The sequence below is a fragment of the Chironomus tepperi genome, unplaced genomic scaffold (genome assembly GCF_022539635.2).
Source record: "Chironomus tepperi strain 1889 unplaced genomic scaffold, CSIRO-AGI_Ctep_v1 contig_430, whole genome shotgun sequence".
NCBI lineage: Eukaryota > Metazoa > Arthropoda > Insecta > Diptera > Chironomidae > Chironomus > Chironomus tepperi.
Window position 1 is genome coordinate 544,202 of NW_027226552.1, and position 121,305 is coordinate 665,506.

The 121,305-nt window shown below is 32.3% G+C and overlaps 19 protein-coding genes across 20 annotated transcripts; 14 read left to right on the forward strand and 5 right to left on the reverse strand.

Moving 5' to 3' along the window:
• The first annotated feature begins 4,713 nt into the window (after positions 1-4,713).
• Positions 4,714-44,040, forward strand: LOC139097790 (ankyrin repeat and sterile alpha motif domain-containing protein 1B-like). Of its 2 annotated transcripts, none has more exons than XM_070649752.1 (10): positions 4,714-5,051; positions 11,552-11,632; positions 13,712-15,076; positions 15,822-15,966; positions 24,267-24,402; positions 39,599-40,304; positions 40,589-41,021; positions 41,088-41,299; positions 41,372-41,489; positions 41,826-44,040. In XM_070649752.1, the coding sequence occupies exons 1-10, from the start codon at positions 4,942-4,944 to the stop codon at positions 41,982-41,984; spliced, it is 3,465 nt and encodes a 1,154-aa protein (XP_070505853.1). In that variant the 5' UTR covers positions 4,714-4,941; the 3' UTR covers positions 41,985-44,040. The 2 variants fall into 2 exon arrangements, with proteins under 2 accessions (XP_070505853.1, XP_070505854.1); XM_070649753.1 differs by lacking the exon at positions 4,714-5,051 and adding an exon at positions 6,883-7,082.
• A 2,768-nt stretch (positions 44,041-46,808) lies between these two features.
• On the reverse strand, positions 46,809-51,014 carry mah (mahogany). The gene is made up of 7 exons (XM_070649754.1): positions 50,600-51,014; positions 50,379-50,538; positions 50,097-50,242; positions 48,595-48,912; positions 48,348-48,433; positions 48,257-48,287; positions 46,809-48,043 (listed from the first exon to the last, which is right to left on the reverse strand). Exons 1-7 carry the CDS (start codon positions 50,958-50,960, stop codon positions 47,679-47,681), a joined length of 1,467 nt encoding a protein of 488 aa, XP_070505855.1. The 5' UTR covers positions 50,961-51,014; the 3' UTR covers positions 46,809-47,678.
• A 1,108-nt stretch (positions 51,015-52,122) lies between these two features.
• Positions 52,123-54,114, reverse strand: frj (membrane bound O-acyltransferase domain containing farjavit). Its single transcript, XM_070649721.1, has 3 exons — positions 53,833-54,114; positions 53,086-53,692; positions 52,123-53,021 (listed from the first exon to the last, which is right to left on the reverse strand). Exons 1-3 carry the CDS (start codon positions 54,039-54,041, stop codon positions 52,437-52,439), a joined length of 1,401 nt encoding a protein of 466 aa, XP_070505822.1. The 5' UTR covers positions 54,042-54,114; the 3' UTR covers positions 52,123-52,436.
• Positions 54,115-54,334: 220 nt separating this feature from the next.
• Nmnat (nicotinamide mononucleotide adenylyltransferase) lies at positions 54,335-57,492 on the forward strand. Its single transcript, XM_070649751.1, has 4 exons — positions 54,335-54,633; positions 54,696-55,090; positions 55,163-55,428; positions 55,928-57,492. Exons 1-4 carry the CDS (start codon positions 54,561-54,563, stop codon positions 56,544-56,546), a joined length of 1,353 nt encoding a protein of 450 aa, XP_070505852.1. The 5' UTR covers positions 54,335-54,560; the 3' UTR covers positions 56,547-57,492.
• A 2,425-nt stretch (positions 57,493-59,917) lies between these two features.
• On the reverse strand, positions 59,918-60,739 carry LOC139097765 (ADP-ribosylation factor-like protein 6-interacting protein 4). Its single transcript, XM_070649724.1, has 2 exons — positions 60,242-60,739; positions 59,918-60,078 (listed from the first exon to the last, which is right to left on the reverse strand). Exons 1-2 carry the CDS (start codon positions 60,681-60,683, stop codon positions 59,945-59,947), a joined length of 576 nt encoding a protein of 191 aa, XP_070505825.1. The 5' UTR covers positions 60,684-60,739; the 3' UTR covers positions 59,918-59,944.
• Positions 60,740-60,765: 26 nt separating this feature from the next.
• Rtel1 (Regulator of telomere elongation helicase 1) lies at positions 60,766-64,907 on the reverse strand. The gene is made up of 5 exons (XM_070649722.1): positions 64,541-64,907; positions 63,588-64,481; positions 62,268-63,116; positions 61,251-62,161; positions 60,766-61,065 (listed from the first exon to the last, which is right to left on the reverse strand). Exons 1-5 carry the CDS (start codon positions 64,668-64,670, stop codon positions 60,841-60,843), a joined length of 3,009 nt encoding a protein of 1,002 aa, XP_070505823.1. The 5' UTR covers positions 64,671-64,907; the 3' UTR covers positions 60,766-60,840.
• A 118-nt stretch (positions 64,908-65,025) lies between these two features.
• On the forward strand, positions 65,026-66,030 carry LOC139097762 (coiled-coil domain-containing protein 124-B). Its single transcript, XM_070649723.1, has 2 exons — positions 65,026-65,235; positions 65,380-66,030. The coding sequence occupies exons 1-2, from the start codon at positions 65,130-65,132 to the stop codon at positions 65,904-65,906; spliced, it is 633 nt and encodes a 210-aa protein (XP_070505824.1). The 5' UTR covers positions 65,026-65,129; the 3' UTR covers positions 65,907-66,030.
• Positions 66,031-69,935: 3,905 nt separating this feature from the next.
• Positions 69,936-84,411, forward strand: LOC139097787 (uncharacterized). Its single transcript, XM_070649749.1, has 2 exons — positions 69,936-69,964; positions 79,294-84,411. Exon 2 carries the CDS (start codon positions 79,329-79,331, stop codon positions 83,454-83,456), a length of 4,128 nt encoding a protein of 1,375 aa, XP_070505850.1. The 5' UTR covers positions 69,936-69,964; positions 79,294-79,328; the 3' UTR covers positions 83,457-84,411.
• Positions 84,412-88,316: 3,905 nt separating this feature from the next.
• Positions 88,317-89,389, forward strand: LOC139097777 (uncharacterized). The gene is made up of 2 exons (XM_070649739.1): positions 88,317-88,907; positions 88,969-89,389. The coding sequence occupies exons 1-2, from the start codon at positions 88,454-88,456 to the stop codon at positions 89,301-89,303; spliced, it is 789 nt and encodes a 262-aa protein (XP_070505840.1). The 5' UTR covers positions 88,317-88,453; the 3' UTR covers positions 89,304-89,389.
• An 856-nt stretch (positions 89,390-90,245) lies between these two features.
• On the forward strand, positions 90,246-91,354 carry LOC139097771 (uncharacterized). Its single transcript, XM_070649729.1, has 2 exons — positions 90,246-90,749; positions 90,811-91,354. The coding sequence occupies exons 1-2, from the start codon at positions 90,287-90,289 to the stop codon at positions 91,236-91,238; spliced, it is 891 nt and encodes a 296-aa protein (XP_070505830.1). The 5' UTR covers positions 90,246-90,286; the 3' UTR covers positions 91,239-91,354.
• Positions 91,355-91,897: 543 nt separating this feature from the next.
• Positions 91,898-94,192, forward strand: LOC139097753 (matrix metalloproteinase-2-like). Its single transcript, XM_070649708.1, has 2 exons — positions 91,898-92,157; positions 92,940-94,192. Exons 1-2 carry the CDS (start codon positions 91,954-91,956, stop codon positions 93,861-93,863), a joined length of 1,128 nt encoding a protein of 375 aa, XP_070505809.1. The 5' UTR covers positions 91,898-91,953; the 3' UTR covers positions 93,864-94,192.
• Positions 94,193-94,756: 564 nt separating this feature from the next.
• On the forward strand, positions 94,757-97,569 carry LOC139097752 (stromelysin-1-like). The gene is made up of 4 exons (XM_070649707.1): positions 94,757-94,987; positions 95,604-95,764; positions 95,942-96,300; positions 96,355-97,569. Exons 1-4 carry the CDS (start codon positions 94,769-94,771, stop codon positions 97,302-97,304), a joined length of 1,689 nt encoding a protein of 562 aa, XP_070505808.1. The 5' UTR covers positions 94,757-94,768; the 3' UTR covers positions 97,305-97,569.
• A 404-nt stretch (positions 97,570-97,973) lies between these two features.
• On the forward strand, positions 97,974-98,866 carry LOC139097755 (uncharacterized). Its single transcript, XM_070649710.1, has 2 exons — positions 97,974-98,418; positions 98,472-98,866. Exons 1-2 carry the CDS (start codon positions 97,998-98,000, stop codon positions 98,789-98,791), a joined length of 741 nt encoding a protein of 246 aa, XP_070505811.1. The 5' UTR covers positions 97,974-97,997; the 3' UTR covers positions 98,792-98,866.
• Positions 98,867-98,939: 73 nt separating this feature from the next.
• On the reverse strand, positions 98,940-100,674 carry LOC139097754 (dehydrogenase/reductase SDR family protein 7-like). The gene is made up of 2 exons (XM_070649709.1): positions 100,478-100,674; positions 98,940-99,879 (listed from the first exon to the last, which is right to left on the reverse strand). Exons 1-2 carry the CDS (start codon positions 100,593-100,595, stop codon positions 99,086-99,088), a joined length of 912 nt encoding a protein of 303 aa, XP_070505810.1. The 5' UTR covers positions 100,596-100,674; the 3' UTR covers positions 98,940-99,085.
• Positions 100,675-101,215: 541 nt separating this feature from the next.
• On the forward strand, positions 101,216-102,783 carry LOC139097785 (probable cytochrome P450 313a4). The gene is made up of 2 exons (XM_070649746.1): positions 101,216-101,829; positions 101,889-102,783. Exons 1-2 carry the CDS (start codon positions 101,216-101,218, stop codon positions 102,757-102,759), a joined length of 1,485 nt encoding a protein of 494 aa, XP_070505847.1. The 3' UTR covers positions 102,760-102,783.
• A 436-nt stretch (positions 102,784-103,219) lies between these two features.
• Positions 103,220-105,250, forward strand: LOC139097767 (probable cytochrome P450 313a4). The gene is made up of 2 exons (XM_070649726.1): positions 103,220-103,854; positions 103,973-105,250. Exons 1-2 carry the CDS (start codon positions 103,241-103,243, stop codon positions 104,841-104,843), a joined length of 1,485 nt encoding a protein of 494 aa, XP_070505827.1. The 5' UTR covers positions 103,220-103,240; the 3' UTR covers positions 104,844-105,250.
• An 89-nt stretch (positions 105,251-105,339) lies between these two features.
• On the forward strand, positions 105,340-107,092 carry LOC139097766 (probable cytochrome P450 313a4). Its single transcript, XM_070649725.1, has 2 exons — positions 105,340-106,015; positions 106,117-107,092. The coding sequence occupies exons 1-2, from the start codon at positions 105,402-105,404 to the stop codon at positions 106,985-106,987; spliced, it is 1,485 nt and encodes a 494-aa protein (XP_070505826.1). The 5' UTR covers positions 105,340-105,401; the 3' UTR covers positions 106,988-107,092.
• A 966-nt stretch (positions 107,093-108,058) lies between these two features.
• LOC139097773 (probable cytochrome P450 313a4) lies at positions 108,059-109,776 on the forward strand. Its single transcript, XM_070649731.1, has 2 exons — positions 108,059-108,691; positions 108,800-109,776. The coding sequence occupies exons 1-2, from the start codon at positions 108,078-108,080 to the stop codon at positions 109,668-109,670; spliced, it is 1,485 nt and encodes a 494-aa protein (XP_070505832.1). The 5' UTR covers positions 108,059-108,077; the 3' UTR covers positions 109,671-109,776.
• Positions 109,777-110,513: 737 nt separating this feature from the next.
• Positions 110,514-112,284, forward strand: LOC139097772 (probable cytochrome P450 313a4). The gene is made up of 2 exons (XM_070649730.1): positions 110,514-111,142; positions 111,209-112,284. The coding sequence occupies exons 1-2, from the start codon at positions 110,529-110,531 to the stop codon at positions 112,077-112,079; spliced, it is 1,485 nt and encodes a 494-aa protein (XP_070505831.1). The 5' UTR covers positions 110,514-110,528; the 3' UTR covers positions 112,080-112,284.
• Positions 112,285-121,305: the final 9,021 nt, after the last annotated feature.

The following is a 121,305-nucleotide window of genomic DNA, read 5'->3' on the forward strand; positions in this document are numbered from 1 at the left end:
GAATTACTAAATATCCAGATTAAAAGAAGATTTTGCTTAAATTAGACCTAAATCTGCACCCGTCGGTTCCGGTTTTGATTAATTTCTTCTTTCTCATACAATTTTGGATGAATCCTAGTTTTTAGCAAGCTCTAAGCTGGTTTCTAAGAATTTAGCTTGCTTATGAGCTTAATACAGCTTAATTATGGAACAATATCCATAAAATGCATCAATTCTGCCTCATTTCATTTATAAACTCCAATCAGCTACAACAATCAAGGAAGTTGAGAATTTTAAACATAATTCACAACGCAATTCCTGTCTTTTATTCCTTTATTCTACCAGAAAATCCATTTTCACCTCCTCTCATCCTCAATAATCCCACCATCAATCAGAAGAGGAATTACATAACCTCACGACATGTTCCATATAAAGCATAAATTCATACATGATATTTAACTCATGTCCGTGCATATTTCCCTTTCAAAAACATTTCAATGTCACTCCAACTCCCAAAAAAAAATATATACTTTATATCCATCAAACCATCCATAAATCGACATGACGCCAACAATAATTTTTAATAAATTTTTAATTTTTGCACTTTAAAGACACAGTGCCGCAGTAATACACATAAATGAATGTTAGTTAGCTGTCTATTCTTATTCTTATTATTCTGATGTGAATTATGCTATTCTGTCAAATGCTTCATCCTGATTGGCTGTCCTCGAAGAAAATATTTCAAGTTCAAGTATAATTTTTTGAATTTTTTGTTTCAATCATGCCAACAGGAAAAATTGAAAGCTCCTACATATGTCTGTGTATATATTCTGGAATTTTTTTTTGCCATCCCTTTTTTGTCTCCCTTTCGTACATTCAGCTTTATACAGCAACACGAATACATTCAAGCAATAGTAAGCGAAAGGCTAGTCATCGGGTTTTGCTTGTGAAATCGGGAATCGGGATTTTATGTGCTGCTATTCTTCTTATTGATACATTTTAGTTTCCCCAGTTGAAAACCACCCTGCACTTGTTCCAGAAACTTTCTCTTTCTATCATGAATTATTTTATATACCGAAGCTTTATAACTACACACCATCAACATTTGAGAGGAAGAGTCATTTTTTACTGATGTGGAAGTAACAGCAATAATAATAATGGTTATGTGTTGTTTGAGGGATTATTATATAACATTATTCCCAACTTTGTCCTTGCTTTCTCCTTGTAAAGGCTTTATGGATTGTTGTTGTTGGATTGTACACGCGCCTGCAATTTTAAAACTGATTTTATTGCAAATATTTGTGCAGTTTTAAGGATGCACTTTGTCGGTGTTTGTTTGAACTTGAAATGGATTTTATGGGCATTTGGTTTATTATAGTTGATTGTGGATCATTCTAAATTATCGGCAATGAATCACTAAGCATCATCAACAGTTGCACATCTTAACACATCTATCAAAGAATCTTTCGATCACCAATCTTGAATCTAGATTTTTGTCATTTACCTCAACACGATAATCAATTGCAAATCAACAAGAAGTGCTATTATGAAGCTTAATCTATGAATTATGTGGAACTGACACCAAACCGATCAATCTACAATTTTTACTTTTTAAAGCTGTAAGTTATCCAACAAATGATCATGGAATGAAGCTTTAGATAGGTGGAACGGTAGATCAGATGGAAACCAGCAACAGCGACAGATTTAAATGTCATCTGAGGAAAGCTATGGATCCAAATTGATTTCTACAGTCAGCGAAGTAAGTATGTCATCCGTGATACATTATTCTTAACAGATTGATCCATTTACTTCGTTCCAAATGGCTTTAGCAAACCGTATCACTGACTATTATTATATTTACTTACTTTACTGGCCTGAAAATTCGACTGTGATCCATGGACTCAATTAGTTGACGTCTGAGGTTGGTTCAAACGCTGGCTGCCTTTTGTCAATTAATAATATCAAATGCATTGTCAAGATACCAAATGCACTGTCTCTACTAACAGCCTCTATCCTTGAATTATTTAGCCGCTCCGTGACTTTTACTAAACCGTCTCAATTTAGAGCTTCCAAGAGATAAGTAATTTCCAAGATCATATTTTTCGAATGGAATTTGGAGAAATTAAGAGCTTCATTAGTCTTGTTGGGATAAATCATTGCATTAAGAGCTTTGTATATACCTTCAATAAGCATAAAATCAATTCTCAAAAGACATTATCCAAGACATAGCCCATAAAAGCTATCCTTAATCTCCATCAACTCCACAATATCATCTCAAAATTTGCGCTTAAAATTCCCATCATTCCACTATGATTTAATTACTTATTTTTTTGTTTCCCGGTTCTTTTTTGAAGCATTCTGGAAAATATTGATTAAAATGCGGAATATGTGCAGGAAAATGAAAATTCGCACATACATATACACACACATGCTCGAGTATCTAAACTATATATGCAAAATTTTCATTTCATGTTCTATGTGCAAATAATTGCTATGGCAGTAAAATAATAAAAAACATTTTTAAAATAGAAGATATAAAGGGTTGCAAAAAAAGAATTGAAAGGGTTGCAAAAATATACAGATTTGGCATATATCGCCATAGTACAGTAAACAAGAATATTTTTTGTACAACTTTTAATTTATGCCATCGATTTTTTATGTATGATGAATAATATGCAAAAAAGGAGAATTTATTTGCCAGCTCTAGAGCAAGTTGACTTCATTTATTCAATGTCACAGTTACCAATTTTATTTTTATTTCTCGTTCCAGAGTCAAAATGGAATTGAAAATTTGATTTAATAATTTATGATTGGAAATGCATTGAATTGTAATTGAGTTATTGCTTTTGTGTTAGAAGTCGATCGATGGACATTAATTTGAATAAATAGAATTTAGAGGCATTGGTGGGCAGCCTGTGTGCCGGAGCAACCTTGTGAATCATCATTTTACCAACTTTACGCAGTTACAATCCGAATCTGACTAGACTTTTCTGGGTTTGGGTTTGACCCGAGTCGGTAGGACCGGTCTACTGCTATTGCTGCTTTTTCACTGTCAGTGGACCACCAAGTTGTCTTGAAAATGCCTTAAACTGCTTGTCGTATGTGGTTTCGGTCGTGGCTTACAACCAAGGTATGCCATGGCTTAAAAAAGGTTGTCTACCACTGATTTAGAGGGTATAGTAAGAGATTCGATGGGAGTTTCAATTCAAAATGGCTTTTTGGTATCAAAAATTACAAAATTTTTCGTTCTTATCGAGTCACACCAGTGAATTCTTGTCCAAGCGATCAGTAATTGATTAATGAACAAATTTGAATCATTTCGACAATCAAGAAGTATTTAAATCACTTTCTCGACCTGCAAAAAAAGATCCAGGAAGGTCCAAGTCACTTTCCGACCTAAAAACAAGATCCAGTAAGGTAGCAAAAAGAAATTCAACAATCATATTTCAGAGAGAAAAATTAAGCCATTTTTCTGATAGGAATCGAACACATGATTAATATTATTATTTTGCAAATGTCCTGCAAATATCACAAACTCAATGTCCATCATTAACCAAAAACATCCCTGATTATAAAATCAGCAACAACCGCCGATACAAAACCAGAAACTACAACTTCAAAATTACATGCAAAATAAGCAAATTAAATAGAATTTGCGCTTTTTAAGTGATTCCATTTAAATTGATGGAATTTATTCATCTGCAAGTTCCACAAAAATAATTTCAAATGAGCTTCAAATTGCAATTAACTGCATCAGTGCATCAAAAATTCATCAAATAAACAAGAAAACTTTATTTGATTTTGAATATTTTTTGTGTGCATTTTATTTGCTATTGTGAATGTGCTACACGTGTACATAACCCTTTCTACCTTACGTATATCAAATAACATGGTAGATGAAGCTATATAATGCTCGATATAGTGGGATATATAGTAATTTTATGAGAATAGTGTTTGAATATTTCCTAGTTTTTTTGTTGGATTGTTTATGGGATATTGGTAAGTTTGAGTAGAAAATTACGAGACTGAATTGAATTTATTGATAATTTTTCAACAAAAAATTATTGAATATTTGAAAATTTTTGCTAAAAAAATCAAAAAATGAATAATAAAATAGATACCATATAATTTCTTTAAATCTATGAGACTCGAACTCACACTTCTTACAAAATTTTTTAAAAAATTCCAAATTTTATTATAAGAATTTATCTACAAATCCTTAATATAAATGTATAAAATATCCCAAAAATTCCCCAATTAATACAAAATTAAATCATCTACCATTAAAATCATGCCTATAAATAAATATTACCTCATAAAACCAATTTATTAAATTCCTAGAACAAATAAATTACTGATTTTAATGGATTAATTTTATAAAAATTTTACTAATATTTTCATTTTACGGACCGCAATTGCAACATAAAACTGTCTCCTAATAAATTACGAACATGATATGTTAAAATTTACAGGCACAATAAAAAATGTGACTTTGGACGTTGAGGATTTGAATTTTAAAAATTCTAGTATTTTTTCAACGGTTTTTTGAAATTTGAATTTTTTAAAAAGAATAATCTAGAAAAATCTAGTAATTCATGGAGTGCAATGTGCAATTCCAATGTTTACTATGTTTCAAAAATTTCTCTTATAAATTCAGATTTTTTGGAATAAACAAAAATCTTTTCACAATTTTTTGAATCTCAACATTTATCGGAACTAGTCCCATTGATAATCTGAATATCTGGAGATGGGTGGATAAATTTTCACTCTTTTGCAAAAGTGCAAAAATAAAAAAATTCAGTGAATTAAATTCAATCAAATCAAAAGCAAAGAGTTATAATTAAAAATTAAATGGTATTGTTAATCTGTGATGTGTTTAAATCTAGTGAAATGTAAATTCATCAATCAAAATTTTGTTTTTAATTGAATAACATACGAGAAAAAAAAAAGAAAGAGAAAAAAATGGGCAAATACGATAGTAGTGAGCTTATTGAAGCGAGTAGAAAAGGCGATTATTCTACAGTCGAGAAAATTTTAAATCATCACAAATCAAAGAAGTCTGCCTTTCACAGGTAAATGAGATTAAAAAATGCTAGAGACAATGTATGGCACTAAAGAAGAAAAAAAATCAATGCAAAACATTTGGATGTGCTGAAAAATTATTTTTTCTTCTCAATTTAGTTGAATGAAATTTACTACAATTTTTTTTTTTTAAATTAGAGTAAATTGTGACGAGATTAAGTTTGTATAAAATAATAATGAAATATGTTCGCAGTTGACAATGAGAATGAGATGAAAAATTTATGTACGATGTGAAATTTTTCGCACTGGCAATGAAAATATTTTTTCGAAGATTTTCTTCTTTTTTCTTAGAAGATGTAAAAAAAATATGTGTGAGGAATTTTTCTTGTGTTCTACTTTTGTAGTTGTAAAAAAAAATCAGCAAAAGGAACTTTTAAAACATGTCCCAAAATATTCTGTAGATAATTTAGGATTCGAACCTACAAAATGATTTAATCACTCAAATATTCCCTTAAAAACTCTTAATAAAAATTGTACAATACCTCAATATAATACTTACATATAAGGATTTTAGATTTAGGGTAGGTTGCGGTTTTCGGATTGTGCGTCGACCAGACTAGTAAACGTAAAATATGTTGTGATTGTAGAAAAGAAAAATACTCGAAATATTTTTTCTCTTCCTTTTTGGTAATATTGAAGTTCTTTTGGTTTAGGCGAGAAATTTAGTTTTTTTTTTATTTTTAATTTAGTTCAAAAATTTGATTTTTTCATTTAAATTAAAATTTACTAAAATAAAAAAAAAATTAATATCAATTTTTAAAAAAATGGTAATTTGTTCATTAAAGAAAAATACCGATGTAAATTAGTTATTAAAGGAATCAAACCCAATCCTTTGAAGGAATATTTTCATCTTATAAATCTCTCTGCATTAGTTCCTTTGCATAGTGCTCTTAAAGTTTTCTAAATACCATTAATAAATTTGCAATTATTTTGAATTGTTTAATATTTTACGATAAAATTGACTGATCTTAAGAAATGTAAGTGAAAAAGCTTTTTAAGTTAGTCGAATTGGTTAGAAATGTTTAAGTACTTCGGTACCTAATTATTGAACATCGACCCTGAGAACAAGATTCCGAGACTTGGCATAAATTCTCTAAATTTTTATCTAATTTTTAATCTTAATATTAAGTCTTATCCGGAAATTTGTGACTAAAACTGACATCTGTTAGCTCATTTGAGTCATGACATCCAATTCATGACAAATAGTCTCTATTTTAATTACTCAAAACATTCGGAAACGATGTTCTATAGCTGAAATTATGAATAATTTACGAGTTTTTCGTGAAAAAAAGTCCCGAAACGCGACTTTCTTTACATTTTTGTATTACTATAATTACTATGCAATTTGATGCTATTTCTCAAATCTGGTGAAATTACTTAAACTTTTAGTCATAATATCTGGACTTTAAAATCAAAACAATAATATGTGACAAGTCACTGTACTTAGATTAATCATTTTGTTTACATTTTCAAGCCTTAGACTCTAAATTAATGTCAAAATGAAATCATTTTCGAATCAATAGTTCAAGAATTTTGTGAATTGCATCTTCATGCCAACATTTCAAACGGAGATGCTACATATATTCATAAATTTACAGTCCATTTCTTCGCATATTTCTCATTACATAAACATTCTTATCTTCCTACACAAAACATTTCTAAAGAACATGAAATAATTTTACATGCTGATATCCTTTGACGTACAAAGTACGTTCGTAAGTGTCGTCATCCCATTATGAATCTATGATTATTCATTATGGTTTAATAATTGCTCATTAAATTAAATACAATTTTAGAACATCAGCTCAGTATTAATTCTGGTCTTGTTGAAATTAAAAGTGAATAGAACTGAACTTAAGTCAAATAAAACTTATTGAAGTGGAATAAAAAGCCATAAAAATAATCACAGAAATTTGTTAAAAAATCCCAACAATTGCAAAGGAATTCCAATAAAAAAAAAAAATTTGGAATTTTGTTATCAACATGAGTAAGAAAAGTAATAAGAATGAGAATAAAAAATAGTAAGTTGAGCTTATTTTGGACATAAAATGCCATAAACTCCCATGCCTAGGCATAAAACACCTCATCAATAACAGTCATTATTCATGTAATGACACCCATTAATAATTTCTCATTACATAAAATAGAAATTGAAAAAGTAATAAAAAATCCATTAAATATACAGCAACTAATGTCCTTAAAAGCCTACATAAAAAATAACATTTCAATAAAAAAAATAGGAAGAAATGATGAAAATTAGTGACATGTCATCTGAGGCCGTTCACGTTGGATGGAATTGACCATTACTTGAGGAATTGACGAAAAAAGGCTCCTGAACGTAACTCCTGGACAGCCCACAAAAAACTACAAAGTTTTCTGATAATATTCCTATATATTTTCGTCATCAAAGCTTAATGAGATTCAGCAAAGTTTTTTAAGCTCACATTCAAGTGCCTAACATAAATAACATTGCAAATCCAATTAGAAATGAAGGAAAAAGAAGAAATTTGTGCTCATTAGATTTGTCAGTGGTTTATAAGTGGTTGACTGCAGTTGAGGAAAAAATTAGCAAATTTAGGGAATTTGCAGGAAATAATAAGTTTTTTGATGTCGTATGTTTAGTAGAGCTTGAAGTCGACTAAGATCAACTCAACTCCAGGGTATCTAAGTAAAAGTTCTCGAGACCGAGACTTCTAAGAATACTCTTGAAGTCTCCGTCTAAGTATCGGTTTCGATACCAGTCTCAATCAAAGTTTTGGTCTCAATCTCGATCCTAGTCTCAGTCTAGGTTCTACTTTCGGTCTCAGTTCCGATACCAATCTCGGTCTCTATCCTTATCCTAGTCTCAATCTCGGCCCCAGTCTCAGTCTCAGTCTCAGTCTCAGTTTCAGTCTCAGTCCAAGTCCCAGTCTCAGTCCAAGTCCCAGTCTCAGTCTCAGTCTCAGTCTCAGTCTCAGACATGGTCGCAGTCTCGGCACTAGTCTCTCTTCTAGTCTTGGTCTATGTTCCAGTCCCAGTCTCTTTCTCAGTGCCATGTTCAGTCCTTGTTTGATCCCAGTTTTGTTTCTAATCTCGACTTCAGTATCAGTCCTAGTGTTGATCTAAGTCTCGAAAATTGGTCTAAACCGAGACTTCAAGATACCATATACCCAAGTCTACTTAAAATATGAACACTAGAAACAATCCAGATCATTCCAAAACAATAATACAATTTAGTCATAAAAACAATCCAATCCGTTACCAAAAAAAGTCAATCCAAATCACTCTTAACCCAAAAATCCTTCAATCCACACTCAACAAATCTGCCCTAAAAAAATCCACATCTACAAGATATCCGTGGGTGCACTTTTTTATGTCAAATAAACGAATTAATTAAAAATAATTTTTCAAGCTTATTAATCCACAAACAAGCTGAGTAATTCAGTATTTATTTAGATGATATAAGAAGAAAACATGAATGATATTTTTTTTCGTACGAAAAGTGAGATAATTTCCTCATGTGTTGGTTGTCTGTGAATTAAAAATGCGCAAAAATAATTATTGTTGATAAAGAAACAAAAAAATAAAGTTTCGGTGATGTAAAAAAGATAATAATGTTGCTAACGTCACATAAATTGAAGGTAGACACAAGTAGGTGACAGTAAGAGGTGTTAGGATTTATTTGACTAGATTTATGTCAAGTTCTGAGGAGTTCAAACCTCATTATGACGACTTTAGTCTTGTCCTTTTGGGATTACAGTTATAAACCCTATTTTAGTCAAGGTTCAGACCATATTTCGACTTAGTATGCTTACTTACATACTGGAACCATGCTCCGACTTGTATCGCTAAGCTTGTACAAATTCTCAGTTTCGACTCGAAGTATAGTCGACGATAAGACATATAAATCCAAAATTCAAAACTAACTTCTAGCTCTGAATCAGGCACTCAAAAGTATTTCACCATGCTTAGTTGAGATACTAAATTAATTGAATTTGTCAATACTTAGTGATGAACTGTCATCACGTTATCGTTAGGTCACCTAATTGTGTGTTTCTGACTTATGTCTATTACCACGATGACGTAGAATCTATATGACTTTAGTGGCTATAATTTGTTGCTCAAAATTGTTGAAAATTTGCTAAATTTTAGAAGTTATTGAGATCCAAACCTTAGTGGATGGATATACGTTTTATTTAGTTAACGACAAGCCTTGATTGGTCTAGTTCCCTCATGGTACCATGTACCTACTCTACGTCTTGCATACACAATGCTCCAAGCGATGTCCTAGCGACTATGGTGTACTGCTGTCTAGTTCTCACTTATATGTGTGCAGTCTGCGCATAAATGTCTAAAATTTAGCATTTGAAAGATGCATGCAAAGTTCAATTTTAAAAAAGACACTAAGCATAATTCTGAAAAACAGTTTACAGATCTACGACAATCCTCTTAATCTATCTTCCCTTCCAATTTTTAAAGAAATGCTTCATTAACACCTTCATAAATATTCTCAAAAGCATCATCATACCTATTTATTATTCCGTTCTCATTTATTCACAATATCACTGTAAAAAAAAAGTCCCTTGCATCCTCTCATCTGGATATGCATATTCCTATAGATAACTTCATTATTTTCCATAAAAAAAAATTACAATGTACATGACTGTAAGCTTCATTTTTTTATTGACATTAAAATTGAAGACGACGTCCGTTTAAATATTCAGGATATAGTACGAAGTTTTAATCTTCTTTGCTAAGTTCCATTGAAAATGAGGTCAGTATTGGAAAAAATCTGTAGCAACAATTGGCAATAATAAGTTATAGAATTAGGTTATTGACATAATAGATAGTTTGTGCAGTTTTATGGAAGGAAGTTAAAGAGATGGAATTGAATTAAATTGGATTTATTGTTGGAATTGGTTCTTTAGTGTCTTGATAATGAGAAGCTTCCATAATGTCTGGATGTTAATAGGTTCATGATCCAGGTCCAGGGTCTAGGCAAGCTTTTGAGAATCCAGACTGTAAAAATCTAAAAAAGCGCCTTCTTAGGAGTCCGGACTCCAAGGATCGTGCCCTAACTAGAGTCAGGACGTCAATCGAGACCCATCCTCATTAGAGCCATTCCAACTCTGGATCTATCATTCCAAAGTGACGCTTAACAACTTTAAAGCCCCTTTGAGATCTCCCAAGCAACACATCATGACTACAATGTTATAAATGCATTAATCACGACGTATCGACGACTGTCAAATGACCGTCATATGATTAATAAACTCAAAATTCCAATAAACATTATCGTAACTCTATTCAACTCTAGTTCGTCTAACTAAACATTTAAAAATAAATCGAAACAAATGAACTGTATCGAAATCATCTGCGTTTTTCATGGCCAACTAATACACATATGCTATTAGCTGTTTATATGCAATTACTATCCACGATAAATTTCATTATTGTGGTAATTGATTTGGTGTAATATGTTTTGGGCATCATAAAATATCGATGCAGGGGTGGAGTATGGGTTTGGGGGTTCAACAAATTGTCAGAATTGTCCAATCTGGGGACTACTATAGCAAGGCTCTTAGGGCGAGACAAGCCTTAAGATATTATGAACAGGAACGATCGCTAATCAAATGCCAGTTCCATACAGCACCTTGTAGATAAACCTACCTGACTACAACTTGATGTCAAATCCTAACCAAACTTGGTACCATTGGTGCTTTGCCTTGGATGGGCTCAGATATGGGTTGACTTTTGGATACAAAATCCGAACCAAATTCGAGTTCTAATGACAGTTCAAATTGGCCACAGTCAGCAAAGCTTCCATCATTTAAACTACAACCCTACAAGTCATCCATACCCCAAATTCCACATCAGCTTCCAACTCTGCACGAATGTCGTTTTTTACGACATCCATTTAAATATAGTAGCTATATTTATGGAATTTTAATAACATTATTGCATTATATGTCGCATGTGCAAGTCACATTATTGAGACCTGTAAGTTATGCGTCCATGTTTGTCACTTTGATGGATTTACTTTGTGTACAATGAAGTTTATTATTGAAATTATGGATTTTGATGGTTAAAGCACTGATGGTCAGCCTTAGAATCTTTCGACAATTTATGACATGAAGCTAAACTTCACATTTCATAATAACTTATGGCACAAGTCGTAAATTACAAAAAAAAAACTTGATGTGCTGCAAATTCTCAAAGTGCTATTTCACATGAAACGTTTTTGCCACGCTCAGTTCTTCTTGAAAAAATTTAATGCCATAGAAATTTTTATATCCATACCTTCCTTTATTCATGTCATGATAAAAAAAATTCTTTACATTCGCATATATTTATACAAATTCTAAAAGCTTATCCATTGTTTACTTCATCAAGCTTGATGAATGATTCATATCTGCTATGCTTATTTTCCGAGTGTCTGCGTCCGTGACGTTAAACAAACGAATTTTTATTTTTATTACAATGCTAATTAATGCTTTATTTAATTTTGTAGTTTACGGAGAGGTGTAGGTGTCAATACACAAGATAGTTCTGGATATAACGCACTTCATCATGCAGCTTTAAATGGGCATACGTAAGTATTTTGTGTTGTTTGATCTGATTTTGTTGATGGTTTGGTTGGAGAGGAAATTGGGAATTTTTTTGGAAGTAAATATCGATTTTTATAGGAAGATTTAGGTTATCCATTACAGCCATTTCAACGCAGTGTGCCTTCCGGGTTAGGTTTCCGGAGTAACACAATACGGTTAATCGATCCTATTTTGAACCAAATCCATCCGGTCAGTGTCACGACAACCTGGAACAAGATTTTTAATCGATTAACCAAATCAACTTGACTCTGACAAGTTGCCGGTTTTGGATCGAATTTGGTATCTGGTCTGCGTCTATGGATAGCGTCGCGCCGGAAATTCTGATCGATTAACCAATTTGAGCTGTTCAGGATTATAATTTTCTATTGCAATATGCGCTGAATTTGATTTTTCACCGTAAAAATGAGCGAAAAACACTCAAAAATTTCAAAATATTCAGCAAAACCCTCAGTAACCTTTGAAATTTTCAAAATTCCCCAGTTAAAAATTCAGAATTTAATCTAAAAATCAAATTTTCCCACCCAGCACCCTCGACAGATTCCCATTAAATTCATTACCACTTGAGTCACATCAATTCCCACCCAAATAATTTGTTATTGTACGTAAAGTGTGAAAATTTGCTGTCTTCATTCCGCCAAAGTCAGAAGAACATTTCAAATGAAAAACGATCGGTTTGATGTTATGGCTGACAGATTTTGTAAGAAGAATCGCAAGTGTTCTGAGATAAATTTGTAGTTTGCCAATGATTGACTAATATTTTGAAAATACAGCTGATTTGAAAATTGAGAGCAGACATAAATTCTGCTGATTCGCGGTTAAACATGACAAGGTCAATGCTTTCTGACTAAAATCTTGTAATCATTCAATGAATAATTGATTTCAGTGAGTCATGACAGTACAAAGTATAATTTACAGTAACAGGAAAATTATTTCCAGATTAAAGTATTTGATTCCTCACATTAGTCATCTCTGCTTGGAATTTTCCTCTCATAAAAGCAAATTTCACAGTGAAGTTGTTTACAGAAAATCTTTTTGTTGTTCATGTCTTGCGTGCAAATCACGACATGAGAATGAAATTTGGTAATTATTGTCGATGACGTGATGATAGGAGCAATTTTTGGGATATGATTGGGGATATTCTGGAAGATGATATTGTCAGAAATTGAGTATATGGAACTAAAGTAGATTCAATAGTGATGATGAGCAAAAATTGGATTATTAGGCTCATTAGGGCATCTTAAGGCTGTCTGACATATGAGACTAATCTTCCAAATCATCATGCATCTTCTAGATTCCCTTATTCTCCTTATTAGAGCCATCCTTAACCGCACACTTTGCTCACTGCGCCGCTGTATTAATTATAAGACACAAGATGCCTTGACGTGGGTTTTTTCGACCATATTCCTATTATACTCATAGATTGTAACCTTAGTCTCTACTTTTGACTGTGCAAATGACTCTACTGCTTAGTCTGCATATTTTACGACACTTCCTTAACTAAATCTTATTTACTTCCGTTAAAATGTGCCAAAACAGCTGACACAGTGTCATTAAGGCAGTTTTACGTCATTTTGACGAATGAAAGTAGATTTTCGATTCCAATTCAGCTTCTTTAGCAGCAATCTCGAATGGACAAGAATCATATTGATGAGTTTACTAATAAAATTGAACATACTTACTTATATTGATTGAGTATTTTTTTGGGCTCGTCATTATGAATTAAATTGGTATCCTCATTGTCTGTTAGGGCACATGAGGAGTGTGTCTCTCTGGTACTGTAAGTACCTTTTGGTGCTCCACTAAACTGTACCCATCACAAGTGAACGACACTTCATAGGAATTCAAACAAGTAAACATTGATATTCAGCCAAAAAATCTTACAGTCCTGTAACTCACAAAAAAATAATCGCGCGCACGAGAAAAAATTTCAATTCTTCCATTCCTCATTTTTCCTCTTCTCTCTTCACCTTCAGCAGAAAGCACAAATAATAAAAATTCTCTTGAAAATGATTAATGACTACATCTTTCCACCCATACCAATTAATTATTATTTATTCTTTCAGTGATGTAGTTCATCTACTCTTATCACATGATAACATCAATCCAAATGCATTAGATCAGCGCGGTTCATCGCCACTACACTTGGCATCATGGGCTGGTCATACTGACATATGCAAATTGCTCCTTAAACACCCGACACTCCCAGCTGATCCAAATTGTCGTACGGCAGAGGATGAGACACCGTTACATTTTGCGGCACAACATGGACATCTGACAGCGATCATTGAACTTTTGGCACATGGCGGTGATCCAAATATTGTGAATGTTAGAGATGAGACACCACTGGATTTGGCTGCACAATATGGACGTCTACAAGTTGTACAGATTCTTATTCGTGCTCATAATGAATTGCTATTGCCACTAAAGGCCACATCAACACCACAATATCATACAGCATTACATTTAGCTAGTCGAAATGGACATCGTGATGTTGTCGAGTTGCTCCTTGCAGCTGGCTGTAATGTTAATATTCTCACACCAAATGGCAGTGCTTTACATGAATCTGCAATGACTGGAAAGGAAAAAGTTGTCAAAGCTCTCTTAAAGGAAGGAATCGACTTGGATTTAACGGATCGTGACGGAAGGACAGTTTTTGATTTATTAGATGAATTTCCAGCTCATGTTGTTCATCGTATACGAACAGTCATTAATAATTATCGAAAATCGACAGTTTATGATAACAGTGATACAGATGATCTAAGGGAAGTTGATAGACATCCACGACGTGGTACTGGACCCGGATATCAAGAGTCCCGTGGTGGCTCATCATTAAATCGAAGCAAATTACGATATCAGCAGCCACAACCGCCAAATCATCGTTATCAAGATCACTACGATTATGGCGGAACAACAAGTCCATCAAGTTCTATGGGAAGTTTCGGTGGAGGAATTAGTCCAACACCACCACACCATGCTGGTTCCATTGTCAAAATCACACCATTACCAAGAAATGTTCCATCAAAGCCACCAAGAAAGTCACAATCAATTTCGCCACCGACACATCCACAAACTCTATATCACATCAGTCGCTCATTTGACAAAGATTATGATATTGACTACAGTGTAAAAGATAGTTCTAATGATCATGATTGTTCATCATCGACATCCTCAAATCATCATAATAATAATAACAATAACAGTAGTTATAATAAGAATCAAAAGTCAAACAAGACGGGAAAAGGAAATCCAAGTACGGCATACGAGTATCTTCACTTAACGCGTACCGGCGAACAAAAGAGTGAAAGTGATTATATTATGATGACTGCGCCAATAACAATACCGGCTGATTATGATAAGAAAATTGTTCGTGTTGCAAATCCGCACAGGAAATTGAGACGACCAAAGGATGGATATAGTCCAGAGAATGAGTGAGTATTGTTAATGTTTATGGTCTTTTTTAGCTGGATTATTGAGGATGATGAGTGCCTGATGGTTATATATTGTCTGTTTGTCTGTCTGTATAATTATCATGGCTGAAAGTGCCTTTAAGGGCTGCCTGAAGACACAGACACTCTCGGTTTCAGTTTTGGGAGATATTATGCCACATTATGAAGCCAGTGGTTGGTTTCTTTGGTATAGGTATCAGACTGGACAGGTGTCTCTTCCCATACTAAGCATCATCACTGCACAGGACAAATACTGTGATTATGTCAGATCATTACTCCCCTCATTATTATTATTATTATCGACCCCATAATGACCAAAAAAAGTACAGCATCGCTTCCATCAGCCACAACTGACCACGTACAAACTACTTTACTTGCTTCCATGACTGTTGATGTTCGTGAGTAAGTGAATAAATAATGATGTGTGGATGTTAAGAGGAAATTGTGAATCATTGGCGCATGGGGAGTATGGAATTGAATTTGCAGATATTAGGGATGGTTAGCACTGCTGGTGGGATGACTTTTAGTATGAACTCGATGTTGCATACAGCGAGCTTGTGTGGCACAAAATCTCCATAATGATCATCCAATTAGACACATAATCTTTACTTTATGACCCTACAAACACGTATAATCCCCTTCAGATTACAATAACGCAGTCATCTGCATAAATTCCCAATACACAATACAGACTGTCTTATTAATAATTCATTTTTATTCTTTACAGCACATTTGTTCAAGTTCGTCGTAATCCGAATGAGCCGCCATTATCACCAACCCATTATCCACAAGCATCAACGCCTGAGCACGCACCGCCAAGTGCTGAACAAGCTGAACATTGTATAATTGCAACAATTCGACCATTGAGTCAGGTGAGTTTGGATCGTCCAGATAGAAAGACGACAAATGAAGGACACTACTTGCCTATGGATCAATTTAAGACTAAAAAGAATCAAGGAACAAAGTTGTTTCATTAATTATAGTGAGATACATGCGCTCATAAAACTAAAATTCGACATGCATGCATAAATACTTTTTTTTTTGTTGGACATAAGCGAAACACGATTTCGCAATTTATTATGATTATCATGCTTATAGTCGACAGTGGTTCAATGTTTACACAATCACTTGTACATTTTTTCGTTCTTGTTGAGGAAAAAAAATGAAAATTTTGCACATATTAAGCAAAGAATAAGCCACAGAATAATGGAAAAACCGCGAAGTGAAAAGAACTATTTTGACGACGTTGGTGAAGAATTTTTTTTTGTGGAGATTTTGAAGTAGTTTATTTTGTGTTTTTATGATGATGGGAAGGGGATTAAGGGTATTGTCTACAAGATATAGGAGATTGGAAGTTCATAAGTTTGTGAATTTTTTGGGATTTGCTGATTTATGTATATTTAAATATAAATTCGAAAATTGTTGAAATTAGGATATTAAATTATTGCAAAATTCAAAATATTTAAAAAATATCCTTGAAAAATTTAAACAAATTTGAAATATAAAAATTTATAAAAAAATTAGTAGTTTGAAAAAAATTAAAAAATTTTACAAAATTTAAAAATTTTCAAAAAATTTGAAAATTTGAAAAATTTTAAAAATTCAAAAATTCAAAAATTGATGAAATTTAAACATTTCAAAGTTTCACGAAATTTATTTAATTTGTTTTATGAAATTTCTACAAATTCAAAATTTTAAAATTTAAATTTTATTATTTTTTTTTTGAATTTTTAGATTTCTGTAAAATTTTGACAAATATTTTAATTAAAAATCAGAAATAATCCACAAAACATAATTAAAATCCACAAACTTATCCATAATCCAATTTTAACTTTTTCAAAAAATCACTTTAAATCCAATTTACCATCAAAACTACTTCAAAACCATCCACGAAAAGAGTTTCCAACTCCAACAAAACAAACGTCATTATGAGCTTGCATTTCAACTCGAGTAGACTTCAATGCAATGCCCTCAATGCGAATTCCCATTTATTCTTCTTATTTTAATATTTTTAAAAATACATTTTTTGATGTTTTGTGTGTAAATCATGAAAAAGTTTATGCTTAATATTTTGTTTGTGCAAAAAAAATGAGCAAAAAACCACCAAACGATAATGATATGCCTTTATGCCACAAGCTCGAGTATTAAAATACCTCTTTATGTGCATATTTTGGGTTGAGATGTTGGTAATGACCGTATTTATTTTCGGACAGATGACGAATTTTGATCGAAAGTTTAGGGTTAGATAATCGGTTCTTGGTAGATTAAATTGGGGTAAATGGGTTGAGGTACAATTTCGTGCGTGATTGCAGGTCAATGAGACATGGTTAATTGATTTTAATAGTCGGAATGAAAAGTAATGGGGTGTAGAGAATAGAAGTTAATTAAACTTTGACCGTGGGGTTCTTAGAAGGCATGAATTGTATTTTGTTGCTTGTTAAAGCTAGAAATGAATTTAAAATGCATTTAAAATTGGAAAAAAAAACTTTATCACAACCTCAGAATTTCAACTCAACTATTCTGAGGATTAAGGGTCAAAATACTGTTCGACCCCTTCCTCCCCTTAGGCACTTTCAAGACAGAAATCCCCAAAAAAATGAAATAGTTTCAAAACAGCCTTTAGAAGATTTCCGGCTCCATTTTTGTCTAAGTCCATTAGACTCTTGTTAGAATGGGGTTCCTACAATGACGTTTCAAGGGTCGGCATATGAATGAGAATGCAATAGCCTGGGGGATGCAGAAAATCTATGATTTATTTATGGTCCTTTGCCTTGTAGTCGAATTGACCTCGATAGCTCAGTGATAGGGCATGCACCGGAAACCGTAGGTCGTGGGTTCGAATCCAACTCGGAATTCGCGATCAGAAGTCATAGGCTGTGGGTTCGAGTTCCACTTATTCGGTACCTTACTTCTTCCTTTAAATCAACAACACCGTAATATGCACATAATACTCGTAAAGTCGTCTGCATCTTACCACATTAATCATCACCTGAAACTTTACTTCTTCTTAACCCATAAAACATTAAAAAACATTCTTTATTTACATGACAAATACCCCAACCAAGAACTACTTGAAATTTAATAGAATTTATTATACACAATATACATGCATTATACTCCACAAGGCGGTAGCCCATAACGCCAGTTGAATATTGAAAACTTCAGTTTTTTTTGAATAGATTATCATTAAAACTTTATTATTATTCATCATCTGTTATGCTAGTCGTAATAATGTTTCATTATACAGTGGTGACTATTAAGTTGAATAGATTTAAAATATGCCAAATTATTTTTATTTTTATTTCATTTTCTATGAATACATGTTAAAAATAGACTAGGACAAAGAAGAAAAGAAGTGAATAACACATTTTAAATGTGGCATTTGTGTACACAAGAAAATTGAATTTTTGTTTATAGGACGTCCAAAAAAATTGAAAAAAAAACTGTTTAAAGATTTTTCGCATTTTTAATATCAAGTGATCAGGGTCTGGGGTGTAGTTAGGGGGTTTAGTGGAGTCTAATCAATTTGTTTCTATAAAATTTGATTCAACTTCCGACTTTGCGTAGTATTAAACGTGTCGAACAGCTGAAGTCGGGTAATCGATACAGAATTCAACTTCAGTGCCAGATTCGCTTTTAATCCTGTGACTCTAGGATGATTGCGGAGTCATGCACCATGCCAGAATCATCGGATTAAAACCGAAGCACACAATCTAGCATAACTGAGTCCAAACCCCAGCAATATTTTAGCCACACCCCTGTGATCATAGCTTGACATATCTACAACATTTATACAAAAATTACCGAATTTTAAAAGTAGGTTTAACTTTAATATTGGATGGAATTATAAATTGAATTATTTGAGCATTTAATAAGTTCATCAGTGATAAATTTAAATTGTGAAAGTGCCTTAAAGTAATTTTATTGAGAAATTTATTAATTCAACCTTAAAGTCAATACTCACCAGGCAGTATACTATTATATTCGAATATTCTTGCCATTCATACCAAATCTTGAAATTAAAATTGTTAGAGCACCACCCATATTTGCCACAATCAGCTTCATTAATCGCTGCGACAAGGACGCAAACCATTTCATGTTCAAATCCAAAAATATTTAAACTCTAATCCTCCTCCAACCACACAACACATGTTCTGTATTCTACAACAATATTATCTATTCCATAAAATCCCCGCATTTTGTACTTCATTATCTTCATTTCTCCATCCTTTTTAAAGTTCCTTTCACATTTCACAATGGATATTTAAATCACATACATAAGAACCATCAAATGTCTATTTTTCTTTATGATTTATTATTGTTGATGAAATATCTTCTTACCACGAAAGCGTCCACCACTCCCAAAGTGACAATGAATCAGACAGAGGCATCAAAACATGACAGAAAAGAATAAAAGAATGAAGACGATAATGGAAAAGTTTGGGAGTTATTAGAGATTAGAAAGCGTTTCTTGTGACTAATTTGATGATGTTTAATAGTTTTATAGCAAATTTATTTAATGTGTTAGGAATTAAAAGTCAAGTTTAAAGACGAAGACAATTGAAATTTAGAAGTTTTATAGCAAAATATTTTTTTAAAAAATTTTATAGCAATATTTTGAAATTTTATAGCAAAGATTTTGGTTTTTAATCAAAGTTTATAGCAAATTTTGAAATTTTATAGCAAATCTTTTAAGTTTGCACAAATTCCTCAAAAAAATTAAATTTTATAGCAAGAATATTGAATTTTATAGCAAAGTCTAAGACATTTATAGAAAAAACTTGAAGTTTTAAATAAAGTTTTAAAAAATTATAGCAAGAATAAAATTTTATAGCAAGTTTATAGCAAATTTTCAAAAATCTTCTAAGTCACTCAGCAAACAAATCACAACCAAAAAATATGACAAACTGCCAAAAACTCATACCTCATACCTCATACCCCACAAAACATTGCTAAAATTATGTTGAAAGCGATCCCATGCGACTATTATAAAAGCTGTCGAGGAGTGTTACTACGAATGTTAATTGCAAATTGGGTGATGCTCACTTCTATCAATTTATTGAATACAGTATTTATGCTCAATCGAAACATAATTGGGAATATGGGAGAGTCTATAAACTATTATCATTATTTGTATTTACTTTTATGACCTTTTTTTTGTTAACTTTTTTTTTTTCGCTTTTTTGTATTTTAAAAATTTAATTAAAGTAAATTTTTTGTTATTTAAGAAATTTTTTGTTGTTCCTAATTTTTAAGTTATTAATAATGATTTATTATATTTGACAAAGAAACATTTTTTGTGCCTTTTTTTTGTATATATTAATAAAAGAAAACTGAAAAAAATTAATTAAACAAATTTTTATTTGTTCAAATGCTAGTTTTTTTACTTATTACTTAATATTTTTTTTTCTTTTGTTGTTAGTGCTGCTGTTGTTGTTTCCTTTCCTTAATTTCTTTAATCTCATTCATTCATTTATTCATCTTTTATTGTGGACTGTATCTTCATAAAATTTGAATGATCTTAATTTCGAGGGTACAAAATGTCTTTAAATTCGACTTGCATGGAACTTGGATGAACTATTTACCAACCTTAGTAACTACTCTAAAGACTTATTCACTTTGCAATGAGCATTGTCTGAAGAACAAGATTTAAGTGAGCTTTATGTCACATTTTCTAGCAACTCTGGATAGCTCAGTAGATAAGAGTTCTTGACATGGAACCTATAACCCATAGCGTGTAGGTTCGAGCCCCTCTCAGGGTATGGTGTACGAAAGTGTGTACTTTTCTCTAGAATCTTAGCCTTAGTAAGATTTCAAACCTACATGACTAGAAGATACCGAGACGGAGACTGGAAACTTCAGAAAACCTAACCTTAGATTAGTCGACCTTATGTCTAACAGTAAACTAGACTATCAAGAAGCACAAATGTTATGTGTTCTGACCAACATGCTTTACGCTTCCAAATGACTGTCAAATAGAGGTCGTATACTTTCAGTTTTCAGAAAAGTTATTAGACATAGCCTTAATGGGTCCAAGACAGAGATTTATTCATTTCTGTCTCTAAGGCAGATACCTGAATATTCCAGTTGACTATAATCTTATTTCTCGATGAGCCTATTTTACTAGGAACATGACTTAAACTCACAATTTTTATCTAAAAATCCAAGTCCCATCAGTCGATCGTTCATAACTTTCCACCAATATCTCAAAACAGTCAATCTATAAAACCTCAAAATTCCATATCACAGTTGGAAATCGCAAATTGAATTTCTAACAGATCATCAAAATAATATTCACATTCTGCGCGCTTTTTTTATCCCCGATTCATGCTGTAAAATCCATTAATTTTAATCTGCTACTCTAATTTTTTTCTACAACTTCAACTATCATCTATGCTCTATGCTGACTGCCAATAACATCGGTTTTTGTTTGAATGAAACTCATAGTAACTTAAGCCTTTAATTAGATTCCATTCAGCATGAAAATTTTATGCGAAAGAATTTTTTTTTATTATATCCATAAATTAAGTTATGAGCAAATAATGAATAAATTTTTATTATACTCCTAGCACCACTCAACAGCACCTGAATAAGAATAATCGATGGAGTTTTTAACAGAAAACTTTTTCATTGTACAACGATCAAGTTTCAATAGAAATTGATTTTTTTTTACTTCAACTGCTGCTGTTTGAAGAACATTGAATGAGTTTTGTTGTAGATTTTAATGAAGGCAGTTTCGAGCAAGAGTTTGGAGGATGGAAGGAATGGATGAGAATTTTTAATTAAATTGCAAAACTGGATTAAAATTAATGAAATTTCAGAGAACTTTTGAGCTGATTTAATTGGATTAAAATGCAGTTTTGGGAATTTGATGGGAAATTAAGTGAATAAAGGAGGTTGAAGTGATGTCTGTGGAGGATGTCTGGATTAATTTGAGATGTTGGTACTGTTTTGTAGTTTGAATTAAAGGAATTTTGTTATGTCTCGAACATTGTAGATTGTGTAATATCGATTAGACAGTCTATGGCAGTGTTGTTCAAACTGTGAAGCGCGACATACTAGTCGAGGCTTGTCATGACGGCCGAGGCATCACGAGTTGTCCCGTGGCCCACTAAAGTTTGGAATTTTGACGCTCAGGTAGCCTTCCTGACTATTTTGGCGCCAAAATTTGACACGTTTGTGTTCAGAGAACTCCAAAAACTGGCTTCAAATCACCTTTAAGATCTTCTGATCCCCACAATTAATTACAATAGCTCAGATTGATAATTATTCATAAATACCCAACCAAAAAACAACAAAACCCGATTTCGAATTCTGAATTAAAAACATCAAGCTAATGTCAACAGCTCCAAGGTTACGGAAGACACTTTAAATCAACAATAAGCTTCAATGTATTCATTTAATCTGCAAGATTTTTGTTTGTTCAGTTGGGAAAAAATGCAAACAATTCTCATCTATCTTTTATGAGAATTTTTCAGATCTGTCATCAATCTCAATGAACTTGGACTGTATTGTGCTATAAATATTATTCATGACACAGAAATTGACAGACAATTGAGAAATAATCGATTCCGGATTCATAAAAATTAAATCATTGATTGAATCAAATATTTAACCCCTCGCTACCAATCTGGCTACTTGCTGTACCGACAAATGTCATAAAATTGATGAGAAGCATGTAGTCATGTCAATTGTCATCAAATTTTTTGATTGTTTCTCTTAATTAGATCAAAAATGTTTTTTCAGATTAGAAAATTGTTTCATGAGTTTGTCAGCAGTGTGACTGAATGCGAGTATGTTTAAGTAATATTAATGATGAATGTGACAAGCCACAATTTCCTTTAGATGAGGTTTTATGGAGCGGAATTTTTAATGGGATTTGGAGAATTTTGAGGGCAATTTAAGTTGATCAAATGGGATCTAGAACCAGTTCCAATTGTCTATCCACGAAGTGCATATTCCACAATTCCTTATTTTTTACATCACAGCAATTTTCATTTAATTTCCAGCTATTCAATTTTTAATATCCTTTAATCATTTTTTTAATGCAATTACTCTTTATACTTTATGAATTATTCCAATCATCCTTCCATCTTCATCATTCAAAGACTCCAGCTCTTCTGCATGCTCTTCATATTTAAACTTCGCTACACATCGATTCTCTTTATCTTTCTATTTCCTACTCGAACATATTTTTTTATCATATGTTCACGCTATTGCTAATGTACACACAACATTCGCATACATCTATATGCTATCTCATTCATAAATTTTAAATGTCAGCATTTTTTTTTATCGGTATTGTGTGTACAGTGTGTGTTTCTGGTTGACTAGACATGGTAACATTGATGGATTGGGGTTGTGGGAATTTGGAGGAGGGGATTGTTCAGTTGTTATGTAACATGATTAGAGACAGAACTCGAAGTCGACTCAAATTTTGCATGAAAAAGTCGAATCGACATAATACAAAATTCAAGTCGACATCGAGCTCTAGTTTGAGACGTAATTTGAACGACTCCTGCTCCCTCCTACTGCTTTCCCTTAAGAGCATGACATGAAAAGTGAACAGCCCTTTGGGATTTTGGATATTTTGTTACAATTTGACATTTGTACCTGATTTCATTTATATTCCTGGCATTCATGATTTCCTTATTTTAAACACCCAGCAAGTACCCATCCCTAGTCACCACATTATTTGCGTAGCATTCGCACATTTTTTGTTCTGTTGATTTGTTCTGTTCCGATTATTAAAAGCTCGTTCATTTTCATCTATGTCGTAATGCTTCTAACTTATCACACAACATTATGGAAAGGATTTAGTTCATTAATTTTATGAGTATTTTTTTTTTGACAAATGATTTGACCCAGTTAGCAATCATCACACTTGCTGATTGCTCTGTGTAGATACAGACATAGTATTTCTATTTCCATAAATGAACTTAAGGAAATCTCTTTTTTTTCTTTTTTTCTCTCTCGTCTGTGCTGCTTTGAAATCTATTTCAAAATAATAAATTTATTCATCCATTATGAAACACATTCTCTTTGCCCCGCGTCTCATTTGTTCAACATAATTCTCTCAAATGCATTCAAAATGTAAATTGAATGTGCATCATATATCTTATAAATTATCATAATACAATGCACATCATAATGAATGAATCAATGACAATAGGAATATAAGAGGTGTTCCGGTAAATTGGATTTTAATAAATCGCCCGCATCAGCATCAAGTGGTTCCCTCAGCTCTGTTTCGCTATCCAGTTCGACTGATTGTGTTGAAGAGTATCATGGAGATGCACCGTTTGCTGGTGAGTTTTATTTAATTTTTAACATTTATTTTCTCTGTTATGCTTGATTATAACGGATTTTATTGGGAAAGAGGTTTGTTGGTGATTGTTTGATGACTGGGTGTCAGATGGGGAGGGGTTCGTAATAAGTGAACGATCCCAATGAGAAAGGGTACTCAACTCAGGCTACTCTCTACTTAATAACCTACTCGAATAGCATAAATTGGTCAATCGATCAGAAATTAGGTCCCAGAGCGGCATGGCTAGTTGTCGGATTCAATTTAGATTCGGTATCATACCAGAGTCACACATGTCTATCAAAAATCTGTCCATAGGTTGGCATGATTCTGACTTGATGTCAGATTCGGTATAAATCCAGCATCATGCCAAAATCTCGTCGACCTAGTGCCGGATTTTAAATTGATTAACCGACTTTTGCTATTCGGGCTAACTAAGCATGTCACCGTGCTTGGTAGGGTACCGGTACGTTGCCGTATTAACGATAAGATGCGTAAGAGCTCTGACTGCCCCGTGATAGCGGATTTTGATCCATTTTTACAACAAAATGTTCAATTCTGGATCTCAACTTTCTCATTCCTGTCCAGAATGCTCAACAATCATCAACAAACCTCACCTCATTCCAATAACATGCGCTCCATCATCACTAAGCATCAATAAACATAACATTACACTTTTACTCACTTACTCAATTTCATTCACATATTCATACATACGATGAAGAGAACATTCTCCTCTCTCATTCATTATTTCTGATTGTACTACTATAGTGAGACTATTACTGTATAGTGGAGATTGAAACATAAATCACATGACGTCATATAAAATGTGTGTTCTCATTCACAACTACCTTCATGTATGAGGAATGAGACTGTATGTAGAAAATAAATTCTTCTTTTTTTTGTCATTTTTATGAGGGAATATTCTTCTGTAATGTGATGTAAATTACTATAAAAAAAACGTGTCTGGTAACTCAATATATCATGTAATTAAAGATTTATTGTGGTAATATTAGAATTTTAGATGCAAGAATTTTATGGCATGTAATTTTCTTTCACTTCTTAATACCGTAAAAATGATTGTTAATTGCGGTCGAAGAGATATTAAATATCTCCTCCATTACCTATCCAACGACTTGTTTTTTATCTATCTTAAAATGCAAGCATTTTGTTATACGATGAAAATGATGTGGCTATCTATATAGTTTAACGATATTCTATGGAAATGGAATTGTCTTAGGCTTTATTTATTGGAATGCAATAAATATGGATTTTTTACAGGGCGTGTATTGGATTTGATATTGTGAAACGGTCTGAATTTTGTGTAAATCGGTAATTGATACTTTTTTGAGAAATTTCTCTTTAAGGCTTGTGAATTTGATGCTGAATATCTGGAATTATGGATAAATTTTGTTGAAATGCATCAGCAATACTAAAATACAATTAGTACACTCACCTAAATAAGCGTTATCATGAGTATACTCATTATCGTATACCCAATATAGCATGCTCCTTGTCTGTTCGGCAATTTAAGGATTTACTTGACTTTACACAATTATGTTCCATTCATACCTTCAACAATTGCCTCATCAATCGATTTAAAGTTCATAAAGTAATTATCTAATCCAATAAATGCAAAATCAATAGTAAACCATCATAATTTGCATACCTACAGGTATGTTCGTCTTATCATAAATCGGTTCATCTCAAATCATTCAGATAAATTTAATTTGAATTACAAATTTATCACATCGTAAAACTTTATCATGGTCTTCTTATGAATATTTAGAGTTTATATAAAATTAGCACTTCAGGCAGTGATTATCAAACGTTTTTAAGATAGTGACAGGTTATTTGCATCACGGCACACCTTGATGGTAAGCCTCAATCAATACTGCACATAGGATTTGGTTCATGACACACTAATGTGCCGCGGCACTCAATTTGAACAGCACTGTTTAAAAAAATAATTCATGACATCAAATTTCATCTTAAGCTGCAAAAAAGCGTCTAAATAACCCTAACGGAACCCTTATGGCACCTATTAATCATGTAGTAGTGCGCCACATACCACAGTTTGAGCAAATCAGCCCTAAACCATACCAGACTAATCTTCAAAAAATATTCAATTTTTAATCTATTTTAAATAATTTTTTATTGACCTTTCATCCACTCCAAACTCTCTTTTGATGCCTTTTAAAATAAGCGCACTCTAATTCATTTATGTACATATCACTTAAATAATCTTACAAGCTCATTAATTATACCCCATATATACATCTCAAAGACAGAACCTCAGAGCATAAAAGATTATCATCATCAATAATTTATTCAAACTGCCCTAATTACTCGACGTCATCCATAATTCATAAAATTGTACTCCCATAAAATTCCTTCAATTTGTCAGAAACAAATAAATAAATTCCCCGTCCATATCATAATCAAAATAAAGATTTTTTTATGAATTTGTATGCCATGCATGTTATCTTATCAGTCGTGAGGTTATAATTTGCAATACAAGCGTATCAACTAATATTATTCTGGTTTCTGCGATCAATAAATAGGAGACAATAGGAGTGTTCTGACATAGAAATTGATATTGAGTGCTTAGAAATGGAGTTTGTTGGGGATTCAGGTTGATTTTGGTGTCGGGGAATTCTAATACCCGAGCAACACAATTGTAGTTGACTTAACAGCTATCTGATGATTGATTTTGGAGTTCTGGTTTAAAAATGATCAAGTTTCCAGCTATTAAAAGACTTGTTAATCCTCAAAGCCATGAACAATTGAATATTACACTATGCATTTTGGAATTACTACCTGAGTTGTATAAACAGAGTGGAATCTGGGGTACTGAGTCATATATGTATAGGAGAATCTATCATTTTAAGAGTAAGGCGTCTGTGGTCGAATGGTTAGACAGTAGACTGGATATCTGTAATTCTCCCTTGGTGAGGATGTGGGTTCGATTCCCACCAGAGACCGAGTTCTCAACCTACTATGTAGAATGCCCGAGGGGACAAAAATACTCTATAGCTAGTCAAAGCCAAGTTAATGTCAATTTCTAACTGGTTTTAGTCTACTCCGGGATTTTGTCGATATGACTAGAATCCCCGCAATACTCACAACATTCCACTCCTGAATGTATATACTCAGTCTAATATCTTAACGCAAACAAAAGACCCAAAAAAAAAAGCACTCAGTCAAGAAATCTCTAAACACAAAAAAGTCGTCTGATAAGATTTCACAGAGTGTACTACATATAGCCAGTAGTTTGAGCCTGCCAGATAAACAGACATACAAAGAAGTCGAAACAGAAAACAACATTTGAATAAGCACATTGCTGAGAGAATTTTTTATATATATTTTACTTTCGTTTCTCTTTCAACTTCTTGTTCGTGTGTATGCATTTTTATTTACTGCCAGTCAGTTGATCGGCAGATGTAGACGTGAACAGTGTTACGACTGTTTTTTTTTTCTTTCCTATATAATTTTGAGTTCGTTCTTTTGTTTGTAGCAAAAAAAAATATTTTATTAGACGAGAAAAAAATAAAATAAGATTGAATTTCCTCCTTTCTCCAGCAAAACGACAACAGACACGAATTGTTGTGCATTTTGCAGTTGTTTTTGTTGAGAAAAAAAATAAAATAAACTAAACGTGAATTTAAATCGCAAAGTGATAAGTTATATAGTACAATAATAAAAATAAATATTAATTAGTTTGCCTCGTATGTGATAATAAAGTGAGTTTGAGTCACACATGTGAGAATGTAATGAACTTTATTAATGGAATGTCGATAGATTACATTATATCGCACTGTTCATATAAAAAGTGTTTATCATTTTACAATTGGGAAGTAAATGAGTGTTTGGATGAGAATTAAAAGAGACATGAGAGTCGGGCAAATGGTCAAGCATTTACCTGAGCTGCACAATGCAACGGTACAGTTTGTAAAAAGGGTTTTGTCTTAAAAAAGGGTTGAAATCCAATAAGAAAGTGCCATTAGAGTAATTTTACATTTTACCTTTAATAAGGTGGCACATCGGTGCTTTAACTTGCTGTTCGGGTTATAGACTAGCTAGCTGATGGATGGACAGACGGACAAATGAGTAGATAGACAGACAGAAGAACAGAACTATTGACTAGCTAATGAACGAACAGACAGAAGAGCCGAACTACTGTTTATCTGACGGATGGACAGACAGAAGCTAAAAACTTCTGATCAACTGACAAACAGACAGAAGAACTGACTTGCTGACGGACGGACAGACCGAAGAACAGAACTACTGATTAACTGACGACAGTACGGCAGGTAGACAGACACACAAACAGACATCAAACCAGAAGAACAGACCACAAAATTCTCTCCTAAAATATTACACAAACCACAATATTTGACCAGATACATAATCAGTGAAATCATCAATTTGCCAATTCTGCGACTAAAAATATCGCGCGAGAAAGAAAGAAAAAAATTGGAAAATATCTTCAGTCGAAGAATTTTAATTCGGAATCAATAACTTGTGTCTACTGCCTATACATTCAGTATAAACTTTTCAGAATGTTGTAATAAAATTTTTTTCACCGAGTGCCAATTGAAATCTTTCGGTTTGAACTTCCTAATATCAACAATCCATGTGAAAATTCAAGTCTGTAATTAAATTATCAGAAAGAAGTCAGACTCAGGTATAGATTTCAACGTGTTTAATGTCTATTTGACTAAAAAATGATACATTATATTCTGTACTGGCTTTGGGCTGGTTTATGTCAAAAAATTATACATGATATTTAATAATATATTATGATGAAGCAGTCCTAAATCTGTCTTGAGTCAAATGTTGGGTCAGTAAGGTAGTTTGAGCTTTGATATTGCTGTTTAACATGTAGATTGTTGTCTAATGGACTGGAAATCTTCTGGAAATGTTCTGTCTTCAATTAAGCAACCTTTTCAAGCAGCACAATACTATTCTTAGCCAAATCCTTTATAGCAATCCATAGTTTATTACCAATCCTATACAAATTAAGTCCAACACTTATCCGACCATTCAGTAAATTCAAAAATGTACATTATAATGATATAAATAAAACTTTCACACCTTCTGGGGGATTCATGACTAATATTCCCAATAAAATCAGGTTATTTCACAGGAACTAAACAGAATGTAAATAAATTGAGGTCAATTCGTGTAAAGAAGTGCAATTTCTTAGAGAGAATATATTTCTTCTTCTAGGAATACACCTACACGTGATTTTAATTTATTAGAGAAATATTTGCAGCTAGTGAACCTGAATAGTATTTATGAGGTATGCAATGTTTGAGTTATGAGTGCTAGGATCAAATTATGATGATATTGAGGAATATAGATCAGTGTTGTTCAATCTGTGTGCTTCAGGACACTAATGGTTTCAATCTTGGCTTATCACCAAGATGTGACATCGTTACTTAACGGCACACTGTGGAAAGTCCCATTTTTGTCGAAAAAAAGGTTAAAAGCAGACGTCACAGCTGCTTTAACGTCTTTTAACGTCATGTTTGAGTTCAATAGCCACAAATTAGCATTTAAGATAGCAGGCATCTTCTACAACTAGAATCCTCAGCAATAAGGTCAATCCGTACTTAATCCTACAATATTACCTCTTGATATTGACCCCATCATCATTACTATTTACTAATTTGCATACATTTTCATATTTCTCATAAACTTCCTATTAGTTCCTTATAATTTGTACATAATAATCTTCCTGGTCACTTGTTGATAATTTACTACATAATAAAGTAAAACTCATCATATTATTTTCTATAATTGCTGACCTATCGTAAAAAATAAATTAAAAATACAAATTGCTGTTGCAGAATATTAAAAAATATTGCAATTCAGTGCGACTTAGGCCATTAACCATTCAAGGTTCGCGGCATGTAAATTTGATATAAAATAATTTTTTTTCATTCACGAAATTCCAATTCAATTGTTGCGAAAAAAATTCTTCATCGATGACGTCATTGAGTACGTATGGTGAAATTCTGATAACTTCATTAATTCATAAGTGGTTGCTTACATGATTCATGAGGTATTGCGATGAATATTAAGTGAATTTGGATTGTTGGCGTTCTTGTTAGAACTTTCTATGTGGTTATGACAAATTATTTCATTGGAATTCGAGGAATTGGTGATTGCATGCGAATTATGGCTTAGGGATGACAAATTGCTCAATCAAACTTCCTTAGTCCCGGATGGCAGGTGTTTAAAGTGCCAAAAATGACAACAGCAAGAAGAGTGACAAACTATGTCACCTAAGTTGCCCGTCCCTTAACTCCATACAACCTCAAAACATTAAAAATCCCCAAAAACAAGATCAAAAGGCAGCAGATCAACTCAATAACATTGACATAACCTAAACATTAGAAAGAAAAACACACCATCAATCATCTCTGCTGCAAAACTTCATAGTCTAATAATGATTTCATGTACGTGATGAATCTGCTACTTCATGACATTTCCAAGAAGCTCTTCTGTTTGCGAATATTTATATTAGCAGATGTGTGTATTTAGAAATAATATTTATCCATTATCGTTATCCAGGAATCTTGAAGAAAGAGAATGCAAAGAAAAAAAATCATTTGTATGCATATCTAAGATTTTAATCTCAATGACATGGCAATACGGTTTTTTGAATGATTCTAGACATGATGCCCGAACAGCACATTGCTTAACTTTTTTTGATTCTATAAATGTTGGATATCTGCAAAAGTTGGCTATTCTGAGACATTCAGTTGCTGAATATCAGCCAGCATGTCAAATTAAGAACAATCAGCCAGCCTTTCATCAAAAATTCACGAACATTGACTCACAACTCCCTTCAATCCCGTTCTACGCTCCCTTTAAAAGCATTTGTCACCAACCTAGTCTTTCAAGCATTATTTAAATGACTACCTTAGCATTACAAATGCCCTGTTATGATCTATAGAGATTATCAGCTGGCAGCTGCTTACAAAAACATTGTCAACGCGTGTCTCACATCTTAACTTCTATTGTATGTGGCTTTTCTATGTTTGACAGACTACAAAAGTAATAAATTAACCTCTAATTGAGGTGAATTTTCAAAAATTTCTTGTCTTTTGTTTAGACTTATTTGTGATTTGAAAGTGAGAGGAAATAAGCTTATTAATTTCTATACAAACTCACTATTGTCAATGATCGAGTGATCAAAATGTCTATTGAAAATCACAAAAATACACTATTCAATATCTCCAAATAATCCATTCAAAATCACAATAGACAAACATCAAAAAAAATAATATCCATTCAGAGATACAATCATCGCTAAAAGTGTTAAGCAACTTCTTCAACATTTCAGAGAAGAAAAGGAAATTCAACAATGGCGAGATCAACAATTTTAATAAATAAAGAATAAATAAAAATATATTCTGCATTTATTGGGGTGTGTACGTAAATGACGTCAATTGTGAAATTTGATTGTAAGGCATTCTCACTTAGTCTTGCACTACTGCCATTGAATTGCATGTTAAAAAAATTTTGACAGTATATTTCGCACATTTTGATGGCAATCCATGACCTAAACAGTGCAAGGTATGGTGTCATTGGCACTCTGGACACACTGGTGTACTTTGGCACTCAATTGCAATACTAGACAAGGCATTTAAGTGCCCTAACAGCAACGCGAACTGTTTTTGTCCTATTTTTATGGTATAAAATGAAAAATGCCGCATCATGTCATTTGGCACATGCACAGTCACCCCATTTTCAAGAGTTACATCATTCGCAAATGCCTCCCCATAAGAATAAAAGTATATTCTCCATAATCTTGATTTATTGAGACAACCGCAACTCTCTCTATATGTAAATGATGATGATTCAAGGCTTACGAACTTTGGAGAGGATTTTTTCGGGTACTCAAAATTTGAATTGCTGATGTCTAGACTGCATGTTGTGATGAATATTTTAACGAGTCTCTGGACTCTCTGGAAGTGAATTATTTATAGTTGGAAAGCATTAAAAATGGGCGTAATTGCGACGAATTGATAATAAATTTCTAATGTGGTATTTTTCAGGGTCAAGAACTTGTTGATAAGGTTTTGCGGTTGAATATTTTTAAGGCAGTAAAATTACAAATTGAATGTCAAAGCTATATGCTTATCAAACTAGGCAGTTATGTTCATTGTTCCATGAAATTTGACATATTTTGACAAAAATTGGCACTCAAATGTTTGTGATTAGTCTGAAGTGGACATCATTTATGAAGGAAGCTTCACTCCAAGCTGATTCACATGAAAAATCGGAATTTGCTTCCGATAAAATTGTTTTGGACTATTTCTGTATCATGTGCGTCGTATTAAAGGCATTAAAAATTTCTGCACCAAAATTGTTATCAACTAGAAGATTTTAGGTCATGCCTTAACGTGGATCAAATTCATATTTTTTGGCAAATGAAACAATTTAGGTTAACAATATTTATTCAAGCGAAATTTCGACAACGATATTTATAGTACCGAGATGAGCTCACACAGTCAATGTAAACATAATCCTGGGAGTTTACAGTCGTTGTCGCAAATATTTTTTTGCAATATAATCTATATTAAACTGTGGCGTGACCTCAAAGATATACAATTAACTCATTCATGAGTCATTCTTCTGCGAAAAGGTTAAGCAGTTAAGTGGAAATTGTTTTGGAAGAAGCTATTGAAGTGTGCAGGGTTGGTGGTTTTGGGGATTTGAGTGTGGGATGGAATTGGAAGATAAGGAAGAGTAGAGGACGAGTTGAAGGGCTTGGTGCTTAAAATGTGCAAAGTACAACCGTCATAGTTCCGTACAGAGTGCAGTCAATCCATTTTCATGTCATTTACCCGTTTTACTGTTAAGGCAGTGATGTAGCGATGGTCTAGTCACAAGATTTTGCTGCTCGGGACAGATAGAGTATCATTCAAGTTGTAAAGCCTGTCAAACAGCATTTCTCGGAATGCAGCCGCACTAAAATCCATCCCTGACCGACAAAATACTGCAAATTTCCATAAAAATTATTTTCAAATGCTTAACAACCGTTACATGACACTGCATAATTCTCCAAAGTCTTTCTGTTTGTCTCACTAACAAGTCCATGTGACTTTAATTAGCATCTAAGCTTCCATAGTCCAAAACTCTTAATTATCTTGATCGCATACCTTTAAATAACAAGAAGGCGCAGCATATAATTTGTAATCAACACAGAGATTTCCTGTGCCGATTCACAATTAATAGCTAGTTAATTAGAAATGCAAAATTTAACAGCATATAGTTTCAGTGCCTTGCAACACTTCTTGTAACAAAACAAAAACTGAGAAAGAGAATAAAGTCAGTCCAAAGATTTGTGTTACGGGAAATTTGTTCATTCACATCAATATGAACTCGATTTGACTCTGTTTCTCTATTTCTCGCTATGCCTTTTGTACTGTCTACAATATTATTTTTTATAGTTTATCGCGTATTTCTTTCTTACATTTATTGCAACAATAAAAATAGTCTATGAAAATGCATAAAATAAAATAAATAAATGTAGAGTTTAAAGTCTATACAATGGCATGCAAAAATTACACTTGATTACTCAATTTTTTTACTTTTTTTGTGTCTGTTTCACATGAATAGATATGTGTTGCGTGATTGGAAGAGCATAATAACAATGGCATTGTTTTTAAAACGTTTAAAGTTGAATTTTTGGATGAATTTTAGGTGTGAAATTGTGGATTTTGGATAGTTTGAAGTTATGGCTTAGGTTACATCGTCAGGCGTGTAGCCAGGGGCATTCACTTTGGGGTCTTACTTGCCCGAACAGTACGTCGTATTCGCCAAAGTATCAGTATGTCGCCGTGGTAGTGACAAGACTTGAAATTCCCCTAACGACACCTTAGTATGGTTTAACAGTCTAATCATGAGTTCCAAGCTTGCCTGAACAACTCTCAGCATTAATGTTGTCATTTCTAGTTGATTTCTGGTTTACTATCTGATTGAATGTGTTAGAACTTGACCAATTCCCTTTTAGCCCCATGACTATCACCCAACAATGCGCGTTATGAACATAATGCGCTATCCCAAACCAACTTCCAAAAGAACTACAAAAGTGAACCGAAAAAAATAAATTATTTAATTTTTTATTCCACAAAAGCTACAGCAGAACAACAATATGCTCAACTTATTCAATTAAAATGATTCACAAGAGTCTCACTTGCGCGCGCTCAACAGGTTGATTCATGACTTTTTATGGTGCTAATTGGAATGTACTAACAATTTTCAACATGTGATTACAGTTAAGACAGTCTCTTCTTTATTGTGTTTGTCAAAAATAAGAACTAGCTTGATAAAATAAAAAATTTTGTGGTATTATAAAGCACTTTATGTGTATGTGCAGTGAACTTGAGACCTTAATTGTTATAAAAATTCATTGAACTTGAAACAGCACATAAAATTAAAAATAACAAAAAGTTAGTAATGTGTTTTAAAAATAAATTAAATAGACGTGAAAATAACATAAAAAACAATCTACGTAAATAGCGAGGAAGTGCGAAAAAATAAGAACAAATAAAATTTAATGATAAAAGTTGTCAGTTAGAGGCGCTTGTAAGTTATTGTCTGCGATATTTTGTACATCGCCTTCGTGATATCAACTTTATATAAAGTAAATGATTGATGACTAATTTATTATCGTCGAAAATTATTAAAATGTCATTTGAAGTGCCAATTGAGAGAGACAAGTGGATGTGATTTTATTAAAAAAAAATAATAATATTTTCAAATTGAAATGTCATTCACGTTTCGGAATGAATATTTCAAAAGTAGGTCAAACAGGATTTTTACTGTTGACTTTACTACTTTAATACTTTAATAGATGTAAATTGCAGTTTTATATCTGAAGAATTAATATGGACATTTGATTAAAATATAAACTGTGATATGTCCAAGGTTCGAATCCTACAGTGTTATCAGAAATGTATTATCTGCGTACATATCTTTTTTTTTTCAAAAAATTTTTTATGATGTCGTTAGGACAGTTTCGCATATAGCCGTCAATACTGGGACGTAGCGAGCTGCTGTTCCCCCGAACACTCCGCACTGTTCGGGATGAACAACTATTCAAATTCATTCCTCAATCTAAAATATCACCGCTGAATATTGAAATGTCATAAATTCAAGAATAATCCAACAAAGTCCATCGCTTCCAAATAAGACATTTTCTACATGCTCAATTTGATTTTTTTTAATGACATAAATCAAAAAAGTCCGATGAGAAAATTTCCTTCTAAATATTCTACAGCTTTTATTCATTTTAGTCGCGTATAATCAATTTCATTCTATCCACCAGAAAGTCCCATAAGCAGTCAATGTTGAATATTACCTTCATTATTTTTATAGCTATTGTTATTTATTTCTTTAAAAATTTTGTCGATAGCTTCTTCTTCTTTTGGTTGATGAGAATCCGCAAATTATTATTATTGCTTCGTGTTATGCCTATATATAATCTTTTAAAGTAGCTGTTGTTTCGTCTATCTAATCCATACTGTAATTATTTCTGACAGAAATGTGTAATTTTCACATCTTAATCATTTGTTTGTGGCTCTACAAGTTGATGTAAACTCATTTTATAGGAAAATGTTTATCTTGATGATCGGACTGTGGGCTTTTATGGGATATTTTATGAGAATGGAGGTTTTATGGATCTAGTTTGGTGACTGTTTGCAAAATACGACCAAAAGTCAATGGCCTGCAAAGCACAAGGTGTTGAAATGGTCAATGAACCAGCCTCTGCCGACTTGATTCTGACCTGGGGACACATTCCTTCTTATCAGGGCTGGGGGAGCTCTACAGCTTAAATTGAGGAAGAATTTGATTATAATCTATCAAATTACAATTTAAATGCAAAAACTTAGATCAGTCTAGAGCCAAAGCTAAGTTCTAGGAGGGTATTGCTTAAAGAAGAGATACTTAATCTTAAGACCCTTCCTAAAGACCGTCATTTCCAAACAATCCCTATTTCTAATATTTAGTCTATCTACTGAACATGTTCATTAATCTTTTGTTGAGATTTCATTAATTTTACAGCTGAAATTGTATAGAAATGTAATGACAGTCATTTGACAAGCAGGTTGCTGCTATAAAACAAAGTGTGATCATGTTTAGCTGTCAAAAGTAGTCAAAACTCATTTTTCAAATGCACAACATAAAATATCTTGTTTGGATATAATAAATTCCAGAGATATTGATGACGTTCAAAAACATAAACAATATCAGATCCAGTTTTTAAAATGTTATGGAAGTTAAATGACTTGAAAATGCATACAAATTAATACTTATTTACATATACTGAATGGATATGACTAAAATGATGCTCAAGTAAATAAAAAATAACATAAATTGAAATTTTAATGAGAAAGTTTTATGATTCTATTCATTAGAAATTCCTAAGCTACATACGTATATATGACAATGTTCTTAACGACTTAGTAATTAAATGGAAAATTTATGACACATTTGATGGAATTTTACTGAAAATGTTATGGAAAAGTTTTATAATTGTAATTAATATTTATCAATTCAAAAGTAATCAAGTTGAATCCAATTAGGAAGAAATATGGATTAGGTTGAATATTTATGATAGTAAATTCATGTAAATTAGAATATTAGAGAATTTATGAGTTATGATGAATTTGTTGGAACTGAAAGGCTTTAGTCTCAATGTTTTATTGCTTTTAAAAGCTTTTAAGCATTTATATTGAGATTAAGGAAGTTTGAAACGGTATAATATGATATGAAAGGAGCGTTCCAGGAGTAAAGGGAGATTTTGAGGTCAGTTACCCTCCCTTCCTCGTATTTTTACCAGATTCTTCAATATGTGCAGGATACGATCTACATTTGAGCGTTGTCAAGTAAAACGAGAAGAGTCGATCCATTTTACGTTGAGGAAATGACCATAATCTATTCTGAAAACCCTCAATGAAGTCATTTTTGGAGCTAGTTTCTCTTTCTGCCGATTAAAAGATCCGGTCTCAGGTGGGAATTGAACTCAGGGACTCACAATTGAGATCATTACAGATATTCAGTCTGTTGCCTAACCACTCGGCCTCAGAGGCCTTACTTTTGCACTGACAGATTCCCATATATATCCCATATCCCATATATTATATATATTATATGGACTACAATATTCTAGTCCACACTCTGTTTAAAGACCACAGCATCCTATTTATTTAAATTTTAAATTCCCAAGTTCAAACTCAATGTCAATGTTTTTTTAAATGTTTACATTAAATTACTAGAAAATTTTAATTAACTCATCACATAGTCAGCTGTTAATGAACATTCTAAAAATTATAATCCAGCAGAGAATTCAAACCAATTAACGAAGAATGGCGCAGATGATCTAGAAAAATTCTACAAATGATGATATTAATATCAAATGACATAAACAGTTAGTTCTTAGTAAGCACGACACTGACAATTATTATCGATTTTAAAAACATTTTTAATGCCTCACAGCTTCCGAAAAGCGATAAAATAAACAGAATTATGATATAATAACAGCCACATGATGACCATCTGATAGTCGTACCATTTATGAAATTAGAGAATCGTCATCAGCCAGAGGACTTTATTGATAATCAAAAATATATGAATTATTGGCTCATATACCATATGTGGTCACTATGGATTATGTCAAGCAAATGGAAATGTCTTATTAAAAAATTAATTCTGAGAAAAATAACAAATTGACGATATGAATCATGTGAAGGAGAAGCCATAAAAATCGCGTATAAATTGGGGTAACTACTAAAAAATATTGTTCAATGAAATCGATACAGACAATAATGTGTATTGCTTCTTACCATTTAAGTTATTGAAATACTTTCTTGCACACAAAAAGTCAAGAGACTACGAGAAAAATTGGGTCTTTGAGATGTTTTATGGGTTTTTAGTTGGTGTCGTTTGTAAATGACGTCAGGTGGAATAGGAAATGATGTAGGAGGGGTCTTAAAGTGCAGAATATTAGGTCTTAATATGATTTTCTAAGGTATGTTCCTAGATAAAACCTGAATAATACAAATTGGTAACCGATTGAAATGAGGCGTGAATCTGACTTGGTGCCGGGGCCATGCTGGCCTAATACCAGTTACTTGGATTAATTCAGCGAACTTTTGGGTAATGCCATGCTATTTTAGTAAATAGAACTCTATCAAAACCCAAAAAGGATAAAAAATACAGGCTATGTCTCTCACTTGACATCATTAATGAATGCTTCAGTACAACTTTTCTTTAGATTTGACTACAGTTAGCTGTAATCAAAAGGATTCATACACAATCATTAATAATTACTATATAAGTAGTTGCTATTCATAAAATATTAATGAAGCTATGAAATTTAATCCACCTAGTCATAATCTACATAAACATCCAAAAGCAATCTTACCGAATCCATTCAAAAGTATATTTACAGACATCAAACTATAGTTCCGATGATAAACCTTATTAATTTTTATAGACACATGCCTTTTTATTCGAATAATCAAATGGAAATTAACCATAAATTCATTATCGACAAGGCACAAAAAGTCTCAAAATAAAAGCAATCATAAAATAAGAGATAATTTGAATGTATAAAGGCTCATAACAGCCCACAATCATATGACATGAAATTAGAGAAATGTTACAAGCCATACAGAATTTCAATCATCCAACAAGTCCATATAAGTGGGAACAATAAACAGCCCATACATGTGTGTGATATGATAATTCTCACATTATTTAAATAGTCTCTCATGTTTACATTAACATTTCCATTAATTACATTACATTCTTCTTCAGAGTTTTGTTTGCATTCTTTTTTTGTGTCGTTCTTTACCCGAGTTGTGCATTGAAACATGAGTTGTATGAAGGTGTGGTGTGAATTATGAGTTTTGAGGTCTAATTCAAGTATAGTAAGAGTATTGAGAGCTGAACTAGACTATTACAGTTGATTATAGCTTCTGAGGCTGCTAACTGTTTGATTTTCTAATTTAGACAGCTATGGATGCTCATAAGCATCATATAACCTCAAATTCTAAGAATTCCAACTCAAAAGACTCAAATTCACACCCGAAACTCAATAAACCTCTCATGTACAGCTCGGACTTATCACCATCCAACAACACGACTTATATCTCCATTCTTTCCATTCACAGGTCTTTTTAAGGGATCAACAATGACGTTAAATAATCCAAATAGCACCTTTACGACACATTTATCAACATTCACACAGCATTTACAGCATAAAGATGATCCAAGTCGAACACACATGACGACAACGACAACGACATCAAGTATCAATAATAATAATCATGCGGATGAAGTGAATGTAGAGCGGAATGTAAATCTGATGAGTCCATTTGATGAGCAAGAAGAATGGGCAAAAATATCCGAGATTATGGAATCATTTGGCAGTGGAATCGCACGTGAATCTGTATTTGTGAATGATATTGAGAATGAATTCAGACAGCGATTAGGATTAAAAGATTTTAAATGTGAAAATGGAAGTGATGGAAAGGGAGTTGAAGATGCAATACCAGAAGTTGATGAGAATCTCACACCGTTAAAGAAATGGCTAGTCGATATTAATTTAGAGCACTTAGAGGAGCAATTAAATGAGAATGGATATGACAATCTCGACTATCTCAACGGACTGATAACAAATGAAAATGATTTAGAAATTTGCGGTATATCCGAGAAAGATCGTCATGTTCTACTTAATGAAATTCTCAAATTACCAAAACCACCGACGCTACTTGAAAGTAATAAGAATAATAAACTCAATAATAATCAACATCCAATACTGACGGCCGATCAATGGCTGGCCTCAATACATCTCGATGAATATGTTGATGTTTTTAAGTAAGTCGGCGAACCTGAAATATTTAATTGACTTGAATTGATTTTTCAAGAGTGTATTTTTTTGTAAAGTGGATGTGCTGGTGTCGATTTCACTATGGGTGGTCGAATGACCAGCTGAGCTACTAGCTCAAATATCATTCTTGACTTTTAGATTCCTAAATATCAAAAAAAACCAGCCAAAACATCCAATTAACAAAAATGCGCTTCATTCACCCAACCTCAATAATTTCCTTACTTCCACACTTTTTTAATTGGCTCTCAATTAAATTTAACTTGATTTTCAGGAAGCACTTGTACATTGATATGGAAAAAATCTACACAATCTGGGATATTGAACTGCAAGCTGTGCTAGAAATTAATAAAATTGGTCATCGAAAGCGTATCCTCTATTCACTAATTGGACAACGATTAGAACCACCAAACATAGAGGAGATTAATGAGGATACATGTTCAAATAATGCGCTAGACATTAACAATGATGAATCAAGTGATAACAATAATCAACCGAAGAAAGTCAAGCCTACACCTGTTGCAAGGTCAGCATCATCGTCACGACATAAAAAGAATCGAATGGCGCCTCAACCGCCTGTTAGAGCCAATAATCTTGAGATTAGGTCACCATCAGAGTTGCTGTTATCAAATCAGGGAAGTATGCAGGCAACGTGGAAGCATTCGGCAGCTGCTCTCATTGCTGGAACTATTCGATATGAAGTATTTGTAAGTTGATCATTTATGTCTGATTTTTGGCAATTCCCTAACATTTCACGACTTTTTTCCAATCAGTACCTCGGCTCGACAATCATCAAAGAGCTCCGCGGAACCGAATCAACCAGAAAATCAATCCTAAAACTCAAGAAAGGTGCACTTATGACATCATCATCACCAAGTCACTCGTCATTAATTCAAAACGTAAAGCGACCTGTTTGCCTAGCAATCTCACATTTAGGCGTACAATTTATTGATATTGACAGTCAAGGTGTCATTTGTGAGCACAGGTAAGATGATGGACTTAATTTTTATTGACTCTTGGATTTAAAATGTACTGTTGTCTTGTTTTGTTTGCTTAGCGTTAAGAATATCGACTGCGCGTGTCAAGATGCCGAAGATCTTTCACATTTCGCATACATTACCAAAGATTTCGAGAATAATATACATTATTGTCATGTGTTCAATGTTGACAGTATGGTAAGTTGGAATATTTTTGGATTATTGTTTGGATTTGGGGGTGATTCGTAAATGACGTCTGGGATGAAAATTGATTTATAGAACTCTATATATTTATGGGGTACCAGACCTCCAAGACCAGTGTTGTCCATAAATTGTGTCATGTCATGACCTACCTTGGTGGTGAGTCTGACTGAAACCGCACACAACATGCGATTTATGGCACACAGTTTGGACAACACTAACTAAGACCCAAATTTTGACGTCATTTTTGAATGATCCCCAGAATTCCTCAAATTCTAGTCAAAAACGCATCACTAACCCCAACTTTACCCCCTCTTTTTCTCGCTCCCGTAGGAACTAGCAACCGAAATAATCCTTACATTAGGTCAGGCCTTCGAAGTCGCCTATCAATTAGCTTTACGTGAAACCTCATCAACACCAAGCAGTGCAGGTATCAATGGCAAACGTCCAATGTCACTTGCAAGCACTACCTCAACATCGGATAATGGTTAATGTTAAAGCATAGTCGATGATGAACATTTTTAGCATAAATTTTTAAAAATTGCTGTGGACAAAAAACACTGAAAATTTTTTTTATTATTATTCGACATTAAATCGACGTCAAGCGGATTTTAGAGAAATTAGGAATCGATCTTCACTCTTCCTTGTTGTCTATCGTGAAATGAAAATGAACCAAAAAACTATTTCAAAATATATATATATATATATAAAATTTCTTTCACAACTTTTTTGAGCTCAATAGAAATTTTTAAGGAATCATTCAAGCTATAAAAAATGTTATTCATAAAAAATTATCAAGCATAAGAAATGAAGATGATGAATATTATATAGTAAAAAAGTCTATGATAAGAATTATATTGAAAAACAAATTAACACAATCAGCTTTAGAGGAAACAAAAACAAAATGTTTATTGATGATTCATTTCTTTTATATATCACAGAATTATTGTGGATCTCTTTTTTTATTTCCCTATTTATTGTTGCTATTTCCGCATTGTTTTTTTCTAATATTGATTCGAAAATTTTTCATTGTTTAGAATTTTTACCCTTACATTTCATAGCTAATCCTAAATATACAAAAAGGAGCAATGATTGGAGGAGATTTTAAGGTGAATTTGGATTGTTACTTTAGATGGATTATGCTGGCTGCTTATTATCGTATGTACTAAAAATTCAACTGTTTCGAATTCGATCCTTGAACAGACAAACGAACTCCCTTGGTAAAATGATGTCAATGTCATGACAACGTCAATTTCTTGAGATCAAATCTCTTAGTGGCATCACGGTAGCATGTGATGATTCTCATAATCTGTGGAGATAGGACAACATTGGGAACTCATTTCAAAATTACACTCCTTTTAAGGATCTTAACTGATATTACATACTATAGAATATTATTGAAACTTAAGTTGAGAAACACCTAAGGACCTCAATATACAAATTGGAAAAGACATCTTAAGAACTTAAAATAGCTCCTTGCAGATATTTAGACAGTTTATTTTATTAGCATTGAGACATGATATGGATTTCAGAACAAATTGATGCAAATGTTGACAAAACTTGACAAAAATCACAATCCTAGGACTTGAACCTAAGTTTGTTGAGCCAGGGTCATTGCCACTAGTCTTGACCACTTCACTATTGACTCACCAACTTACAACAAACATTTCAATCTACTTAAACGACTACTAAGCTTCACTAAGGGTTCCTAATTTCTCAATATCGGCAAATCATTGAGATCAAGCAGCAAATTCAGCAATCTCGATCTCGATTGCAACACAAGAATCCTTAAACTTCACTTCAGAATCTTCTAATCATTGCCTCAATCTACAAATCAAATTTTTTTATCCCCACATAACAATATCATAATCTAAATCATATAACAAAGCTCGATGCAAAAAAGAAACTAATTTTAAATTTTGCAAACTTAGTGCAGAAATTTTTAAAAAAAAAAAGATTTAACCTTTTTAGCTTTTAAACTCAAAAAAAAAGAAATCTTCTAAGAGAATGATGGAAATTTGATTGCCAAAGTTTTAAAACAAAAACAGAATCAATAAATGATAAAAAATAATAAAGTATGAATAATAATTAATTGTGATTTATGGATATTTGCAACATAGCATGAGCTCACAATATTAATAATCTATTTGATCTATGAGAATGAAGTAAAAATATATTAAAATGAGAAAGTATATGAAATAAAAAATTGATAAAAAAATATATTTTAAAAGTCAACAATAATTATATGAAATGAAATAAAAACTAAGTTGTAGCTACGAGTTATGTATAAAGAAAAGTGTTGAATGACGTTTTTTCGGTGGAATTTTTAGGGGGTGTTGGTGGATTTTTGGAGATTTCAAATATTTTAAAATTTCAAAATTTTTTAAGAATTTTTTTTAAAAAAAAAATTTTAAAAGTTTGAAAATTTTGATTTTTTGAATTTATAAAGTTTTAAAAATTAAGTTTTTAAAAACTTTAAAAAATTCTAAATTTTTAAAACTAGAAATTCAAATTTTTTAAATTTTAAAATTTTTAAAAATAAAAAATTTTTTTTAGATTCCAAAATTTAAAAAATTAATTTAATTTGAATTGAAAATTAAATTCAATTTAAATGAAAAATGAAATTTAATTGAATTGTAAAATTGAATTCATTTTATATTGAAAATTAAAAATAATTTAAATTCAAGAATATAAAAAAAATTAAATTTTGCAAATTGACACCCAAAATCCACCAATCTACCCCTAATAATAAGCTCTTATTATACAAAAAAATTATATATATTTATCGAAATTTTTGTGATTATTGTCGTAGTGAGTGAAAGAAACTGAAAAAGATTTTTAAAATCACAGATTTTATTTCTTCACAAGATTAACTTTGTTTGTTCTTTGCACACTAAAAATTGAATTGAAATCTATTAAAATCTTCCTTAATTTTTGTTGAATTGAAAAAAGGAAAAATTTGTTAAATATTTTTTAAAATGAAAAAATTGGATTTGAAATGAAACTTTTTATTCCTTATGGAAAAAACATTGAATTGTTAATTAATTTATTTTATTGAAGGAATGGATAGCTATTTTATTGAAAATTGGAGAATTTATTTATGAAAAAAAAATGTGTAAAAAATTTATTAGAAACATAATCATTCCTTCATGTTCCTAATCCTAGTGATTTAAATGATTTTTTTGATGTTGAAATTTAATCTTAAATAATCAAAATTTCAATATAAATTAAAAATAAAAACTAATTTAAATTCAATAAATCAAAATTAAAATTTTAAAAATATTTTAAATTTCAATTTCAAAAAAATTATTTAAATCCTTATGGAAAATTTCTTTAAAAATCAATTAATAAATTTACGTTATTAAAAAAAATTTAAAACCCCTTTCTGTAAGAAATCCTCGAATTTCATTTTTATTCGCATGCATGCTAGCATGCACTTAGTTATTCTCTTCCTATATTCATCACAAAGTGATATGATTTAAATTTCGTTTTAGAAAGTTGCTAAATATGCTGGATGTCAGGATATACATCTAAGATTGATAAAAAAAAATATTAAGAAATTATTTAGCATGAATAAATTACATAAAAAAAATGAAGAAAAAAATGTTCTGATTGTAAATTTTACGCATAACTATAAAAAAAATCAAAATGATTTACATATTTTGGCAATATCGATATGAACGAGTAGCATGAATTCGAATTTTTATAAAAAGAAAAAAAGCTTGTGCACTTCAAATAGACGTTGAAGATTTTTAATCAAAATAAAATATTAGCCTAGCGAAATTATTAATGAGGACAATTTGGGGGTAAATGGGGACATTTTGGATATTTGTGCAGAATTTTTAAAACAAAAAATCTTTTTTAAATTTTTTTTTTTACTTTTAAAACTTTTTAAAAAAATTTTTAAAATTGAAGAGTTAAAATTAAAAAAAATTAAAATTTAGTTTTTTTTTAAAAAATTTAAAGTTTATTTTAAATTTGAAAATTAAAATTTAATTTTTAAATGTTAAAATTTTGAATTTGAAACGAAAAAATGTTAAATTTTGAAATTTTTAAAATTTTAAAAACAAAAATTTAAGTTTTTACTTTTTTTTAATTTTTTTTTTTTATGTATTATTCTAAATTAGTCCCAATTCCCTCATCAAAATATTAAATCCAATGATAAATTTATCAGAACTTTAAACGGCATGAAATTTAAAGCTCATTTAAAACATTTTTATAAGGAACTAAAACACCTGCAGAAGTTACTACTCAATTAAAAGTATAGCAAATTTATTAAGCAAGCCTCATTGACACAATTCTTTAAAAACAATATTTTTCGCAGCTTGAATCATGTGCACAGGTCTAAAACTTAATTTATATCCCAGCAAGAAATTTTTTAAAAATAAAATTAAAAGATTTTAATTTCTAGCGTTGAAGAAAGTTGCACAAGGAGTTAATGATTGAACACAATAATTACAGTACCTTTATAAAAAGTTAAAAAACATCAAGAAATAATATTTAATAAAAAGATTAACAATGAGTTTCTTAATGAAAGTCACTGCCCTAGATATTGAGCAACGTAAAATGTTTATTGGATGGAAAACCTGAATTTGAATAGAAATTTCACATTTTTTCAAATTATTTACTATTTTAATTGCGTACAGAACAATTTTTTACTTTAATAATTATTGAAATTTATAAATTTTTCAACTGAAATTTTCAAATTTTGAATATTTAAAAAATTAAAATTAGGAAAATTTATTTAAAAAACAAAAAATTTTAAAATTTCAAATTTTTTAAATATTTTGAAAATGCAATATGAGTAGAATTTTATACAAAAATAATAGTGACTAGTGTGAAGTTATTTGAATTTTAAGCAAGTTTTAAAAAAAAATCATAAAAAATTGTTTTAAATTTTCATAATAAGACACTAGTAACCCGAGCAACACAATGGAGGAAGAGGAGCTCATTTGGCTTTCAAATGCCAACAAAATAGAAGCATGCTTCGCTCGGGTTTCAATTCTAGACACGACAGTTGCTTCATTCATCCAGAATATCATTAATTTGTGTTCAATACAACTTAACTAAACAAAACATACCTTCCGTGCACCACGCGGAAGTTAATAAATAGTGAAAGTTAAACTCAAGAACTTGGTCCAATAGAGTCATAGAATAGACACATGAATATCAAATCGTGTCAACATATTTAATGAAATAGATGAAAAATAAATTTCATAATTTATAGTTCAAAAAAATATAAAAAAACACGAAATATACTCCAATGAAAATCATCTTAACATTTAATATTAATTCATTTTAGAAAAAACAAAATGATTTTTTTATTATTAAAAAAACTTTTTTAAGAAACTGACGTAAAAAATGTGAACTATTTAAAAGTTAGAAATTGTATACAATAATTTTTGTAACTTAAATTATATAAAAAGATACATTTTCTCATTTCACCAATTTCTGCTTCATCGGAATAATAAACAAAACAAAAATCAACAACAATGCCAAATAAAAATGAAAAATCTTTTTCGAAAAATTAAATTTTAAGCTTTTTTTGAATTTTATTTAGATTAAATTTTATTACAGAATTCAATGTTTGGTGATGGGGCTAATCAGATGCGTTGTATATAGGGGGGTCGACTCCCTTCAATCCTATATAATAATAATGGTCCTATTATTGTATACCCCTTAACGTCTATAGCCGTCTATAGTTACCCCAGGACACTCATTTACTTCAAAGAATCTCAAAATTTGATATATTTTTGGACAATATGCAGAATATTTGAATTTATGGAACAAAGTTTAAATTATAGAGGTTTAGTAAGGATTCTCAACAAGTCAATCTCAATCTCTCCTCAAAATAAATACACCAGAAACTCAACATTACCCCAGACACATATCCAGGTACCATAATCCCTATTTTAATGAAAAATGTCTTCAATTAACTAAATTTTCCTTGTTAAAAATCCATGAAAGCTTCAATTACAGCATAAAATTTACCCCTTCTAACTCCCCATTACCCATAAAATCTGCCCCATCCCTCTGTCTTGCTCCTAAATTACCCCATGTCAAAGAATCACTGATTCACAGTACAATTATAAAGAATATCTATTTCACTTAATACTAGATGATAATTGAATAAGTAGCAGTCCATTGTGACTAATTGAATATCCCTTTTGCTATATTTACAGTCATTTATGGTTGAGTATCTCCAGTGAAAACTCGAATACAGGGTGACCAAAAACTAAAATTTTGAAAATCTTTCATATTAAAGAATGTCGATGTGAATGTTGCTAAGATTCCAAAAACTATGACAACAATCGACAATGTACATTCACTTCTAAGTAATTTCATTATTCCATCATGACATCTAGACACAAGTGACTCATCACTAGTTGAATGAAATTCAGGAATAGAGCCATATTTTGGTAATTTTATTAATGGATCTTCGTCATTCATGTACTCTTCCAGCATCAAAATTCGCATTTCCTCGTCGTGAATTTTCTCCAATTGCAGCATTTTGGTGTAAAAAAGTGGTGGTAAAATGAAGATTAATGGACCTAAAAATAATCAATTGTTCATTGAGGATGGAAATTTTCAAATGACATTTAATTTTTAGGGGGTCGTTCATAAATGATGTCTAAGAGAGAGGAGGAAAATGGAGCTTAAGGGAAGGAGGGAGTTCTTCAAGAATTCTAGTCGGTTAAAGGATGTTCTAACCAAGCAACAAAAAACAGTTAAAAGTTGACATCATTTATGAACGATCCCCTTACCAGTCAATGTTCCTCCAATAACGCCCATGACCTAAAATTAAATTCATTTATTGATGTCATTATTCATGATTATGTAAATCAATGATGTTACCAGATCAAATTTAGGTATGAGTTCACCAAGGAAGACAGCCAACCATATAACCGTACTCCGCACAATACAGCGCCAAATATTAAAGTCTGTGGAAATTTATACATGATAAAATTAATTAAATTAAATGACATGATGATGCACATCAGTGAAATTAATTGATAAATCAACTGCGGATTTACCTCAATTAATGTATGTGGTAAGGACACAACGTCATTCAGTCAATTTAATCAACAGATTATCAACTTACGTCTTTGAACCCCCAACAGATCCTCAATGTGTTGAAATAAAGCACTATTTCCCACAGCACTCGATAAACATAGTTGCAATGTGACTAATAAAATAATCACATAAAGCGTCCAACTCTTGGGCAGCGATTCTAGAACATTTGATGCTATTGACTGCTCATATGTATAAAATACCATTATTGTTGTGATTAGTGACAATAAGCATGTAAAAACTATGCCACTAAAAACAGCACGACCAATTTTCGTCTTGTCTTGCATATCGACTTGTATTGTAAGCAACATTGGGTGGATGTCGAATTGGAAGGCAATTATTCCGTATGCTGTAAAGGGGATGAGGAGGATTAATTAGGTTAAATGGCTATGGGGTACCTTGATATATTCATATAGAGGATTTTGTAGTTTATAAGTCATAGCAAAATGTAAATCCAACGAAGATTTGTGCATAAGTCTAAGATTCGAATCCTTAACATTTGAAGAAAAACTTTGATGCTGTCGACTGTCTTAATTTTTTTTATTTTTTATTTTGCGCTATTAAACCCCAAACTCATATCTGCAGCTACTTTTAATATTTTATTACGATGCGTAACATAAGCATCATCACATGGACCAGTTTGTCTAATGATTCATTATGAAAATGTGGCAATTTTCATATAATCCTCAAAGTTTATTTAGTCACGATTCTGTACACATGTCTAAATCAACCATTGCCATCTATTTCACCTGATATGAGAAACAATGTAAATTGATACTTTGTATTGACGTAAGGACTTAATATTTGTTGTGTCAATATCCATCAAGGACAGTGTCTGCAGTGATTTTCTTTCGAAAAAGTTTAATAAAGTCTGAAATCAGCCTCCGTCAACTCATAACAATACAATGCATCATTAAGGCTTTATCAATGAATGGATTTATACCTGCAGCTACTGGATATATTCATATAATATGAGTCCTTATACATTTAATTGAATTTTAACCACACAATGCAGTTGCATCTACAAATGTAGGCGGTATAGTGCACCTATGTACATGTTAATCAAAAAGTTCATAGAACAAAAGTTACCCAGCTTTATTTAAGGTTGTAGAAGAAAATTACAATTTTTTTGTGTCAATCTTGTCATGCAGAGCATCCAAAAATAAACATGCCTTAATTTCATATCAGTAGGCTTTGTAGGACGAAAATAAATTTCGTATAAATTTAATATCTTCAGAAAGTTCAGTCTTTGAATAATTAGGCACGTATACAAATCTCTGTGGATATCATTATTCATTCATCAAAGTGAGTCTTACAAATGACGTTCATTCATGGATAAGACTTTTTGACCCTCCCACCTACACGACTGTCATTAAGTGTTCCAGAAAACCAAAATCCAGGATTCAAACCGAATCGAGATATGGCAAAGTCACATCAACGTCAATTGACGCACATCGCTTACTATCTACAACAACCTACAGAATACTATAAAAGCCTCCTACACATCCTCAAAAACTACCCATCATCACTTACCTTTAAGTAAATTCTCCCAAGGTGGGTGTTTCGGATCAAAATCTTCAATCGGTGTCACAGCAGGATCATCAGTTTCCCAATATACGCAAATCCACGTCATAACTGCAACACTCGTGCATATACAGACAGATATGCTTGCAATAAATCTGAATCAGTGGAAGAAATGCGTCATTTTAAAGACTTAATCGTAATTAATGGTTCATGTACTTTTTGGAACATTCCTTGATAATGTACATGCTAATTATTTGTTGATAATTCCAGCCTGTCATAAGAATGACCTACCTCATATTTTTCGGCGATCCAAGCCACATCAATGGCGATAGAAATAATCCAATTATAAGTAGGAAGTAACAGAATGAAAAGTTGAATGACTCATTCGATATCCTTAATCCCAATAGCTGTAGATTCTGCGATGCGACTAGTAAATTTGGTATTCCGGCGCCTATATAACAAATTATTTTTTGGTGTCATGCTGCGAATCTAGTCAATCAAAAGAAACTCACCAAAAACCGTTAAATCGAGCAATATTGTAACAAATATTCTCATTCCAGTTCCATATGAGAATTCAGCTATCGCAGCATATGGATAGCGATTTTTCCTTAAAATCCTTGGATCTAATTTTTCAGCAATCACCCAACATCGTCCCAACACAACAGCTGTATAGATTTGCAGACTAAACACAAATAATATTAATGGAAATGCATAAACTCCACATGAGATGAGTGATTTTGGTAATGTCACAATTGGAAATACACCAAATAAGTCAATAATGCATAATGCAGCGAAAAATACTGATAATTTTTTATGTCCATCATCTGGATGTTCCGTGTGCCCTGAGGGATACACTGGATTCTTTAATATCATAATTTAAACTTTTTAATTTTGGTCTGTCACGTAAAACTCAATGTACAGCACATGCGATGTTTACACATTAAAATCTTACAATAAACTGAGAGTATGTACTGAAAAATAATAAAAACAAAGCAAAAAAAGGAAAAATGTTGTGCTGTGCGAGAGAATTGGGTTGATGCACATACATTTCTTATGTGAAATTGAGTGTGTCTCTCAGTCAATGAATCCTTATGATTGCAATGTAACCGAAACAGTTTACAGAGTATCAAATATCTACGCATTATAAAGGAGCGGATTGGTAATTATTATGGGAAGTAAAAATTTATGCTTAATGTTGAGTGTAGGATAATTTATTCTGCTATTTGCGTGGGTTTATGGATGAAATGATGATTTTTTGGGGTAACCTTGATTGTTGATTAAAGTCTATTCTTAGTGATGTCTTCAATTGCTATAGTTTGTGGATTACAAAGGTTATTCTGATCGCTCAATCCTTAAAATAAATGGAAGCTTAGTCATTTCTACTTAAAAATGCCACAAAAGCTAGTAACATTAAAGGATTCAAATTTGCGGGTCATTCCTTGTTGTCCCAAAAAAATATAAATGGAAACAGAGTTGGCATGACTCGATTAGGTTCAAGTGGCGTTTGAAAATTAAAAATTCAGAGCCTGGAGATAATATAAAATGCGATACGAGGCTAATCTGAGATTCTATAACTGTATGGTTATGCAAGGCAACAGAAGTATGCAGTTTATATAAGCATTTTGCCATTTATTTAAATATCCTTGATAGCTTAATGGAACAATCTTGTGACCTGTAGAAATACTAAATCTTGGGTTCGAATCCCACAAGAATTTAAATCATCGTATTGGTAAACTGTTATAATGACCTTTTTACTCTTTTATCGACTTGAAGTTCCTGCTTGAATTCTAGTAGTATCAAATCTAGGTGCTTTTAGGTTCGCATTCAAATTGTCATCAAATGGTCTAATATCAGAACTATGAATTACAAGTACCCCTTATTCATACTTAAGTTCAATTCTCATTGATCTGCGAATGGCAATTGCTCACATTCCAAGAACTTATCTAGCTCTCCTTGCTGATTAAAAGGAACTTCCCACAACTTGAGATTCCAATTGCTCTTTTGTCCTTCTTTGATTAATTAATATATTTAGTCATTAGATTTCTAAAATGGTTCACTAGTTCAATTGCTTTATTTTACATTAATTCTCATTTGGCTATAAAATAATCACACAATTCACACAAAACAAAAGTCTAACTATCTTTATCTAATAGCCTTTCTCAAGATTAACAACAAAAAGTGGTTTTTTCAATAAAAAGAAAACACATAAAAAGGTATAAAAAAATAAGTCGTTATTGGAATTAGTTGTCTAAAAATAATGGATATAAATGGCCAATTGGTAAATTCAACTCAAGAGTATTATTAATTACGTAAGTAAAATATTTGACGGAATAGATTTTTTTAATTCGATTAGTTTTCCTTCTTATCAGTATCTTTTGGTGCCCGTTTCTGGGCCTTCTTCTTAAGCATATAAAATAACATGGAAATCAGGTACAAAGCAAGCCAGAAGAAGTATCCAAAATGGTAGACTGAACCGTAATAATGCCAAATCTTTCTGACATCTCTAAGTACGAAAGCCGTTCCCAAATAGCTGAATGCAAAGAATTTGGAGATCCATGTGATGATATTGAAGACTTTTTGGGTATTTGGATCATCCGATTTTAAGACTTTAAGGAGTATATCCTCAACTGGAAGATAAACGATAGGACCAAGAATACAGAAATAATGTCCAGGAAGAATTCCATGCCAATAAGCAGAAACAGCCATAGTTGCCATTACACGATACTTTTTGCTTGGGAATCGCTTGTAGACATACATTGCAAGCCAATATTGTACGCATTTATTCCAGTGCTTCATAGCTTCTCTGAATGTCCAGCATTTTTCAACGTTCATCACATCCACACTCTCAATTGTATCAAATTCATATTCATGCTTCTCTGTGCTATCAACAATTTCTTTGGTGATTGCCGTTGATGGTCCGTGACCACATTTAGCCTGTAAATTTATTAATTGCCATAAGTTAATTGATAAAGAATAAATAATTTATGAGTCTCTTTACCTCGAGTACTTTTGGGTAACAACCCAAGCCTGCATTAATGCAAATAGATTCAGCTAATGTAATTCCAATATAGATTCTCATTCTAAAGATAAAGAATGTTGGCCATACGTAGAATAATCGATAAATGAAGGAACGAGATTCGTAAAATTCAGTTGTGTGGAGATATTCCGATGGCCAGATGTAGGATGTGATTAGGAATAATGTAGCATAAAGTGGAACCCAAGCAAGTTTTTGCATAGTTGCAATCCAACAGTCAGCATGCTTGTAGAATGGATAATATAAGTAATCATAAAAGGTACGATATGTGAAGTAAGGACCAGTAAGCAATCCAATGTAATTAAAGCAGTAGTGGAAGATGTCAAAAAAGGAACTGTTCCTTATTTCCTTCTCACAATCTGTTAATCCTATTTTTTCTCCTTTCTTTTCAGCCTCTATGAGTTTCGTCACAACAGTGTTCTTCTCGAATGCAAAACCAATAATCTTTAGTGTCAATATCATTTGGATCATGTTTGTGTGTCCTCCGGGAGACGTAAGACCAATAATACCAGTCATTCGGAAGAACAGTAAATAAATCATCATAAACCAGAAGCATATTAAATGACATCTCCTAAAATTAAAAATAGATTGTTATTCATGAATTTTCCGGAAAATGGAGTGGAAAATTGTATTCCATCAAGTTCGATGACATGAAATAAACAAAACTCAGACGGAAACTGATAAGACATCATCCGATTGATAATTACATACCTCTGATCGAGTTTGATAATGATGAAGCAGACGAAGAAACTGATAAATATGTGTAGTGATTGTATTCCGCTTGTGTAAAATACAATAACTAAGCCGAAAATAGTTCCAACGACCTTCTTAATATCTGCATCGTTGATTTTCCGATAGAAGTGTCCAAAAGCAATGCCAAGAATCAGGAGAACGGCATAGATAATGTCGTCCTCACTCATTTTTAATTATTTTACCGTTTTGTTTACGTTTTTCTCACCCAGCAAGCTCTTATCACTAAATTTTTTCAGTGAGTTTTCATATTCACATCGTACTTTCAGATTTTTCTTCTCTGTGCGTTCAAACTAGATTGAATTCTCAACAGGAATACACTTCCTATGTTACGGTGTGAATATTTCCACATTGGATTACTACCCAATGGACTACTAAGATCAAAATTATTTTGACTTTTCTTCATAACGGATTTCAAAAATTCAAAAATTTCCACACAAAAATTACACAATGTCAAAAACAATCCAAAGTCATTAAATTGCACAAAAATCAACAAAAATATCTCATTTAACAGCAAAACAGCAAAAGACAACACGTAAATCCATTGTTATCGTAAATAAATATGTATATTATGATCAATAGTGACTATCAAGTGAGATAAGATAAGTTACAGTGAAAATATTTTGTGAAAAAATTAAATTTTTGTGTATTACTTCGTATTTGATGAATTAAATTAAATACCTAACAAAATGAGTCACAAAATAATGTTTATAGCTTGTGGATCTTATAATCCACCAACATTCATGCATTTAAGAATGTTTGGTAAGTTCAATTGATGTGCAAATATTTACTGGAGCTAATTTTTTGTGCCTTTTTATCCACAGAAATAGCAAAGGATCATTTTACACAAATGGGATTTGAGGTAATTGGCGGAATTATGTCGCCTGTTCATGACGCTTATGGGAAGAAAGGTCTTGCACCACAGACACATCGACATGCAATGCTAAAAATAGCAACAGAATCATCAGACTGGATTAGAATTTCTGAATGGGAAATGCAGCAAGAAGGATGGTCGAGAACTCGAATGACATTACAGTATCATCAAAATTATGTGAATTCAATTATTCGAGATTTAAATGGACTTAATTCAAAGAGTAATTGGCCAAGTTGGGTTCCTGACAATATAAGACAGACTAGAGATCCAGTTCAAGTTAAATTGTTATGTGGTGCTGATTTACTGGAATCTTTCGCTACGCCTGGACTTTGGGAGCCTGACGATGTAAGTCTACTATTTATTAATCAACTAATTATAGTTGACATATTCTAAATAAATTCTGTATTGTATCCACAGATAGCAGCTATTCTCGGACATCACGGCATCGTTGTGGTCTCAAGAAACAACTCAGATCTCGAGAAATTCATCTTCGATTCGGACTTACTCAATAAATTTAAGCGAAATATCACAATAGTTACAAATTGGATACCAAATGAAGTATCGTCATCTCTCGTACGGAAATTTATTAAACGTGAACTCTCTGTGAAATATCTTATTGATGACCTCGTTATTGATTACATAAATAAGCATGGATTATATCAAACAACGTCAAGTGATGATACGTAAGTAAATTTATGGAATGAGATTTGTTTTTTTCCTTTTCTGTTTATTTATCTTGTGACGAACGACAATGTGTTCATGCTGAGAATTCATCTATTGAAATTAAAATGAGTGTTGAATAAACAGGAAACTAATCAGGAATGCTAACTGATTTGAATAATTTAACGATATTTTGAAATTCAAATTTTTAACGTCTTTCAAAATTTTGAATTATTAAGTGGATTAAATTTGAATTTTAGAAAACCGTTAAATTTTGAATTCTAGAAATCCGTAAAATTTGTTCAATTATTTCGTGACATCTCACATGAATACATCCAAATTAAAGCTTTTTGGTTCACTTTTTTTCAATCAATTTGAATTTCTCTTAATTTTCTTCTTGCTATAATTTACTCGTAAACCAACAAAAAAAAAATGTTCGTGCTTTCTTTCTCTTCCCTCTTTTCTCATGTCTAACAAAATAATTGTTTCAATCGGATAATTGAATGTGCAAATTATATATAGCAAGTACATACTACCACCATCTTCGACCACATCGGTTAGTACAATCGATGTCATTTTAACGCCCATTTCACCCGAAAGTGAAAATTCAACATTTAATGAGAGTTATGTGAAGAAGCAGAACGAGAAAAATGAAAGTTCAGCGATTGAGGAATTTGAAAGTATGGACGAAGGTGATTTTCCGATGCCACCGCCACCTTCAAAGGCTAGCTTAACAGTTGATTTTGTCAGCACAAATTCCCTTCAAAAAGTCTTTTGTTGTGCATCAGCTGATGGAACAAGTGTACGTATCTTACCTCGACCCGGCAGTGCCGTACAAGTTCATAACGATGAGACTGCTCGAGGTGATAAGGTGGGTGAAAATGATGCACAAAATCCTGTAAATAAAACGCACGATGATGATTTTGGTGCACCTGATGATACGGACGAGACACAATCACCCAGATCACCAGAACAGATTAATGCACAACTAGATGACGATCAAACTGACTCTGAATCACTTAATACACCATTATCTAATGCACGAGGACGATTTAGTCCCAAATCGTATGACGAAATGATTAAATTTGTTTTTACTGAGCATGGAATTAAAGTTATATCGGATAAGGAATATGTCGTTTAAAGCTTCTTCTTTATTTTTCTCGGTATGGGGCTGAACGGGAGGTTCCTTATATTCATTTTTAATGGAATTTGTTCAATTAAATGGAAAATTTGCTGAAAGGTTTTCAAATGACATTTTCGGTTCAATTGACAGAGCAAATCAAAATAATAGCAGTTATATCCCAAAACATTTCAAGACTTTTGAATGTTATGTAGATTTCCAACGATATTTCTTGGAATTTAACTAATTAGTTCTTATTGAACTTTAGATTTCGTAAATTTGTGATAGATTTGATGGACATACTTCTAAGATAATTCTAGGAATCTAGAAACTTATGCAAATATCGCACAAATTGTAATAGATTGGAAATAATAATATAAATAAGATTTTAATGGAATCATTTTAAACAGATTGAGTGTTAGGAAATTTTAACGGTTTTCAAAAATTTGAATTTTAACGTTTTTCCAAAATTTGAAGTTTATCGGTTTTCAAAAATATGAATTTCAAACCCTGAATTATTTTAAATTTTTGAAAATCGTTAGGATTCAAACTTTTGAAATCCGTTAAATATTAGATTTATATCCTATTCCAGAACTTTCAAGTTGATATCCTTAAATTACCAAAATTAGGAACCTCATTCCATAGGTCCAATTGCCTCTAACCATTGATGTCTGATAATAATCAGCACTTAAAACAATCGCATTACTTCCAATACTCGAATTTGTAGCGAAAAGTTCAATATCAAATTTCCTTTTTTTACGACTTTTCCTCGATGGGGATTTCATAACATTTTGTAATCACAAATTTTACGGCAGATTTTTTGCTGACAACCTCTTCCTCCCTTGTGTCAAACTTTAATTTCAATAGCATTTGATTGCTGAAAATCAATATCTAGACAGTTGATAAGTCAAATGAGACTAGACGGATATTAGTTCATATTGTCATGTCACGTAGGCCAAATATCAATTATATCGTCAAAAAAGAAATGTAATTATATCCTTAAATGATTAGCACTTTCATTTCCAACGGAATCATGATTCATGCAGCATAACGTCATGTTTTATTTTTGGATTATGAAGTCATTTTTTTCCTTTTTTTCCGTGATGGTTGTGGATGTCATGAAGAAGCAGAAAAAATGTATGGAACAATTCATGCATGCATTGTTTTATCGATAATGTCGTGGATGTAATGAAAAGTATTGTAATGATGAGTTAGAAGGGTTTATTGGGTGGATCAAGGTCGTTTTTGAGCAGAGTTGGTGATTAGTGTATTTGTTGTTGTATAGTCTCAGATTCTCTGACTTGATCTTATATTTTAGACTATAGTTACTTGTATATTCTAAATAGAGGCTAGGGCTCGGACAAGAAGGAGGATCAAGGTATATTATCCTCTATTCAAGACTTTACAGCTAAGTTATAGGTTATGTTGGGTTTTTTAGGTTAATTTGTAAAATTTTAAGGATATGTTGTCAGTATTCTACCCAAAACTGTACAAAATTGGTTGATATCAAACATAAATTGAATTTACTTCCAAAAACATGTTTTAATCCAAATTTTAAATCACATAACCTATAAATTGCACCAATCACCAACTCTGTTGTCCTGTATACGCTGTTTTATCATATATAATTTCACAAATGAAGCACTTGTTGATATATCTATTTGCTTTTATTAATAACATCACCTAGAATTAAGTTTTCCCACGTATAATATTGAATTCTCCTACTCTATTAATCTTATATAAAGTTCACTATTTGGAATTTTAAAAAAAAATTATATATCCTTCCACATTTTTCAAGTCAGAGCGGTGAAGTTTTCAAGGTCGTCGATAATCCTTTACATTTTAGTGTTGATCTTTGAGATGCATAACAGAGAGATCTTGCAAATTAGTATTGTCAGTTTTGAGACATCAAATGATAGAGTAGAAGGTAAAAGCTGATTGTAAAGGATTTTAAGCGATTGAAGACTTCACCAATTAGAAACCATGAGCAGAATTGTCGGATTTTTGTAATCTGCATGGTTGACTCCAAAGCTTGAAGTTGACAAGAATTAATGTGAGAATTAAATCTAAGTCGACTTTGAGTTCTGGTTAATTCTAATAAGATTTTTTGGTAACTATTTACAAGATAGGATAGCAATTCTAAGCACAGCATTTATGAAATTGAAAATTGTTGGCAATGATTAAGGAAATATTTGAAAATAAAACCTTGCAACAGCAGAAAGCTTAGAATTGAGAGGTTTTCATAGTTGATTTCAAAAAAAGTTGATGAAAGCATTACAACAGCATTAAAACCAAAGATAGAAACACCACAGTCAGTATTAAAACATTTGTATGGTTTTGGATCACTTTTTGCTTTGAAACAGTACAACAGTTTTAAAATTTACAAGGTTTTGGAAACAATTGACTGTCGAAAACCATACAAAATGCATTATCTTAAAAAGAAATTGTAAGGTTCTGAATTTTCTATCAATCAGTTCCAATAATCTCCAATTTTATCACAATTTTCTTAAATTATTATTTATCCACTTAATGCAGCACTGATTTATTTATTTTATTTGAATCTTTTCCAATTATTATTTTTTGTCGATTTCCAGCACGCAACTAAGTACGTTAGTGCCCGGAAGTCTCAAAAATATTAATTTAATTGCATGTGATATTTTTAATTATTTTTGTTCCTTCTTTCTCTTTTTTTGTTTTAGGTAAAGACCCGTAAATTTAAGCGAATGAAGCATGAGAAAAAAATTTAAATCCCTAACTTATGATTTTGAAGTTGTTTTATGTTAATTCATGTTCCTTATTAGATTACTGGACAGTGATTATGACTAGTCATTGTCATAATGTGCTGCTCGGGTGTAAATGGTTGATTTTTTTATATTATTTCCGTTTCATGTCTTTTTGATCTTTGAGTAACAACACAAAAAGTCATTTTAGGAATCTTTAAGAGGGTTGATTGTTAAATTAAATATATTTATTGAAATTTCAAGATAATAAAGAAATTTAATTAAGTAGACAAAATGAAAATGTAATCAAAAAACTTTTAGAAAAAAGAAACAATAAAATTATCTTGTGATTTTCCTTAGAACTAAAGGAACTGCTGAGTTTTAATGTATGGTTTACTGATTTTCAGACAGGTTAGTACAGGAGGATTCCTACTTGGAACATCCAGCAAGATCAATTCACTGCCCAAGCCTATAAAATGAGATCCAGTAGAATAACAAAAATCTGAAGTTTAGATGCATCGGCTTCTTAAGTAAGGCAGTTTAATGACAGAAAACCATTGTTAGACGTTAGAAAGACAAGAGAGCTTGCATTAATACCGAGTTCAAGATCCAAGAGTCTTCAATTAGCTCCTACACATCAATCACTGAAAACATGAATCATAAACCAGAACATTGTCGATATTTATAAAAAATCAAAGTTTATTTCTTATTATTCGTTATAGCCCATCCAATCATTTTGTTTTGATAAGTTTGTGCATCACTTTGGGTAGCTTGTCTGTTGATTTCTTTGTGTCTGTCTCTTGAAACGATTTCTTCGATGACTTCTCCGTCACCTACAATTATGGAAGTTTAATAAAATGCTTTAATATTTGAACAGTCAAGGCTTGTTATGATGACCATTAAGTTCCAATAAGAATCCTATTCAAATTCTATTCTGGATCTCTTTTTTTTTTAATTCACTGGATCATCAAAAAGAGTACTATCCAACACACTTACCTTTAATTAGCCTAGTTCGTCCAGTTTCCTCATCCACAACTCGTCTCAACACACTCTGCCTCTTTTCATACTCCTCCTTCGTTTCTGGCTTTTTATGATTATTGTCCATTAAGTGAATTGGAATTGTAAAGTCATTATCATCATCAGATTTAGGCTGCTCCTGTGGAACTGTGATGCTTTGGCTACTTTTGCTGGATTCTCCATCCTTAGTTTTCTCTTCATATCTCTTGGCTTTCTTCTTTTTGTGGTCTTTTTTATGTTTTCGCTTCTTTTGTTTATGTTTTTCTGAATCAGACGAACTAGAGGACGAGGACATTAATGACGAGTCGCTACTACTGGAACTGCTTGAACTACTCGATCTCCTCCTTCGTTTCTTGTCCTTTTTGCCTTTTTTGTCACGTTTCTTTTTAATTTTCTTTGATTTTTTCTTAAAAGAATTCATTTTTACAGAATTGTTTATGTTTTGTTGATTGTTGGATGTATACAGGGGGATGTAGCATGTCAAAAAGTCAAAAACTAAAGTATTTAAATGTTTAACTGTTTTTATTATTGTTCTTAAAAAACTTAAATTCAACTATAAAAATTAAACTTAAATAAAATCAGTCAATGACAAAATTATCTTCAATAGCTCTGTCAAGCGCTGCTCTATCTTCTTCCCGCAGGAAACTTCTTGTATTTCTCAAAAATGCAACAGCTCTCGGCGTTGTCTTGAAAAGAACGACAAATTTGTCCAGTGCCTTCTCGATTGTGTAATCCCTCTTGTTGTATGAATAAAGTGTTGCCAAATAAATTTTATATCCTTCAACAGAGATTGATGACTTTAACTGTAATTAAATTGATGATTTTATTAGTTTGAACATGAATAAAAAATTAACGACTTTTTAAGGATTTAAATTTTAGCGGATTTTTAAGATTTGACGAAACTTTAACGAAAATAATTCAAATCTGAGAAATCCGTTAATTTTCAATTTTTAAAAATCCGTTATTTTTTAGCTTTAACCAAGCATACCTCGCCAATAAATTCCTTCTTATCACTCGAAACGTGTCTATCATAATCACTTCTCTTCACACGAACTTTTGTGTTCCTCAGCTGCTCAAGAACTGATGATTGTGGCTCACTGTACAGCTGATTCGCATTTGGTATCATTTTCAGACGCCTTTTCTTACTAGCATTTTCATGCTCTTGCGAGAAATCAAAGGAACGGGCAGTTTTTAAGGAAGTTGATGACGACGAACTTTCGCCTGTCGATGTAGAATTAAAATCTATCACAGAAACTTCACGATTAAGGCTTCCCATAAATCCTTTTGGTTCAGACTTGACTTTATGCTGCAAATCCTCACAATATTTTGTAAATTCTTCAGATTTTTGGGTGGGAAGGGATGGTGTGCCATAAATTTCATTTGAACTCTCAATTTTTATATGCTGTCTCATCATTTTGTTACTAGAAACTGTTGTGCTTAAATATCCATTTCCATCGATATTTTCCTTTTTTATTTCTTTAATTTCCTGTCTAACCGCTGGCTCAGGCATCGATGTACTTAAATTTCTAAAGAATCTAGCTAGTTCACCAATAATCATACCAAAATTTGCATCATTTGGCGACTGTTTCATTAAATGTGGCTGAATCCATCGAGATAGCTGAGTCTTTTGCTGATGGAATCGACGATCACATAGGAATATAGCACCATAATCATCTTTATGACGAATTACACGACCAATAGCTTGATTTACAGCACGAACAGCTTCCAGCACATACCATTCTTGTCCACTTTGCAGTTGATTGACATTATTTCTATTAATATCGAGATATTTCTTTTTTAGAATAACTCTTGGGTCCATCATTGGAGGAAATGGAATGCCACATATGATTACAGCACGTGCATTGTGATCATTAAAGTCGAGACCTTCACTGATTTTTCCTGAGAAAAATAAATTGATTTTAACAGTCGAATTTAATTTAAATTTTAAAACTGTTGTATGGTTTTAACTAATATGAAACATTTGTAAGGTTCTGAAAAATCTTACCTCTTAAAACAGCCATGAAGATTGCTCCTTTCTTCAGCTTCACAAGGTCGTAATATTCAGCAATTCTCTCAGCAAATTCATCCTTACCACGCGGTTCCATTAATATTGGTTTTATCTCATAAAGTGATTGCCAAATGCCTGTATTTTTCCACATTTCAAAGCAATTATTCATCATTGGATATGACGGAAAGAAGACTAAAACACCATTTGGGGTTACTCGTGATATTCCAAGGATTGTCATTCCCATTGATTTGATATATTTTGGATTATCACGATTATCATATGTTCCACATAATGATTCCTTATCAGGTCCAGAATTAACGATTTTTACAATGACTTGATCGCTCTTAATAATGTGTGGATTTTCAAGTCTATGATCGATACTTATGGCTAATTCACTAATTAATGGCTTAAGAGGAGCTAAAGTTCCACTTGTTAATATAACAGTTCTTACTTGCCGTCTCAGTAAATTAGCCATTCCAAATCCAGGATTAAAGCACCAATAATTAATGACCTTTGGATTGCCTGACAATTTTGTCTGAGTAACCCATCCGCCGGAATCATTTTTCTTTCTCTCAACTTCAATTTCTACATGAACTCGATATCCTCTATCCATGTCTTTTAAATATTCATTAAAATCAACACCACCACATCCATCAAAAGCAGTTTCAAGAACTTGCATTATTTTTATTAATCCACCGCCTTTACGACCGAATAAATTGCCAGCAGAGCTTTGTGTCAAGAACGTTGATAAGCTGTCGATTAGCTTTCTTATCATCGGATATGAAATTTGATCAATCGATGCTGCACGGAAGATTTCGAAGAGTTTACTTCCAGGAAACGTTCGTCCTAAATAACGGAAAGATGAAATTTAAATTATAACGACAAATTGAAATTTGAAAATATCAATATATATATATGTGGTCATCGGAAAAAAATCGCCCCAAAATCGCCCCAAACAAAACTAATACATTGACAAAAGATAAATTTGAATTTCAGATAACGGTTACAAAAAATGTAAACAAATAATTTTTTATATTGTCAGTAAGTCGATTTAAAGAACAGTCGACGTTTCCTTAACGTAACTCTCAGGATATTTCAAGACATTCGTCGCAATCAATGTAAACTTGTTGATAAATAAAAATTTTATAACCGTCATTTGAAATTCAATTTATTTACGTACTGTAAATTTTGTCATTGTGTTAGTGTCTTTCCAAAAAATAACCGTCATTTTTTTGTATGACCACATATATATATATTGGAAAATATTTTTAACGAAACTTTTAGAAATTCAAATTTTAAAGAGCCGTTAAAACTCACCTTGCTTGACAAGCACAGAATCAATTTTATCCACTTCCTTCTCGAGTGTCAGCATGATTTCTTGTAACTTTGCTAAGTCTTCTAACGTAAAATCCTTCTCAGCATCTTCATCGTCTACAAATTCCATTAAATCATCTTCTTTATTTAACATTTTCATAACGTGTGCAATATCATTAATACAGTTTGTTATGTCACTTGATGCAAACTGAATACTTGCTGATTCCTCACATACTTTCTCAACATTATGTGCTTCATCGAGAATCACAACGGAATCAATTAAATTAATTTTAAAACCTTTAAGAATTCTTGGATCTAATAAGTAGTTATAAGGCATGAAAATGATGTCAGCATTTGCTGCAAGATCTCTAGATAAATAGTACGGACATGCTGTGCATTTCTTTCCGATTGTAACAAGATCCTCAATATCCTTTATTGGCATATTTGTTACTTCTGGATTTGATGTGCATTTATCGACTCTTTCACGGAATTTACATTGTCTCTTCTTTACCTTCAATTGACACAAGTTATTTCTTTCAGTTCCTGACTTGCCTTCTTCAAGAACTTCTGTATTAATGCACAGCTGATCACGAGAACCTAAGGCAACAGAATTTACATCTTTATAGTCTGAATTCTTTAATTCTCTCATTGCTTGGGTCAATTGTGAATGTGTTCTGGATGTGTAGATTATTGTAGATGTTCTCCATTGCCTGCCATCAGTACTTGGATCCATCATTGATGTCACATCTTCAGGATTAAAGTCTAAACTTTTCATATTCTTCATAACTTCTCCAGCTTGGAAATTTAAATTGGTTTTCTCCCTACTCATCATCTGGTTCTTTTGTTGCAGCAACCAGGCAAGGGATGAAGTCAGCAGACATAATGTTTTACCAGTTCCTGACAAAATAAGAAGAAAATTTATAATATTGCGAAATTCACTTAACTTGATTTTTTACCTGTTGGGGACTCTAATACTGCATTCTGTTGCGACTGTAAGGCTTCTATCACTTTTGTCATGTAGTCTTTCTGTAGAGCATAAGGCTCAAACGGGAAATTAATCTTAATTCCGTGTATTTCGATGATCATTTTAAATTTGTTGATTTATTAGCTATCTAGATTGAAAAAAATACACTGAATCTTTGCAATTTGATAGTTGTTTACGTTCACTATCAGTTAAAGTGTTCACTTTATTTAATTAACACTTGAACCATTGGGAAATAAATATTTAATTAAATTCTAGCAAATAAACCGCCAAAAATAATGTAAACATATCAAAGCTGCGTCCCCCTGCTGACTTTGTTTGAATTTTATCCGTTAGCAATTTATACCATGCTATTAGAAGAATAATTACAATACATAAGAGAGGAACATACTCGGAAATTCCTATAACCAGCGGATCTTTAAACATTATTAACCTATTCGAGTAAATTCTGATAAGATTGCGCAGTTGAATTCATTTCATCATAGTAGGCGACACCCTGTAAAAAGTGTCAAAAACTTAACAAAAGTTTTAAAATTTAGAGTAATTAATTAATTCCTATTACAATGCCTAAGAAAATCACAACAAACACTAAGTCACTTGAAGCACGAGAGAGGAAAGCTGCTGTGAAAAAGGCAAAGAATGAAGAGGACGAAAGAAGAAAGGAAGATGGTAAGATAATTGATTTTATGATAATTAATAAGATTTCTGGATGATATGCTGATGAACAGCTTGTAGATATCAGTCATACAAGCACACATTTATGCACGTTATAAGATCCAGTGAATAATATTGTTGTTTTTCCTTCACTTCCAGCAAAATGGGTAGATGACGATAAGAATCTCGCAAAGAAGCAGGAAAAGAAGGCTGAAGAAGAACGAAAGAAAGCTGAACTATTAAGGAAAAAGGCTGAAGCTAAAGCATTACTCGAACAAGAGGAGAAGTCCATTAAAGTAGCAGCCAAAATCCCGCAAAGTAAAATGACTAGAGCTCAAATTGATTTGGAAGTTGAGAAAAGAAATAAGAATATTGAAAGCTTGGTACATAAAAACGATAAACCTGTTGTACCAAAGGTAGCTCCAATCGAAGAAAATCTCAATAGAGTCATGTTTGATGTTCATGTAGCCAGTACTGTTGATGAAGCTATTAAAGTCCTTAAAGTCGGTGATTCGGAAGAAGACAAACATCCAGAAAAGAGAATGAAGGCTGCTTTTAAAGCATACGAAGAGGCACAAATGCCAATTATAAAAGCTGAAAATCCCACCCTCAAACTATCTCAATTGAAGCAAATTATATTTAAAAATTGGCAAAAAGCTCCTGAAAATCCTTTATTTAAGCAATAAACAAGCTTGAATTAAAGTTATACAATATATTATGCAAACATGCAGTGTGCATTCACTATTATAAATGTGCTCTCGGATCAAGAAAGAATTAAAACAGTCATTGTGATTATCAAGTTTAAAACAATATGTTTGTTATTCAAGATACATCGATCAAGTAAGTTATGTATTATATCTCTTTCAGCTTTATATCCGTGTTGTCCAAACTGTAGTCAGTACAATGAGTTCAGGGTTCCTTAGAAACTCTATTTCTTACAACACTTTATAACAATCTGATATCCAATAGTAAAGAAAGCAAACATAAAGATGAAATGTCCCAACAACATAAGAAGCACAGATCCAAATTTAATGTTCGTGTATTCATTTAATTGTATTTTTGATAACATTTCACTTATCCGAGGAAAATCTACTGTAATTTGAACATGAGTAGTTTCTTCATCTAGAGAGTCGGGGCATGTATAATGGCTGTCTGTTGTAGTGTACATCGTAAATGATTCGATGCTTAAATTCAACCCAATTTTAGCAATATGTGGACTTAATTTGTTAAGAAAATCTTCCAAATAGTATGTGAAGTTTTCACTATTAATTTCAGTGATATTCTCATTATCCAATAATATCCATGCTGCTCTGTCAACTGTTGTTCCATTTGGCATACAACCCCAAAACGAAATATAGTTATCAATCTTAAATATTGATATAAGCATTGAATCCTTGTTGGTATACTTGTTAAAGTCGTAGTTCTTACTTCCCATTACCATGAATGAAGAATATAAAGCGTTACATCCTTTTATCGTGAGATTAAAATCCATGTATTTTTGATGTGTAATATCAAATGGAATTTTATAGCAATTAATAGTAAAAAGAACGTCCTTATTATTTTTTGATATTGTAGCTATCAAGTTGGCTTTTATGTAAGTATAGAACATCGTGACTCCTGTCCTTTTCTCAAATTCCATATGAGCAATTACTTGATATGACTTTGGTTTAGTGAGTTTATCAAAAAAGCTTTTGTTAACGCAAACATCATCGTTAATAATCGGATTGCAAGTTCCATTTAGGAATATTGAATAGGTGACGATAATGTGAAATGAGATGATAATAAATAAGATTGCAATCCTTCCCATTTTTGGAGAGTGACGTTTTGTTGATCTAAACTGCGATTAAAGTGATGTAATGTCATTAGATTCCTTTTATAGTCCCTTTTGTTACAATTCCTGTGCTGGTTTACTAATGCATTGATACACAAAAATCTGAAATGCGTATTAACCTGTTATGATTCCTGTTAAGGGGTAATGTAAAATTATTTGCCTAATAATTTTTCTGGAAGTGGAGCATAGCTTAAAGGTAAGGGAATTTTTCCCTAAAAATTGTTTTCTGATTATTAAGAAATTCATTGTTTATTCTTGAAAAAGCTCGTTTTTCTGTAACATAATAAGTTAACAGTTAATTGATTATTAAACTTTGTTCTAGAAAAAGCAAGCATAGCTAGATATTTATTATACTATTCTATACAGGGTCACATATATAAAAATTCGATAATGTTTATGTTATACTCAATATTCCTTTAACTTCAATGTCCATGTCAATTAAGCTCAGTTATCTTCCAAATTCAATCTATTTCTTAAAGCATCGAATCACTATTTGATACCCAATAGTGAAAAATAGGATCATAAACAGTGCATGTCCTGAAATCATTAGCAATGCAACTGTCATCTTCAACTTAGTTGAATTTTCTTCGACAACCTCAACTCGTGATCGATTTAAATTCAAATTCTTTGAAAAATCAGATTTTACATTCAGTAATATGTCTTTATGGCTCATTGAATCATGACAGGAATAATATGCATCATTGATATCGTAAATTGTAAAATGTTCGATGTTAAGATGTCCCAAACCAGTTTTGTTAAGTGTAACTTTAGCCTTATCAATAAAATCATTAAGATATGTTCTCATCTGCTTAGTGTCGCGCTCAATTTCACCATTGTTATCCAACAATATCCAAGCAGCTCGATCAGTTAAATGGCCAGAACTCTTACAACCCCAAATTGTAAAATAATTGTCAACTTTGTAAATTGTAGTCAATATTGGATCCTTATTGGTGTAGTTGTGTAATTCATGATTTTTATTCTTTGCTCCTTCTAACTCTGCTTCAATAGTGTTGCAGCTTAAGACTTTCAAATTAAAATGTATGTGATTCTGATACTTGATTTCAGATGGAAGTTTAAAGCAGCTTATAGAAAAGTCAATGTTTTTATCATTTGATATTGAAATAATTAAATTCGAACTTATGTGTGAATGAAATAGGCTGACTCCTCGAATTTCAGTGAATTTTAGATGCGCAATTACTTGTAATGTTTTTGGTGTCGTTAGATTCTCAAAGTACTTTTTATCAACGCAAACATTGTCATTCACAATTGGATCACAATTTCCTTGAAATATCGCTGAAGATGCGAAAAGAGCATATGATGAGACGATGATGAATAAAATTGTAAACTTTCCCATTTCTAAGAATTTTTTGAATAATTTTCCAGGAAATTTGACTTTTTTGTAGGAATTTTGAATGATTTCTTGATATGAACGATGATCAGTCTGTTGTGACGAATTGTCAGGACGCTTATCGACTTTTATAGTGTTATTTAAAAAGAATAACTTACATTTTGTTAATGCATTGGTAAATAAAAAGTTTTAAATGTCACGGAACATTATTGAAAGTTACTTTTTTGTTTTTGCCCGAAATAGAGTTTTTGTTATTTTTATGTGAACTAGATTTCATGTTATATTAGGGGTGAAGTAATCAAGGGAAATATTTTAATCGTTATTTGGGGTATTAAGTAGAGCTCCAAGTTGACTCGACTTTGTTATTAGCTCTAGATTTTCCACAGTTATCTTCTTACAATTCAATTTAAGTCAATTTTTGTAAAATTCATAATAAATCATTGACTCCTTTCCATGAAAATTGACGGTCAAGTGCAATTAACATAATTTCACGCCACAAAATTAATTAAATAATTAACTACATGAATGCTTGATGCAAAATTCATCACTCCAATAAACATCTCAAATAATAATATGTAGAAGAAATTTATATATGATTCATTAACTAATTATTGATTATATCAAAATATATCCGTATTGAATCATTTCATTTTCTTATGTTGCAACGTCTAAGACGTAACAGCTGAAATATTCAGCGAAATTTCTCTCAATTTCTGCAACAATTTTTTCGTTCCGTTTTCCATTTCTCGCGACTTCTCTCTCAATTTCTTTCTTTTACTATCCACACATTCACGGTCACACCACAAAACATCATTTCTTTTTCTTTCACTATCTGTGGCATCTCATAAAGTATTGTAATTTCAATTCCATCAGCTTCATTCCGTTCGCAACCGTCGAGGTGAACAGTTGAGAAGAAATTTTTTAAATCTCTACATACAGACATCGTGCGTGTCGCGTGTATTTAAGTCATTACATACTTCTTCCCGTATAGTTCCGTTCTTTAGATTGCATTTATATTGCAAAAGTTTTCATCAAGAAGTAAATGAAGAAGAAAAACGTGTTTCATTACTAGCCATATGTGTATGGCACTTGACGATACATACATACTCATATTCATTGATAAAAGATCTCGTAGAGGAAGAGAATTATTAATCGAGGTGTAATTGTTTTTATATTAAATAAAAATAATTTTTTTTTTCTGTGTCAAATTCCATTAAATGTGGTTAAATGTGAATGAAGAAAGAAGGCACATACAAAAAAATGAATACAAATTGAATTGAATATCGTTTTTATAAAAGGATGTGAAAAAATTATAAAGTCTCAAGAAAAGAAAAATGAGAAAATTTATAAAATCATAAAGAAGCCACAAAAATTGTGAACGGATTTTAATTGAAAGAACAAAAAAGAAAATTCCAACCACAGCAATCTTCATTTTTTTAATAGAATTCTTGCAAAATAAGTTTCGCAAATTATCGGTTTTGCTGTAGTGAATTAAATAAAAAAAAAACCACAAATTGGATTAATTTTGTACAATAAATTTACACAATTGTTTGTTGGAAAGAAAGGTAAGATGATTTTAAGTGTTGAGTTATTTCTTTTATTGATGTAAAACATATGTAGTGTAGTGCCGCAACTGTTTATTTCTTAAATATACACAATTTTAATAATTGAATTGAAGATTTGAATGAAAATAATGGAGAAATGTTAGATATTTGTGATTTTTGGTGCATATTGTGAGATATTTTTGGAGATTCTTAGTCATTTTAGCATATGTACTGTAGATTTACTAGCTTATTCTGCATAGTCGATCGAGTGGAAGTTCTTGGTTGCTCAATAATGATACTAAGTGTTTTGTGTTACACCACAAATCAAAATTGTAGCATTGACTCAATTTTTTAACACCTGTCTCACTTAAAAAAGTACAAATTCCTTTAAAGACGCCCTCATTTGACTTCTCAGGCCATGTCTGGTCAATTGCGATCCATGGCCTCGGATGTGAAGGCAAAAGACTTTCCACCTGACTCTATTACTAGTCTCATCTCATAGTTCGTACAGATAAACCCAAATCATCTCAAATTAAATCCCAATAACTTCATATTCCTCACAACAATTCAACAAAGTGAGCAAGCAATAAAAGAAATAGTTTAAAGTACTTCAAAAAGTGCGCTGATTAATTAATATTAAAAAACAAAAAACAAAAAAGAAAAGCAAAGATAATCAGTTAGACGCTTTTATGGCAGTTTTCTTCATAAATAAATTATTTAATCGCCAAACTTCTTCCATATTTTTCACTAAAAATTCATTCCGTATAAATAATAAAATATGATAATGTGTAAAATTGCGATTGTAATGAACAGCAACAAGAAGTAAAGTTTAAAAAAAAAAAAACTTTCTTTTGAAGAATATTAAATAAAGGCAGACGTTCAAGCTCAAAATAGTGTATATTATTCAAGTGAGTAAAATTTTTCGGTCAGTTGGTCGAATGGCTGTTCCATTTTGAAGGCATACATGTGAAACAGTTCTGTTGGAATAAATTACATTTTTTTTATGTGGATTAAATTGAAGATATACATGCAGCCAACAGGAATTTGTTCATGGAAATAAATTTGATCATCTCTCACGGCTCTCCATTGATTTGATGTGCTTTAAGTAACTGTTATTAAGTCAAAATAATTGGTAATTAGTCATAACAAATTGTCCACTTTGGTGGGTATCGTCAATGTGCTTATTAATGTAACAAATTCATAAATATGTGTGCAAGAATGCATAATGATTTGTGAGACTATAGCGGTGTATGTCATACAGCGGTGCTTTTTTTTTACTTGGCTTCTTCGTCCATTTGACTACTTTTCGTTAATTATCTGTGTTCCAGAGGAAATAATCTGCTGTGAAATAGCAAAACACAAAAAAACATTTATATGCTTAAGAACTACCTGAAAATACGTGTGAAGCTGTTTCAAATTCCTCGTAAAAAAATAACATCGTGACCTAAATTCTCTTCATTTAAATATACCTAAACTCATTAGAAATGTATCTATTTAAATACATTTATCGACCGATACGAACAAAAAAATTATGTTACATTCCTGTTATGTCACTATAAAAAATATGACTCGTTCCACTAATCATATCAGTAATCAATCAACTGCTATTGCTGGAATATTTATTTGAGTAAAATTAAGCTTTTTTAATGAATTGGAATTGATTTGAATTTAGAATGTATGACTCAAAGTTCATAAGTTAATGAGAATTGAGAGTTAAGGTTGGATGATTCTTATTAAGTGGATTTAACTAGTTTATCCAGTCAATTAAGCTGATTGAAGTCTTTATATGGATAGAGAGGAATTGATAGTTGAAAAAGGCATGATATTTTTGAGGCTGCATTCAGTTTCAGCCAAGTATTAACTCCTTCAACTTAATGCCTAAAACCTTACTATGGGAAATTTCTTTCGAAATTCATTTAATATCACAGAAACTTGAAATCATCTTTCATTTTGGATTAACGATTAAAAATTGACTCTAGACATTCCAAACAACAATGCCAGTTCAATTCAAAAAAAGCAATTACTTTTCTCACTAAAAAGAGTTTTAATGAAGATATTACGCGAGAAAAAGAGAACTTAATTAATCTTCTATCATTAGCTCATCTAATAACAATCTTGCTACAGATTAAGGAACACAAATGAATTTGTAATTGCTGTTTTAGTCTTCTTGCATTATTCGATTGAAATTGTTTTCACGCTCAAAATATCAATTTTGATTGTCAAAAAAGAGATTTTTTAATCTTTTGAATGTAAAAAGGCATTAAATTGTGCTTTAGAAGAAAGGAGGAACAATGAATTTTTGGAAAATCATGCAGATAACGGGGATGGTTTAGCAGAAGTGTTGTCAGGAGTTTGTCAGGGATCTTGACGATCAGTCGATAGTGAGGCTCGAATCTTCTAATGGACGTCATTAATGAATGCACTCGATACATCTCGACGGATACACCTCGACGTCATTAAGAAGAGAAATATTTCGTATCAAATTCACAACAAATAGAGACATTATTATGGATGAAGTAAATGAAATATATTTAGTATTTCAGCTGATATGTTTGGCCTATAAAGCGAAAAATAGAAGAAAGCACTTTACCATTTTCAATTGGGCGATATTTCCTCTTCTCTTTTATACCTCTTTCACGGCTATACATGTGCTGCGCTTATTTCATTCTTTTTCCTCTTCTTTTTAATTCAAAATGAAATTCTAACGGTTACCTCAAATGCTTTCTTATGTTCGATATATTTATCTCGTCTTATTACGTGTCTATTCACTTATCATGGTTCAGTATATCGATTTTAAGACTCATATGCCGATTGAAATGTTTTAAAAATATAATTCCACAGGTGCTTCTTGTCATGTTCTTATTCATCATAATCATTTATTATCCGTACATTAAATCTGCAAGATTCTAATCATCTTTCATTTAGTTAGCTTCATAGTCTGATGATTTAGAAAATTCTGTGTGAATTTCTTGATGGGAACTCATCGTTTTGCACATGGAAATTGACTAATTTCTTCTGTAGTTGAGATATACAATGTTTGTAATGAGTATCTGGAAGTGAAAAAGAAGTTTGACATGCTAGGTATTAATGAGTTGTGGAAAGGGAAGTTAATATGAAAATATGAAGCTACATCTTCAATTAAGTAGAAATGTTAGTAAATTCTTAATTATTCGATAATAACATCAACTGAAACATAAAATCACTGAAGAAAGTAAAATTCAAAATGTATGCGATTTAAGTGCCTTTAATTATTAAATTAATATAAATTGAATGTCATATTGCCCTAAATAAATGAATTACCATATTTAAGACATAACTGCATTAACTTCCATAACCATAATTTTGTCAACCACTCAAAAATTCGCCTAACCTCAATTCAATATCAGGATTTAACAACATTGACGTAAATCACCAATCCCTCGGTGAATGATTCATTGATATTTCCCACAAAACGTGCAGTTATTCATCTCTTATCTGCTGCAAAACTTTCACGTAATAATTCAAAAAATATTGCATCAACGCATTCAATTGATAAACGGAAATTATTTTTTATATTATTTTTATCCGCGTCAAAGCATAGCACAACATAATTGCATAACATAATCCGCATTTGTAGTTTCTGCTTGACGGTTGCTTGCGGGGTATCCAAAGCAAACAAAGAATTTATCATAAATATAACAAAAGAATTACAAAATGCCAAAGAACTGTGATTATTCTTCTTATTACTTTCTTTTAATTTCCATTTTTGGAATGAAAGTAAAAATTTTTATGTCTCAAAACTTTAATTTTAAATTTTAATCCGGAAAAAAGACCTTGCAAGTCTTAATGGCTCATAATTTAAGACAATTTTTCTGATATCTTTTGACGACCACGAAAAGAAAAGCACTTGAAAGAAATCCAAAGCAAAAATAATAATTGAAATAATTTTTTCACACACAAAACTGCTTTGTGCCTTTATATTCCATTCAAACAACACAAATTTAACACTCGATAATTACTTTCTGTGTCTCATATGAAAGATAACTTTCGCTGAGTTAAATATTTCATGTCCACTGGCACTGAGTCATCGAATTTGTTTTTGTCAACTAAAACTTTAAGGAATTTCGGCGCAAAAACATGAATCACGAACATAATTATCAAAAGTCAACAGATTTACTTTCTCCAAAAGAAACTCACTTCGTGCTTGCTCAATTCTCAACAATTACATCATCAACATCAGCACATCACTGACCCAATTCTTATTCCTCATACTGCTGACTGCTGTTGTTGTGGACTATAAACATTCCATATTTATTTCTTCTACAAGTTCCAGTTCCGTTAAGAAATTTATTCGAGTGTGACGACTATCATATGCAGAAGTAAGCAAGCAGGCAACAAGAGAAGCTATGAAAAAATTAAGACTTGTTAACATAACCATCAATTTGCATTAAAGCATTTTTTGTGTTCTGTTTTGCTTTCACTCAACTTACAAGAAATAGTCAACAAATGTCACGCAAATTGTAAGAAGCTACTTCCATTCAAAGTTCAATGACCTTTTTGGTCTAAAATTCAATTTTTGATAAATTTTACTTTCCATTCAGAATGAAGGAATCAAAAATTGAAATGTCAATTGAAGCAATTTCCTGTCTTCAAAGTTGATGACTCGCAATTAGCTCTTACTGACCCACATTTTGTCATCAATATTTTGCCAGCTGTTTATGGGTTTTTTGTGCGCAAAAGAAACAAAAATTGTCAAGTAATGAGTCACAATTTACTCAGTATGAAGCTATTGCTTCTTAAGATTTCTGTTTCCAATTTGTAGGCGGCAAGAGAAAAACTTTCATTTTTAAAGTCTCAGCCGTGCTTCATAAATTAATTGCAGTGCCATTTAGAATCACTTTCATTCCTAAAGTCTTGAGTTATGATGATCATGGCTGAAGCATTAATAGACAATAATAAATGATAAATAGTCAAATTAGATGAGAAAAAGTGAGTCTGAGATCGGAAAGTGTGCTTGTTTACATTAAAAATTATGAAAAAATTTCAAGATTTCGCTCGATTTAAATTGAGTTCACACAACGCACAAAGAGTTTCAAGAGCAAATCTTCTATTATCTTTTCATTTCTTTTTCAATTCAAGACAATCGTTCATAAAATTCACACTTACTTACCTCTGTTTGTGTATGTTGATCCACAAGATACAATTTGAATTGAATTAACTTCTTGCAAAATTCGTGATTGAAATGAAATCGAAATTGGAAAAGAATTAAATTAGCTTCGATGAAATCTTCTCCACCTTCTTTCATTGAACCGGCTTTTTGTTTTGCTTATGGAGAATGGAATTGAGTGGTTTATTTTAAGATCCTATTTAGACTTTCTTAAAAGCTTTTGAAAGTTTGTAATTTGCATTTTTTTTGCAAGCATTTTAAAAAGTAAAACTTTTTTGTTGATTCAGCTTTAGAGTTCATAAATCTCACAGATTTTGATCTGCTTGTTGATTCAAGTATTTCACATCATATTTAACAAATTTGATACACCCATAAATCTCATTCCAGATACTTTTCACATTTCTTCATATTTATTTTTTACGACTTTTGGTATCTCCATGTGATATCCTCATAAAAATATTTCACAAGTCCCCATTTTACTACAAATCCAAAAGAAATTCTTGTCTTGAAAAGAAAAGAAAAAAATGTGGGTCATGGCCGTTGAGCGGTTAATGGCCGCATAATAAAATTTCTTGTTCCTTAAACACATTCTCAAAACCTGTTTCTCAATCTCATACTATCTATTGAAAGAAAGAATCGGAATAAGTAAATGAAAATGATTTTGGAATTTAAGTGCTAATAACTTTGTTAAATTTTATTTCAATAATCATTCCGCAAAAGCACGTAGGATGTACTTTCTAATATGTTTGTGTGAAATCTAATTTCAAGGAGGGACCGAATTATTCTGGGATTTAACAATTCATCGTGTTCGCTGATCTGAATGATAAGTAAATTAGGTCTGATTGATTATTTAATTTCATGTTGTTGCTTCAACACAATAAGGTATAATCTGATTATCGGATCTTGAGTGGGATTGTAACATGAAATCGCTGGTGGCACTTTCTTCCTGTTTGTTTATCAAGAGACATTTTCATGAATAGTTCAACGCCCTTTATAAGACAATAGATTCCATAATTCAAAATTTGACGCTACACTCTATTCAAGAGAAGTAAATCATGTGAACTAGCTGCAATCCATACTGTATTTTGAGTGTTGAACAACATTTACAGCAATTTAATCCATTAAATTCCATACTAACAATTTCCTATAAAATAATTCATTTCCGTATTTCACATGAAAAATTAAATTAGTGCCCAAAAATTTTCCACAACTTCCAAACAGCTAATTACATACCAAAATGACACAAATAAATTAAAATTTCCTGCATGTAAGACACACAAACTTAAATAATTTTTCAAACGGAACTTAGCACCTGAATGGAAGTTAGTATGACCTTAATTCTATGTTCATGTTTTGTCTACAAATGCATAGAAATGTCATTTACTGCCCTTAATCGTTGTAAGATTTTAATTCTTCTCGAGATTTTAGTCTTCCCGGCACTAACTTGACTCTTGTAATAATAGAAGAAAATTCTCATATGTAATGCATGAGACATAAACGAAATATGATACAAAAGATTTAAATGCATGAAAACAATTGAAAACCGAAGTGAATTTGTGTCGTTGTAATGACAATTTCTCATTTTCATCTGTTTTCTATTGCCTTTGTCGTGAACCTGAAAGTGTAACAGATGTCGTCTTATGTTTGTTTTGGTGCTTACAATAGATGTTTGGATGGAAACAGAGGAGAATGTTTAAAAGCTAGATTATATGTGACTTGTGATTTGTACCAGCTTCTTCCTCTCTTTCCCGGCCACCCAAAAATTATTGATTTCAAAAAAATGTTACATTGTTGTTTATTCTTTATTGGTGACATACAATTCATCCAACAGCAAACATGCAACCGTTAAAATTTTCACTCTGTCTCATGTTCAACACAAAAAACTTTTTTAGATTCTTTTCTTTTCTCTCGAGACCCCAAAAAATCGATGAATATTTGCATAAATATAATCTAACCGGTGTTTATTCTTCTCATTTTGATGACAAAATATAAACTAAATAGCAGTGGCTAGCTGTTGACTGAAAACGGGATTTTTTAAAATATTTTAATATTAGTTTCTGCTTATTTGACAGACAAAATTGATTTCTTTCAGTTTTTTTAGTCGGAAATAAAGCAAAACTAAAATCTGTCCTAATTTTCGATACATATTTTAGCAATTTTTGTCTCATATGTGGAAAATGGCTGATTAATTAAAGCTACTGAATTTTATGCTAACTAATGAGTTCATTAACGAGATTTGAACGTAAAATAGAAGAGAATTTTTTTTCTCAGATTACTTTCTAATGAAGTCTTTATCTGACTCATTTGAATCACTATGGTATACAATTTTCATTAATAAGCTATACAAAATTCTACAAAGTCACGAAAAGAACTGATTTTTCTCAATCTGATCAATGATTTTGCAAGTTTATTTTAAAAGAATTTTTGCTTTTTAAGAAGCTATAAATCATTGTTGAGTATAATAATATGTATAATTTGATTATATGACTTCTGAATGTCTGCTAAAGGCTTGATAATAGTCTGGTTCTACATAGCACAAAACTCAATAAAACTAATAAGCATCTAAAATTTCCAAGGTTCTCTGTTCTTTTCGCCGTAGGCCATTATTAAATTATCCGAGAATAAGAACAAATCTCTAAAACGTTCTTACAATTTCTGGGGAGTTAAAATCCATTTGTAATTCCTACAGAAGCTCCAAACTCAAACCACAAATCCAAACAACAATTTATTATGTTACGCTTTTCTTCATCCTCACACAAAACTCATTAAATTTCACAGCAATTTATTATTAACAAATTTTTTGTTACCTAACAATTTTTCAGAAAGTTCATATGCCTTCAATTTTGTGGATTAAAAAGCATTAAATCTACGAATTTAAAGCTTAAGAGATTCAGGAAATAAGTTTACATTTTATGGATTTTTTGTAACGGATTTTATCATATCAAAATATCATTTTGCGATCTTTACTGCACCCATTTTTGGGCACTTCCACTTTAATTTTCAATTACTCTTTAATCTGTTTTACATTAAACAAATGACTTAAATTTTAGTGAAATTGAAATAAATTCATATAAGGCACAGTCGCACATACCATGCAGATACCCACTAATTTCCTTTAAATAGCATCAAAGCCATTTGTTTAATTTGAAACGAGATAGGCGTAATGAATTAAATAATTGTCTAGCATTATTGATACACAGCATGATAATCTCAATCTGACTTCTTTACAATGTAATTTAATATCCATAAATTGATTTATACAACGTGCGAGTTAAGTAAAGGGCTTTCTCATCAATTTCAATCAAACAATTTTAGTTCAATTTTTTATGCAATCTAACATAATTATAAGAAAAATGAAATTTAAAGCACTAAAACTACAGAAATCAAATGAAATGAGAAAGAGAGAAGAAATCCGTTATGAATACAGTAAAAGTATATTTTTGCTTATTTTATTCATCCTACGTATGAAGCAGTATCGATGTTGAATATTATTCACAATGCTCACAATGGATGAAAAGGGTCAAGGTTACTTTCTACTCTTTTTATTGCTTCTTTTAAATGCTGTGCTAGCCAATATCGCACAATTGTTTGTACATTTAGGTACTTTGTATGTTGATACTGTTATTAAATTGTGGATATTGTTATCGTGACTGTAATTAGTTTGATTGTATGTTTTCTATTTCTTAGTTGCTTGCTCCGGACTGAACTATCAATATCCAAAAGAATTTTTGTAATTCAACCGTCGATCCATAAGTTATCAGCCTCCAAAAACTCGAGGTGGAAAGTCCGCAAAAAACTAAAATTTAATTCAATCTTGATTTTCCCAACTATACACAACACTAATCATATCTTTTTGTAAAGAAATTTCACTCTAATTTAAATTAAAAATACAATATTATTTTCTATGATAATTGATACTGAAATACGAACTTTTAATTGCCTATGCAAGAGCTTTAAATGAAAATGATCCACAGCTATTATCTCCATAACGAGAAAAAGTAAAAACGAAAATAAACGTTTGTCATTGCTAACAATTTCAATCACCAAAAAGATACAAGCAAAATCAAGAAGCGGAAAGATTTCCAAAATAATAATACGTGCATATTATGAAGTAAAATATAACGGCACTTACTATTTTTTTCGTAGATTAATTTAAAATTTAATTAAGTTTATATTAAACTGAATATTTTCTCTCAATTTTCAGCTAACTCATCAAACAATCATTACATTTAAGTCAAAATGAAGTCAATTATAGTGTTTAATGTACTGCTTGCGATCGCCCACGCGCAACTTGACATGACAAGTGACAAGAAGATGGAATATGAAGACAATATTGCGGAAGAATCTCAGAGTAATGAGCGAGTGTTTACAGACGTCCTTGGACCAAAACCAATTCTTAATGATGGAAAGCCATTTTATGTTCAGCGAGATCCAACGACAGGAACTTTAGATTTTAATTCAAAGAAAACTGTTGGTGTGTCAAATGACATTCCAATCAGCCGAAAGGATGAAATTGTTGGTGGATCATCGAAAGGTCACGACATTAACAGTATTGGACACACGTTTCATGACTATTTAAATATACCTGTTAAATATTCGTCATCGAAATTTGTATATCCATTAATTTCAAGCTCCTATTCTAATTTTATGTATCAAGGAAGTAACAAGAATCATCAATCTAATCACAAAAACTATACATCGACATTAGGAACAACAACAATGTCACCAAAATACTTTACACATATTATAACCTCAAAATCGTATACAGAATCCACAACCAAAGCACCAGCACCGACCAGAAGAATATTCACAGTTTCAACAACTGAAGCAACAAGACCCACAACCACAACAACTAGAAGAACTACAACAACAACAAGAAAACCAGAACCAACAACTACAACAACAACAACAGCACCAGTAACAACAACGACAACGACAACGACAAAAGCACCAGAAACGACAACCACGACAATACAAAAGACATCACCGACAACAATCTTCACAACAGAAAGTTCGGAAGCGTCATCAACTGTAAAATATAGTTCAACAATCATTCAATCAAATCAATTTCCATCCACATTCAAAAAGTATGTCGACTCATCTGAAACACGAAAGAAATTCACAACAAGAGCACCAGAACCGTCACCAACAATGCCAGCCAATCCAGTGAAATTTTTAGATGATTTATTGGAGACAATTGAACGTAAAGATCAAACAACGGCAACCACCTATCGACCCCAAATTGATCGCTTGTCATTTGCAACATCTATGCCATTGAGGCCAAGTGCTTTTAAGCCAATGCCCACGGAATCACCGCCAAGTGATCATTCACAGAAAGTTGTATTTGAAAAAGGCGTAGATCCTGCTGCCATGACACTTTCAGAAATATTCAATTCCATAGCTGGAAATGACAATTTGTCAGATGAGAAAAATGAAATCATCTATGAGCCAGCAGATTCGATAAATATTGAAGTCAAAAAGCCATTGCCATTGTCTCCGATTTCTACACTTCAAACGACACCATTTCCAACTACTCAACAACAACATAAGACATTACAACAACAAATGAAGGATCCACAGAATGGTAAACCAAATAATCAATTTGTTGACTTCTCGAACAATCAATATGCTGGTCCACCTCAATCCTCATATGCTCCACAACATACACCACAATTCGGAAGCTCACATATTGGATTCCCTGATGATACATTCGATGATTATGTCGAATTTGAGAATCCTGGTGATCAATATGTTCGATATGAAGTACAGAAACCAAACGTTGATAAATACAATCAAATGCCTATTCCAAATATGAACAATGTTGTTATTTCACCTGGTCAAAATTCAGCATCATTTGTGCTTGGTAGTCAACAAAATGTTGGAAGCATTGGCATTGGATCAAGCTTAGGTGTCGGAACTCAAAACTTTGTCGAAAACAAAGGACCAGTTAAGATGGGACAAGTCATAAATGATGAGCCACCAGTTCGTCCAGGAGTTAATCCAATTCAAGCAAGCATTCGCTTCCCAAGTGACATTGATAATAAATTTGATAATGCACCAATCATTAAAGGAACATTCAAATATGAAGGAAGTACAGAAGCAGTTCAACCACCTCAAGCTTTATCTCAAAATCAACCAATGCAATTCAATTCACATGCTCAAAATAACCAAAATCCACTTGTTTTCCCATCAAATGAACAAAATGTCATGCAAGCTGAATTAAGTGTTGGAATTCCAGCACCATCAAAGCAGCCATCAAATCCATCACAAATTATTTTCGAAAATGTTAATGACATTTATGAGAAAGTTAATGAGAAGAAAAAGAATCCACCGAAAGAAATTGGATCGAATGAGTTGCCCCCACCAATGAGTCTAACTCCACCCAATCCACATCAAATGAATCAATTCAATCGTCAGCCTCAATATGGACCACAAAGACGTCAACAAAAACCAAATATTCTTCCACAATTCAGACCAAATCAACGAGTTTCACAAGGACATCCACAATATAGACCGGAAGTTGGATCCATCCGTGTTCAAAATCCACAATTCAGACCATTTCCATCACAACAAGCTATTCCAAAAGTTGGTTTACCACCAATGAATCCAAACATGAGAAGAATTCCTCAGAATCAACAAGGACCACCACCACAGTACTTCAATCGTCCACGTCCACAAAACGGCCCACAAAATGTTCCTCAAAATATGGAAGCTAATCGTCGAGTCTTTAAAGTTCCACCACCACAGCAATTTCCAGTCGCTGATCGTTACATGAAACCTCCACCCATGCAGCAACCACCAACATACTACCTCAATAGACCAATTAGTGCTAATCCACCAGAAACTATGCAAATGCAACAAAGACCATCAATTATTCCATACCAAGATGTTGAACTTCACAAGTCATTGCCACCAACTCCAACTATTCAGCCTGTCAATTCATCAGCTAATGTAAATTCTGAAGATGGAAGTGGAAAGCTTGAACCAGTCATAACTTTACAAATGTTGCAGTTGAAGAAGCCTGGATCTCCAAAATTAAACATTCCATCAGTTCCAAATGAAATCTCACAGGATTTGTCATATCAGCCATCATATCAACAGTCATACCAACAATCAAATCAACCAATTATGCCACAAGCACAACCACTCCAAACTATTCCCAAAAATCACAAAGGAGAGCCAATTCCGTACAAAAATGAACCATCAGTCTATGTCGTCTATCCAGTCACCTCAAACAATTCACCACCAGGACAATCACAGCAACAAATGGAAGTTCCAAAAGAAGATAATCACGAAGAAAAGTCCGAAGAATATCCAATCAAGCATGAATATCAAAATACACCATTTGCAGTCGTATCACATTTCGAACAGGAGCCATTATTAATGAAAAAGGACAGAAAGAGGCCAGCATTCCCATATCAAATTGAGAAACCAGCTCAACCACCACACGTCACTGAACCACAGATACCTGTTAAATTTAATGTACAACATGTTCATCCAGTGTATAACATCGGCGAAGAACCACATAATCCAATTTCAAGTAAATTAACGAGAGTAACTGAGAAGCCGATTGCAATCGCATACACGCCAACAGAACCAAATCGAGTTTCACCACCAATGGGTTATTATCAACATATTCAACCACAAAATCTCTACAACTCGAACAAGTTTTCACTTCCAAATTACGCAGGTCCAGTCATTAGTGAGATAATTGATGATTATGATTATTATCATAAAAATCCAGCAAATCTTAATGGCGGTGAAGAGCTTAATGACTATCATAGACCACATTATGACTTTGAAGCTCCATTCCATGCAAGTGTGAGTTTAACACCAGAAGTAACAAATCCATATCAAGGCTGGTCAATTGTCACAAAACCAACAGAATCACCCAACAAAATTGATCGATCAGATAACAATCTTATTGAATCACATGAGGAAGTATCGACAAAAAAATTCGATCCAAATGAATTTCATCCAATTCTCGAAAGTGGCTTTCAACCAATTTACTCATCAAATCGTGTCAGCACGGCACCCGAACTCATTCGTAGTGAGTCACACGAACTTCCATCAACATTAGCATTATCACAGCAAACATCATCAATTAAACCACAATCAACAACACAGTCAACATTATTGATAACATCATCACCAAATGAAAATAAGAAACGAGATGAAAGCGTTAGTACAAGTGCCTCAAAAGTGCCAGTTACAACGACATCAACGACAGTGAAACCAATTGAAATTAAAAAAGCTCCACAATCAATGGAAATTGACAGTTTGGAAGCATTATTTGATTCATTAACACGCGATTATGATGATGATGAGTCAGTAAACAAAAGTGAGAACGAGAGCAGAAGTCTGTGAATATATAATTGAATGCTTTATGATGGAGCAGCATGATGATTATGATGATGTTGTTGATAAAGAAAGAAAAAGTTTATTTTTTTTACTTTATTCACAGCATTTTCATTTACTTCTTTACTACTTTTTTTTTGTGTAGACATAAACATGCTTTTATTGTTATCGAAGAATTTTTTACTAAGCTCGAGACGAACGAGAGAAAAAAAATTATTTATTTATTTATTCTTAATTTATTCATTGATGTTTAACATGATCGTGTTGAGATTATGATTGTGATTTGTTCTTGGGATAGTTTCCGGAAAGTAAATGTTGTAAAATTGATCGAAAATCCGACCTTAGGTCGGCTTAACTCTGGTCTGAGGTCAGATTTCATCGAATCTGGCGTGGGATCAGTGTCAAGTTGACTTGAGGCCGAATATTCGGTCATTTATACACCTTATGCTTTGCGGATGGAGATTCTAATAGTCATTAGGGTTTCCCGAAGTCAGTGTTGATGAATTTTTGAGACAGAGACCACAGTCGCGACCGATGACAAAGAAAATTTCGGAATTTTCGTCTGCAATGAACTGGAAAGTTTGGATCTCGATCTCAAGAGCCTTTACAGGTCATCAACATATGTAAACATCAACAAATCATAAAGTTTAATGCTTCATCAACAAGTCATTGACGTATATACATAAAAAATGCTCAAACAATGCTCAAAATTCCCAAGAAAAATTCACGATCAAAATCTTCACACTCAACCACACCTCTTTACTTACTCGAAAAAAATAAAAAGAAACAAATAAGCGATTCACAACTAATAATTGAGTATCTGATGAAAGTGCATAAATCAGCATGCAAAATTCTAATTAAATTAAAAATTTCTTATCAAATATGTGAGCATGCATATTTCATAAATTATGTGAGAAATGCTTTTTTCCTCCTTCTGTCTTTACTTCCAATATTTGCATTAAACACTCTCATCAGATACTTGATACATAATAAGAATAAGATAAAATTGATTCCACATAATATTAAAAATTAATAATTTATTTACATTCTTAAATTGATGATAGATAATTGGATGTGAAAGAGAATTTTCCTCACTTTCATTTAATTTGCATTTGTGCTGAATTTTCAGCTAATTTTATTTCCACTCATTTCACTTTCATTTACATTTCTTGTTTGTGGAACTGGATGAAAACATAATTTATTTGATTTCAATATTTGAATACTTGTAGGAATTATCAATCTTATGTAACTGAAGCTTAATCATTAAATGTAGAAAATCTTGTAACTGTAAAATTAATTGAATCCACCTTCTGGCTATGCATAAGCAAAACTTAATCAAAATGTTCGAAGTCGAGTCAGATTTTGAATTGAGTCGAGTCTACACTTCAATCCGACATCTGAGTCGACATCGAATTATCCTTAATAATAACTATTTAGTACATATTTAAGACATAAGGAAGTTGAACAACTTATGAAAGAAAAGTGAAAAAGAAAAATTGAAAAAATTTAATAAAAAAATTTAAAAAATTATTAAATTATTAAGTTTGCAATCTTAAATTTTCAGTCCGAGCAGCTCTTTACATCAATCTTCTGGAATTACAAATTCTAAAACAGCGAACATCAATTCAAACTCGCCAATTTCGATTTCATTTCAATCACGAATTTTGCAAGAAGTTAATTCAATTCAAATTGTATCTTGTGGATCAACATACACAAACAGAGGTAAGTAAGTGTGAATTTCATGAACGATTGTCTTGAATTGAAAAAGAAATGAAAAGATAATAGAAGATTTGCTCTTGAAACTCTTTGTGCGTTGTGTGAACTCAATTTAAATCGAGCGAAATCTTGAAATTTTTTCATAATTTTTAATGTAAACAAGCACACTTTCCGATCTCAGACTCACTTTTTCTCATCTAATTTGACTATTTATCATTTATTATTGTCTATTAATGCTTCAGCCATGATTATCATAAGCTAAGACTTTAGGAATGAAAGTGATTCTAAATGGCACTGCAATTAATTTATGAAGCACGGCTGAGACTTTAAAAATGAAAGTTTTGTCTTGCCGCCTACAAATTGGAAACAGGAATCTTAAGAAGCAATAGTTTCATGTTGAGTAGATTGTGACTCATTACTTGACGATTTTTGTTTCGTTTGCGCACAAAAACAGTCATAAGCAGCTGGCAAAATATTGATGACAAAATGTGGGTCAGTAAGACCTAATTGCGAGTCATCAACTTGGATGGCAGGAAATTGCTTCAATTGACATTTCAATTTTTGATTCGTTCACTCAGAATGGAAAGTAAAATTTGTCAAAAAATTGAATTTTAGACCTAAAAGTTCATTGAACTTTGAATTAAAGTAGCTTCTTACAATTTGCGTGACATTTGTTGACTATTTCTTGTAAGTTGAGTGAAAGCAAAACAGAACTCAAAAAATGCTTTAATGCAAATTGATGGTTATGTTAACAAGTCTTAATTTTTTCATAGCTTCTCATGTCTGTGTGCTGCTTACTTCTGCATATGATAGTCGTCACACTCGACTAAATTTCTTAACGGAACTGGAACTTGTAGAAGAAATAAATATGGAATGTTTATAGTCCACAACTACAGCAGTCAGTAGTATGAGGAATAAGAATTGGGTCAGTGATGTGCTGATGTTGATGATGTAATTGTTTGAGAATTGAGCAAGCACGAAGTGAGTTTCTTTTGGAGAAAGTAAATCTGTTGTCTTTTGATAATTTTTGATGACATTCGTGTGGCAAATTGAGTTATTCAGCTCAGCCGCAATCAAATTATGTTCGTGATTCATGTTTTTGCGCCGAAATTCCTTAAAGCTTTAGTTGACAAAAACAAATTTGATGACTCAGTGCCAGTGGACATGAAATATTTAACTCAGCGAAAGTTATCTTTCATATGAGACACAGAAAGTAATTATCGAGTGTTAAATTTGTGTTGTTTGAATGGAATATAAAGGCACAAAGCAGTTTTGTGTGTGAAAAAATTATTTCAATTATTATTTTTGCTTTAGATTTCTTTCAAGTGCTTTTCTTTTCGTGGTCGTCAAAATTGTCTTAAATTATGAGACATTAAGTCTTGCAAGGTCTTTTTTCCGGATTAAAATTTAAAATTAAAGTTTTGAGACACAAAAATTTTTACTTTCATTCCAAAAATGGAAATGAAAAGAAAGTAAAAAGAAGTTTAATCAAAGTTCTTTGGGTACCAAGCGGCAAGATACGGTGAACTTCATCTATCAAAGCCAAAAAGAGCTGTCAAGGACGCATTCAGGACAACTTCTGGCCTTGATATAGACTCGGACTTTGGTCGTATTATAATTTGTTTTTATTTTGGAAGCATTTGAATTTATAATTAGGTCCGAGTTGAATAGCCTGTGACTCACGGATATAAAGTTGCACAACAAATTCAATAACAGCAAGTTTATAACTAGACACACGGTTGACTTCAAACAACAGGCAGTCTGTCCGACTCACCAGAATGTTTATTTATTTGAATTTAAATCGAAATTTTTCATGCCTTATTCATAAAAAATCAGGTGATTGAATATTCACAGCAGTTTAATAATAAATGTCGTAAATCCACAATAAAGTGTAATTTATAAATTCTTTAAGTTGTTGTTTTATAACACAAATTAATTAACTCATTGACAGCTAACACTAAAATATTGAATTATTCAATCCATATATTTGGAATTTCGGTTCCTTAGACATATGCAACCACTAATACGTAACTTTGAAAAGCAACTGTCTTGTCAAATTATTTCACTTCAACTCTAGCTGAATATGTCCAAACTTATAAATGTAGGAATTCTAATCCAGCAATGCCTTCAATGCCAAAATATACGATTGTGCCATTTGAAGTGTTTCATGTTTTGACAACTGTCTGTCGTCGTTGAATTTCGGAAGATGATTCCTCAATTTGTCAAATGCTGCGTTTAGGTTATGCATCCTTCGTCTTTCTCTTGCATTAGCTGCCATTCTCCTTTTCCTTTTGATTTGTGGTGGAATCTTTTTGATCTTTCTTGGTTTTGATGTCTGTGAATTTTCTAAATTTGAAATTACAGGAACGAAATTGAAGGATATTCTGAATAATGCTTTGTCTTTCAATGTAAATTCTTGGATATTTAATTCTTTTAAAATATTTCCTGTTTCCTTCATAATTTAAGCTCTAATATTTCAATGTTATCGATTTGTGAACTAGTAAAGAACTGATTATGGAAATATTTTTGTAAATTTTTAAGGGAATTGAATGAACAAGCTCTTGGCGACTCTATACACAGTTCTTAAATCGTGCAATTTTTTCCAAGACTATCGGAACCAGAAAATGTAAAATTTAATTCACACAATTTTATAAAAGAATTTTAAGCGTCCTCAACAATTGCAACATGCATTATTATTCCAAGAATGAATAGAACGTTTAAAGGAAGAAGAAGTTTAAGTGATTTTTTTATTCAGCGTTGCATATTTTAATACTCTTATTTGTTTATAATTTCACAATGAATGAAAACAATAACAATAAAAAATCCCCTAATGAATCATAAAGAAAGAACTTAAATGTATCGAAGATTCTTTTCTGGTGATTTTTTTATTGTTATTAATTTCTCCTTGGTGTTGTTTAGGTCGTTTTATAAGCCTGTGTAAGCCAATTTAATATATTTGTGCTATATATTCCGGAATACGCAATACATAGAAGTTGTAGAAGTTTGACTTATGTCAGCGAGATCTTGACTCCAGATCAGATTCGGCTTCATGCTAGATTTGATGAAATCCAGCAATAGACAGTAGTCTAGTCGACCAGTGAATATCATTGATCCATATTTTTAAGTGGACATCAGTCAAAAATCAAAACAAATGATAAATCAATGTCCAAAATAATACGACATAAAAATTCTTGTTGTAGTTCCGTTGGCTGAACATTTCATTTACTATAAAATCTACAGAAATTGATTAAAAATCATCAGTTCTTTCTGTTTCATTTCACAATTCAAAAATGAAAATATTCATTGTTTTAGCATGCGTTTTGGCAGTCGTTGCCGCCCAACAAGGCAAGAAACCAAAAGAAGACAAAAAGTCTAAAAATTCAATCTGCTCAAAGCAGTTGTCTGTCAATGCAACTACATGTTGTCCAGGCATGCCAACCTTACAGCAATTCTTTGACCAATGTGCAGCGCAATGCAAAGCCATGACAAACACATCTGAGCCAACAGCTCAAGGAAAACGTGGTGGAAAGGGCGCAAAACAAGAAAAAGGCAAAAAGGAACGCAAGGATGACGGAAAGGAACAAATGCATAAATGTGTCATGCCATGTGTCTTACAAGCTGCCAATGTTTTGGGACCAGATGGAAATATCTCATCTGATGCTCTTAATGCTGCTTTATCTGCTTCAGCTAGTTCCGTTTGGGCTAATATTGTTCCAAATGTTATCACTGACTGTTTTGCTAATGGTAAGGAACTTTTGATCATTTTATAGAGTTAATTATTAAAATCAATTATTATCACCAACAGCAACTGTACAGGCTGATAAACCATTCCATGGAAAATCAGAAAAACATAAAGATGAATTCTGCTTCAATGGAAATGTTTTGAAATGCGTCTTCAAGAACTTGTACCTTTCATGTCCATCAAGTGTTCTCGTCAGCAGTTCTGATTGCACAGATTTGACCGCTAAGATGTCACAATGTCCATGTGAAGGAGATGAAAAAGAACACAAAGGAGGTGACAAAAAGGAGAAAAAGGAAAAAGAAGGAGGCAAGGGAGGTAAAGGTGAAAAGAATGAGAAGCAAGGAGGCAACAAGGAAGGAAAAGGAAAACCAACAACACAAGCAACTCTCGTAGCATAAGCTTAATTGAATATATTATCTGTCTTCATGCTTGGTTCTGTTATTCAATAAATTAAAATTGTCAATAAAATGAATTTTGCATCAAATTTTTGGGTTTCTTATATATCTTTGCTGATCTCTAGTCTTCATACTGTGCAGGTTGAGGACATTGTTTATCGATGAAGCCTCGGTCATGCTAATTTGCAAAGTAACGGATCATCTCTTAATAACTGTTGATCTAATAGAAATAGTATGAACCTAAATATCGGATCTCGAGTGGGATTCGAATCCACATCTTATGATTTCTAGTCGCAAGCTTCTACTACTTAGCTATTGGAGATTCGGAGATGATACAGCATATATGGCAAAGTGCCATATATATATTATGCATTTTCTGTATTCTTTATATATTTTTGCTGCTATACTTTCAATGATATACAATTGATAGACTGTTATATGAATCCCAATTAAGCTACGCTAGTAATCCAACTTGGTTTATCCAAATCCTTACCCAAAAACCATAAGAAAATTAGGTTGACGTGGAATATTATTAAAGCCTCGGCTATGACTGCTTATGTGTCATCGATTTGTAACATATACATTGACGTCAACTCACCTTCACGTTTTGCTATTTGGACGATGACATAGCAGCGTTTATGTGATAAAGTTTAGTCGCTCGTGTCTGTAAAGGATGTAGAACAAAGTAAATTATCAATTTAGAAAATTCTATTTTTTTGGACATCTGAAAATGCGTGTCTTTCCAAATTTAAGTACGTGAAATCAGCACGTTTTATCGATTTTGACCTCAAATTTTTCAAAGTCATTCAAAAACTCAAAAAATTTGCGAATGATAAATTAATGTCAAAATATAACCAAAAACATCATGTTCATGTTACAATGACTGATCACAACTTTCCATATAAATACGAATGGGGATTCCATGAAAGTTATCAGTCAGCTGTCTGCTTCTTATAACTAAATAAAGGAGAAATAACAATCATAAAATGAAATTATTCATCGTTTTGGCATGTATATTGGCAATAACTGCTGCTGAACAGAAAGGCAAGAAGGCAAAGGGTGAAAATAATTCAAAGAACTCAATATGTTCAAAGAAGCTTTCAGTTAGGCCTGATGACTGCTGTCCAGGAATGCCAAGTCTCAAGAAATACTTTGCTGGATGTGCTGCTCAATGTAATGTAACTTTACCAGCTGGTAATGCTACTGCAGAACAAGGATCATCAGGAAAATATGGAAAAGGAGAAGGACGTGGTAAAGGCGAAGGACCTGGCAAAGATGCAAAGAAACAAATGTTCAAATGCGTTATGCCATGCGTATTGAAGGCTGCTAATGCTTTAGGAGCTGATGGAAATATTTCAAGCACTGCTCTTAATGCTGCTTTGTTGGCAGGAGTATCAGCTGATTGGGCTCAAGTTGTTTCAGCTGTCACATCTGCTTGCATTGTCAACGGTAGGTAATCTAGACTAAGGCAAAGCTTCAGGAAGATTCTTAATTCTAATTTGATCTACAGCTACTGCCATGATGAACTCTAACAAAACAAAAGACAAGTCATCTGAAGAGAAGGACTCCAATTCAACAAGACATGGACCATGCTTCAATGGAATGGTTATGAAGTGCGTCTTCAAGAACTTGTATCTTTCATGTCCATCCAAAATCCTCTCCACAAATAGCAGCTGTACTGATTTGACATCAAAAATGTCTCAATGTGAATTAGATGGAGAAGGCAAGCATGGCGAAAAAGGTAAAGACAGTGGCGAAAATGAAGGAAAGGGAGGCAAAGGTGGAAAGGGAGAAAAGAACGGTAAACAAAGCCAAAAAGAAAACAAAAACGAAAAGAATGGAAAGCATGAAAATAAGAACAACAAAAGCAAAGGAAAACCAACCACACAAGTTCCAACAACATCAGGACAACCTACTGCTCAAGCTATTGGCAAATAAATGGAACGGAATTACAATGATGACTAATAATGTAATATTAATTACATTTCTATATTAACTTCCGCGTGAAATACACGGATTTTATTTTTATTAATAAAATGTAAGTGCAGCAAAGATTCAGTTGTTTTGTATTATTATGGAAGTAACAGCATGATTCGTTCTCTTTTTGAAATGACAAATTGGATCTTAAATTGACATTTAATTTAATTAAATATTGAATTTTTCCAATACAAAATGTAATCAAAGCGGGCAAAAACAACTTTCGTTAAATTTAACGAACCAAAATTCAAGCAAAATACGAAAACTGAAAAACCGTTAACTCAAAATTTCAGAAGAGAATAATGCTGATTAAGGAAAAATGAATTTATTTATGTAAGAACTTGATTGATCATCATTGAGGATCTCAACACATTAAAGTTAATAATTTACGGATATCATAAATTAAGAAAAATTAATCGGAATCAGAATTAAAGCTTTACAATATTATGCATATTTTAACGGCAGATGAATGTGCATTCACAAATAGTATACAAATTTGCATATTTCATCATAAAAGTATAACTTATGTTATTAATAAATGCAATATCAGACAGTATATATACTCCGAGAGAGGATGAGAATTTTCTCATTCTTTAGTCTCATTTTAAGTTGATCAGTTCTGTTTTTATCGAGTTTCTCAGTTGTGCTTTGAATATTCACAAATATAAACAGGAAAATGAAACTTCCTTTGCTTCTTTTGCTAGCTTTACTGAACTTAGTTTTATTTGATAAGATCAATTGTGTTCCAATTAGTGATGATACAGAAGATGTTCAAATTATTGGAAATATAAGAGACGATGAAGTGAAAACATCTTTTAGTCAAATTAGTGATGAAAATGAAAGTGATACGCGACTTAAGAGAACAGTAACTAGTTTACAAGTAAGTCATAATTCAAGGTCAAAATAAGTCAATTCATAACTTGATTGTGAATTGCAAATAACTGAATTGATAATGTGCTTTTATGGTGAAATTCTAAAATGAAATGTTTTGCAAACTACGCAGCAATTGCATCAGTTAATCCGTTCATGCAAATAATGATGATTTCGCCATAAACCGGAATCATTAATCCTTTACTTTGTAAAGAAAATGATTTCAATTCTCAACAAGTTTCATATTTCATATCACTCAAGACGATAGCAAGCATTGATTTTGAGGAAACTGCCAATACCGGTTATACAGAATATGCGAAAACTTGATTATTGTTCTATAAATAAACTAGATGTTGTTCTGTTTACTGCAGTAGTGTGCAACCTGTTTGCCGCAGCACATAAAATTCTTGAAAATGATATTAACTGTATATCGTGTATAATTTCGGTCGAGGCTTGCCAACAAGGTGTCCCGCGAAAAATAAAAGGTTGTGCACTACTGCTTTAACGAAATATCAACAAAAGAAAATATGTATATACATTAACTGTTGTTTATATTCCCGAGCGTCGCAAATGAAGATCCGCTTATTCTCATTTGACGTCTATATGGTTGCTAAAATAGAACAACTTCCGATAAAAGAGATTTAGCAGAGACTTTAAAGTTTCATTTGTGTCGCTCGGGATTTAGTCGTTCATTCGAATGATACTCAAAATCAGCAATTGTAGAACACACATTTCACATACAAATGATTTTAAATCCAACATTTCTAACTTTATTCATTATAATTTATACAGAAAAACGGAAACGGAAATAACGATCCTATAAATGGGATATCTCAACATAGAAAAAGTATGGCATTTAAAATGCAACAAGACAGCGAGGAGAAACAACTCATTAGGGAAAAAGCTTTAGATTTACCGGACAGATGTAATACGTCATATGATGCAATTGCTTTGATTGACGACGAGGTCATAGGATTTAGAGGAAGATTTATGTTTAGTTCCAAAATGCAATTGTATGAAATTCGATCACGATGGAGGCAATTGTCACCAAGAATGACACATGTTGATGCTGTTTATCAAACCATTGATAATAAGACTTTGTTCTTCATTGGTCAATCTGTTTATTCCTTTATTGGCAATAAACTAGAGAAAACGATTAAATTAAGTGATCTCGGTATTGACCCAAGTGTCTTAAAGATCGACGCAATATTCAGAAGACCCGACAATCAACGAACCTACATTTTTATTGGCGATCTATATCATCGTTTTGATGAACACAGATTTACTGTTACTGGATATAGCAACGAGATATCAAAAGCATTTAGAGAAGTTTATGACATGGATACAGCATTTACTTCCAAGGACAACGTCACTTACTTCTTAAAAAATGAATATGTTTATGACTTTATTGATAAGAGTTGGATGCTGCTAAGAATTGACCCTTTTTTATCAGGAAATACCTTCATGGATTGTAATTTAACAAATCCGCAGATTGAATTCGGCAATAGATATTTAAATTCAGACGTAGATCATATAGGTAACATAGATGACCATGAGAAGTTTTATGAACCAAATTGTGACAATCCTGAGATAGATCTTTGCAAAAATGAGCGAGCAGAACGTTTTGACGCTCCAAATTCAGTTGGAAATAGACACTTAAGTATTGGAATTTATGTATTAATGTGCTTGAATATATTTATCAGTATTTTTAATTGAACAAACATAAGTAAGCTTAGAAAATTAGTTAAAATAATAATGTACAATTAGAACTTTAAGTTTAAGCCATTCCTAAGTAAGTATAGATATGTAAGTGTAAATGTATCAGCTAGGTGTTAAATGTTTTTTACCACCGAACCATTTGTAAACTATTGGCAACCTTTATATATAATCTGAGATTAAAGAGTTCTAGCCAGGAATACGGACCTGTTTCTAGTTCGTAAGCATACTTAAACTATAATTATTATTCGCTCTCTGGTGTTTGATTACTGTACAATAAACATGATTTATACCGATTAGTATGAAATAAAATTATAAAATTATTTAAATGCTTAATATTAGAACTCAAAGTCGACTTGGATTTGGTTTTGAAAAGCCGAAAAGTATTCGAGTCAATTTTGAGCTCTAGACTTAAAGTTCAAATGATATTTGCATATTTCAGAATAAAAATATAACTTATGTTACCAATAATAATAATAACATTCAGCAGTATACTCTCTCTGAGAGAATGTAAAAATCTACTCATCTTCTGATCTCATTTTTATTTTTAAGTTGGTCAGTTCTGTTTGGGAACGTTTGAAAATTACGAAGCGATAAAAAAGCGATTGGAGAACTTCAAACCTTAACGTTTAGCAACAGATTCATGAATCAAAATGTGTATTCCTTACTTACTTCCTTGGCTGCGGCATACGTGTGCACATTGATGCGCGAAGAGAACGTCTGAAGCTGGCTCTATTCTTCGAGAGCTTCTGCCAGTCCGGGACGCAAAAATTCCAAAATTTGTATTCCTTACCAAAATTGTAAATTTTCCTCACCCCTAAGCGCTACGTAACTTCCGAACATTCCCAATTTTTTACTATGAGATTCTTAGTTGCCTTTCAAACACTCCCAAATTCACACAGAAAATGAAATTTCTTAAGATTCTCTTGCTGGTTGTTCTTAACATAGTTCTAGTACTTAAAATCAATTGTATTCCAATCAGTGAAGATGAAGAAGTTATTGGATATCTCCAAAATTTTGGATATTTGACAGACAATGAGAAATCATCATTGAATCAAATTGTCGATGACTATGAAAGTTTGAGAAGTGATATACGAGTTAAAAGAGCACTGAAAAATTTGCAAGTAAGTGATTATCCAAGGTTGAGGATCAAGGAAATAAAAGAATTGAAAAAATGTTTTGACGATCAAAATGAAGAATTTCATTCTTAATTAAAATATCTTGCGAACAATATGTAGTAATTAGCACAATTGATGACGCATTCTTTTATGTAATCTCCTCATATAAAAAATAAAGATCTCAGTAGGCAGTTATGATTCATAGCTTTGAAGCGTTTTATCTCAAAACCTTTCATCATTGCGCTAATTTTGAGTATGGAATCGAATAATATGAAGACAAAACTGTCATGTGTCGGTAAAGCATCTGTTATTGGCTGTTACGCAATTGATCATTCTTCTTCATGGTTAAATGAGTTCGATGGTCACGAAATTAATATGGGAATTTTCCGAATTTTGAAACCAAACCTGGCAACTAAGTCACACCGGCCTTGAGTCGGATTTTTGATTTTTATTAACTCATATCCCAACTTGACACTGACCAGAGGACCGAATCTGACCAAATCTAGCCAAGAGCAAGAGTCACACTGACTTCTCGGAAAGAAAGTCTAGTTCTTGAAAGTCCTTTAAAGTTCTTACTTACTTTGACTCATTTTCAACCTCATTCATTTGTTTTTTGAACCAGAGAAACGGAAACATTCCAATAACCGGAAAATACGATGAGTCTACATCAGCTTTAATAAAGACACCACGATGTGGAGTATCTGATGAGACTGCTAATAAGAAGCGTCACAAAAGATATTCATTAATGTCATCAAAATGGCAAAAGACGAACATTACTTATAGGTATGTATTTAGTTCTTGCTTAAAAGCTGTAACCGATTGAGATCAGCTGTAGATTAAGCCTCAGTTAGTCGACCAGATGTCTAGTTATAGGCTTGAAATAGCAACAAGTTATACAACTATCAGGTTTATATCTAGACATTTAGTCGACATCCAGTCAACCTTACATCATCTTTATAGATTCAACCACCTGAATAAGGAACAATTTATTGAAAACGAAGACAAAATTCGTCGAATCCTACGTGATGCATTTAATGTTTGGGAAAAAGATACAGTATTGACATTTACAGAATCAAAAGCCGATGAAGCAGCTGACATTATGATTTCCTTTCAACCCACACAACATCTTAATATTGACCATCACATTTTTAAGTCTATGGATTTTGGTCATGCATTTAGACCAGGAAAAGGTTTAGGTGGTGATATTCATTTAAATGAACTATCAAGCTATGATTTTGATGTCAGCAATCATAGCAATCCGACAGAAGGAAAAGTTAGCTTGTATCCAATTATACTTCATCTTATTGGACATAGCTTAGGTATGAATAGTTATATTAAGCTAGTCTGTATTAATTATTGAATTCTTGTCTTAGGTTTGGAACATTCCCGCGACACTGAAGCAATCATGTATGAGTTCTACTCTAAGAAGGTTACAACTCTTGGTGAAGATGATATCCGTGGAATGCATGCTATTTATGGAGTTCCTCCAAATCGAAAAAATATCTCTAAACAGCAAGAAGATAGCGAAGAGGAACTACCCGTTTGGGGAGAAGCTTTACATTTACCAAACAAATGTAATACGTCTTACGATGCCATTGCTATGATTGACGACGAGGTTATAGCATTTAAAGGAAAGTTTATGTTTAGTTTAACAATGGACTTGCATGAAATTCGATCACGTTGGAGGAAATTGTCACCAAGAATGAAGCATGTTGATGCTGTTTATCAAACTATTGATAATAAGACTTTGTTCTTTATTGGTCAAGCTATTTATTCCTTTATTGGCAATAAACTTGAGAAAATGATGAAATTAAGTGATCTCGGTATTGACCCAAGTGTCTTAAAGATCGACGCAATATTCAGAAGACCAGACAATCAACGAACCTACATTTTTATTGGGAATCTATATCATCGATTTGATGAACTCAAAATGGCTGTTACTGGATATAGCAATAGGATATCAAAAGCATTTAAGGATGTCTTCAACATGGAAACAGCATTTACTTACAAAGACAACGTCACTTACTTCTTTAAAAATGAATATTATTATAAATTTCTTGATAAGAGTTGGACGCTGCAAAGAATGATGCCAGAATTGTCAGGTAATTCCTTTATGAATTGCAGTTTAGAAAATCTGAGAAAAATGAAGGCTAAAAAAATAGATTCAGAACTAGATTATATAGATGGAATAATAGAACCAGATTATGAACCAGATTGTGATAACCCTGAGATAGATCTGTGTGGATCTCATAGTGCGGCTAGTGTTAGAAAATTTACTTTCGCGTTTTTCGTACTGTTGGTGCCAATCATATATGGTTATTAATTGGAATTGGATTTTTAAGCATAAAAATGGATCGATATCAGCCTTCACAGTGCCGACAGGTCAACATCGTAACACGGCAATGAAGTGGTGCCCTAGCAATAGCTGACAAGTCAATTTTGCCCGTTAAAATTCAAAAATATTTGTTTACAATCTGAAATTTTCATTATTTTTTCAAAAATTAGTCTTTCTGGATATAGTTCCTAGTCATATTATCTATCTTTTGCTAGTATACCGCTCAAAGTTATGTACTTAATGTGTTAAAAGCTTGTAAAGTGTCTAGAAATTGAATAAATTGATAATTTTCAAAAATTTTGATTATTTTTTTGTACTAAAGCCAGAAATTTTTAGATTACTGAATTCAAATTTGTACTAAAATGTAAAAAAACCGTTACAACTCCAGTATTGTTAAGAAAATTTAAAATTTCAATTTTTTATGACTAACTTTCAGATTTTACACTTGCTACTAAATTAATCTCTGTAATAACAATCATCAGCGTGTGCACACCAACCTAGACCTTAACAATGATACATCAATGTCAAAAAATAGATTTTGGAACAAAAAATGGACAACTGATAATACAAGAATTTTCTTGTAGTCGTTCTATTGACTGCCCATAACTTTTCCTATAAAATGGAACTCAAAATAAGTTTGAAGTCAGTTATTGCTTACCACAAGAAATCAAACATTTAATAATGAAATTGTTCATCGTACTAGCATGTTTTTTGGCAGTTGCTGCCGCCGATCATGGCAAAAAAGGCAAGCAATCAAAAAATCCAGTATGTTCAAAGGAATTGTCAGTAAAGCCAACAGATTGTTGCCCAAATATGCCAAGTTTCAAGCAATATTTTGAAAAGTGTGCAACTCAATGCAACCAAACAAACACATCATCGGATCCAGCAGCCGCTGCTGAAAAATTAGAAAAACGTGGAAAAGGTGAAAAAGGTAACAAGCAGTTCTTCAGATGCGTCATGCCATGTGTCATCCAGAATGCCGGTATTTTGGGTGCTGATGGAAATATCTCAAGTGATCTTCTTACCCAACAATTGTTAAGCGGTGCATCATCTGAATGGTCATCAATTGTTCCAACTGTTGTGTCATCATGCTTTGCTAATGGTAAGTAAGAGTGTCCTACTAAAAATTGATAATAATGATTAATTCTTATACAGCCACCGCAAAGGCCGCTCAACACAAAGGCAAGGCTGGCAAGGACAAACTTCATGCCCGTCAATCGATGACTGGCAGTCAGAACAAAACATCTGAAAGATTAAATGGAATGATCATGAAGTGTACCTTCAAGAACTTATACCTTGCATGCCCAGCACCAGTCGATAGCAGCGACTGTAAAGATTTGAATACAAAGTTCTCTCAATGTCCATGCGAACATGGAGAACGTGGCGAGAAACGTTCTGAAAAGAAGGGCGAAAAGAAGCAAAAGAAGAACAAAGGTAAGTCAACTGAAGAACCAGCAGTCGAAGCTGAAATGTAATTCAGTCGGTAATGATGGTCCTGTAAATTGATCATGACTTTAATAAAATGTTAAATGGATTTTTAATCGTAGTAATCAATTTTGAGTAGTTATTCAATACCTAATGTACAGTTGGGCAGTAACCATCATTAACTAACATATTTTTCAGTTCAATTCATAAACACACTTCGAGTTTATTAAGTCTTAAGGTCATTTACATATTTTTCGTTTCCTTTTCATCGTGCTTCTTAAAATATGACGTCAGTCAGTTGTCTTTACGCTTGTTATTGAAGTCTTATTATTTTCGTCTTCAACTTATGGTTTATCTTGTCCCATGCGTGCACGAATTGTCGCTATCCAATGAAATAAGCACGGACAAATGTTCCTAAGCCAAACAGCTGCTTCAACGTAAAGTTGAGCAATAATTACATCTTTTTTGTCATCTAATACTGCTCTTAATATATCATTAGCTAAATCATCAGGCTTGATACCGTCACTAATGTCTGGATCTCGTTTTTCTGGGAGTTTTCCTGTTGATGTAATTCCGTTTCTTAGAATAGGAGTTGCTACATATCCAGGACTGATTATTGTGACTTTAATATTATCATCATAAACTTCAGCACGAAGAGCGTCACAGAAAGCTTGAAGGGCAAATTTAGATGAAGCATATGGTGCAGTATATGGAATAGAAATTTTTCCATTGACACTAGAAACGCAGACAATTCTTCCCTTTTTCCTTTTGATCATTGATGGAAGTAAACATTTTGTAAGTTCAACAGTTCCAAAATAATTTGTCATCATTACTTTCATGATATCTTCATGCTTTGTATTTACAACATCTCCATAATACACAATTCCTCCATTATTGACTAGAATATCGATGTGTCCATGAATATTCAAAGCCTGTTCAGCTTTTTCTTTTAGTGACTTTATGTCTGTAAGATCCAATGTGATTACAACTGGTGGATGTGTCACTTTTGTTGAATGAATCTCAAGCAAATCTTTTCTGACACGTTCTAATTCATCTTTTCTACGTGCTGTAAGGATCAGTCGACAGCCGGCTACATAAAAAGTGTGAGCTAATGCTTCACCTATTCCTGAGGATGCTCCTTAAAAAGGATAATAAGGACAAATGAATAAATTGAATTCATGAATAAATTTAACGGTCAATCAAAATTTGAATTTTATTTCGTTAAGTTTAACGAAAAATTTAAGCCAACTTCAAGGCGTAGAAAATATTTTTTTAGTGTGAATTGTTGTCGTCTTAATTTTAAAGAATTTTTAGTTATTTTAATTAAATTGATGATCAAATGTGAAACTGAAAATGAAAGACTAAAGCTAAGGTTCTAAAGAATGAGGAGAAAGGTAAGTAAATAGAAGAAATTTGTGAAAAGTGACGGGAAAGTTGAATTTTTAAATTTAAAGTGACAGTGAAGATCCAGTAAACAATTCGGAAATTAAGTGAATTAATTTAATCCACCGAATAGCACACGAATTTGTCAAATATAAGCACATTAGTAAGTGTAAATTTTATTAGCATATGTTTTCTATTTACGTAGTTCAAACACAGACAATATAATTTCATAATCGTAAATGAAGTTCCCCAGAAACAACAATAAGCATTTTAGTACATTGACTCGCATTTGATAGCAATCTATATAAAAGATTATCTCACAAGTCCGTGACTCATTAGACTTTATTCCTTACCTGTTATCAGAACTACCTTATTTGGCAAGCAATTCTTTAAATTCCTATTTCTTTTAATAAATTTGAAAGCTACATAAGAGAGCACAAAAATCACAATCATTTGTAGTAAAAATGTCATGATTGAATGTTGACTTTGACCCTTAATAAAAATTAAATTATTTTTATTTTTGGAATACACAACAACTGATTACTTCTAAATGCACTTTCATACTGAGTAAGTTATGTAAAAAAATATTATTTTCATTAGCTGCTATCAGCAGTTACACAAACAATGATAAGCGCACATACAATCACGACATTGTGTACTTTATCAGTATTAGAAATGTGTGAAATGATAAGCGGAATTTGTGGTAGTTCCTAACTAAGCCTTTGGCTTAAATTTGTTCTAAATTGAGTAGACTTAATGTGCGGCATGAGATAGTATTGCATTTAGTGTGTATAATAGGCAAGCGAAAGTCATCGCTTGAATTAGCTTTAGAAAACGCTTAAGGAAGGTCATGGATTACAACTGAACAGTCTTAAGCTCAACTTCCTCCAAAAATATCTGCTATGTCATCACCAAATAAAGTTAATGACATCAAAAATATGCGTAAATCTAATCAAGTAGCTAAGTCAAAAGCTCTCAACCCTCTTGTCCCTTAAGTAGATCGTTGAAGTACCAAAGCGTTTAAGATCATTCAAATATTTCTGAAGCTAGTCAGTCAGTCTGTAAACTAACTTTGAGCTTAAACCATCAACATGATCATCACAGAAGTTTTAATATTTACAGTTGCATTTTTTGTGGCTAAATATTTTTGGGATTATCGGAGGTTCTTTTATTTGGGACATAAGATTCCATTGAGTAGCTTCGATTATTCAATTAAAGGAATTTATCGAGCAATGAATGCTGACAATAAAACAATTTTTGTCATGCTGAGAGAAGCATTTGCTAATAATGTAGTCTGTACAAAGTCCTGGTTTGGAACTTTCTTATTTGTTGGGATTGTGAAGCCAGAAGATGTCAAACTTGTACTGAATTCAAAGGACTGTCTCGATAAACCAAGATTCTTAAAATTTCCTAATATCCCAAAAGGTTCACTATTTGGAGATGTGGAATATTGGCACTCGCATCGAAAACTACTAAATCCATATTTTGGTGCCAGAAGTTTGCAAAGTGTCATTCCAATTTTCAATCAAAAAGTGAAAGTTCTGATGAAGAATTTTGATAAATTGGAAGGAAAAGGACAATTTAATGTTTTATATTCAATGACTGCCTTGACATTAGAGACAATCATTAAGGTGATGGAGTATGATGTGGATCTGCAGAGTCAGAAAAGTGAAGTTAGAGATGTATTCATTGAAAATTTAGAAAAGTGAGTATTAACAAAGCCTATAAGACCAAGCGGAAATAATTGTTCCTTAATTCCTTCAGATTTCTAAAAATTGTCACAGTTCGAGCATTCAAATTTTGGCTTCATCCTGACATTATATTTAAATCCACAAAACTTTACCAAAAACAACTAGAAACTGCATCCAAAACTGCAATGGGATTTGCCAAAAACATCATACTGAATGCTCAAAGTCTATTAGAAGAAGATGCCAATAACAATGAAAAATCTAAGACATTCATAAGAGCATTAGTCAATTCTAAAAATAACTTATCAAGTGATGAGATTCAAGATGAAGTAAATACTATTGTATTGGCAGCTCAAGACACCTCAGCAATTGCTTCATCATCGACACTATTGTTACTTGCTATGCATAAAGATATCCAACAAAAAGTAGTCGACGAACTTCATAGTGTTTTTGGAAAGACACTTGATGCTCCATACTTGGATTATGAAAAGATTAATGAACTTCAATATCTTGAAATGGTCATCAATGAAACAATGAGATTACTTCCAGTTGTGCCTTATGTTTTTCGTGAGAATTTATCCGATATTGAGATTAGTGAAGGATATGTCATTCCTGCAGGAGCTTACATTATGATACCAATTTTTGAACTTCATCGATCAAAAGTCATTTGGGGTGAAGATGCTGATGACTTCCGTCCAGAAAGATTCGAGAAAGCGAATTTTGAGAAAATTCCGTCGTATGCTTACATTCCATTTGCAAAAGGACCACGGATGTGCGTTGGCTGGCGGTATGCGATGCTTTTGATGAAGATTCAATTAGCGAATATTTTGTTGCGTTATGTAATCAACACGAATTTGAAATTAGAGGAACTAGAATTTCAATTCAATATAACAATGAATGTGTGTCAGGGATACAATATAAGCCTTAATGAAAGAACAATAGATTAATTTTGTGTTTTCAACCAGAGTTAGAAGGACTCCAATGTTGAGGCGCATCCCAAAAAAAGTGAAGTCAAAAAAAAAAAAAAATAAAAAATTTTTAAAAATAAACGTTAAAAATTTCAGTAATTTTTAAGTTCTTTTTCAACAAAAAAAATTCTATTTTGTATAGCACTCCATTGACTTGCGAGACGAAGCGTTCTTTGTTACTGCAAATAAACAATTGCTACAAATTTCAAGTGTTTCATTAATTAACATAAAACTACTGCTTTACTGCTATAAATAATATACCAAAAGCAACTAGAAACTGGATCCAAACTGCAATGGGACTTGCACAAGACATCATACAGAATGCTCAAAGTCTATTAAAAGAAAATGTCAATAACAATGAAAAATCTAAGACATTTATAAGAGCATTAGTCAATTAAAAAAATAACAATTTACTCAGCTACTCAGTCTCATCAAGAGCTTCTTTAAGTAAAGGATCAAAATGATCATTACTGAATTTTTAATATTTATATTTGTAATTTTTGTGACCAAATATTTTTGGGATAATCGAAGATTTTACTACTTGGCGTACAAAATACCTCAAGGAAACTTAGATTATTCACTTAAAGGACTGTATCAAATCTTAACAGCAGATAGTAAGAAGATCTTCAATTTAACTTATGAAACATTTAATGCAGATAAAGTTTGTGGAAAGGCGTGGATTGGACTTTCATTATTTGTTGGTGTCGTCAAGCCAGAGGATGTAAAAAAAGTTTTAAATTCAAAAGACTGCCTCGACAAACCATTTGTAATAAAATTTGCAAACATATTAAAAGGTTCAATTTTTGGTGACTTGAACTATTGGCACTCACATCGAAAGCTCCTCAATCCATATTTTGGTGCTAAGAACTTGTTGAATATAATTCCTATTTTCAATGAAAAAGTGAAAGCTTTGATGGATCATTTCAAAAAGTTGGAAGAAAAAGGAGACTTTAATGCATTCTACCCAATGTCTGCCTTTACCTTGGAGACAATATTAAAGGTTATGCACTATGAAGTTGATATACAGAATCAGAAAAGTGAAGTGAAAAGTGCTTTTATTGAGAATTTAGAGAAGTGAGTATAATCACATCTAGGTGAATAAAGAACCAAGGGAATCTGGGTGGAGCGGGCTCTTCACACATTTAAAAACCTACATAAACAATAACTTCCTATTACTCTATGTCTCCTTTAGATTCTTCGAAATAATCACAGTCCGAATTTTTCAACCATGGCTGCACTTAGACTTTATCTTCAATTTTACAAAAAGGAACAAGAAGCAAAACGAATTTCTAAGAGACATTGGAGAAGTCTTCACTAAAAATGTCATTAAAAATGCCAAAAACCTACTGAAAAAGGAAGAGAATAACAATGAAAAATCAAAATCATTCATCCATGCACTAGTGAGTCCAAAAAACAATTTCTCATATCAGGAAATTCATGACGAAGTCAGCACAATCATAATGGCTGCTCAGGATACCTCAGCAATTGCGTCATCAACTACTCTCATGCTACTCGGAATACATAAAAACATTCAGCAAAAGGTTGTGGATGAACTTCATGGAATTTTCGGAAAGACACTTGATGCTCCATATTTAGATTTTGAGAAGATTGGTGAGCTTCACTACCTTGATATGGTCATAAATGAAACAATGAGATTAGTGCCTGTTGTTCCATATATATTGCGTGTCAATTCAAAAGACATAGAGATCAGTGAAGGATATGTTCTGCCAGCAAAAACATTTATCATAATTCCAATCCTCAGAATACATCGATCAAAAAATATTTGGGGTGAAGATGCTGATCAATTCCGCCCAGAAAGGTTTGAAAAAGAGAACTTCGAAAAAATTCCGTCATATGCTTACATTCCATTTGCAAAAGGGCCACGCATGTGTATTGGATGGCGTTATGCGATGTTTTTTATGAAGATTCAGCTTGCAAATATTTTATTGCGTTATGAAGTCGATTCGGACATGAAATTAGAGGAAGTGAATTTTCAGCTTCATGTTACGATGAATTCTGCTCAAGGATATAATATCAGCATTAAAGAAAGGAAACTAAATTAATATGTAATTGGCTTATTGATATGTGTTAAAGAACTTAAGGCATACTATTGGAATACACATAGATTCAATGAAGTTTCACATTGAAGGTCATCAAAGATTAATAAAAACGTTATTTTTGTTTCTATGTCCCAAAATTACAATGATAAATTATACTTTAAGAGCTTTAGCAGCAGCTTATTTTACCTGAATTTTAAATTTCATCTATAGAACTTAGATTTAGAATTTAGAGAAGTGAGTATAGGTTTTAGTTGTATATAAATGGAGATGGGATGGTTTGACCTTAAATGTATCTCTCTTCTTTCGGAATCCATGAAGTAAAGGGCGAAAAACCTTCTTTGTTACTTGGAATAAACAATTGCTACAAATTTTAAGTGTTTCTATGATTAACATTGGATTATTGAATATTAAGCATTAAAAAACGACATTCAGTACGAAATAATTTCACATTTATAAAACTACTGTTTTACTGCTATAAATATCATTGGACTGTTTTTTTTTCGCATACAATTTACTCAGCTGCACAGTCTCATCAAGAGCTTCTTAAAGTAAGGCATCAAAATGATAATTACTGAATTTTTAATATTTCTATTAATAGTTTTTGTGGCTAAACACTTTTGGGATAATCGAAGATTTTACTACTTGGCGTACAAAATTCCTCAAAGTAGCTTCGATTATTCACTTAAAGGACTGTATCAAATCTTAACAGCGGATAGTAAGAAGATCTTCAATATAACTTATGAAGCATTTAATGGAAATGAGGTCTGTGCTAGGGCATGGATTGGACCTTCATTATTTGTTGGTGTCGTTAAGCCGGAGGATGTGAAAAAAATTTTAAATTCAAAAGACTGCCTCGACAAGCCATTTGTAATAAAGTTTGCAAATATTTTAAAAGGTTCAGTATTCGGTGACTTGAACTATTGGCACTCACATCGAAAGCTCCTCAATCCATATTTTGGTGCTAAGAACTTGTTGAATATAATTCCTATTTTCAATGAAAAAGTGAAAATTTTGATGGATAACTTCAAGAAATTGGAAGGAAAAGGAGACTTTGATGTATTCTACTCAATGACTGCCTTAACATTGGAAACAATATTGAAGGTTATGGACTATGAAGTGGATATTCAGAATCAAAAAAGTGAAGTGAAAAATGCTTTTATTGAGAATTTAGAGAAGTGAGTAAAGGCTATATATGAATAAGGAGTCTTGGGGAGCGGGCTATTCGCTCATTTTAATACCTAAATAAACAATAATTTCATATTACTGTCCCCTTTAGATTCTTGGAAATAATCACAGTCCGAATTTTTCAACCTTGGCTGCACTTAGACTTTTTCTTCAATTTTACAAAAACGAGCAAGAAACAAGACAAATCACTCAAGGACAGTGGAGTTATTTTCATTAAAGATGTCATCAAAAATGCCAAAAATTTACTGGAGCAGGAAGACAATAACAACGAAAAATCAAAATCATTCATACATGCTCTGGTGAATCCAAAAAACAATTTCTCATATGAGGAAATTCATGACGAAGTCAGCACAATCATGATGGCTGCTCAAGACACCTCAGCAATTGCGTCATCAACTACACTCATGCTACTCGGAAAACATAAAGACATTCAGCAAAAGGTTGTGGACGAGCTTCATGGAATTTTCGGAAAAACACTTGATGCTCCATATTTAGATTTCGAGAAGATTAGTGAGCTTCACTACCTTGAAATGGTCATAAATGAAACAATTCGATTAGTGCCTGTTGTTCCTTATATATTGCGCATCAACTCTAAAGAGTTAGAGATCAGTGAAGGATACGTTCTGCCAGCAAAAACATTCATCGTCATTCCAATCCTTAGAATGCTTCGATCAAAAAAAATTTGGGGTGAAGATGCTGACCAGTTCCGCCCAGAAAGATTTGAGAAAGAGAACTTCGAGAAAATCCCGTCATATGCTTACATTCCATTTTCAAAAGGACCACGGATGTGTATTGGATGGCGTTATGCGATGTTTTTTATGAAGATTCAGCTTGCAAATATTTTATTGCGTTATGAAGTTGATTCGAGCACGAATTTGGAGGAACTTGAATTTAAGTTTCATATTACGGCGAATGCTGCTCAAGGATATAACATCAGCATTAAAGAAAGAATAGTTGATTAAAATGTAATTGAATAACTGATATGTGTTATAGAACCTGCATATTTTTGGGAATCCCCATAGACTCAATAAAGCTTCACATTGAAGGTCATCAGAGATTAATAAAAACGTTATTTTTGTTTCTATGCCCCAAAATTACAATGATAAATTATATTTTTAGAGTTCTAGCAGCAGCTTATTTCACCTTAATTTTAGATTTTAATTATAATTTATTGTAATTAAGCATTTTATTATGTTGTAGATTTTAATTAGAGAATTTAGAGAAGTGAGTATAGGTTTTGGATTGTATATAAATGAAGACGGGATAGTTTGAACTCAAATGTTTCTTCCCTTTTAAAAAACATACAAAAATATTTTCTGCTATTAAAAGCTTCTCTCTCTCTCTTCCCTTCCCTCTCATCTCTCAAAAAGATCAGGATACGCTTTATTCTCCGGGTTACACGCTCTTACATTCTAACATACATTGGAATGTAAGAAAATAACAATGAAAAATCAAAATTATTCATTTATTGAGTCTAAAATACAATTTCTCAGTCATGTTGGCTGCTCAGGACACTTTAGCAATTACGGCATCAACTGCACTCAGAATACACAAAGATATCCAACAAAAAATGGTCGACGAACTTCATAGTATTTTTTGAAAGACACTCTATGCTCCATACTTAGATTATCAAAAGGTTAATGAACTGCAATACCTTGAAATGGTCATAAATAAAACAATGAGAGGAAAGAGCAACTGATTGATTTTGAGATTTCAAGCAGAGTTTGCAGGACTCCAATGTGGAGTCCTGACTTTAGTGGAGGCGCCTTCCAAAAAACAGAGTAGAAGGACTCCATGGAGGGTGGAGCCTTAGCGGCCCCTAAAAGGTTTGTGAGGCGAAGCCTTCTTTATTACTTGAAATAAACTATTGCTATAAACTAAATATAGCTACTAATAAGAATATTACGTATTAAAAACGAGATAGAATACGAAATAGTTACACACTTACAAATCTACTGATTTACTACCATAAAACATTATTGGACTTCTTGTTCGCATAAAATTTACTCAGCTGTTTAGTCTCATCAAGAGCTTCTAAAGTCAAACATCAAAATGATCATTGCTGAATTTTTGATATTTTTAATTGTAATTTTGGTGGCTAAACATTTTTGGGATAATCGAAGATTTTACTATTTGGCGTACAAAATACCTGTAGGCAACTTCGATTATTCACTTAAAGGACTGTATCAGATCTTAACAGCAGATAGTAAGAAGATCTTCCATATAGCCCATGAAGCATTTAATGGAAATGAGGTCTGTACTAGGGCATGGATTGGACCTTCATTATTTATTGGTGTCGTCAAGCCAGAGGATGTTAAAAAAGTTTTAAATTCAAAAGACTGCATCGACAAACCATTCGTAATAAAATTTGCAAATATCTTAAAAGGCTCGTTGTTTGGTGACTTAAACTATTGGCACTCACATCGAAAGCTTCTCAATCCATATTTTGGTGCTAAGAGCTTGCTGAATATAATTCCAATTTTCAATGAAAAAGTGAAAATTTTGATGGATAATTTCAAGAAATTAGAAGGAAAAGGAGACTTTAATGCATTCTCTTCAATGACTGCCTTAACATTGGAGACAATATTGAAGGTTATGGACTATGAAGTGGATATACAAAATCAGAAAAGTGAAATTAAAAATGCTTTAATTGAGAATTTAGAGAAGTAAGTATAATCTATATGTGAATAAGGAAATATCTGGGGGAGCGGGATCTTCCTTCGCTCATTTTAATACCTAAATAAACAATAACTTCCTACTACTGTCCCATTTAGATTCTTGGAAATAATCACAGTCCGAATTTTTCAACCATGGCTACACTTAGACTTTATCTTCAATTTTACAAAAAGGAACAAGAAGCAAGACGAATTTCTAACAGACATTGGAGAAGTTTTCACTAAAAATGTCATTAAAAATGCCAAGAACATACAAAAACAGGAAGAGAATAACAACGAAAAATCAAAATCATTCATACATGAGCTGATGAGTCCAAAATATAATTTCTCAGATGAAGAAATTCATGACGAAGTCACCACAGTCATGCTGGCTGCTCAGGATACCTCAGCAATTGCTTCATCAACTACACTTGTGCTCCTCGGAAAACATAAAGACATTCAGCAAAAGGTTGTAGACGAGCTTCATGGAATTTTTGGAAAGACACTTGTTGCTCCATATTTAGATTTTGAGAAGATTGGTGAGCTTCACTACCTTGATATGGTCATAAATGAAACAATGCGATTAGTGCCTGTTGTTCCTTATGTGCTGCGCGTTAACTCAACAGAGATAGAGATCAGTGAAGGCTACGTTCTGCCAGCAAAAACGTTCATCATAATTCCAATCCTCAGAATACATCGATCAAAAAAGATTTGGGGTGAAGATGCTGATGAATTCCGCCCAGAAAGATTTGAGAAAGAGAACTTCGAGAAAATCCCGTCATATGCTTACATTCCATTTGCAAAAGGACCACGGATGTGTATTGGATGGCGTTATGCTATGCTTTTGATGAAAATTCAACTTGCAAATATTTTATTGCGTTATGAAATCGATTCGGACATGAAATTAGAGGAAGTGGATTTCCATCTTCATATTACGATGAATTCTGCACAGGGATATAACATTAGGATTAAAGAAAGAATAGTTGATTAAAATATAATTAAATATAATTGGTTAATTGATATGTGTTATAGATCTTAAGGCATATTATTGGGAATCCCCATAGATTCAATAAAGTTTCACAATGAAGGTCATCAAAGATTAATAAAAACGTTATTTTTGTTTTTATGCCCCAAAATTACAATGATAAATTATATTTTTAGAGTTCTAGCAGCAGCTTATTTTACCTTAATTTTAGATTTTAATTAAAATCTATTTTTGTTGTTAAGGTTGAAAAGTTGATGGCTTGTCACAAATGATATTTTGTTTTTTTGCAACTCTGCACAGTCAGTAACAGGTTATAGCAATGGAATGTATCTAACAACAATTTGTGTATTACGATCATACAAACCATGTTGGTATGACCAGAAACAATTAAGAAACAGCCAAATCAATCTACCTTGATCAACTTGAATATTAAATGATAATTACGTCATCAGAGGTAACTAGGAAGTAGAAGATCACGCTTATTCAGACATATCCACACCGTTTTAAGTTAATTATTAGTTGATTTAATTTATAGCACAAGGCGGCAAAAAAGACGAAATCCGTCTTTAGGTAGACGTCACGGCGCCACTACGTCATTTGCACGTCGCGCCGCACTTTTTTCGACGTAGCGTCAACGTGCAACGGCAACGCTGTGCTATTAGGGAAGTAGTTTCAATATAGTCACAGAGTGAAACGGTGTGAATATGAATATTTATACACTTATAAAAGGACTAAAGAAAATCAAAAAAAAAAAATAGCTAATGTCAATACACTTTGCGAGTTTCTTCTTGATGTTGAATGTATTAAAAAATATTCATACGGCGAGCTCAGTCATTCTTATAACTTCAAACGTGAAACAACAAAATGATAGTTACTGAATTTTTAATATTTTTATTTGTAATTTTGGTTGTTAAACATTTTTGGGATAATCGAAGATTTTACTACTTGGCGTCCAAAATCCCTAACAGTAGTTTCGATTATTCACTTAAAGGACTGTATCAAATCTTAACACTAGATAGTAAGAAGATCTACCTCATAGCCCATGAAGCGTTTAATGGAAATGAGGTCTGCACAAAGGCATGGATTGGACCTTCATTATTTGTTGGTGTCGTCAAGCCAGAGGATGTGAAAAAAGTTCTAAATTCAAAAGAATGTCTCGACAAACCATTTGTAGTAAAAAATGCAAATATCTTAAAAGGCACGTTGTTTGGTGACTTGAACTATTGGCACTCACATCGAAAGCTCCTCAATCCTTATTTTGGTGCTAAGAGCTTGCTGAATATAATTCCAATTTTCAATGAAAAAGTGAAAATTTTGATGGATAATTTCAAGGAATTGGAAGGAAAAGGAGACTTTGATGTATTCTACTCAATGACTGCCTTAACATTGGAGACAATATTGAAGGTTATGGACTATGAAGTGGATATACAAAATCAGAAAAGTGAAGTGAAGAATGCTTTCATAGATAATTTAGTGAAGTGAGTATAGATAATCGATTGTGCATATTATACAAACAATAATTTTCTTTTACTGTCCACAATTAGATTTACGGAAATCATCACAGTTAGAATGTTTCAACCGTGGCTCTACTCAAACTTCTTATTCAGTTTTACAAAAATGAGCAAGGACCAAAACGAGTTTCTAACAGACATTGGAGAAGTCTTCACTAAAAATGTCATCAAAAATGCCAAAAATTTACTGGAGCAGGAAGAGAATAACAATGAAAAATCAAAATCATTCATACATGCACTGGTGAATCCAAAAAACAATTTCTCATATGAGGAAATTCATGACGAAGTCAGCACAATCATGATGGCTGCTCAGGATACCTCAGCAATTGCGTCATCAACTACACTCATGCTACTCGGAATACATAAAGACATTCAGCAAAAGGTTGTAGACGAACTTCATGGAATTTTTGGAAAGACACTTGATGCACCTTATTTAGATTTTGAGAAGATTGGTGAGCTTCACTACCTTGATATGGTCATAAATGAAACAATGAGATTAGTGCCTGTTGTTCCTTATTTTCTTCGCATCAACTCCTCAGACATAGAGATAAGTGAAGGATACGTTCTGCCAGCAAAAACATTCATTGTCATTCCAATCCTCAGAATACATCGATCAAAAAAGATTTGGGGTGAAGATGCTGATGAATTCCGACCAGAAAGGTTTGAGAAAGAAAACTTCGAGAAAATCCCGTCATATGCTTACATTCCATTTGCAAAAGGACCACGGATGTGTATTGGATGGCGTTATGCGATGCTTTTGATGAAAATTCAGCTTGCAAATATTTTACTGCGTTATGAAATCGATTCGGACATGAAATTGGAGGAAATTGAATTTAAGTTTCATATTACAGTGAATGCTGCTCAGGGATATAATATTAGGATTAAAGAAAGAGTAGTTGATTAAAATGTATGTGATTTATGGATATGATTTATAAAATATAAGACTAATTACCAATTCCTGTGTTAAAGCCAATGATTGGTGTAAGCGCTTGATTTTTTTAAAACAATTTTATAAATAAGTTATTCATTGGATATGGAATTCATTGTAGTTTTATATTAAAGGTTAAGGTCAACAGAGATTTTATAAGACTAATAAAGACTTAAAAGCATTTAAATTGTTTTCAATTTAAACATAGTACAAGAAGTAATAGTAATAGCAAATATATGTGATTTTTTTAGGAATTTATTACTTCTAGCGCTTTTTTTAGTCGCGCCATCTATTAGAAACAGATGATGTTTAGCAATGACACATTCATTTGCCCAATTCCACACAATTTTAGATTAGGGCAAACTAGAAACACTTCAAATGTTTTGGAACAAATATTAGTGAACTTTACAAATGTTTATGAAAGTCAATTCATTGATTAATACATTACAGATCGAATATGACATACGAAACATAACGATGCCGTGTCATGGAAGCAAGGTATTAGAAAAGTCAATGCTTCAGTTGACATTGATAATCAGCAAGCAATCAATTCGCGAGGCTGTAAGTCGCGATTTTTGTGGATACGATTCGAAAAAAGGACATGAGAAAGATTTCCCATGCCAAGTGTCGAACCCATGGACGCTGTGTAATGATTAAGGCCCGAAAAAAATCGAAACCACTACTACACCAAGCCAATTCAACTCACCAATTACTTATGACAAATTCAATTAACTTGTTAGAACCAATTCACAGAATCCAAATTACCATTCTTTATTTCCTGATTAGACAGAACAAAATAAACTTTTTCTATCATCATAAATAAGTCAAAATTCACTTTTTGTTTACAACTTTTATGCTCTTGTTTACAAGCCATCCAGTCAGTAATCTCGATTACAATCTAATCAGCACAATGAAAGCAAACAACTTTTTTTTTACATTATTTACCAAACAAATTTTCACGTTCATTAACTATGTGCAGTCAATAAATTAAGCAGTCAATGCAGTGCATAAGAATTCCCATGGAATGCAAAAACGAAGACCGAAAGTACAAAAAGCTAATTTTCTAAATGCAAATAAACAAAAAAATGAAAAGAAACGAAGAAGAAAAAGTTTTTTGTTTGAAATTTGAGAAGTTTCTTTTTGCCTTGCTTGTTGTCTTCCAATAAAAGAACAAAAAAGTCTTGTTACATGCAATGAGGATGAAGAAAAAGGGAAGGAAAAATGAGAGAGTAAAAAGATTAATCTCGATCGTCGCATCTTTAACAATAAAAAAAACATGAAACTGTTTTATTCTAGGTTGAAATTGGGTTGTAATTTGATTAAGAAGAATGGATTTTTATAGTCACTTTGGAAGAATATAAAATTTAAGAAGCATAAATTCTCAAAAACTAAGTTGAGTTGGCTGGTTATTACAAAACATATCATTTTTAATTAAATTTTCCAATTAGGATATTCAGTTTTGAGTGTTCAAAACTTGTTTGTTTTACTTTTGCCACTTTTTTCTACTTATTAGACTAGATTTTAAAAAATTTAATGCATATGTTCAGTTTTTATTGACAAAATAGTTTTCGAAGTGGAGAAATTTTCTTTGTATTAGAAAATAGAGCTCGAAAAATGATTCAAATTCAATAAACAATTGCGCTCTTTTTACTCAAACAAGCTCAAATACATCTCTTACTTACTTATCCCTCCTCCTCTTCTGGTTCATTTGATAGCATGGCATGCCTTCATTCAAAATAATATCATATCTCATTGTGTAAGTAATATTTATGTCTCCTCTCTGCAACTATAGCATGCAATGATGTTGATGGTTGAGGTGACTACTGAAATACGCGGCGGCATCTCCTTTTTTCCCATTCTTACCTGTCTTTCTTTTCAATTCTCTTCTCATCTCATTGGCATTGTAAATTATTTTATTTTGAGGTTTCTCTCCTTTTAAGTCTAAGGTATTTTTTTGTATACAATAAGATGAATAAGAAGAGATGAATTAACGCATGAATAAATTTAACTTTTTCATTATAAATAAATAAATATGATGTATTCATTGCATGCATCATGCTGTCTTTCAGATGCTCTCTGTACCTCGACAAATGTCTTCTAATGGATTCTCAAAAATAGACAAGTTTTTTTTTTTTTGGTAAGCAAAACAAATGTGGCAATAATTTTTCTTAATGAATTGAAATAAGAAGTCATGTCAAGTATAAAATGGGAATTTTATAAATATTTGGTCATCAAGCATGCAAAGTGCAGTTCATTTTCGCATAAAATAGGATTTTTGAAAAATAAGTCAGAAAATTTACTTGCTTAAAATGTTTTCAATTTGTTTTAATTTTTGCAATAGAAATAAATCTACTTAATTTCTTATTTCTAGTTTCCCGGAAGAAACACAAATAGAAAATTCTAAAAATCAGCTCCATTCTTACTTGACTCTAAGATGAGATCAATTTTCATTGAATCTGATTTGAGACTAAAGCCATGGTTATTCAGAACCTTACTACTTCTGAGATTCTAAAGAAGAAAGTACATTTCCATACATTGAAGTTCAGTCGTTGACTTCTTGTTAGTTCCCGATTTAAATTGCAATGCTACTTCGATCTACAGCTTCCTTTTTCTTTTTGGTTCACTAAACATGCGAATTTTCACCTTACAAAATTACCTAATTTGTTGATCAAAACTCATAATCCAAACAGAATTCATTAAATTTTCACTCATTTTCTATTCAGACTTCAATTCTTCATCTTACAACCACCGCAAATGATAATTACTTTTTGAAAACTTTTAAGAAATTTATCTAAATAAATTTATATCCCATACGTCATCATGACATGAAACTTTCCATTCTTGCTGACATCATCGTACTTAATTTTAAATGATTTTCACTTTCAATTTTCAAGTTTCCTTAACCTCAACAAACGTCAATAAAATTCCTATGGAACTAAAAGATTTAAAAGCTCTTTAAGGTGAACGAAAAATAATCGATTGAGAAAATTTCACAACTTACTGAGATGAAAGCGAGAGTAAACAGCAATTAAAATTAAAGATGGGGAAAAATTTTCATAGACAAAAAAGTAAATCGAGTTTATTTTTGTGCTTTAAAAGCCAAGCGTGAATGTATTTTCCCCAACATTAATTACAAAAGTTCTTTTTTTTTTTTCTCTTGTTGACGTCAAACAAGAAATCTGATTTGACGATGAAACATGCTTGTTGTAAATAGATAGAATAAAAGTTTTATTTTTCTTATTTTTTTTTATTTTCTTTCCTTTCTGCCACGCTCGTCAACGGTATTAGTAAATTGAAGCTCAAGTAAGGGAATTACGCATGAATCTCACGAAATTATTTTTTTATTGAATTTTCTATTTCCCATTTGTGAGATTACATGTTTTTTTGACTGAAGCTTTTTTTGTGTGCTGTTTGTGTGGTTGTTGTGACTGGGAAGGTGGAAAATGAAATTTTGAATTTGATGATTTAACGGCTTTCAAAAATTTAAATTCTCAATGTAAAATTAAACGGTTGAAAATAATTTGAAAAAATTAACGGCTTTAAAAAATTTAAAAAATTCAACAATCGATTTGCTTAAAATTTGAAAATTCAATGATTGTAGCGAAGGCACACACTTGTTAATGCCATTGATTGCCATCCACAAGGATAATTGCGTCCTGTTACTCCAAAAGAACATGACGTAGGACGATAAGTAAGGAATGCCAGTTTACCAGTTTGTGACAAGCTTTGTGATTGGGCCAGCAATAGAGTCAAAAGTTCAAACGGGTAAATCAAATCAAAAAATTCGCTCTCAAATCCTCAACTCACATCACCTCCCCAACTCACGTTATTAAAAGGAAATAACCTCCAACTCGCATACAGCGGAAGACGAGGAAGGAAATTAAAGAAGGAGAAGAAGTAAGAAAAAAAGGAAATTTTCCTCGCAACATGGAAATTCAATATCCATAATTAACTTTATTTGTATCGTATACATTCGTCTGTATTGTCATCATCCCATATAGTTCCATACAATGTACATTCCTATCCATTATGTGACATTGAGAATGAGAAAATCAACACGCAAAAAATGTTGGATGGCAAAAAAACAAGCGCTGAAAGCTATGAAAGAATGGAGAAAAAAAAAGAAGTTTCAAATTTGTCATGCGTGAAAAGGAAAAATCGCGCGCCGTTGTGTGGCATTAAATTTTCTGCACCAGTAAATTCTCATTGCCACCTAGCAGAAAAGGATCTTTCTCTCGATTTTCTTCTTTTTTTATTCTCATAAAACATGCGAAAAGCATAAAGCAATGTGAGGAAGAAAAGAAAAATTCACATCGTTTGCCATAAATGTATTTTTTTTTCGTTACTTTTTTCCAATATGCGTAGATGGCAAAGAGCAAAGCTATGTGGGCAGAATGATAAATATAATAAAAAAATTTTTTCTTTGCTTTCTTCATCCTTATCCTCTCGTACACCATCAACAATGCTTACCACGAAAATCACCTTCGGGAGGGATGTCATGTGCCTTGTGCTGCTTTATCCTATTTTACTATTTTGGTAGATTTTCTTTTTTTGAAATCTTGGATGAAAGGCATTTTGATACGCACATTTCTATGCATGATAATGAACATTTTGGAATGGGGGGAAATGGAAAGCCATTGTCTTGCAACTCCTCAATCCTCGGGAGGTACTTTTAATAGACTTAAGGTTGGGAGCTCCGTATCCAATGTATATGCAAACTCTAATTGTGCTCGTTAAGCACTACGATCATTCATAAATTAATTCAATAGTATCAATCCTTGTGAAACAGACCTTATGTCTAGTCGTGGAGAGGATAGCTCAGGTGGTCAGGTGATAATCGACCCCCAATCTCCCTTACTCCCCCTTCTTTCCTCTATCGTTCCTCGAACCATGTCCGTCTAGTTATTGCAAAGGCCTTCCATCTAGTTACTATCACAAAGCTTGTATAAATTCTCTGTTTTGACATCTAATTGACATTCCCGCATTACTGTTCTACGCCAAGTTGTCTCTTTCCTCTATGTCTAGTTGTAAAATTAGTCTCTGTCCTAAGATGCCAAGTATATAATTAAACATAAGTTCGCATAGGCTATATCTAAAGAAATATGATTAGAATCGACAACACTTGGAGTCCGACTTTGGAGTCCGTTTATAATCATGTGTAGTCCAACTCCTAGAGTCCTGGCCACATTCAACTCTCCACATGCCTTCATATATCACAAAGCTACTACTATCGTCTTTAAATAGCTCGACATGTCCTTCAAGCTCTTAAAAGATTCCCTTCAGGACCTAAATTTTATTAAAAATCACAGAATCTTGACACTAATTTCAATATATTTGTGCCATCATCTCTTCACCTTCAAGTTTCAACGCACAAACATAATAAAAAAGTTTAATCGCGTGAAAAGTACGTACATAAGAAAGGCATTTCATCAAAAAAAATACCGAAGCCAGACAATACGAATGAGTGAGAGTGAAAAAAATAAGTAGAATAGATATGTATGAAAGATATGGAGCTAAAGTAAGGATTTCTTATTTTATTTCATATTTTTACTGTTCAAACAATAACAGAAAAAGCGTATAATGTTCACAAAAGAAAATCACTTTTTTTCAATTTCGTACAAAATATTACTATTTACTGTGTGTTTTTGTCGGCAAATCTGTAACTTCAACTTGTATTACTGTGTGAAGAACTGTTTGGTTGGATGTGATGGGGATGATTTTGGAGCATTTTGGGTGATTTTGTAATTATTTGCTTAGAAATGATTACTTAAGTTTGAGGTTATGTTGAAATACGTACGTAAATTGCGACTTACGACAGAAAGAACCTACGTCTAAAAACGTACGTAAATTTATACTTATGTCAAAAATACGTACGTAAATTGAGACTTACGTCAAAAAACGTACGTAAATTGAGACTTACATTAAAATACATCCAAAATCGCTCCAATCCCCACATTATTTACAATTTACAACTCACAAATGCTATTTGTTCTACAATTTCTGCTCATGGCTATGAATCCTTTCATTTTTACTTCCAATTCTTTTTTATGATATATTTGACGCGGCATATTACACACGCAATTCCATTCTTCATGTGTACTTTTATATTATTTTACATTACTTCTTGCACACAATTGTTTTGGATTATTTTTTTCATTCTTCTTTCTATATTAAAGTATTAAAAAACTTTATGAAATGAGATTTAAGAAATTAAATCTTTTTGAACTTTATTTTTTTTTGTTTGTCAGATGCTCCTGGGGGTTATGGAAAGGGATGAGGAATTGTTTGAGTGAGATTTTGATTTATTGAGGCATTAAAAATACCTTGACATAGTTTTTGGGATTTTAAAGTGGTTTTGATGATGGAAAGAAGTGGTAAGAGTCAGGATATTGAGGACTTATTCTAGGAAAAAAATCATTACTTTTCAGTATTTTCAAGCAGAAAGTATTTCAATTTTCACCTCAAACTCACCACTTCCACCTCAAACCCACCATTTTCACCTCAACCAGCTCATGCCTCAATGCCTTATATCATATTCAAATTAAATAACATTACAGTTGCATAAATTTGATTAAAATGTAGCACAAAAGAAGAATTTCGCATCTCCAAAACAAGCTCGTCCACAAGTAAGCATGCACGGCAAGGCTACGAACGAAAAGGATCACACAATGGGGATTAAAATATATTCTTTTTTTATTCTTCTTTCAATTTTTTTTATGGATTCCATAGAGACGCTCGTTTATATCTTCTTGTTTCCATAAAGTTGCCATTGCTATGCCTCAAACCATCGTATCAGACTTGCCTCCTTCAACATATCTGTGAAAAAAATAATTCAACACATTGTGGATAAAGCGAAATTGCCGCATGTGCATAATTCCACTTATTCATGATATGATGTTGACGATTCGAAAGGGATAGAATCGCCTTGGGCAACACACAGACTCCAGCACACAAAATAAGAGAATGTTCGGAATGGAAAAAAATGGAGGATCTTTTAATTTAGACAATGTATTGCGAGATGATAAAAAAATACCACAGGAAGATTTATTTGCTGCTGGATGTATTGTTTGGATGTTGGAATTGTTTGTGGGTTCTGGATGGGGGTGTAGGGGTGGTGTTTGGTGGATGTAAGGAATATTTTAATATTTAAAGTCATTTGGGATATATTGTTTTATTGTGGAAGTAACTAAGATTCAATATTAAGGTTTACTCAACAACAGCAAGTCTGCATTCTCTGCATTTTAGATTCTCAGGTCTGTATGTCTTCTTTCAGCGCTTATAGTTAGCTAAGAACTGCTCCGAGCCGCACAGTTGGCAGAAATCAGTCGTCAAGATGCAGCCAAGGCAATTTGTGTCTTAATTCAGTAGCAGTTGTCCTGACGAACTCTTTGTACTGTTCGAGAGTAAGTATGCAGATAAACCACCGTTTATTGGTCAAAACCCGTTTTTGGACAATTTCTGTCCATTATAATGAGAAATGTGTGATTCTGGTGGGATTCGAACCTTGATTCTCAACAAGAATTGATGCTTTAAAACTCGAATATAAAACTCTTTCCCTTGGACTGGCATAATACCTTATATAATTTCGACCTAAACACAGGACGGACTAGTAAAACCTGTCAACTTGGTTAAGTAGTTAGAATGCAGAATTTAAATATTTAAATATTTAAGGAAATTTGAAGAATTCTCATACACTTTTGTAGAACTATTCACCTCTACAACCTCCCTCCCACCTACATATCATCCCTATTGTTCCAATAAATTCATGATAAACACAAAAGTATTAAACAATAACAGCAAATGAAAATATAGAAATATCAGAAGTATAATAATAAAAAAAGTATGAAATGGCGGTGGAAGTATCGCAAGAATGAAAATGTTTACGATGCTATTTTATGATTTATAATTTTAAGTGCTCTATAATAAAAGAAGCTATAAAAATCTCTTCATCTCCTTTATGATATTCTTACAATTTTTTCTTTCCATATTATAATAAAAATGGCAGAAAAAAAAGACTTAAACAGGAGATGATGAATGTGATTCATAGAGATATTTATGCATGTTATGCAAAGTATATTAAAATGGAAAAAGGAAGAGTCATAAAACAAAATAAAGTCATTGAGATCGAGGGAAGTTTTCATCTTAAAAATAAGGAACAAAAAGAAGACTTTCATTTGTTGGATGAGAAGTGAAATTAAGGATGTAAAAGAAAATGTTTTGTGCTTCAGTGAACTGATGTTTTTGGAATTTTTTAGTAAGATTATTTGCTCAGCCTTCAAATGCTGTCCTTCTTTCATTATTTAGTCCGAAAGGGAAGAGAAAATGGAAAATTATCCGAAGTTGACCGAACAAATCCGAAATAGACCGAGAATTATCCGGAATTTGCCGAACATTATTTGAAGTTGACTAAATTATCCGAAATTAACCGAAGATAATCCGAATTTTACCGAAAGCTATCCGAAATTGACCGAAGTTTATTCGCAGTTGACCGAAAATTATCCGAAGATTATCCGAAGTTGACCGAAAATTATCCGAAGATTATCCGAAGTTGACCGAACAATATCCGACGTTGGCCGAATTTTGCCGACAATAACCCGTTAATCCATAAGACAGTCAGTCAGCTAATCCCTCAATAATTACCATCCATTCCAACAAATCAAGCTTACATAGGCACATAACCTAGAAAATAAATCAAAATTTCAAACTTTTTCTTCTCATCTCACAAATGATTTCCATTTCTAGCCTCATTTTAAGTCTCATTTTTCATCCTGTCTGTCCAATGATAATAAAATATTTCATTTCAACATCATCAGCAGCTCGAGCTACAACAACAACAGTGAGCAGTAAGATACATCACATGATCCATAGCATCAGAGTAACAAAAGGAATGGCATAACAGGATGGAATATTCAGCCATAAATTTTATCGTGACATAACAAACAGTAAATCAAAATATTACATCCGAAAAGGAACGTCAACTCACTTCTGTCCTATCCGCAAATGTGAAAGATTTATGAGGTTGAGGGAAAAATTACAAAATAGCAAAAATTTAAATAAGTTTTATGTCCATTTTATGTAATTCTTGTGACTGTTTCACGTGGTAATGTTTGAATGATTTGCAGGAATGTCTAATAGAGCTGTAGCTAGGATGTGAGCTGATGTTGAATACATTTTGGGTTGCATGCATGTATGTAGGTTGGAA

Bases quoted from the DNA above. Each gene is read 5' to 3' on its own strand.
- LOC139097790 (XM_070649752.1), top strand. From the start codon at position 4,942: ATGGGCAAATACGATAGTAGTGAGCTTATTGAAGCGAGTAGAAAAGGC. The intron at 5,052-11,551 runs GTAAATGAGATT...TTAATTTTGTAG, and splicing joins AAGAAGTCTGCCTTTCACAG to TTTACGGAGAGGTGTAGGTG. The intron at 15,077-15,821 runs GTGAGTATTGTT...TATTCTTTACAG, and splicing joins GGATATAGTCCAGAGAATGA to CACATTTGTTCAAGTTCGTC.
- mah (XM_070649754.1), bottom strand. From the start codon at position 50,960: ATGATATTAAAGAATCCAGTGTATCCCTCAGGGCACACGGAACATCCA. The intron at 50,539-50,599 runs GTGAGTTTCTTT...TTTGTTATATAG, and splicing joins GCTCGATTTAACGGTTTTTG to GCGCCGGAATACCAAATTTA. The intron at 48,913-50,096 runs GTAAGTGATGAT...TCCCCTTTACAG, and splicing joins TTGGGAGAATTTACTTAAAG to CATACGGAATAATTGCCTTC.
- frj (XM_070649721.1), bottom strand. From the start codon at position 54,041: ATGAGTGAGGACGACATTATCTATGCCGTTCTCCTGATTCTTGGCATT. The intron at 53,693-53,832 runs GTATGTAATTAT...TTTTAATTTTAG, and splicing joins ATTATCAAACTCGATCAGAG to GAGATGTCATTTAATATGCT. The intron at 53,022-53,085 runs GTAAAGAGACTC...ATAAATTTACAG, and splicing joins GTTACCCAAAAGTACTCGAG to GCTAAATGTGGTCACGGACC.
- Nmnat (XM_070649751.1), top strand. From the start codon at position 54,561: ATGAGTCACAAAATAATGTTTATAGCTTGTGGATCTTATAATCCACCA. The intron at 54,634-54,695 runs GTAAGTTCAATT...TTTTATCCACAG, and splicing joins CATGCATTTAAGAATGTTTG to AAATAGCAAAGGATCATTTT. The intron at 55,429-55,927 runs GTAAGTAAATTT...AATTATATATAG, and splicing joins ACAACGTCAAGTGATGATAC to CAAGTACATACTACCACCAT.
- LOC139097765 (XM_070649724.1), bottom strand. From the start codon at position 60,683: ATGAATTCTTTTAAGAAAAAATCAAAGAAAATTAAAAAGAAACGTGAC. The intron at 60,079-60,241 runs GTAAGTGTGTTG...CCATAATTGTAG, and splicing joins ACGAACTAGGCTAATTAAAG to GTGACGGAGAAGTCATCGAA.
- Rtel1 (XM_070649722.1), bottom strand. From the start codon at position 64,670: ATGATCATCGAAATACACGGAATTAAGATTAATTTCCCGTTTGAGCCT. The intron at 64,482-64,540 runs GTAAAAAATCAA...TTATTTTGTCAG, and splicing joins AGTATTAGAGTCCCCAACAG to GAACTGGTAAAACATTATGT. The intron at 62,162-62,267 runs GTAAGATTTTTC...TATTTTTCTCAG, and splicing joins CTTCATGGCTGTTTTAAGAG to GAAAAATCAGTGAAGGTCTC.
- LOC139097762 (XM_070649723.1), top strand. From the start codon at position 65,130: ATGCCTAAGAAAATCACAACAAACACTAAGTCACTTGAAGCACGAGAG. The intron at 65,236-65,379 runs GTAAGATAATTG...CTTCACTTCCAG, and splicing joins CGAAAGAAGAAAGGAAGATG to CAAAATGGGTAGATGACGAT.
- LOC139097787 (XM_070649749.1), top strand. From the start codon at position 79,329: ATGAAGTCAATTATAGTGTTTAATGTACTGCTTGCGATCGCCCACGCG.
- LOC139097777 (XM_070649739.1), top strand. From the start codon at position 88,454: ATGAAAATATTCATTGTTTTAGCATGCGTTTTGGCAGTCGTTGCCGCC. The intron at 88,908-88,968 runs GTAAGGAACTTT...TATCACCAACAG, and splicing joins CACTGACTGTTTTGCTAATG to CAACTGTACAGGCTGATAAA.
- LOC139097771 (XM_070649729.1), top strand. From the start codon at position 90,287: ATGAAATTATTCATCGTTTTGGCATGTATATTGGCAATAACTGCTGCT. The intron at 90,750-90,810 runs GTAGGTAATCTA...TTTGATCTACAG, and splicing joins ATCTGCTTGCATTGTCAACG to CTACTGCCATGATGAACTCT.
- LOC139097753 (XM_070649708.1), top strand. From the start codon at position 91,954: ATGAAACTTCCTTTGCTTCTTTTGCTAGCTTTACTGAACTTAGTTTTA. The intron at 92,158-92,939 runs GTAAGTCATAAT...TAATTTATACAG, and splicing joins GAACAGTAACTAGTTTACAA to AAAAACGGAAACGGAAATAA.
- LOC139097752 (XM_070649707.1), top strand. From the start codon at position 94,769: ATGAAATTTCTTAAGATTCTCTTGCTGGTTGTTCTTAACATAGTTCTA. The intron at 94,988-95,603 runs GTAAGTGATTAT...TTTTTGAACCAG, and splicing joins GAGCACTGAAAAATTTGCAA to AGAAACGGAAACATTCCAAT. The intron at 95,765-95,941 runs GTATGTATTTAG...TCATCTTTATAG, and splicing joins AAGACGAACATTACTTATAG to ATTCAACCACCTGAATAAGG.
- LOC139097755 (XM_070649710.1), top strand. From the start codon at position 97,998: ATGAAATTGTTCATCGTACTAGCATGTTTTTTGGCAGTTGCTGCCGCC. The intron at 98,419-98,471 runs GTAAGTAAGAGT...ATTCTTATACAG, and splicing joins GTCATCATGCTTTGCTAATG to CCACCGCAAAGGCCGCTCAA.
- LOC139097754 (XM_070649709.1), bottom strand. From the start codon at position 100,595: ATGACATTTTTACTACAAATGATTGTGATTTTTGTGCTCTCTTATGTA. The intron at 99,880-100,477 runs GTAAGGAATAAA...ATCCTTTTTAAG, and splicing joins TAAGGTAGTTCTGATAACAG to GAGCATCCTCAGGAATAGGT.
- LOC139097785 (XM_070649746.1), top strand. From the start codon at position 101,216: ATGATCATCACAGAAGTTTTAATATTTACAGTTGCATTTTTTGTGGCT. The intron at 101,830-101,888 runs GTGAGTATTAAC...TAATTCCTTCAG, and splicing joins TTCATTGAAAATTTAGAAAA to ATTTCTAAAAATTGTCACAG.
- LOC139097767 (XM_070649726.1), top strand. From the start codon at position 103,241: ATGATCATTACTGAATTTTTAATATTTATATTTGTAATTTTTGTGACC. The intron at 103,855-103,972 runs GTGAGTATAATC...TGTCTCCTTTAG, and splicing joins TTTATTGAGAATTTAGAGAA to ATTCTTCGAAATAATCACAG.
- LOC139097766 (XM_070649725.1), top strand. From the start codon at position 105,402: ATGATAATTACTGAATTTTTAATATTTCTATTAATAGTTTTTGTGGCT. The intron at 106,016-106,116 runs GTGAGTAAAGGC...TGTCCCCTTTAG, and splicing joins TTTATTGAGAATTTAGAGAA to ATTCTTGGAAATAATCACAG.
- LOC139097773 (XM_070649731.1), top strand. From the start codon at position 108,078: ATGATCATTGCTGAATTTTTGATATTTTTAATTGTAATTTTGGTGGCT. The intron at 108,692-108,799 runs GTAAGTATAATC...TGTCCCATTTAG, and splicing joins TTAATTGAGAATTTAGAGAA to ATTCTTGGAAATAATCACAG.
- LOC139097772 (XM_070649730.1), top strand. From the start codon at position 110,529: ATGATAGTTACTGAATTTTTAATATTTTTATTTGTAATTTTGGTTGTT. The intron at 111,143-111,208 runs GTGAGTATAGAT...GTCCACAATTAG, and splicing joins TTCATAGATAATTTAGTGAA to ATTTACGGAAATCATCACAG.